The 109595-nt window shown below is 39.3% G+C and overlaps 5 protein-coding genes across 6 annotated transcripts; 2 read left to right on the top strand and 3 right to left on the bottom strand.

Moving 5' to 3' along the window:
- Positions 1 to 38829: 38829 nt before the first annotated feature.
- Positions 38830 to 77269, top strand: slc43a1a (solute carrier family 43 member 1a). Its single transcript, XM_047353698.1, has 15 exons — positions 38830 to 39070; positions 50050 to 50213; positions 50403 to 50595; positions 53032 to 53087; positions 53532 to 53608; positions 65805 to 65897; positions 66219 to 66352; positions 66466 to 66593; positions 68078 to 68224; positions 68312 to 68347; positions 68435 to 68570; positions 68748 to 68865; positions 68951 to 69024; positions 69537 to 69660; positions 74129 to 77269. The coding sequence occupies exons 2-15, from the start codon at positions 50060 to 50062 to the stop codon at positions 74324 to 74326; spliced, it is 1668 nt and encodes a 555-aa protein (XP_047209654.1). The 5' UTR covers positions 38830 to 39070; positions 50050 to 50059; the 3' UTR covers positions 74327 to 77269.
- Positions 77270 to 77318: 49 nt separating this feature from the next.
- On the bottom strand, positions 77319 to 83103 carry med19a (mediator complex subunit 19a). The gene is made up of 6 exons (XM_047353699.1): positions 82750 to 83103; positions 82179 to 82301; positions 78651 to 78784; positions 78478 to 78574; positions 78300 to 78394; positions 77319 to 77665 (listed from the first exon to the last, which is right to left on the bottom strand). The coding sequence occupies exons 1-6, from the start codon at positions 82967 to 82969 to the stop codon at positions 77600 to 77602; spliced, it is 735 nt and encodes a 244-aa protein (XP_047209655.1). The 5' UTR covers positions 82970 to 83103; the 3' UTR covers positions 77319 to 77599.
- An 85-nt stretch (positions 83104 to 83188) lies between these two features.
- Positions 83189 to 88016, bottom strand: si:dkey-6i22.5 (polyamine-modulated factor 1). Its single transcript, XM_047352959.1, has 5 exons — positions 87652 to 88016; positions 86322 to 86427; positions 85766 to 85866; positions 83738 to 83933; positions 83189 to 83364 (listed from the first exon to the last, which is right to left on the bottom strand). The coding sequence occupies exons 1-5, from the start codon at positions 87873 to 87875 to the stop codon at positions 83299 to 83301; spliced, it is 693 nt and encodes a 230-aa protein (XP_047208915.1). The 5' UTR covers positions 87876 to 88016; the 3' UTR covers positions 83189 to 83298.
- tmx2a (thioredoxin-related transmembrane protein 2a) lies at positions 87926 to 92040 on the top strand. Its single transcript, XM_047352957.1, has 8 exons — positions 87926 to 88261; positions 88403 to 88463; positions 88710 to 88823; positions 89968 to 90044; positions 90395 to 90501; positions 91161 to 91226; positions 91314 to 91443; positions 91539 to 92040. Exons 1-8 carry the CDS (start codon positions 88073 to 88075, stop codon positions 91695 to 91697), a joined length of 903 nt encoding a protein of 300 aa, XP_047208913.1. The 5' UTR covers positions 87926 to 88072; the 3' UTR covers positions 91698 to 92040.
- A 518-nt stretch (positions 92041 to 92558) lies between these two features.
- Positions 92559 to 108734, bottom strand: zdhhc5b (zinc finger DHHC-type palmitoyltransferase 5b). 2 transcript variants are annotated; one of them, XM_047352956.1, is made up of 12 exons: positions 108602 to 108734; positions 105144 to 106442; positions 104124 to 104245; positions 103721 to 103878; positions 102439 to 102611; positions 102186 to 102288; positions 101983 to 102074; positions 101705 to 101837; positions 101306 to 101414; positions 99524 to 99630; positions 96466 to 97400; positions 92559 to 95139 (listed from the first exon to the last, which is right to left on the bottom strand). In XM_047352956.1, the coding sequence occupies exons 2-12, from the start codon at positions 105290 to 105292 to the stop codon at positions 95034 to 95036; spliced, it is 2187 nt and encodes a 728-aa protein (XP_047208912.1). In that variant the 5' UTR covers positions 105293 to 106442; positions 108602 to 108734; the 3' UTR covers positions 92559 to 95033. The 2 variants fall into 2 exon arrangements, 1 of the variants encoding a protein (XP_047208912.1); XR_007036244.1 differs by having other exon boundaries at positions 95003 to 95139; positions 96360 to 97400.
- Positions 108735 to 109595: the final 861 nt, after the last annotated feature.

Here is a 109595-nt window from a genome sequence, read left to right as displayed (position 1 = left end):
AGTATAGTGCCTGGATAACTTAATGAATCATTCATTTCTTAATAACCACATCAGCCATTGTTAGTTTATTTGAACGTTAGAGTTCTTTGAATATAATTATTCAAAGAACTCTAACATCAGATAACAGCACATAATTATTTTTTAACTGTATATTTTCCATACTAAATAATTGCTAACATTATGTCAGTCAGCATATACTTGCAACTAGGAGTCTCATCACAAAATTAGCTGGAAAGTCTAGTGTATTCCTTAAAGATACACAGACACTTTTTCTTGCTGTCTGTCTTCCTCGTTAGCTACTTTTTGTGAGTTTTTTTGTTTTACAATAATTATCCCATGTCTCCCAGGCCTCCTTCTCTGTGTCCATCTGTGTGCCATCCTCTCCAACAGAATGAGTAGCCATTTTGCTTTATTTGAGTCAATTTTGCTCCATTTTCACCCCATGCATCCCATTTTTCTCTGCTACAATCAGACCCTTTCACGCTTCCCTCAAATTCCCTCGGCCACCCCCGTGTTCCAACCATCTTTTTCCATCTGTCTATCGCTGTCTTTTTTTCCTTCTCCCTCTCTGCTCTGCTCACCTGCAGCACATAAAAATTCTTCTTTTCCTTCTCCAGAGGATAGTCCAGCCGCTCAGGGATTTACTGCATTCCTCTATGCTTTCTCTCCCTCTTTGTCTCCATTTCTGTCTCCCCTTGTTTCTCCCAGTTTTTGGCAGCACAACACAGCATCTGATTAGGCCTATTTTGTCTTTTGTCTTTTTAACACATTTATATCCCTCTTCAAATCCCTGTTTGTTTTCCCTCTCCATCCCTTCCTGTCTTATAGAATCATACTCACTAATCCTTTAACTCTCACTTCAGTGAAACCCACTCTGATTTTTCTTCCAACTCTACCTGCTCCACCTGGCCTCTCCCTCCTGCTGGGTTTCTGCCATGAGCTGAAACATCCCGCCTCCACTTACTTAGCTGGAGGCTGCAGGGTTGGGCCGTGGACTCACAGCACATCTATTTCTTGTTCTTTTATAAAGTTCTTGAGGGTTGGAGGTGGAGGGGGACGCTATACAGCCTGGGGCCTGGAATGAGGCTGATTTATGAGTTAATCAATTGGTCGTCCGTGTGAGTGAGCATAACCGCAGAGGTGTGTGAGCTCTTTCATGTCACTGTCTGAGCTTGTTGACTTAGTCCCTCAGGAAAACACCGCGAGCTGTCGTTCCCCGTGTTGTGCAGCTCTCCGTCATGTTTTCAAAAGCAATTAGGGCGATAAAGAGGGTGGGTGTTCATTCATTTGATGGTTGAATAACTCATACATGTGAACACTGAGTTGTGTGGGTATTAAAGCCTCACTGAAGCCTGACCTGATTCTGAGAAAGAAAACTCAGATGTGTAAATGAGGTAACATTTGGTTACCGTCAGATGTTTAATGGATTAAGCAGCTCTTCTGTCTATTGCTGAATCTGGCATTTTTACTCTTAGGCTGACAGATAAGTTGTTTATAAAACATACAAAACATTGCAGTGCAATAGTATTCAATTTCTTGAATATATTTTTACTTTTTGTCACAATGGAACTGTTATTGGGTAACCCGTGCATTGATATAAATAAGTTACACACAGTATAGACACACAACCTATGAGTTTACAATTCTGTCTTTATTATGTTACATTTGGCAGGCTTAATAATTGCGTTGCTTTGTGTCGTACTTTACTGTGAAGGCAGTCATTCTGATGGCTCATTGGTTACTTGATGTTAATATGAATGATTACCGGGTATAATTTGTTTTTCCCTCTCAACTCCAAAGCCCTACATAGACAAGATGATTACTGGATGTTTCATTTGCAAGGTACTGCTACGGGATTTAACCGTTTGCTGTTGTGCTATTTAAATAAGCTGATCCGGGTTTATTTGTTGACACCAAAATATTTGATGACACCATAGTTTGCCAGGTCTGTTTTTGATTTTCTGTAACTTTGCTGTATCAGGAGCTTCCAGTAAAAAGAATGGATTGAAATTTTTTTCCCTGCTTTTAAAATATCTATTTCTCCAAATTCCATCTTTCCACAAGTGCCTTCACTTTCTGGAGGGAAAGGCAATAACATCAAATACCAGCTGAAGTTTCATTTAACTCCTCTTTGCAACACTGGGTCAAATCCTACCCACAAGCTGTAATGGCTTTTATTTGGAATTTCATGCAAATAGACCAACAAAAACGTATAATTGTGAAGTTTAAGGAAATAATACATGATTTTCATAACTTTTTGGGGTCTTTTGGGGTATGTCGCTGCCAGCTTTGCAGGTCTAGAGGCTGAGATTTATGCCTGTTCTTCTCATGCTCAATCAGTTTTGATGCAGTGTCTGTGACAACTCCTGATAACGTTTCTCAGTTGGATTTAGGTCTTGATTTTGACAACGCTATTTCAACCCATGAATCTGCTGAAGCTCTGGCTGTAGGTCAGGGTCATTGTCCTGCTGGAACGTGAACCTCTGCCCCAGTCTCAAGTCTTTGCGACCTCTAACAGGGTTTTCTTCCAGGATTGACCTGTATTTAGCTAATTTCATCTTCCCATTGACCCTGATTTTCCCTGTCTCTGCTGAAGATAAGCATCCACACAGCATGATGCTTCCACCCCATGTGCTTCACCATGTTGAGGCAGTGTTCAGGGGAATGTACATAATTATTTTTCTCATGCAAACTGTATTTCGCATATCAGCCAAAAGTTTAAATTTGGTCTCACCTGGGCAGAGCCCTTTTTCTGGCCGTTGCTGTTTTCTCACATGGTTTATGGTAAACTTCAAAGGACAAAATGACAAGGCAAACAGCATGAAAAAAATATATAGTGCTTTCATATGTTTGTGAGTAATGTTTTTTTTTTCAGAGTTTTAACATTTATAGCATACATATGCTTTTTTACCATGATCTTTCTTTTTTTGTTCTTTGGGTTTAAAGATCTTAAAGCCTAACACTTGTTGATTTACAGATCCAATTTGGGAACCACTGCACTGAGAAAAACTGTATTTATGCTGATATTAGGTTACTGGTTAAAGGTGGAACCTTTGTACTAAATAGTTGACCTCTCAAGGTAGTTGTTGGCAATAGATTTTATGTACATAGTCATATCAAAGTGAAGGACGATGAATACAAATGTGTCCCACACTTTTCAGATTTTTATTTTAAAGAAAGAAATTACAACAATATTTGTTGGTTTTGCCCCCTTTACAGTTATGCACTAGTTTGTGCTGGTCTATCATATAAAATCCCAAAAATATACTTTTATATTATAAAGTTTTTGGTTGTGACTTGACACAATATAAAAAAACTTCAAAGGGTGTGAATATTTTTGCAAGGATCTGTGCATAGCAAATGGAGGTCTCAATACACCTCTGAGTTTGACCCTCACCCATTCTCAAACTGGACTACATAATTTTAAAACTTCATGACTGTATAGCGCAGTTGCAATGCAGCTGTTTTGAAAACATCTGTCTACAGTTATCCAGACAAACAGTCTTTAAACACCTTGCAAAGCACCTAAAACCACCAAAGTGTGAGGTCTTGCTGCAGCTGTGGGTCCACGGCCACAATTTGCCTTATAATACACAAATTGACACAATCAGACGATCAGAATAATAAAAGCTACTCCTGTTAATTTACCTTTGTCATTGTTAATGAATAGAAGTTGTGATGTGGTTTAACACAGCGAGTGTTGGCACAAACTAGTTGTGGGGTATGATACAAAAAAAAGATCAAAGTTAACTGGCACGTAGGACTTTGATTGATCGATCTGATGGTTAATCTGTACTATGGAGCCCTAGGTAGCTCAACAGGCTGAACAAGCGTCCCATGTGTTCAGAGCTGGAAGTCCTCATTTCAGCTGGCGTAGGTTTGAATAACAGCCAGAAATGTTTTTTTTGTACTGTGGTTTGTGAACTTCCTAGAAAAATGGTGTTTAATTCTTCCATGTAATGGATACAGAGAGCAAGAAAGGTGTGGTAAAGAGAGCCACCAGACTTGATCTGTTTGATGCTGTGCAAATGAACTCATTTATGGTTGGAAGCCAGAAGACAAGCTAAAGACAGTGATACTTGTAACAGGGTTGAAGCTATTTGACCCTATGCTAATGAGAAGATTGTGTATTACACAAGAAAGTAATTCAAGTTAAATAGACTATTTAAAAAAAAAGATTTGCTCATCTGCCTTCACACACATGAACTCGAGTGACACCTGACTCTTAATCCACGCTTTGGAGCTCTAATAGCTTCAACTCTTCTTGGAAAGCTTTCTACAAGGTTTAGGAATCTGTTTAGGGGAATTTCTAAACCTTTTTCCAGAAGTACAATTGTAAGGTCAGACAGTTGTTGGACAAGAAGGTTTGCCACCCAGTTTCCATTCTAATTAATCCCTGAGTTATTCTGTTCTGTTAAGGTTAGGACAAACCGCCCCAGTGCATGCCGTAGGTCTTGGCAAGAGGGGGCCAGCAGGACCAGGTCATCTACAAAAAGAAGAGATGAAATCCACTGGTCAGTCCCCAAACCAGACCTCCTCTGGCCAAGGGCTAGAGGAGGCCTGCACCAGTTATGAACAGGACTGGTGCAAAGAGCAGCCCTGCCGGAGTTCAACATGCACCAGTAACAGGTCCGACTTAGTGCCGGCAATGCGGACCAAACTCCTGCTCCACTTGTACAGAGACTGGATGGCCCCTAATAAAGGGCCCCTGACTCCGTACTCCTGGAGCACCCCCTACAGGGCACCACGAGGGACACAGTCGAATGCCTTCTCCAGGTCCACAAAACACATGTGGACCGGTTGGGTAAACTCCCATGAACCCTCGAGTACACTGCAGAGGGTGTAGAGCTGGTCCAGCTGGTCCAGAGCTGGAGAAAAACCACACTGCTCCTCCTGAAGCCAAGGTTCGATTATCGGCCAGACTCTCCTCTCCAATACCCTGGCATAGGCCTTACCAGGGAGGCTGAGGAGTATGATACCCCTATAGTTGGAATACACCCTCCAGTCACCCTTCTAATGAAGGGGGACTACCGCCCTGGTCTGCCAGTCCAGAGGCACCATCCCCAACCGCTGCGCAATGTTGAAGAGTATTGGGATGCTTAGGCATTAAGAGTTCTTTTCAGTGAGACTAAGAGTCTGTGGCCAACATCTGAGAAACAGTCCCACACCATGATACCCCCGGCACCAAACAGACAAATACCATTCTCGTAATGACTGTACTTATTGTACAGGAGACATCCTATCAAAGTATTACGCTGGGATCCACTGAGACCCTGAGAGCAACACATTCTTTCACGATTCTATACATATTTGACCGTGAAAGTGAACACCTGACTTTAATAATTTGGATAGGTGAGCGAATATGTTTGGAAATACAATGTAAAAATGAAGTGTAGGAAACACTCTTATAATATTGCAAAGTAATGATCCTTCCATTTGTTTTCTGGAACCACATATTACTTTGTAAACAATCCCAGCACCCATCCAAGGAGAGCTGGTGTACACCCTGGGCTTGCCAGTAGTGTACTGCAGTGCCAACACAGGGGGACATGATATGAGCAAATATGCACACACACATATGCTCAAACCTAAGGGCAATTCAGTTTATTGCTGCTGTCGAATTGTTTTCTATCTTGCCAGCTTTGTTGGCATATAGAAAAACCTTAGTTTACCATAGGTCTAAGCATTGGGAAATAAACCATATTTTGTGAAAGAGCAAGTTCTGCCTCATCTTTAAAATATGTGTGTACTTCTTGTTGTGCCCCTAGTTTGAGTACTTACTTATATATTGGGATTAAAGGTCTGGAATCCACAATTTCTACTGCATCATTATTCTACTGGTGGCATCACTGTTACATTGATGCCACCCTCTCATATTATTTCTCCGTATTTAAGGATCAACTGCCCATCTAGGAATACAATTGCAGTGCTCTATGAGTCCCAATGTTTAGATAATGATTAGAGAAATTAACCAGAAAGCAGCCCATGGTGTTAGTAACACTGTCAGTCTTGAGCAACTGGCAACCTGAGATGATTGAATAGTTTTTATCAACGTAGACAGAGCATTTGCATAGATTTACCTGAGATTAAGTAATGTTAATATTGGCTCATTGCTGAACCTTTTGAGTAGAAGTTGTGTGAAGGCTGTACCACCTGTCAAATTATGTATGATATAGACTTACATATGTAAGGTGGAGTTGGAGTTTCACTCACCAAAGGCAGAGCATTTTCCTACATTACTTAAACACAACGCAGATATGAAATGGTGTGTCGACGGTATTAGAAATTAACCTAAAATGGATGTGTTTTTGAACGCCGGAGGAAGCCAAAGTACAGAAATTTGATGAATGAAATAATAAATGAATGCATGAATGAATTAATTAAATGATGCTCAATCTTTTTGTGTCTTTGTTATCCACAATTGTTGCTGTCATACAATGTGACAGAAAATATTTGATGGCACCATAGGAGCCTGATAACTGACTTCCATCCAGTGAAAGCCAAAGATTGACAAACTTAAGGCAGGGGGAATTTAGGATTAATAAGTAGAGGGATAAAAACACTAACACATCCAAGCACAAGACACGTCTTAACAACTTTTCTCTTCCAGCAACCTGTCCTGAAGGGGTTTACCTAAGCACAGGAATTCTCTGCGGCACATTTGTTTGAGCCTTTTTAATACTGTTTCATCATTTGTAAAATTTCAAACATGATTAATGGCTTCAGGTTGAGTTATGGAGCCAAAATATTTATTTTCCTCCTTTGTTTCGCCTGAAGCTTTGAGTGCAAGTCAATGAAGCGTTTTACGTGTTGCTCTGTTGCAGCCTACATTACATGTTTGACATGTCACGGTTTGTTAGAGACCAAAACGCCTGCTTTGGACCAGCTGTCCACCCCCACAAGAGCACTTACAGTGCTTTCTCTCTCTCCCTTTCTCTCTAACACACACACACACACACACACACACACACACACACACACACACACACACACACACACGCTCAGAACACTTGAAAAGCAAGAATGGTGCAGAAAGTAAATAGAGGGCTTTTAAACTGTCTGTCCAGCACACAAAGACGAGAGATTACGGAAGAACTACAGACTCGTTTACACGTACACAGTCACACACTTGTTTTTGTCACTTTGGAGAAGACATTATAGTCATACTTTGAAGACATATTTTAACACCAATCCTTAAACTATTATTTAAAAAGACAGAATTTTGTCTCTTTACTTAATTTGATTTCATTTAACATGTCAAATATAAAATATTTGACATGTCATATTTCACATGTCATTTCTATACATTTGTAAGATGTTTTTTGTTTTTTTCGAATGTCTTTAAAATTACATGCAATGTACAACAGGGTTAATTCATGCCTGCATGTCAGAACTTACCACTGTGGCTGTGCACCCTGAGCAGTAGCTTTCCCATAGAACGACATGTACAGTACAGACCAAAGGTTTGGACACACCTTCTCATTCAAAGAGTTTTTTTTATTTTCATGACTATGAATATTGTAGCTTCACACTGAAGGCATCAAAACTATGAATTAACACATGTGGAATTATATACTGAACAAAAAAGTGTGAAACAACTGAAAATATGTCATATATTCCAGGTTCTTCAAAGTAGCCACCTTTTGCTTTGATTACTGCTCCACACACTCTTGGCATTCTGTTGATGAGCTTCAAGAGGTAGTCACCTGAAATGGTTTTCCAACAGTCTTGAAGGAGTTCCCAAAGATGCTTAGCACTTGTTGGCCCTTTTGCCTTCACTCTGCGGTCCAGCTCACCCCAAACCATCTCGATTGGGTTCAGGTCCGGTGACTGTGGAGGCCAGGTCATCTGGCGCAGCACCCCATCACTCTCCTTCTTGGTCAAATTGCCCTTACACAGCCTGGAGGTGTATTTGGGGTCATTGTCCTGTTGAAAAATAAATGATGATCCAACTAAACGCAAACCGGATGGAATAGCATGCCGCTGCAAGATGCTGTGGTAGCCATGCTGGTTCAGTATGCCTTCAGTTTTGAATAAATCCCCAACAGTGTCACCAGCAAAGCACCCCCACACCATCACACCTCCTCTTCCATGCTTCACGGTGGGAACCAGGCATGTAGAGTCCATCCATTCACCTCTTCTGCACCGCACAAAGACACGGTGGTTGGAACCAAAGATCTCAAACTTGGACTCATCAGACCAAAGCACAGATTTCCACTGGTCTAATGTCCATTCCTTGTGTTCTTTGTCCCAAACAAGTCTCTTCTGCTTGTTGCCTGTCTTCAGCAGTGGTTTCCTAGCGGCTATTTTACCATGAAGGCCTGATTCACACAGTCTCTTAACAGTTGTTCTAGAGATGTATCTGCTGCTAGAACTCTGTGTGGCATTAACCTGTTCTCTAATCTGAGCTGCTGTTAACCTGCGATTTCTGAGGCTGGATTAATTTATCGTCCACAGCAGAGGTGACTCTTGGTCTTCCTTTCCTGGGGCGGTCCTCATGTGAGCCAGTGTCTTTGTAGCGCTTGATGGTTTTTTTGCGACTGCTCTTGGGGACATTTTCAAAGTTTTCCCTGACTGACCTTAATTTCTTAAAGTAATGATGGACACTCGTTTTTCTTTACTTAGCTGCTTTTTTCTTGCCATAATACAAATTCTAACAGTCTACTCAGTAGGATTATCAGCTGTGTACTGTATCCACCTCCTGCACAACACAACTGATGGTCCCAACCCCATTTATAAGGCTTGAAATCCCACTTATTAAACCTGAAAGGGCACACCTGTGAAGTGAAAACCATTTCAGGTGACTACCTCTTGAAGCTCATCAACAGAATGCCAAGAGTGTTCAGAGCAGTAATCAAAGCAAAAGGTGGCTACTTTGAAGAACCTAGAATATAAGCCTTATTTTCAGTTGTTTCACACTTTTTTGTTCAGTATATAATTCCACATGTGTTAATTCATAGTTTTGATGCCTTCAGTGCGAAGCTACAATATTCATAGTCATGAAAATAAAGGAAACTCTTTGAATGAGAAGGTGTGCCCAAATGTCTGGTCTGTACTGTACCTTTAGAAATATAATTAAATGTTGTGGTGACTCCAACTAATAAAGTAAAAACACATTGTACTGCAGTATCATTGCTCAAATTGAATGCATCTGTAAAACAAAAGGAGTAAAATAACTAGTTGTCGCTGCGTCTTCCTCCTATTCTTGTTTTTCATGTTTTATTAAAATTGAAAAGGAAAACATGATAACTCCTTACAGCACATGAAAACCCAGATAGTTTTAAAAAATATTTTAAAAGAGTTTTTGTTTGCCAGAACAACCAGCAAGAGGACTTATACTTCATATTTGTCTGAAAATCAGTGCTGGTTTTGCTTTTTAGAGTAAATATGAACCAAAACAAAAAAAGAAAAACATCCAGTAGTTTTTGAAAATAATGAGGAAATTGATATATAATTTAAAAAATATCAGATTTCTATGCAAAATAAGATTATTTACCTTTTAACCAACTGCAACAATGAGTAACATCCGGTTAATAAAATAACAACTCATATCATTTACACCACTGTATAAACATTTATTTTGTGATCAAGTTATTTTATAAGACATGATTACACTGATGCTATCTGCCAGCTTGGATTCACTGTGTTTGTGGTTGAGGTTCAAAGCACGGATACTTGATGTGTGCACATTAAAACCTGTGAATTTCCAGGCTCCATTACTAAATTAGCAAGCACAGAAAATCTTAATTGTTAAGCTAACATTAACCATACATCTGTTTCCTTATTAGCTTTGACTCATCAGCCTTGGTGTAATTTTAATTGTCGGATGGAAGTTAGATGTTGTTGCCTCTCCACTTTTTTAGCTCACTGTCTCCAGGCTTGCAATTAAGAATCAGTCAGACACTTTAGTAAAGTAACTTTTGCCTGTCTTTAAAATGTTGCTGAAAGTGTCTGAACATTATGGTACAGTGGATAGTCATGCTGGAGTGTAGATTCCCCGTTGTTTGGGTGATGCCGTTTTCAGCTTTTTTTTCTCTTTTTCCAACTTTGCGCACTCGAAGTCGTTGCTCTCACCGTAGGATGCAGAAGATAAGCAGGTAAACAGCAGGTAGATGCAGTGAGCTTGCTGCAGCAACAAAAAGGGGAAATGTTGCCAAATGGTCAGATGTGCTCAGCAGGCTGGATCAAGGGCCTGACACTTTCTGTTTGGTGTGTGGGACAAGTCTTTTCAAGTGAAAGAAGTCAAGTCGAACTGAAGGCATGAGTCTTTGACGTGAAACTCCATGTCATGTCCCAAGTCTTTTGATATTTCATCAAGGCGATTTAAAGTCATTAAATTTGTGACTCAAATCTGACTCGATTTTAAATCAAATGACTCAAGTCCACACCTCTGGTAGAAACCACAATCTATCTATATCTACATTTTATAACCACATGGAAGCCTGATGTTGAAGCAACATTACCTCTAAAGATTACATCCAAGTCTGCTGCCGGTGGGGTTTGGTGGACTCATCAACAGTCAGCAATAGTCTATTGAATATTACCTCAATTAATGGAGTAATTGTATTTGCTCGTGCAACACCAAGTGGTTTCAGCCTTTTTCTCTTCCAGACCAGCAACCTACATCTAAAGTTAGAGCTCATGCACATGCAGGTGCATATCCTGGTCCTCCATCTACAGTCAATTCAGTGAGTTATTGTTTATATATCAGAAACCATATTTTGGCTGTTTTCTTCTTACAAAAGAGCTAAAAGGTCATCTTGGTTCTAAATACCTTTGCCCAGAGTTGAGACGTCTGGATGTCTGCAGGTACAAGTTAAAGGCTTTTTTTCTTAGCTGGTATGTAGAGATGGAATGACCTAAAACTCCATGTTTGTCATCCCTGAGGGCAACCATGTGCTTGATTATCAAACTTTCTGTCTGTGTTCTTTTGAAAATATTTCTTTGACATATCAGTTTAAAGCCAGGCAAGCTCCTCATTGACGTTCTAAGTTAGAAATGTCATCCACCAACTCATGATTCTTCAGCATAATTAATGTACGCAATTTCCAGATTGCCAAAGATATGTGTAGAAACATACATGCACAAACTATTTCTATTGTATAATATTACAGGTCCTCGTTTGACATTTTTCTAAGTCATGTCTGTTGGGCATTAAGGCTCAGAATGTTACTTCTGCTCACCGCTTTAACAGCAAAATAAATATATCAGAAATCAAAAATGTATGTACCTGGAAAGTTCTCCCAGTTCACTGTAGAGTGTGTCCTGGTGTATGTTGGTGGAGGACACAAACACAGACCGGAGGCAGGCAGAATTAGGAGGAAAGTGAACATTTAATTAAAATAAAAAGTGTAAAACTTTCCAAAGCATGAGAGGGACCAGGCGCATGGGAACTAAAAAGACAACATGACAAGAAGTAAATTAGAGAGAAGAACCATACTTGGAGGAGGGATCAGTGGAACAATGAACAGGTGAGTCTAATTAACTGCATGGGCTGCAGCTGTCATGGAGGATATCCTGAGGCACTGAGGAAGAATGGCTATAAAGCACAAAGAGACTGCAAACATCCCAATACAATCCAAGTGGAAACAACGAAAGAAGGTACGCTCAAATAAACAGAGGCATGAGTTAAACATTAACTAAACAAAACATAAGAAAACACATGAAGATACCGAAATGCAAAATAAGTTCAAAACAACACAGAAGTTAAAACCAAAGTGATAAAACAGAACCCTCCCTCAGATTGTAAAGGTTTGTTTCTGTGTCAGATTTAGTCCTGAGCTCTCTCCAGTTCAGGTCTTGTTCTTACATTTTTCTTTAGTTATCTCTCATCTTCTGTCATTGCATTTAATGTAAACAGAAGCCATCTGTGCAACTAAAAATAACAGTTCCCTGTTCAAACAAACAGTTGAATGGTATGCAGTTATACGGAATAAATGAAACATTGTTTCAGAGATTTTGCTATGAGGATTTGTTTAAAAAAAAAAGTATTCACAGAACCAAGTGGATGTAGAGTGGCGGGGCAATGATTGCAGCTCTGCATTATAACCAGCAGTGCTGCTGTCAGTCAATGGTTTCCCAACATTTAATTGGGTAAACACACCTTGGTGACAGATGTGTCTGGTTCAACTGCTTGATTTGAAAACTTGGCAGCCATATTGCCAAAGTGAGTTTTTTCAAGGCCAACGTATCTTACTTTCGATGGACAAAAATACCCATGTCATTCCTTTGAACAGGAAATTTTCTATTTGAGACTGTTAGTTTGGTTTCAGGTCAGAACTACTCCGTGCCTTATTTTAAACTGGGAGAAGTCTGCGATCAACCTCAGGTAAGATTCCTACGACTGATAGCAACTCTGCATGTCCCTATACAAAATATCCAAATAATCAATCCAAGCTGTTCAAGGTAGTTTTACTTCTTCTACAAGAGTGCATTAATGAACCTGACAACAATACAAGGAAATATTAGAAACTTTAAATGGTTGATTTGATTTTTCTATCTTACAAAATTTGATGGGGATTTCTTTCTCGATTAAAACATTTCACAAAACAAAACATCTGTTTAGTTAGAAACAATTGTTCACAGCTTTCTTCTTTGTCTTCCTACATTTTCCCAAACTCTTTTCCATTCAGCTCTCCCAAAGTGCACCGTTTAAGAAGGCAGAACTAAACATTTTCATGTTCCAGGCCTGGAACATACACAGGGCATATCTTTTTACGGTCATCTTAAAAGCCCTGTGGTAACACGATGCCTTTTCTTCATTCCGTCGCGCTGTCTGAGTTTCCTTTTCTTTAATTTCTTTGTGGTTTTTCCACAATTTGAACACACCGAGACAACACTGGACCAAAACAAAGTCAAGCAAGACATGACTGTCTGCCAGGAAGGACAGACAAAGATGCTCAACTCAGACGGGTCTGTGGAGAAGGAGACTTAACTAGACCACTTGCAGAGCTGGTGGTTTTGATTTACATCTTATGACTCTATGTTTGAAATATCAAACCCAAAGATGTCCAGAGGAGAGGTTCCTGCACTTTGCTCACTCCCATGTTTTATCATTGCTGTCAGTTTAAACTGTGATTTTTTTTTCTTTTCCTGTTTGGATGGGAAATAATGAATAACCCACAGCTGCCATACAAATATCCACTGCAACGAGCAAGAATATTTAAAGGAACCCAAGACGAGTTGTTTTTATAAGTTTGTGCTTTCCCATTGCATTTACTTGGTAGTTGGAACAAAGATCACAAGCACTGGTCAGTTTCAATCTGCGTGGTTTTTGTTCTGTGTGACAGTCAGAGGTAATTCCTTGAGAAAGACCTCGGTTGGAGCTGAAATAACGAGTGACCAGAATTTGATTTTGTGCAATGTGGCCGGCCCTGATTGACGCGTCCCACAATCAAATCAAAGTGCTGACAGCTGTTGCTGATTTGCCACAACTGTTGTGGTTTAAGTAGAAAAAATGGGCGAATGGGAAAGCAAGAAACACAGCAAAAACACCGTTGAAGTGAGAAAGAGGCTCACATGTTTTGGCCCCCTTGAAATCTCAGAGGAAATTGAACTTTACCACAATTCTAAGATAACAAAATCAGCAGTTAATTAGACAAGTTGACTGAAAACAAATCTAAATATGGAGCTGCTTTTCTTTCTGATTTTACATTACCCTGGAATGTATTAAGCTTTCAAAACAGGTTTAATTTGATAGTTTATAGTTTTTACAGTCACTTGACGTTGGAGTCCAATGACCAATTCTCACTTTATAAAAGCTTATTTGGCAAACAGCTGCCTTACAAAGGTATTCAGCTTTTGTCAAACACAATACAACAATCACAGAAAAGGATCTGAAACTTCGCATTTTCTTAGACCTTTACAACATTCTTATGGGCTGGCATCCTGTTTCTCTACAGTGACCAGAACCCTTAGAAATCGGACTTTCTTCACATCTCACTCCCACTGATAAAGTAGAAGATCTTCATCATGACAATAGACCGAACTGAAATAATCTTTTCTCCTATAGATGAAGAGATGGGGTCAGTTCAGCCCTTCCAACTTACTAATGAACCCTTGTGTATCAGGTTAATTGTGAAGTTGGTTAGGTATTGTGATTAATTTTGAAGATAAATAACCATAAAAATGCTCAAATCTATTTTAATTGTTTATTCTTTTTTAAAGAGTTTATGAAACACTCTATTTCCATTGATTGTGGTTCAGATTGCAATTTGGGCAAACTAAATTTTATGAAAAATACCTCACAATGATCCCTGATCAAACCAAAGTAACTTTAAGCAACTTACCACTGGTTATTTATTGGAGTAACATAACCACATTTCCTCACAGCATAATATGAGTAAATTATAGAAAACTCCAACATTAAATCATCTGTTGTAAGATTTCTTTTCATGCCCCAAAAACCTGGTTACAAAACGACTCAAACTGCAAAAGCACGATATCGCAAAAGGGTGAAATGACCAGCACCCTCATCCACCAAGTCAAGGGTAGGATTATGAAAGATCTATATGGCAAAATGTTATATTCATGTATTATGTTGGACAATTTAGTTTGGATTTAATAGACAATATAATTCTATAACAATAGTGTGAAAAGGAAATTTGGTGTGGGCACGTGTGATCCAGATAAAGCATGACTTATGTTGCAATTGGTGAACTGATGCTGGTGTTTAGTCAGTTTAAAACAAACTCTGGTTTATTCAAACTCTGAGTTTGTTTGTGTAGATGTCAACTCAGGGATTGCACTTAGGTTCTGAACAAAACAGCCATACTGAGACCGCCTGCTTGTGCATTGTGGGATGCGGTTGGGCAAAGAAACCTCAGTAGCTCGTCAAAAGTGACAAACAATGAGGTACGTTATCTCGTTGATATTTGGGCAGATGACTACATTTGTCAGCTCCTACACATAATTTAATGTGGTAAATGTTAGCATGCAGTGTACAATCCTTATAGTTGCTTCTTCCTTCGATCTAGTCTTCTGATGGCTGCTCATCTATTTTCGAAAGCATAAAGCCGTATGCAACTTCCAAGATGTCTTCTGAAAAATCTATTGAGTACACTGCTCAGACAATTTTGCTTGAAATTGCACTCAGAAAAAATGATATGATGTAATGTGAATACATCACCTTTATCCTGTATTTACATTTGGTTCTTCCAAGCCGGCCTGGACACATCTGACCCATAAACAGGCATAACGTTCTTGTATGCTCTGTAGTGACAGGTTCTGGTTCGCTTGCAGTTTTTTCTGTGTGGAATGAAACCAAACCACAGAAAAAAAGCTACAAGGTAACAAACTCATCTAACGATTCCAGTCAAAGTAAATGAATTATAGGTGTAAAGACATCCCTAGAAGTCCAAATTTACAGAAGGTGATGACTGTATACCTCAGATGTCCCCAGAAGTGGAAAAAGAACTGTCATTTCTCAGACCAAGCTAAAATTACATACAGTAAAATTTGTTGTTCTCTATACATTATACCATGAATAGAGGTTGAATTTAGGAGATGCAAACTGACAAAAGCGCATTGTTAAAATGTTGTTCAGGCTCAGAAGCTATCTCTGACTTCTTTAGCAGAAACAACTTTAAAGTTGTTTTTTTGATGACTTCAAGTTTCAATTTAACTCTTCTAGAAGCCTTTTCATTAGTGTTGTAATGACAGTCATGAATGAACCAGCTTAAACTGCTAACCTCTGAGGACTCTTCTATTCAGGCTTAGTTATTTCACTCTAGCACACACTGTATGCAGTTTTTATATGTTTTGCCCAATTTACTTTGTAAAATAGCTCTGAATAGAGACTCTGTTGGAGAGCGGATGTGAACATCAATTTTCGAGTCTTGCCACTAATATTCAGTTTGATTTCAGTCTGAACTTTGACTGGGCCATTCTAAGACATAAATATGCTTTGATCTAAACCATTGCATTGAAGTTCTAGCCATATGTTTAGGGTAATTATCCTACTTAAAGGTGAACCTGTCTCCAACCAGTTTTCTTCCAGGATTGCCCTGTATTTAGCTCTATCCATCTTCCTTACAGTTTTCCTGTCCCTGCTGAAAAAGAATCCTTATAGCATGTTGCTGCCACCATCATGTCCCCCTGTGAGGATGGTGCAGTCAGTGAGTTGCAGTTTAGTTTTCTTCCACACATAGTGTTTTGCATGTAGGTCAAACAGTTCAGGTTTGGCCTCCTTTGACCAGAGCACCATGTCCCTCATGTTTGCTCTGTTCCCTGCTTGGCTTGTGGCAAATTTCAAACATTTATTTTTCACTAGTTTTCTTATGCCACTATTCCACTGAGGGCAGATTTGTGAAGTGCATGACTTACAGTCCTGTCAATAGATTCTCTCACCTGAGTTGTGGATCTCTAAAACTCCTCTAGAGCTACCATGGGAGCTTCTCTTAATGTTCTATGTCTATGTAAATGTCTGGGTTGGTGTGCAGTTGGGCAATATGCTTTCCATTGCTGTATTGTTTTGTTTTATTTTATTTACATTATAGTGTAAAAAAATTGAAAACCATGTCTTATTTTCTATCCTCTCACAAACTGATGTGCTGATTTGTATTGGTCTCTCACATAAAATCCCGATAAATAAATGTAAGTATATGGCGGTAATGTGACAAAATGTGTAAAGGTTTGAGAGATACGAATACTTTTGCAGCACGGTGTATTTTTCTAACCTCTATGAGACCAATCCCAGCATCTCTCCCTCTCTTAAGCCTCTCGTGGACTTTCATTAAAGTATGCTTTTAAGTCAATGCATGATCTTATCACGCATCACTGTTCAGCTCAGCTCCTCTTGCTTCATTTGTTATCACTTCTAATCTTCCTCTTCCCTTCACTGTCTCCCACTGCCTCTCTGTCGACTCTCACCCCCCTTTTCCACACACACACACACACACACACACACACACACACACACACACACACACACACACACACACATATTTCTCCCTTCTTTTGTTGTCCTCCATCTGCTTCAAGGCACTCATTATCTGCTTGAAGTTATGGAGTTCCTTAAAAGGCAGAAACAGAAGACGAGCAGGAGGAGAGGCCTGGGACCTCCACCATTACTTGCCCATCCTTCAGTCCATCTTTTGTTCCCCCTTCCATGTCCATCCCTTCTTCCAGAGTTAGTGTTACACCAGCACTCCTGCCAGCCTTCCTCCGCTTGCCTTCTTCATGTTTTATTTGCCTGACTCATCCATCATGTGCTGTCGCCGGCGGTGGTAGCCCTGTCGTGTAATTATCTCATATTTATGCGAATATGCTTGTCCTGTACTCACGCTGTGTTGGTTTCATGCACACTCAGGGTTCCCTACCCTCAATGCCTCTGGTTTGAAAAGCTTTCAGTCATAATTCAAGCCAGAGGGAATCGATCGGTTGGCCCGCGGGCCTCAACGGTGCTGCGCCATCTCTTTTGTGTTTTCTTACACCAACCTAACTGGTCGCTACAGCAGAAATCCCTGTGGAAAAAACAAATGAAGGAGCTAATTAATTTTAGGTACCTGCATGCCTCACAGGGTGCAAATGCGCCATACGTAGCATAGAGGAATCTCTTTGGTAGCACTACATAATTTTATTGAATTTTTAGGTTATTTTTCAGGGACATTCCTGGAACTTACTGGGGGAAATCCATAACTTACATGGAAGCTCTGCTAAAGGTCCACAAAAGTTTCCTTTCCTAAAAAGTTTCATGAAAGTACCTGATAAGTTTTGAAAAGTGCTTGATAAATTATTATTAGTACCACGTGTGGTCCATTAAAGTACATGATAAGTTCCAGCAAGTGTCTGGTAAGTTATGCAAAAGTTCAAAGAAAGTTACCTCATAATACAGCCTGCTTCCTGAAAGCACCCAATAAGTTGCATGAACGTACCTGGTAAACCCTGTGAAAGTTCCTGGTAAGTTTCCTCTAAGTTCCAGGAAAGTACACACTCCATTATGTAGTGCTATCTACTTTTTTAATGCTGATCTGCAAGCACTGAGTAAATATGTAATTTGAACCTGAGAAGGTATAGTGGGAGTTTAGCTCTGTAAAGAGAGCAGGTTCAGTGCCTGCTCTGCCCACTGAGCTCCAGAGCAGGAGCGTGCAGAGGAACAGCCAGGGAGATAATCACTCTGAGCCCTGAAAGTCTGAATGCCCCTTGAAAGGATAACTCAGGCCAGGTTCAAACCTCCTGGACTCCATTTCCACATCTTCTTTTAATTCTAGCCTCTAACTATGACAGATCCCATCTTGTTGTCTTTGTTGCCAGCATGCAATCTCCTCACTCCAAAATCAACCTCAAAGCTTCTGGGCTTTGCTCCATCTGATTTCATCTTAATCGAATGACAGATAGTGCAGCTCGAGCTGCACTTTCTCTACTTCTTCATAGAAAATAAAGAATAATACAACTTTTATGCACATTTTTTTAATAACAGACTAAAATTATTGTGGACTTATAGAGGTTTTGTGGACACAGCTTCTAATTTTCAGCGCTTTGCAGCAGCTAAATCTAATCTTATGGGCTTCTGTGGTCAGTTATCCTGTCATACTGCAGCTAGGAGCAAAAATGATAGTTTTCCTCCCACGGAGAGTTATTTTAGTAACATTATCAATTTAAGATGTCTGGTCTTTCACAAGCTTAGACAGATAGGACTGAGTTTTGTTACTAGAGAAGTCAAAGTAAAGAAAACTACACGGACTGTCCTTTCTCTTTGAGTTACAAATCTTGTTATCTTATTATTTTCGCTCCAGGAGAGATTTGTTCCTCTCTTTTCATGTTTCTGTGTTTCTTGGATTTATATGACACATAATGGTGAAACATCAATGTCTCTAAATTCTCTTGAAGCCTTGTTCCAATATGGGCTTGATAATTATATGATATTTTTTCTTGAAACAAGTTGAGTTTAAGCCAAACACAATAGGAGGGTTATAGTGTTTGAAGGCTTATTTTCTACGGTATTTAGAAACTATGCAGCTCCACATATACAGATAACCTTTTAAAGTATCTAGTACAATAAATGTCGATATAAATGAATTATGTCTCTTTTATAAATCATTTACGTCACTGGAGCTAAAGAAATATCGTATCAGTATTTGTGCATGCAGATTTACTACAGAACTAACTATTTTTATTATTCTGGGATTTATCTCACTCAGCTGTGACTCAGCTATGTACAGGTCCTTCTCAAAATATTAGCATATTGTGATAAAGTTCATTATTTTCCATAATGTCATGATGAAAATTTAACATTGATATATTTTAGATTCATTGCACACTAACTGAAATATTTCAGGTCTTTTATTGTCTTAATACGGATGATTTTGGCATACAGCTCATGAAAACCCAAAATTCCTATCTCACAAAATTAGCATATCATTAAAAGGGTCTCTAAACGAGCTATGAACCTAATCATCTGAATCAACGAGTTAACTCTAAACACCTGCAAAAGATTCCTGAGGCCTTTAAAACTCCCAGCCTGGTTCATCACTCAAAACCCCAATCATGGGTAAGACTGCCGACCTGACTGCTGTTCAAAAGGCCACTATTGACACCCTCAAGCAAGAGGGTAAGACACAGAAAGACATTTCTGAACAAATAGGCTTTTCCCAGAGTGCTGTATCAAGGCACCTCAGTGGGAAGTCTGGGGGAAGGACAAAGTGTGGCAGAAAACGCTGCACAATAAGAAGAGGTGACCGGACCCTGAGGAAGATTGTGGAGAAGGGCCGATTCCAGACCTTGGGGGACCTGCGGAAGCAGTGGACTGAGTCTGGAGTAGAAACATCCAGAGCCACCGTGCACAGGCGTGTGCAGGAAATGGGCTACAGGTGCCGCATTCCCCAGGTCAAGCCACTTTTGAACCAGAAACAGCGGCAGAAGCGCCTGACCTGGGCTACAGAGAAGCAGCACTGGACTGTTGCTCAGTGGTCCAAAGTACTTTTTTTGGATGAAAGCAAATTCTGCATGTCATTCGGAAATCAAGGTGCCAGAGTCTGGAGGAAGACTGGGGAGAAGGAAATGCCAAAATGCCAGAAGTCCAGTGTGAAGTACCCACAGTCAGTGATGGTCTGGGGTGCCGTGTCAGCTGCTGGTGTTGGTCCACTGTGTTTTATCAAGGGCAGGGTCAATGCAGCTAGCTATCAGGAGGTTTTGGAGCACTTCATGCTTCCATCTGCTGAAAAGAGTTATGGAGATGAAGATTTTATTTTTCAGCACGACCTGGCACCTGCTCACAGTGCCAAAACCACTGGTAAATGGTTTACTGACCATGGTATCACTGTGCTCAATTGGCCTGCCAACTCTCCTGACCTGAACCCCATAGAGAATCTGTGGGATATTGTGAAGAGAACGTTGAGAGACTCAAGACCCAACACTCTGGATGAGCTAAAGGCCGCTATCGAAGCATCCTGGGCCTCCATAAGACCTCAGCAGTGCCACAGGCTGATTGCCTCCATGCCACGCCGCATTGAAGCAGTCATTTCTGCCAAAGGATTCCCGACCAAGTATTGAGTGCATAACTGTACATGATTATTTGAAGGTTGATGTTTTTTGTATTAAAAACACTTTTCTTTTATTGGTCGGATGAAATATGCTAATTTTGTGAGATAGGAATTTTGGGTTTTCATGAGCTGTATGCCAAAATCATCCGTATTAAGACAATAAAAGACCTGAAATATTTCAGTTAGTGTGCAATGAATCTAAAATATATGAAAGTTAAATTTTCATCATTACATTATGGAAAATAATGAACTTTATCACAATATGCTAATATTTTGAGAATGACCTGTATATGTACCTACGTGTATAGTATGCATGTGTATATATGTGTATATAGGAATGTAAATCTTTTTTTGTCAGTTTCAGGTAATAAAAACACATTTCACTGCACATTGTACTATGTATAACTGCATGTAACATATTTGCTGTCTTCTATTTATGTGAAATTGGGTCACTGGGGTAATCGGGACATCTTCCTCCCCACCAACACTCCCCAGCTCATTCTGGGGGATCCCTAGGTGTCCCCAGGCCAGAAGGTATACATGCACACATATGACACATTATTAGTTACAGTTTGCAGGTACCAAGTTGACTTCAAAACTACCTTAATTCTTTATCACATAGATAAAACAAGGTGCTTAAAACATTCCTCAGTGATTCTTGTCCATACTGACACAATGTCATTATGCAGCTGCTGCCGAATTGTGGACTGCATTATGTCAATGTGCTTTTTCCAAACGGCTGTTATCCAATTATGGTGAACATATATGAACTGTATCCTTAGTTTCCTTCTTTTAGCTGGGAGGGAGGTCACTCTGTGTGGTATTCTGCTGCTGTAGGCAATGTCAAGGTTTAAAATGTTGTGTATTCAGGGATTTTATTCTGTACACCTTGGTTGTAACAGTCTGGTCATTCTCCTCTGACCTCTGACATAAACCCACATTGTTTCAGACAAAGCCCCCATCGTAAACGTCATACATATTCATTCATTCATAATCATATCCAGCTTATCTTGTGAAAAGAATGACCTTTAAAAGTATCTGTCCAAGTGTAAGCAGCAGGGCTGAATTTTTGCAGCAGAGAGCAAGAATCAGGAACAGCAATCAGCGATCAAAAGAATAACATTCATTTAATGATTGTATCGCAGTGGTGGAGCTCTTAAAATACAAGACTTAAACATAAATAAATCTGCAAAGCTTCAACAGAACCTCAAGTTTATTTATTGTGAGAAAGCACTAAGAACTGAAGCTCCTTGTTATTATAAAGCAATTTTATCGAACCTTTGTGAAATTTTAGACTGCTGGAAAAAAAGTACCAAAAACATAATGCAGCTTAATTTTCTTTGTATCTTGTATTATTCAAATCTCTTTGGATAAAAATAAATATAATAAATTACTCCTCTTTTAAGTGCTATTTTCAACATGCAATCTTTAGTTTGGTTATGCTCTGGTCTGTACACAAATCAAATACCTTTTTTTCATATAGTCATGAGTAACTTCATCATGATATATTTTTACATTTAAACAAATATGTGAAATTTTCTGTTGACAAATAAAACTTGCAGCATAAATTGGGCTGTTGTACATGTTGCCACTATTTGGATTTAAAATAAAACTGAACTGAACTATATTCTCTTGATTAACAGTTCAGAGACTTGTGTCTCTATATTAGGGCACTTTTGTTTTTCTAAAGACATTATTGTGTTGTATCAGAAAAGCTGTCCTGCCTCAACTTTCGTGGGTAGTTTCGACAGTCTATGTGACATTTATGATGAGACGACATCTTGACACCAAGCTAGTGGAGTAAAGACAAAAATAAATTTCCAAATTTCTGCCCTGGAAAATGTTCAAGAATGTAAAAACATATGTATCAACAGTTTTATTTATATGTACTTTACTTAATACAATCAATGTAATTTGTTGCGATGAACTATAACTTAATGGGCATCACATTTTTACACACAAAATTGTTATAATTATGCATTAGTGCTGGTTCAGGTTACCTCATTAGATTTAGTTGTTTAATTTAATTCAACAGCTTAAGGAATTTAATGTATTTTCAGAGTAAAACAAACAACACTGAGTTCCACAAATTGAATTCTCTCTCAGTGTCTAAATGCATGTTTAACGTCTTCTTTGTCAAGGTTAACTGGTAACCAGTCCTGCAAAAAAACATAAATAAAAATGTGGTACAGCAAACCACTGGAAGACACATTCCCTTTGAAATACAAAGTCTCAAAGCCATGAAAACAAGGTAGAGTTCATGTCCATCTAGTCAAACAGCTTTATTGTGTCAAATTCAGAATGAAAGAGCGGAAATATACAGAGTAAAGAAGGAGACTGAGGTATTTAGAGATGTTTGCAAGCACCCTAACCTTTTTATATTTGCTGCACAGATCACTTTTAATAATATGCAAGGATACAAAATTACAAGGACATTTGTGTCATTTTTTTTAAGCAACACACACAATTAGTATGGGTTTTGTGTTTTTTTCTGTTATCCAAATAAGCATAGAAATAAACGTCTTCTGAATAGTAATGTCTCTATAACAGCAGCAGTCTAGTTTTCATGATATTTCTGTTTTCTTTGCTCTTAGACAATCACGCATAATGGTGTATGTGTCCATATTTTTGGTTGTTACAGCATAACTGTCCTGATTTCCAAATTAATTTTATTTGTTGTCAAAACAGGAATTAATAGATGTACATGGATAAATAAAGGGAGAGTGTGTAAGCTCTGCGGTGAAGAACCTTGTGAAAACTCTGCAGAATTGGTGAACTACAGAATAATGGGAGACGTTATGTTCCCAGTTGGAAAGTGAGGTGAAAAGCTGTGGAAGCAGCTTCCAAATTACAGGACGTAACTGGGGTCTGGAACCAAAGCGATGTGTCAGAAAGACGTATTCCTGGTTTGTTTTCTGTGCGAGGAAAGTGCTGGATTCCATTAAGGAGAGCGGTCCTGCTCCACATCCTGCCGGGGGGTAAATAACCCCACTGGAAACTGTTTTCCTTCAGCCCACAGTTCTGCTTCCTAAATGATTGGCCGGTAGTTAATGAGGTTAAATAGACTCCTCTTGTAAAAAAGTGCTCCACACTGATTTTATGAGCCTCTGTTGCCCTCCTGTGGCGAGCAGAAAGCGTCACTGTGGATGTGGGTGACCCCTTAGGAGCTGTGAATGTGTCTGGCCACCTGTGTGTAGTTTGGAGCTGAGAAAAATAATGTGCTATGTTCCCCAGCTAATGAAATCACAGGATTAGATATGTTTTATGTTTCAAGAACCGTGAGACCGGGTCTCTTCCCCCTGCCAACCCACCAGTCATCCTCACATTAATGAAAATTAAGACCACATTGAATTTGTCTGTATGTTTATGTGCATTTACTGATTGCTGCCTGGACCTCATTTAATCTGAAACAGATTGAAGAATGATAATTAGCTCTAATAAGATGGAATTTCCCTTACTATGTCAAACAGCAGCCACCGCATCACAGAGCTGCCTTAAGATGAGGACTCAGGTCAGAAGAAAGCAGAAGAGAACCAGGACACTTTTAGTATATTATTCTAATCAGAATAACTTGGTTTGTATTCTCAGAATCATGATTCCAACTATTTCCTTTGGTTTATGCGGCCTGAATCAAGCTGATACACCCAACTGCTGTTATTATTATTACTATTTGCTTCTTCAGCTGCTACACATAATACGTTTGCACAGTTTCTTTATTGGTTTATTGTAATGCTTGATTTAAATTTCTTGTGAACCTGAACATTTGCTTTATAAACAACATATTTTATCTGAAGGGATTTCCAGTTAAAATAAAAATATTGCTAATCTATTGCTGACTGAAAACAACTGCGCACATATGGAGTTAAAATATAGTCCCTGGCAAAAGTATTCATAACCTTTGAACCGTTTCTCATTATGTTACAACCAAAGATTGCAGTCTGTTTCATTGGGATCATATTTACTGGAACATCACACAGCAGTGCACAATTATGAAATGGTAAAAATAATTTATTTTTACTAATACAAATCTGAAAAGTGTTGTGCTCATTTGTATTCAGGCCTGTCTACTCTGCTACCCCTTAATGAGATCCAACCTTCAGGGTTCACCAAAAAAGTAAAAACAACCCAACTGTGTGTAACTGAGCATAAATCCAGCTGTTCTGTGAAGATTTTATAGAACATTAGAGAACAAACATCATCATGAAGACTAAGGAACAAACGCAGAAATAAACAATTATTACAAATAAAAATAGAAACGTGTGTACACGCTCGAAAAAACATGGTACTATTCTCATATAAAGAAGCTTTTGGTACATAGAAACATTTACAACAGCATAATTCAACTATGTTAACAGAAAGAAATGTAAAAAAAACTGAAATAAAATCAGAATTCATGATGGAAGCTGTGAATTTAATTGACAACTTTTAGGAGGCAACAGTGCTACCAGGTGCCTTGCAGTGAGAAGGTCCTGGGTTCAACTCCCGGCCAGGGGTGTCGAGTTTGCATGTTCTACCTGTGCTTGAGTGGGTTATCTCCAGGTACTCCGGCTTTCTCCCACAGTTTCACTAAATTGCCCTTAGACGTGAATGAGTGTGTGCATGATTGTTTGTCCTGTGTGTGTCTGTGTTGCCCTGCGATGGCCTGGTGACCTGTCCAGGGTGTACCCTGTACACTGCTGGAGATAGGTGTTAGCCTTCCCGTGACCCACTATGGAAGAAGTGGTAGATGACTGACTGACAATAGAAATGAAATATTCAGATGATATTTGCTGCTTTTAGCTGTTCTACCGCAGCTTACTGCTCTCTGATTCTGTCCCTGATCCATATCAGCAGATGGACTTCTTTGACGAAGTGAAGTACCGTCTCTACTGGACCTTCTTGATAAGTGAGTTAAAGCTGGTGTTCCACGTGTGGTACTGAGTGATGGGGGTGAACTTTAATCTATAAAATAGATCCAAATCATCTGCGATTGGAGGGTTCTTGTGTCTGTTTGTGCATCCTTCTTCCTTTATATAACCCAGAAATGAATTTGAATGGATTTTTAGGATCTCTTGATGTAAGGTGAAGAAAGAGACTTGGCAAAGCAATACGAATTTGTGATGTAATACTTAATTGTTTTTTACAGATGTCCAAGCAATACATGTTTACATGACTAATTCATTATAAATCAAAAATCAGCTATGTCCATACATCTTAAATATCATGGAGAGCTAGAGCTGGCCCCTTTCTGTCCATTACAGGGCCTACAAAGAAACAAAGCCACACAAACAACCAGGCAAACTCATGGATATTTTATAAACGTGATTTTAAACTAGAAGATTGAGCACTTAGAAAGGGCCCAGTTGAGATTCAAACCAGAAGCTAAGAGGTAAAAATGTTGAAGTACCATTTTAAATCCACTAGCATCTTTTAAAAAAATTCTCTTTGCACCAGTGTTAGATTAGTTATCTATAATACAGTCACGTGCATGTAAGTGGCTTGAGATGCATCTGTGCCAATATTTTTAAAGTTTTTTAATGAACTCGTTAATTTTTTTTTATTCAAGCCTTCTCAAACCACGTGTCTCAGTGTTCTTAGACAAGACACCGAACCTCAGGTTACCTACTGATCTGTGTATGGGTGTGAATGTCACCCAAACTGTAAGTGCTTGAAACAAAGAGTATGGCTAGAAAATTAGAAAAGTTCAGTCCATATATGCAAAATTGGCTTTTGTATATTAAAGTGTCTTGCAAGAGTAGTCAAACCACTTGAATCCTTTTTCACTTTTTGCCATATCAGCACTACAAATTTATGTAATAGATCAGCACAAAGTGGTGCATAACTCTGAAGTGAAAAAAATAGGATAGACAGTTTTTAACATTTTTACCAAAAAAGAAAACTCTGAAAAATGTGATGTGCATTTGTATTCAGCCCCCACACATCTTTGCTGAACTACGTTTAACTGTTTTTAAAGCTGCAGGCGCTTGGCACTGTGAACATCTAGAGATAAATTTATAGCTATTCTTCATTTCTAATTAGATCAGTCATAGTCAAATTGGATGGAGAGCATTTGTCAACATCAATCTTTAAGTCTTGCCTCAGATTCTCAATTAATATTTTGGGCTGGACTTTGACTGGGCCATTCTAACTCATAAATGTGGCTTGATCTAAACTAGATGTCTCAAACTCAGTCCTCCAGGGCCAGTGTCCTGCAACTTTTCAACACACCTGGAATAATCTCATTATTAGTAGGACTCTGTAGCACTTGACTGCATGCTTAGGAGGTAATTGATTTCTTTATTTTTCAGTTTTTTTAATTAAACTGGCTATATGCATGTCCATAAGACATTTGCAGGCAGACTTCTTGTTTTCCCCTTGCACTCCATAAGTAGGTATAGCATTTATATTTCCCCGGTGCATTAATGGGGCACCGGTTTCAGGGACATCACATCAGGATCAAATACAACCCCTAAATATCTCCAGAGGGGCAATGTTGACGCCTGTCAGTCTGGAAATACTTCTAAAGTCTTTCCAAAAGCTCCAGCGGCTTCTCTGAATCTCAGCCAACTTCATGCTGTTCAAGCAGAAAAAAGTCTGGGACGGTGCTCAGTCTCTTTGCCAAAACCTCTTCAAGAGATGAGTACAGAAAATCTTAGAGGAACTTAAAAGGAACCTTCTTTTTAACATTCAGGCTTCCTTTTGACCTTGGCTGCAGTCAGTCTTCACATGTCCACCCTTGAGAAGAAAAATGAGATTCATGGCAGAATATCAAGTCAGAAACCACTGCTTGCATGAGAGGAAAAATGAACACTTGTGAGATTTGCCAAAGGGCACATAGGTGATCTCTGGGAGTGGAAGATTTTTGGCATCACTCTGCAGTCTTTATTCATAAGAAACACCCTGTGTTCATGGGAAAAAAAATACTATCACTTTCATTATTAATGCATTTCTAATGGTCCTAATTAAAGTTTTAGAAACATGTGTTTGCAGATCCTTATTTTTCTGATGTGTAAGAAAGACGACTGGTTCAAAACCTTCATTAAGTAGGCATGCATACATACCAAGGTGTCTTTCACAGACAAACATATTTAAAAATGCAGTTTGATGCCAACAGCACATTCTAAACATTTGCTACCGCTGTATGTCTGAGTGTAGCTTTGCAAAAGGACTCTGTGCTTTCTAACTGTCCATGGTCATCACTCTCAGATTCTCCTCTTCATGACATGTCACACATTTTTAATATTAGAGAGATCTGATCTCATATATGAGCCACATTGTGTTGAGTCATGCAGAATGAGTTCTGGCATTTTCCTCTGAAATAGCAGATTATGTGTCAGGAATATGTTTAGTCTTGATAAAGCGACATCTCTAAAACTTCAATATAAACATCTGGACATGCAATTGCACCTAAAATTATTCATCCCTGACTACAAAAAGGTTTATTAGCAAAATATAAAAAACTATCAGAATGCCACTTTTTATGACTAGTGCAGTCTCACCTACCAGTCAAATCCTACCAGAGACTTTCAATAGGGAGCAAGTCAGGTAACTATAGGCCCACTCTAATATCTTCCAGGACCTCTTCTGGAACCAAGCCTTCAAGATGAGCTTGGGTTCTTTGTCCTGTTTGAATGTCCAATGACGTCCAAGCTTCAGCTTCCTCACAGACGACATTTACAGAACCTTAACTGAATCCATTTTCCCTTTCACACACTGCAGGTTCCCAGGGCCAGAGCGGCCCAAGAGCATCACTGAGCATCACTTCACTGAAATGTAACCGAAAACAACAGTTTTCGGTTACATTTCAGTGAAGTGTGTTGAGTGATCAAAGTACTCCTGAACTATACTGATCATAGTATAAGGAAAGTTTCTCACTTGTAACTCAGGCTCATCCAGCATATAAACAATCAACTTTCTGCTCTTTCCCTGCATTGTGTTGAAGTAGTATGCATCATAGACATTATGTCTAATTTCTCTGCATTTTGCATTGAGAATTATTAGTATGTGTAACTAGCTAATATTTTTCTGATAGAGTTTAAGACATTTAGGCGAGGACATTGCTTATACAATCCCTTTGCATCTAGATTAACGTTTTGTGTGTTGTCATAATTCAATTTTGTAATCTAAATATTACAGTCACAATCTATGAAGACAGTAATTTAACTGACGATGTTCAGCATTTTATTCTCACACAGCAGGTGTATTTATTATCAAATCAGTCTAATGAGGCTCAAAAGCTTTGTACCATCTCTGTTCATTTTTTTATTATTTTATAATCCTCAGAAAGCAGGTGTTGGTAACAACCCTGTTTATTATGTTACATGTTTTTGCTTTTGACAGACTGTTTTACTGCATACATATCATTTTAAGGTTGGTAATGTTTTTAGTTTAAATGTCCCACGGTGAGGAAAACACTACATCCAAATGTGATGTCTGAAACAAAAGAGGCATTTTGGATGCTGTGCATCAGAGAAACATACCAGCCTGTTGGGCTGTGCATTCTTAGTTGACTCTTACAGGAATTTATCGAAGCAAATAGCTAGAAAGTCTTGGTCTTCATATAATTTCCTCTTAATGAGAATTCAACAACAGTTTGAAGCCAAAAGGAGATGGTGGTTCTACAGCTCTTAGATCTCAAATTAACTTCCATTGTTTACCTCAATATTTAACCAAAATCTCTTTTCTGCCTGTGAATAATAATTTTTTGCTCCACATTCTTAAAATAGGTCATGTGGACAAGTTTTTTATACTCAAAATTGCCAGACGTATGGGTTTTGCCTGATGATTGCAGAATTACAAAACGTGGTAAAAGTGCATGGTGGCTTAAAAATTTAGGTTTTCTAAGTGCAGATCAAAGTCTTGATGAAGCTGAAATGTATTTCTGCTTTTTTTGTTCCTGTTGAGCAATAAATAAATAAATGCCTTCTAAATTGACAGATCTGACTTAGAAGACATTTATTTTCTAAAGACTGGTATAATATAAACCAATGTCCCATGGTAGCATATTTAATATTATTTTTAAGTGGCAATATTGATAAGAAAACTTAGTCAGAAAACTTATTTCTTTTCAGAAACTACAATGATAATCTACCATCATATAATTACATTTTTAGGCAGTTTTGGGAGCTTGAGATAAACAACATCCTGTAAAATTTTACCTTTCGACCTCCAAAATGCAAAATGTACAGCCTTTAAACAATTGAAAATGCCTGAGAGGCTGCTTTGGCCAGTAGGACTGCACAGCTTTCTACTGACTTTAATATGAGAGAATTGGAAGAAAACATTAAAAAGAAAACAGATTCAACCTTTTTTTTTTCAACCGACCACTATGCAAGCTGACATTTCACCAATGTTGCTTCCTGCCAAGCAGGGGGCGCCCACTATCAGGAGTCGTGAGTACAATTTGGTATCCTTAATTTTTCATAAATGGATCAGTGTGAACGGAAATAATGCAACTGGGTTTGGATATAAAGTAGTTTTTGTTTTTGCATTTGAAGTCTGAAGTCTGAAGAGGACCGCAACTGTAGGATGAGTGATATGCATTGCTGTGGCATTTTAATAAGTTCCTCTCAGCCTTTAAGATTAGTCTTCTTGGCTAATGAGAATCCCAGCAAAAAACATTTTTAAATAAAAAATTTAAAATCTTTTGAGTACAGTGTCCTAACAGTAAACACAAAGCCTTGATTTATCCCAATCACCTCTATAACAACAAAATAAAGTATTTTAATTGTTTTTATTTAAAAAAACAAACTTTAAATGCCAACTGTGACCTCAGACTCTGAGACTTTCACAGATTTTCCTCATTATGTCCACTCTGCTCACAATCGCTCAGCTCACATATGAAACTTAGGCTTCCTGCTGTGAAATAAGTCCAGTTCAGCGCTGCCGACCCGAGCGCAGCCTGACATGTTCCTGAGGATATTACAGTTAGCAGGTGAGGTCAGCAGTTTAGCTCAAAGGTTATATTTCCAGGTGTCACAGCTGGAAAGAGCTCACACAAATTCCAGCAGGATTATTTCATTAAGAAACTGGGGGCCTGGGAGTTCTCAGATTTACACCTGCAGCTTGAGCAAATGCTCCATGACTTACTGAAAAGCTGTGATTAACCTGCACAAACTGCAGCAAATTGTTACAGATTTAAAAATAGCGTGTCAGGTAGTTTCTTGTGAAGCCCTGCAGGGTGCAGGTTTGCATATTCAAGCATGGGCAGAAGCAGATTTCAGGCTTTTGTATGGAAACTTTCTATAGATCCTGCACAAAAAGCAGGTAGGTTTATTCGCTGGATTTCCAAAATACCACCAAAGTTTTATCACATCAGAACCTTTCATGCTTCATTTCCCTATGTGCAGCATGCTGTTAGAGAACGAAAGCATTTCTATGTGCTTATAACACTAAATTAACAAAGTTCAGTTTCACTTATAAATTTTTCCTCCCTTTTTTAGAATTATAAAACAGTCCAATGTCTATTTTCATGCAAATGCATCTTTATCTAGAAGTGTAGATTTAAAAAAAATATTTTCTGCCACTATTAACTCCGTTTTTCAGTGATGCTTTGTCGTTTTGTTTAGATAAAAAAACACATTGTCTCAAAAGAAGTCAAACCAAAGGACATAATAAAAATTTTTTGCACACTTTTTATGCTGCAGTTTTTAATAGACCCTAGAAACAGTTACCTTATTTGAGCTTCAATTGGAACCTCTATGAAAGATGAGGATCTTTCTTCTGACACACTGGTCCCACAAGATAGAAATTCTAATTGTTTACCTCCTAATGACCCAAAACAATTATTGCAATATTTATGCAATACAATAGTGGATGATGTGGAGTGGGATAAAAAAAAGTCTTTGAACTTACAATGTTTAAGCAGTCTATATTCAGACTATCAGGACAAAGCAACTTGAAAATTTTAAGCAACTCACTAAGGGCCTTATCAGTAACTTTATGACAGTTTACGTAAACCACGATCATCAAAAGGCACTCTGCCACAGTTATTGATGCACTGTCATAATGGTTTGTCTGTTGTGTTCTTGAAATTTGACTCCTCTGCACACTCCTCACTCAAAACATCTTCAAATCCCTCACTGAACATATGTCCATCATCGTAAGTCCAATCCCCCACATCAGGGAGAGCTTCCTCAAATGATTAAGATGGATCAGACCCAGCACTGCCATGTTGTTCAGTTGTTAAGCCATCAGGAGGCACCCCGTCCTGTTGTGTTCTCCTACTGCTAGCCCCTGACACAGAGAAGAGGACACACATCCGTGGTTCACACCTTTTTTGTGGATGTTTACATGTTTTTCTGAGTTTGTGAGAACACACCAGAGCACTCACATTGCTTTCCTTTCTTATGGCTTGCACCATATTTCTGCTTTGGAATCTATCATTCCCCTTTACTTTCTATAAGTGTAGTATTTGTTTACAGCTCACTTTGAAAATAACCTTTTTGCAAACACCGGAACAACATATTGATAATATAGTCTTAATTAAAACATGAATAAATGTTTGCTATTTACAGCTACTCAACAACACTCAGTCCTTTGTAGCCAAATTTCTAAACTCAAACCTATTTACAAAGATCACATTTACTTTTGTAATCTGTAAAAACAATATGCAAATTTAGATTATTTTGTAATTCTAAAATGCTTGTATTTAATGAACCTCATATATATACATAAAAAAATGTAAGTAATTGAAGCTTAAAAAGCATTAAACACTTCAACTGTAGTAGGGTCGTCAGTAGGGGTAAACTACCCCTTCACAAAATTAAATAAATGCACAAGTTTTTTCATACTTCAACCTTGAGTCTAGTGTAAAATCTGTAAAAGGCAGTCAGTGTTTACTGATATGCCTATATTTAAGTTTGATATTTAATTTTTCAGTTGATGTGAGATGTTTTATTTCACCTCTGTTTTTGCACTTTAAAAAGTGCAAAAAATTTGGACTATAACATTATGTTCCAAATGCTAAAAATATCGGTATTAATTGTTGTGCCCAAATAGAAATTGCTAAACATTTTTTCTCTCGCTCCATCTCAGGGTGTTTTGCATTCATCGGATAGGGGGATGGTTATACAGGTCCTTCTCAAAATATTTGCATATTGTGATAAAGTTCATTATTTTCCATAATGTCATGATGAAAATTTAACATTCATATATTTTAGATTCATTGCACACTAACTGCAATATTTCAGGTCTTTTATTGTCTTAATACGGATGATTTTGGCATACAGCTCATGAAAACCCAAAATTCCTATCTCACAAAATTAGCATATTTCATCTGACCAATAAAAGAAAAGTGTTTTTAATACAAAAAACGTCAACCTTCAAATAATCATGTACAGTTATGCACTCAATACTTGGTTGGGAATCCTTTTGCAGAAATGACTGCTTCAATGCAGCGTGGCATGGAGGCAATCAGCCTGTGGCACTGCTGAGGTCTTATGGAGGCCCAGGATGCTTCGATAGCGGCCTTTAGCTCATCCAGAGTGTTGGGTCTTGAGTCTCTCAACGTTCTCTTCACAATATCCCACAGATTCTCTATGGGGTTCAGGTCAGGAGAGTTGGCAGGCCAATTGAGCACAGTGATACCATGGTCAGTAAACCATTTACCAGTGGTTTTGGCACTGTGAGCAGGTGCCAGGTCATGCTGAAAAATGAAATCTTCATCTCCATAAAGCTTTTCAGCAGATGGAAGCATGAAGTGCTCCAAAATCTCCTGATAGCTAGCTGCATTGACCCTGCCCTTGATAAAACACAGTGGACCAACACCTGCAGCTGACACGGCACCCCAGACCATCACTGACTGTGGGTACTTGACACTGGACTTCTGGCATTTTGGCATTTCCTCCTCCCCAGTCTTCCTCCAGACTCTAGCACCTTGATTTCCGAATGACATGCAGAATTTGCTTTCATCCGAAAAAAGTACTTTGGACCACTGAGCAACAGTCCAGTGCTGCTTCTCTGTAGCCCAGGTCAGGCACTTCTGCCGCTGTTTCTGGTTCAAAAGTGGCTTGACCTGGGGAATGCGGCACCTGTAGCCCATTTCCTGCACATGCCTGTGCACGGTGGCTCTGGATGTTTCTACTCCAGACTCAGTCCACTGCTTCTGCAGGTCCCCCAAGGTCTGGAATCGGCCCTTCTCCACAATCTTCCTCAGGGTCTGGTCACCTCTTCTCATTGTGCAGCGTTTTCTGCCACACTTTTTCCTTCCCACTGAGGTGCCTTGATACAGCACTCTGGGAACAGCCTATTCGTTCAGAAATGTCTTTCTGTGTCTTACCCTCTTGCTTGAGGGTGTCAATAGTGGCCTTCTGGACAGCAGTCAAGTCGGCAGTCTTACCCATGATTGGGGTTTTGAGTGATGAACCAGGCTGGGAGTTTTAAAGGCCTCAGGAATCTTTTGCAGGTGTTTAGAGTTAACTCGTTGATTCAGATGATTAGGTTCATAGCTCGTTTAGAGACCCTTTTAATGATATGCTAATTTTGTGAGATAGGAATTTTGGATTTTCATGAGCTGTATGCCAAAATCATCCGTATTAAGACAATAAAAGACTTGAAATATTTCAGTTAGTGTGCAATGAATCTAAAATATATGAATGTTAAATTTTCATCATGACATTATGGAAAATAATGAACTTTATCACAATATGCTAATTTTTTGAGAAGGACCTGTACAAGAGATGAGGCTCCTGTACTGCAAGATCTTAGATCAGGAGATCCTGTTTTAGCAAAGTGGACAGATGGTAAATTTTTACAGGGCCATTGTTGAATATATATTTAAAATTAGGCTAAGCAGCCAAAAAGCGCCCCAACGACACATGAGTCCTTTTTAAATATGTTAAAAGATGCTGAGCCATCCGACTCAATGTCTAACACCATTATAATAGATAGGAGCCCACTGTCTGAACATGGCGAGTGAATCCATCACCTGACGGGGGAAATCCAACAGGCCGCAACACCATTGGCCCACCACCCTGTAGGCAGGCTTATAATAATTATTAAACAATTGCCTGGGCCCATGACTTCAAAACCTTTCATCATTAACCAGTCGGAGTTCAAAACCAAAAAAAACTGCATTAGGATCACTTTGTTTTCCAATCTGTAAACATAGAAAGCAGCACAAGCAGTAACTTTCTCTAAGTATATTATGTCCAACACAATATCTACATGTGAACTGCGCTTTCTTACCACTACACTGTTATAATGATATTAACTACTTGAAGGGGGAAATAAGTGATCGTTTCACCACTAGGTTTGCTGTTGTGCACTGCCTGTAGACCAAAACAAAGTGTGTCAATATCCACACCTCCTTCTATCGCTGCTGTGTTTAGCAATAACACACCTACTTTTAAAGTATAAAATGCTTTTAAATACGGCAGATTTTGGTCATTTGGTTAGTTTGATTATTGGTACCGGCCACCATATACATAAAAAGAGTATAGACAGCTCCAGACGTCAAGGCAGCGTCTACTCTTCATTTCAGTCACTTCTTTGTAGTTATTTGTCATATCGATTCTGGGCAATTTGTCTTTACAGAAATGTAATTTATGGCTTAATGTAATTTTGTGAAAGCTCTACCAAAGGGGGTACCAATGATCCATCACTCTATGGAGGTCATACACCCAGCCCATCACAGCATGGCCTCAACGCCTCTGGTCCATCACCCAGTGGAGGCCATACAGCTCACCCACCAACTATTGGGGTCAGTACACCTGACAGCGGAAAAGCAGCTCGCCTGGCACCATACCGGAGAGATGCAGGCAGCTCATCTGACGAGAGCAACTTCCCATATGAACAGCAGGTTCAAGTTGTTTTCTTGTGACAAGAGAAACATTTTTGCCATTTGTTTGTCAGGCCTTGACTTTATTAATGGTCAATGACCTCAGGTTTTCATTCCATATACCTCCCACTGACACATACCTAAGTATTCCTATCAATCTATCAATCTATCTGTCTAATGTATCTATCCATCTATCAGTCGATCTAATCTACCTACAGTTGTAGAAAAAATTATGAGACCACTTAAAAACGAAGTTTCCCTGGTTTTACTATTTATAGGTAGCTGTTTCAATGAAATGCACAATTTTGTTTTGTTCTATTACCTACTGACAACATTTCTCCCAAAATTTAAATGGAAAATATTTTATTTAGAGCATTTATTGGCCAAAAATGACAACTAGACAAAAAACCAAAAAAAATAAAGTCAGAACCTGAATGATGCAAAGAAAACATGTTCATACTAATTCATCCTAAACAACACAAAATGAATATTTTAACTTAGGAGGAGTTTATACATCACTTTTAGTGGGATGATAATGTTTTATCCCAACAGTGTTTGTTATTATCTTCCTATAAAATCAGATGTGGTTCAGGTGGTCACATAATCGGTTTCTCATTAAGTAGGGTGAATGAAATGAGTACCATACATGTAGCGATACTTTTAAAGAAAGATTTGTAAAGGGGTCTCTTAACTTTTTCCGTCCCTGTATATATCTGTTGTAGCCTGTGCAAGATCATGTAGACATGTTTTTAAAGCCTTTAACCATTGTAAAGAGTAGCTTGGTGTCATGTTTCGATTTAGAGGTGGACCAGAGGTGCAGGACGAGCAGAGACAGTTAGTGAGATGATCACGCTTTAATGAGTTGAACCAACTTACAGATGCCGGTGCGGGCTTAACAGACGATCCAGGTAAAGTTCATGACAACAGTCCTGGTTTCTGGATCGCAGGACAAACTCCATGCAGCAAGAACAAACTGACAAAATAAGACTAATTTAGTTCAACCAAATTAGACTAAGGACACCGCCTCGAACAAAGACAAAGATTAACTTAAATACAAACGAAGGTGGACCTGAAACAATAAGGCAGGTAATCAGGTGGGAACAGGACACAGGTGTGGACAGACTAGGAGACTGAGAGGCAGGTGAACCAAATAGGGATAAATGAGAACATGAGGAGCCAGACAAGACAAACAGTAAACAAACCCAAGAGACCAGAACACAGGAAGATAACAGACCTAAGAATACAACTAATAACACAGTTAACAGAGTAGAACCTAGAAAATAAAACACCAGAAACGAGGACTCAAGAACTAACCATACTTAGTAACAGAGAAACACCTGATTAAATGTAAACAAATAACAATCCAAAATTCCACATCGTGACAGCTTGGCATTTTCTCATTCTTGAATTGTTTGTACAGTTTCTCCCTTTCAGATCTAGGCCAGGTCAGAGAGCTTCAGACTCATTGCGGCCATCTTCACCATCGGGCCAGCAGGAGCTCTTTCCTGGAAGCGGCGTATTCATCTCATTGTTCTGCCTTGCTGCCATGAATCACACATCAAAACCAAGTTAAAAGCCTTCAGCTGATTCAGAATGCTGCAGCAAGAGTTCTGATGAAAATTAAAAAGAGAGATCATATTTCTCTTATTTTAGCTTCCCTTCATTGGCTCCCTGTTAAATCCAGAATAGAATTTAAAATTCTCCTCCTCACATATAAAGCCCTTAATGATCTAGCTCCATCATACATCAGAGATCTGATTGTTCCATATATTCCTAACAGAGCACTTCGTTCTCAGACTGCAGGTTTACTAGTGGTTCCTAGAGTCTCTAGAAGTAGAATGGGAGGCAGATCCTTTAGTTATCAGGCTCCTCTCCTGTGGAACCAGCTCCCAGCTTTAGTTTGTAAGGCAGACACCCTGTCTACTTTAAAGGCTAGGCTTAAAACTTTCCTTTTTGATAAAGCTAATAGTTATAGTGGCTTAGTTTATCAGGGAGGGAGCCTTCTTCTCTCCCTGTTGGATGGAGTAAGGGGGAGTCAGGTTTAGCCTAAACCGGCTCAGTTATGGTTGAGGTCCAAACACACCCTCCATTTCTGCTACCTGTATGACCCCTTCTCTTTTCCAATGGTTATAATTAGTCTGACAGACAGAGGTATCGCAATCCTTGTGGTTTTTAGTATAACAATGACCATCAGTGGGACCCTTTGTGAGGTGCCTTGAGACGACATTGTTGTAAATAAGCGCCATTTAACTAAATAATCTGAACTGAAACTATCTGTGTAGTTATGCTGCTATAGGCTTAGGCTGCTGGAGGACATAATGACCACTTTCACCCTCTTCGCTACATTCTCACACTACTCTCCGATTTTGCATTATTTGCTGTTATTTCAACTTTTAACTTTATGTTCTCTCTCTTTTCTCTTCCTAGAAGCTACACCTGGCCTGACTCTGTGTCTACCTGTGACACCTTTCTGGAGAGGGGCATCGTCCGAGCATCTGCTGGCAACAACTAAATGCTCACCCTCTACCGATGATCCACATGGCCCTGTCTTTTAGTGTTTAACCATTTCTCTCTCCTAGACATGGCGATTGACTGAGCTTAACTGTAACTAATTATATGTGCTCTCTTTCAGATTCTAACTTTGAAAACTGGCTCAGAGTTTATCAGATCCTTCTTTCTAGATGAAACGACTAAAGGAGCTACATCCATTAACATTTACTTTTCCTTCCCATAGAAAGTACTCCTGGATCAGTGCTTCTTTGTTCTCTTTGTGTCTCTGCTCTGTTCTCTCTAACCCCGAGTCGGTCATGACAGATGGCCGCTCACACTGAGCCTGGTTCTGCTGGAGGTTTCTTCCTATTAAAAGGGAGTTTTTCCTCTCCACTGTCGCTACATGCATGCTCAGTATGAGGGATTGCTGCAAAGTCAACGCCAGTGACTGTCCACTGTCTCTACATGCTCATCCGGGAGGAGGGAATGCTGCGAGTCACTGACTGGATGCAATCTGCTGGGTTTCCTTAGATAGAAAAACTTTTTATCCAATTTGAATAAATAACTGAATCTGACTGCACTGTTCAATGGTTAGGACTAATTGGAATGTATGTACCTGACTGTTGGGAAGTGCCTTGAGACATGTGTTGTGAATTGGCGCTGTATAAATAAAGAAAACTGAAAAATTGCATGTGTCTGTTTCATGCACTTTTTGATCATTATAAAAATGTAAAATATCAAAGCTCAGGCGTCCAAAATCATGTTTTAAAGTCTGTTTTTGAGCCCCATTTGCATCATGTGTCACCTTTAAGGATAACAAACTATTGTTTACATTTATTTTTATGTCTAAAAACAAACATAGGCATACATCACACCAAACACAAATATGGTCTCTGATTATGTGCAACAACAAAAAAATTTGAATAATTTTATGAAGCTCATCATATGTGTGTCCTAACATTTACCATGTGGAGTCTTTATGTGTTCCTAGCATTTGGAGGTGAGACGAGGCCATTTGTCCTGGTGGGGGTGGGGAACAAAGCTGCAGGGTGGTGACTTCTCTTCACTCATTTGTAAACTGTAGAGGGAGGGAATTAGAAGTCAAATAGTAGAACAGGGTGAAGCCAGGCAGAGCTGAGACATGTGTGTGAGAGAGACTTAATCCTCAACAAAGAAGAAACAAAGGGAAAAAGTAAAACTCATGTGTTAAGGATCTTAAATTTGACTAACATATGTAACCATGAAATTTGATAGGCTTTAAATTAGTAGTTTGATACCCTGAATGAAACTTGAAACATCACTTGAAGATTTTGGCTCCTGTCAGAGAAGACACACAGTTGAAGTAAGTAACGAGTATTTCCTATGATTTCTCTTGTTTGTGTATGTTGTAGATGGTAATAACGTAGATGTGAACTGGGCGACAGCTGGAAGAACCCGCTGCAGACACGTGGCATTAAACAGGCGGACACAACTTTTTAACTTCGTCAAGCGCCTATCGCTTCTCCATAAACCCGCGGAAATGAGCAAAACGCGGAAAGACATGGAGGACACATTAGGACGTTAAGAAGTGACATTTTTATGTAATAACAGTGAACTGCTCTGAAAAAGGAGCCACGGGTGGGTCGGAATTGGCAATGAGAGTCTGCCATGCTTGAACCTCTTGCGCTTTCCTTCCTTGTTGTTGTAAACCATTGTTTCCGTAAAATACGTGGACTGAACTTCCTTGGCAGTATGCAGACTGTTGATGGAAACACACAACCTAACTTCCCAGGTCTGATTTCACCACATTTTAGACTTTAACATCATTTAACACTGGTGTTTCATCAGGCTAAAGATGCGTGTTGCTTTCACAGGCTCCCTCCAGAGTTACAATTGACCAAAAAGTAAATCTAGTTACATTCAATAATACGCGAGATTTGAGCGCTTTTATTGCTGTTTATTTTCATAATTCATTTACAAAGAAAAATAAAGTGATATTTAATGGTTTTATTTATTTATCCAGGAGTTGGCAACCCTAACCGTAGCATATGAAAATAAAGTGCAAGTCCCAGTTTTCTGAAATTAAAATACAATTAAATGAAATTTAATGTGAGATTTGAGCATTTTCATGAAAATATTTGACTGTAGCAAAAGATAAAGTAATAGTCTATGGTTTGTTTACAAGTCTGAATGGAAGTAGAAAGGAAAAAGACAAGGCAAGTTTATTTGTGTAGCATATTTCAGTAACAAGACAATTGAAAGTGATTTACATGAATAGAACATAAGAAAAGAAAAAAACATTTCAGTGGAATAATAAAGGCAGTTAAAGACAAGTTGGACTACAGGCTATAATTAATGATTTTTTAGTTAATAGTAGAACAGGCTAAGGCAAGTCTGTGTTTTTAACCTTGATTTAAAAGAACTCAGGATTTTAGTATTTCTGCGGTTTTCTGGAAGTTTGTTCCAGATTAGTGGAGCATAAAAACTGAATGCTACTTTTCCATGTTTGCTTCTGGCTCTATGATGCAGAGTAAACTTGAACCAGAAGATCTGAGTGACCTGGAAAGTCTATACAATGACAACAAGAAATGACTTATAAAGTAACAATCGTATTTTAATGTCTACTCTCTAAAATACCGGGAGAATAAGGACTTTAAAACTGAGGTGATGTGCCCTACTTTTTTTTTGTTTTAATGAGGACGCGAGCACCAGTGTTCTGGATCATCTCCAACTGTCTGATCGACTTTTTAGAGAGACCTGGGAAGATGATGTTGCAATAATCAATTTGACTAAAGATAAACAAAATTGCAAAGGTTGAGTACCAAATGGGGTTGTGTCCTGGAGCCAGTTAAACACATTCTGGTGGCGTTGTCTGTTCTCTGTGATTAGGTCAGTATGTTTGGCTCACATCATTTTACACAGTACAAATTTGAAAATACTTACTGTGCATGGTGTAGTTGGATAAAACTGTTTGTGGCGAGGTGCATGGTTTTTTGCGGTCACAAATTGAACATGGGTAGCTTTCTCACCTATAGCAATGGCAGCAGAAGGTGTTTTTCTAAAGATTAATTATTATTTGTGCAGCTGGTTTTAGCCTAAAATGGTGAAACTGGAAACATTCCTGAAGTTTTCTGTGAAATTGTTGGGTATCAGATATACCCAGTTTTTCATTATCAAATGTTTGTAAATGTTCTTATATAGGCGTGTCATTGGCGATATTGCTATTTGTGTGGTTCTCTTGTAACGATGAAGCAACTCAACCAGAACCCAAAACGCAGCCAGATAAGAGAATGGTTAACCAAAAGTTTTAATATAAAAACAAAAAATAATAATAATTGGGTAGAAGAGGTTCGCTGAAGCGGTCAGACAGGAATGGAGGTTTATCAGGGAACTGAAATCCAGCCGGGGAGGAAGGGGAAGTGGACAACAGGAGGTCTTGGGGGTTCCAGGAACAAACAGGAGACAGAGAATATTTCCACCAACCAGATGCAGAAGCGGGAGACAATCCAAGGTAAAGCACTGGAGGGTTTCAGGCAGGGGTAGTCCAGTAATCCAGAGACAGGCAGGTTTCAGCAACGTGAGGTCAGGATATTTCCAAACAGCAGAAGGACAAGGCAGAAATCTGTGGTCAAAAAACAGGCAGGATCAGATAACCAGAAAAAACTCTCTTGAAACATGAATCAAGGCTTGAAAGCTGTGACAGAGGCAACAGACGATCTCGCACTCAGCTGGTGATGAGCAGCTGATTAAATAGGAGCAGCATAGTGCAGGTGAAGGCAATGAGTAATCAGCACAGTCAAGGTGGAGCTGAAGGGCTGGAATCATGACATCTCTTTGCTTGTTAAAACTGATAATTATGATTTTGCACTGAACCAGTGAACGCAGCATTGTCAGTCCTGCAGTGGCTGCCCCTTGGAGTCAGTAACCGGACCCAGGCTAAGGTCACCCCCGAGGAGAAACAGCTGCCTGCCCGGCAAGGAAGCGTTGGAGAGTTGTCCCAGAGTGTTTTGTTTATTTTCTTGGAAACTTGAGAGGATAAAGAGTTTGTCCTGCGGTTCTTTATGTCCTGCAGAGATCGATGAACATGGCGGGTCGAGGTCAGCAATATTGCCCAGCATGGAAAAAAGAGCAGCACTGGATGTGAGAGGGAGGAGAAACACTTTTAAAGAAAACCTGGACACAGGATGAATAACACCGTCATTGCCAAATCAAACACATTCTGTCATTTATGTATTTAAATGATCCATGCACATAACCCAATAAGTCTCTAAATACTACAGCTCGGCATGATTCAAACGGTGGCAACATTGCATCATTCAGCTGGAGCTCAGGTATTTCAGGAAACAGCTTCCAAATATGGTACTCCACATCGCAGGCTTCCCGCTCTCCCTAAACACTCAGCCAACACACTTCACAGTGTTATGTCTGGATTCACAGCTCCCTACCAACACTAAGGACACATTGGTACCTTGTTTTACTTGTTGGCGAGTATTTGTTGTGTTGACCTCTCTACATTATCACAACAAATAGGTTCTCACAGCCTGCATATTCTAGGTACAGCGGAAGGCAAAAGTATTTAGCCATTTTTGTTTTACAGTTTCTCACCTTAGAAACATAAAGTTCAATCTTTTAATTTGGATTTTATTTGTTAGACCAACGTAAGGTTGTTACACAAAAGAAAAGGAATAAATGGTTTTCTTTTTTTTTTCCACTAAAATTGGACAAAGTGTCGCATGCATTTCCATTCCGCCCCTCTGAGTCAGATCTTTGTAAAACTACCCTTCAAGCTATTGCACCAAAAAGCCATTTGGAGTATGTTTCTAACATATCTGAAACTTTTGCCCCTTCTTCTTTGTGAAGTAGCTCAAGCTCAGCCAGATTGGATGAAAATAATCTGTGAACATTCTTAATTGGATTTTGAGTCAGGCTTTGACTGGGCCAATCTGACACATGAAAATGCTGTGTTCTGAACCATTCCACTGTAACTGTGGCTGCATGTATAAAGTCGTTGTCCTGCTCGAAGACAAACCTCCGTCCCAGTCTCCAGTCTTTTGAAACTTTCCAGATTTTCTTCAACGATTGCCTCCTATTTAGCTTACCATCACCTCTAACCAATTTCCCCTTCCCTGCTGAAGGAGCACATCCCCAAAGTATGATGCTGCCGCTACCATAAGTCAGCCTAGGGATGGTGTGTTCCAAGTGATGTGCAGTGTCAGTTACCCTCTAGAAAAAAAGTTTGTGGCAAACTTTAAAACAAACTTTAAAACAACTTCTGGCTTTCTTCTTGTGTTCTTGTCACTTCTTCTTCATGTTGATTTATCACAAGTTTGTTGATGGTACTTGATGAAATCTTTAAAAACTTAAAGGACTGTCTAACACTTTTGCAAGGCACCGTAGCTGCAGCTGAATTAGAGGGCAATAAACAGGATGGAAACAAATCAGTAGAGCATTGCTTGGATTGTCTTGTGTGTCTCATGTGCTTCTTTAACCTGAGCTTGGACACTTGATACCACAGTGACACACACACACAGTTACTCTGATACCCTAAAGTCATGGCTCCTGCTTATTGTCTTCCAAGAACTTGTTCCCAGTGTGTGTGTGTGTGTGTGTGTGTGTGTGTGTGTGTGTGTGTGTGTGTGTGTGTGCATTGAGGTGTAGTGTTTATCTTGCGTCTCTGACAGCTACTGTTGGATACGCCTAAGCTAAGACAGAAACCTTTATCTTTTGGCTCTTTATATACTGACTGTCTTCCCTCAGGTCTACATATAAACTGTTCCTTATATTGCCAAAGACATGTTCAGAACTACAGCTTACTTTAAGTACCATAAGTTGCAAAATATGACAAAAATGTGTGAGCTACACTATGTTGGATATGAACATATATATTTAAAAGTGAAAGTAGGGAGTTTATTTAGACTGCCTTTTGCACTGACTGCAGCATTTTTTTCTGCTGATGGTGAAATTGTTCAGTCCATATACCATGTAACTAAGTTGCCTGTACTTTTTTACAACATTACCAGTAGTCCTGTCCTTTGATTTATTCATATACTGATGTTTTAGTCTCTATTTTATACATATATATGTGTGTGGGGGGTCTTTCTGCATGGAGTTTGCATGTTCTCCCCGTGCATGCGTGGGTTCTCACCGGGTACTCTGGCTTCCTCCCACAGTCCAAAGACATGCCTGTTAGGTTAATTGGTAACTCTAAATTGCCCTTAGGTGTATGAATGAGTGTGTGCTTGGTTGTATGTGTGTTGCCCTGCGATGGACTGGCGACGTGTCCAGGGTGTACCCCGCCTCCCGCCCATAGACTGCTGGAGATAGGCACCAGCTCCCCCGCGACCCACTATGGAATAAGCGGTAGAAAATGACTGACTGACTGACTGACTATATATACACACACACAGTGATAGAGCAAATAATACAGGCAGCAGAAAAAGAGTAAATGATCCAAGTTCTTCAATAGAAGCATGCCTTCAGACCTCATAAATTTTGCTTTAGTTTCATGCTGACTTCCTTAATTTACTCTTATTCAGAGTCCTCATTCTTACTGTCTGACTTTATTATCAGGCTCATTTGTGGATTTACACAAGAGAGTGAATAAAAATGGTCTCGCTCTGTCACCTCCATGTAAAGGACAGGGGGAGTTGGGTGTGTGTGTGGGTGTGTGTGTGTGTGTGTGTGTGCATGCCTGAACACAGCAAAGTTTTTCATCACGGGGTGTCAGTTACAAGGAAATCCTCCATTTGAAATGCCTCTTTTAGCACACAGGCTGCTTGCTGGACTGTGACTAATCACATTACACACATGCAGAGACAAATCAGTCTCCACCAGTTTGTCCAGTATGACACATGTAAGAAAGATGCCCTGTTTGAGGTTCTGACTGTAGCCACCCTCCACTGCCTTCCTTCTTTTCCCCTTACCCCCTTTTTGTAGCTTCACATAGTTGGTTAATTTGAATCATTGTGTTTTATTTAGACATTTTTCAGATGAGCATTATCAGATTTGTTTTAACTTCCCTGCTGCAGGTTAAAGTGACCAGTGACCTGTCCTGTGGATGTGTGCAAACCCAGTTTGCATGCATGCATCCAGTTTGTTTGGTTTGGCGGTTCTTCTGTTTGAACATGGTCTGCAGTTGCATAAAAGCCACTCGTTTTGTAAACCAGTTTTATCCCATAGCGTTTTTCCACCAAAGAAACTCTCATTCTTGAACCAGTTCTGTTCACGTGCCTAATACGGCCCATAATATGAAAAAGGAGATGGCGACTCTGTGCAAGAACAATGGTATGTACAATGTTTTTACTTGCATATGTTCAGCAGCCATGAGTGTAACAGAAATGAGTAGGTAATATATTTGTTTTTAGTGTGTTTATGCAAAGATAAATAATGTTTATACAGTAAGTTCTCCGTCTTTGCCGCCGTGCTTGCTGCTTCTGGTTCACATTGGTTCAAAATCCCGTTTGGGAACCGGAACGGGCTCCGAACCGTGCTTGTGGAAAAGGGGTAGAAGTGACATAAAACTAGGACTAGCTGAAACCTGTGCTGCTTACTGATGGAAATAATGGCTTTTGAGATGCAGGTGTGATGTGCAGAACAAAAGCAATGCAGTTTAGTGTTTGTTGCCGCTCATCCATATTAATAAGTGAGAGTATTATGGGTGTATTACGGTGGATAATGCATGGCAAAGTATAGGTTTACAAAACAATGACAACATTCTGGCCCAAGTAGGGGGCAAGTTGAGAGATTAAAAAATGCGGAAACATTAAATGTCCAAGTCTTGGAAAGGAAATCACATGAATGTCATTCATTTATTCTTTTATAAAACGTTTTGATGTGACAGCAGATAGTAACAGCAACATTTACTAAAATACAATATTTGCACACTCAAAAGAGCAGGAAGGTAAACCTATTACCCCACCCCTGGGTCCTGCGACATTATTCCCATCACTTCTTATTCATCAAGAAAATATACTTAAATTACTTAAATTTACACTAATTGAAAGAACTATTAAGAAAAAGTGAAACAATAAAATGCATTCCATAAAGTAGAACCCCTGTGACTATCAACTGACAGACAATTATGAAATGTACAGTAATATAAAGGGTAATAAATGGTAATAATGATTATAGTAATAATAATGTACAGTAATAAGTCTGATATTCATCTATAATCATCTTTTTATACCGTGTTTTAAACTGTTTCATGTTTGGACATCGTTGAAGCTCTACATTCAGACTGTTCCAAAGATTCACCCCACAGACAGAAATACAGAAACTTTTTCTTGGTTTTCTAATAATCTTTGTTTGATAATGACATGCAGCTACCACTGAACTCATAAACGCCTTCCCTTCTCTTGAATAATTTTTGAATATTTTCTGGCAGTTGGTTATTCTTAGCTCTTTAGAAATATTAGAGCTTTTTGTTGTTTAACTACGTCAGTAAGTTTCAATACTTTTGATATTCTAAATAGTGGCTTAGTATGATCCAGGTACCGAGCCTTGTTAATTAACCTAATGGTCTTTTTTGTATTATGATTAATGACCGTAGTGTTGTTTCCCTTAACCTCTGTGCAGCAACGTAAATATTTTAAAACTAAGCAACAGTACGAAATGCAGAATGCTATTTAATCTAACACATTTAGCTTTATTCAATATAGAAGTACGTATGGATATTTTATTTTGAACATATCTGATGTGAGGTTTCCAGTTCATTTTCTTATCAATAATGACACAAATAAATTTGACAGTTCCACATTCACTTCATTTATCTGTGTTTTCAGTTTCTTGTCAGTTTTACAGTTCCCAAACGACATTACTTTGGCCTTGACACTTTTTTTTTGCTCTCGGTGGAAGACACACGCGTTTTCTCTCCCTCCCTCCCTGCTGATCCCTGCTTCTGCTTTTCTCTGTATTTTTCTCAGAGCCTCGCTTTGCATATCCTCCAAACTTGTAAATTATGGATTTGGTCAGCAGGTCTCTCAACGTAATTGATCAAATTTCTTTGACGGGAAGACAGGGTAAAGGAGACCCTCTTGTCCAGACGGGACGTTCTTCTCTGGATACACAATGGATTCTTGCCAGCAGTGGAAGATTGTGTGCCTGACTACAATGTCGGTCAAGGACATAGAAAATGTGTACATATTTGGACTTTTGATAACAGGATTTCTGCTTTTTGGAGTTGGTGGTTACCTGGCTTATCGAGTGATTCGCAAAACGTGGGCGGCTGTTCAAAGCGTTCCAAAGTTTCCTGCGATGTTAGATGGAGTCTGTAGAGCGGTCAACACTCAGACTGGAATGTGAAGAGAGCAGAATCGCAAGCTGGACACAATTCTTGAACAGAATCGCAGCCTGGCAGCGGTTGGACTCAGAGGTTAAAGGATATAATCCTGGAGAAGTTGTACACTCGAGATCTGCAGAAAGTACCAGAAATTTGGCTATTTGGATTCGCAATTGAGACATACCAGTAAAACTCTTAAGGTGGTTGGAAATTCACAACTGCCTGAACCACAACATTTATTGTTTTTCTAAATCTGGCGCCCCAATGTGGCCTTGGCAACTTCTGCTAACTGGCTATCGACAAAATATCTCCTGGATGTTATATAAACACAACGCTCTTCCCCAGCACTCCCCTACCAGCTGTGTGCTGATAGGACTATGCAGCCGATTGATAAAACTTCCATCTCTTCTCAAGGACAATGGCGCTTCTATCAGTGTTGACAGTCTAATTCTTGCAAACACACTCAGACTTATATATTCGCACCCTCAAGATTCTACCGTACCCTTGCTAAATCTTCACTTATGTGTGTGCTTCTTATACCTGCTGAGGTTTTTTGTACTATTTCAGACTCTGTTCTGCTAAGAATAGTCTGAAATATGATTTTTTTTCCTCCTATCTTACTTTACCTAAACGTATGATTTCATTAATTTGCATAGATTTTCAGATTTCTCAGAAAGATTACCAGCAAATACCAAATAGTATTAGTATTTGAAAATTTGACTACAGCTGTTTTTACACCAATGACCAGAGATTTTTAGATTTCTTAGAAGGATTCATAGATTTTAAAATGTCTTAGAAGGATTGTATTACAACAATTCAGACCAGTGAAAGCCAAACATTAGTATTTAAAAAGTTTGGACCAACCAGTGACCCAGCTTCTCTACCTAGACTTCAGTGAGTGCACATGACTTACTATTTGAATGATGGGACCACAGCTGCCTCATACCAGCGACCTCAAGGATTAATATTATCATTTTTCTTCTAGCACAGGATGAATTCCTTACCACAGAGGACTTAATGAGCTAATTACCTCTATTAGAAAGATTGGATTAGAACCAGCTCTTACCAGTAAACTCCCAAGGATTATTAATGTCATTTGATTTGTTTTTCTGTGTTTGATTTTCCATATCATTGTAATGGTTTTCCTCATGTACAGCACTTTGAGTGCCTTGTTGCTGAAAAGCACCATAAAAATAAACTTGACTTGGCTCACATTTAAAGAAAGTTTGTTACTATTAAACTATATCTTTAGCTTTTTTGTTTCTTCTGTGACATCTTTTAACAGCTGCTCCAGATAATCTCCAACACAGAAAATGTTTGTGTCATCAGCAAATACTACAAATTTCATAACTTTAGATAGTTTGCATATGTCATTTACATGAATTATAAAGAATTTAGGACCAAAAACTGACCCTTGAGGAACACCACAAGGACCGTCCAAACACTGTGAACACATATCTCCCAGTTCTACACACTGTTGCTTCCAGTATGACTAGTGTTCTTGATCATTTTGATCTGAAACCATTTTGACTTTCAGTGATTATGTTTTTCTAAGAATGTTTTCCAGAGTCAAATTTTCATAATGTTTCGAACAGATTTGACCCACAAGCAGAAAGCAATTCAGGAGACAGAGTTTTAACGGTAAGAAGTTTATTAACAGTATGTTGAAATGTCCAGGAGACTGGAACCGGGACACCAATGATTTGAGGGAGAGATCTGCCAGAGGGGGGTGGAGAGACCAGGAGGTTGTTTACCCGTGGGACCGGAGACAGTGAACACTGGCTTGCCAGGATGATTGATGGTCCAAGAGTTTCTGTAGTTGGTGCAATGGAAGGAGGAGGGTGGACAAGGTTCACAGAGGGAGATCCACGGAGCGAAGGAATCAGGAGACTGCCAGCTGGTTTGATCCAATGAGGAAACAGGAGGCTTGAGTCTTGGTTCATGGAGCTGGATAGCTTCTTTCCAGAAGACGGTAATCCAGGCAGGGTTCGATGCTGAAGGCAAAGTCAGGTTCAGGTGACCTGCAAGGCAACAAATCCAAAATTACAAAAGAGCAAAGCAAGGTCAACGCAGAGGCAAAGTAAATGTGGCTTGAGCAGTACCACAAAGGGCAACACTCAGGCAGTGAGTTGCTGGCAGCCAGTCAGTCATTTTCTACCACTTATTCCATAGTGGGTCACAGGGGGGCTGGTGCCTGTCTCCAGCAGTCTATGGGCGAGAGGCAGGGTACACCCTGGACAGGTCACCAGTCCATCGCAGGGCAACACACAAACAACCAAGCACACACTCATTCATACACCTAAGGGCAATTTAGAGAGACCAATTAACCTAACAGGCATGTCTTTGGACTGTGGGAGGAAGCCAGAGTACCCGGTGAGAACCCACGCATGCACGGGGAGAACATGCAAAGTCCATGCAGAAAGACCCCAGGGCAGGAATTGAACCCAGGACCTTCTTGCTGCAAGGCAACAGTGCTACCAACTGTGCCACCGTGCAGCCAGTTGCTGGCAGCCTCCTCCTTATATACTCCTCAGCAGATCATCAAGGAGATAGAGAACATCTGTCACCTCTCCTCCGGTTCAAAACGCCATCTAGAGGCTAAGAACAGAAATAGCACCAAATATAGGAAGATCTTTTGTGGATGAAGTTAGAACTCATACATTTCTATTTATCTAATTTAAAAAACAAGAGTTTAACATATAAGGATTTAGATCCTGCAGTTTGTCCTGGAAAATATAACATGGCCCTTTTAAAAGTTAACATATTAATTTCGTAAACTTCCCCTGGAGTTTGCAAAAATGCAAAAGTATTGGGTTACCCCTGTTGTACAACCACAGAAATATGCAGAACATAACATTTGTCTCACTTACTTTAAAAAGGGGAAAACTATAAAAAAAATATTTGTATGTTAAAATCATGAAGCGACAACCTCGCTTAGCAGCAGATATCTATTCTAAAAGCATATACTGTCTAAAAAAATAATACTTTGATTTGTCTTTTTTTATTTTTCCATATTTGCTATTTTCACATTCTTTCTCCATTCTTCCTCAAACTCTTCATCACAGGGCAACAGCCATGGCGCCTTCTCTCGTTCAGGCCTACAGGAGGCGCTGGTGGATGGCGGTGACAGCGGTGATTGAAAACCTTCTGTGTTCGGCCGTGCTGTTGGGCTGGGGTTCTCTTCTCATCATGCTGAAGAGGGAGGGCTTCTACTCTCACCTTTGCTCGGGTAAAAAGACCAAACTTTTAAATTTTCATGCTGGTCTTGAGAACTTTGTAATCTGCTGTGTGACCAGAACGATTGATTTGGGAACCCCAGAGGGTGTCTTTACCATCAGAAGGATATCCGAAGACATTTTTAAAGGCTGTGTTCTTGTATGACAGCTTTCTGATCAGTCTTTTACACCTGATCCCACAGGAAACGACTCTGTGTTCGTGCATTTGGGGAACTCCACTATTGGGCATGCCTCAGACTGGCAGACCTGCGTAGAACAGGAGGAGATGCTGAACCTTGGATTCACCATCGGTTCCTTTCTGCTCAGTGCCACGACCCTGCCGTTGGGCATCCTGATGGACAGGTTTGGCCCGCGTCCGATTCGGCTGGTCGGCAGGTAGAGTCACAAAATACACTGTGTCCATTTTTCTGTGAAGTTCCATAAAGACACCACACCCTGGTCTAGTAGCTCGTCAGAAAAAAGTATAATTAGCTAATTGCTGTAATTGGTGAACAGGGTCACAAACCTTACCGATACAAGCTGATAACAAAGTTTGCGATTAATTTAATAAATCCATAGAAATGCTGATACACAGTTTTTATAGCAGTTATCACCACTTTTTATGTGCAGTGCAGCTTTATGTGCAATACACATACATAAAACTGGTATAACAGAAGGCCTTCCTTTTTCCAACATGTTTATTTAAGATTGTCGCTTGCCTTACGACACATTCAGTCACGGTTTTTACCTCCATAATTCCTTCACTGCTGCTGTAGATCTGGGCAATTATTAACATGGACAGAAAGCAATCCAGATATTAGGAATTCCTTTTATTGTCCTCATAATTTGGGAAGTGAGTCAACATGGGTGGGACATTTTTGTGTTTGTATACGGAAAGAGCAAACTTTACAACAATTAGCCAGAGAATGATAACTTCAGCATGAAGTCATGTGCAAATTGCCAGTTGCTGCCTAAATCCAAGATCACTGAAGTCTGACTGAAGGACATTTATGATGGACGTCTTGCTCCCTGTGGAGTTTTTGGTTAATTCACTGTGGGTTAGGCTTAACCTTTGGGTGTCACTCAATTTTTTGCCTTTAACGCGAAAAAAATAATTCTTGTTCTTCAAGATTTCCATGGAAGTATATTTATTCACATTTTTTTGATAACTTCAGTCCACTTCATACAGCCATTATTTATAATTTTGTTTTACATTTTTGTAACATCTTATATCAGTGTTATTTAATGTATCTTCTTTTTTTTAAATCCCATGTACTGAATGTAGAGTGGATTATTTGCCGGGGGGCTGTAAAAGTCAACTAAAAGTAGATTTCTTTACTCCACATATACAAAGTGCTAAATGTATAGTACTTAAAAAAATATCTTCACTTGGTAGAGATCAATAAAAAATGAATGATGAAGGGATTTCACCACCAGAGAATAAAAAAAGAAATCAAATTGTAATGATTGAAAAAGTACATTAAGGGGAGTCATTGGCACAAACAAATGCTGAAGGGTCACAGATTGCATTATTTAGTTAAAAAAATAATGCAAAATTAAAATTCACCCCAAAAACACACAACCAGGCCTAATGGTATTCCATTCACAGAGCCAGGGGGTTAGGGTGTGGCTGCTAAGTCAGAAAAATCCAGTTCAAACTTGAAATTTTAATTGGCCTATGAAGTCTTTGTGGTTGGTGGCGAGTTCAGTATCTATGAAGTGCCGGGATTTCTTTCCACCAGAGCTTTTTTATTTTGCAGGTGGATCAGGAGCGTTATTCTGTTTGCCAGTGATTTGGTCATGTTTGTGTTATGTTGGGGACCCAAATGACAGCAGGACAGAGGGATGTGCATGGATTACTGGATGATTACAGAAAAAGATGAAAACAAACTACAGAGCATGAGGAAACCGCACAGGAACCAGGGCATGAACAACACTAGAATCCAGCAGAGAATGACAGAAAGTGGGAGGCTTAAATACTGGGAAATGTGACTACTGGAGCGAACACAGATGGGTCTAATAAAGTCCTCTATTAGGGGAACATGTAGTGGTCACTATGGTTAAGCTGAGGAAATACAAGAAAATAGTTGGTAGAGTACACAGGGATTACACAAAAAACAGAAAGAGCACAACCTATGATGAGTTTGCAGATGACGCTACTGTGGTCGGACTCATCATAGGTTCATCATAGGTTCTGAACTTCCTGCCTATAGGCAGGAAGTTCAGAACCTGTGGGTATGGTGCTCTGCCAACCACCTCATCTTCACCACTACAGAAACAAAATAACTCATAACTGACAAACATAGTACACTTCACCAGCCTCTTGTTATTGATGCCGAATGTGTTGAGAAAGTGCATTCATTTCAATTTCTTGTTCACATCTCTGACTGTTTGTGATGGTCATCAAACTCCTCAGTAACTTTTAAAAAGGCACAACAGCGCCTCCACTTCCTGGAATTCTCAGAATAAACCATCGGAGTCAAATAGCTCCTCGTGTCTTTTTACAAATCAACAGTCGGGCGTACCCTGGCCTTTTGCATTTCTGTGTGGTTTGCCAGATGTTCTGCTGCTGATAAGAGGGTCTCGAGAGAATCATTAAGGGTGCACCCTCCCCTCTCTGTCAGACATTGCAAACAGGCACATTCTCTCAAGAGCTGAAAATGTCATTTAGGACACTACACATCATCTGTTTGACTGTTACCCTCCGACAGGCGCTACAGATCCACAAAAACCGGAACTTCCAGACTCACAAAGAGTTTTTTTTTCTCCATATGCCATAATTGTGTTAAATAATCACTGGCCTTAACCCCTGTCCTTTATGATTCATTGCAGTTCCTTATTTGGTCTTTCCTGCATCATCGTGGCTGTGTCTGCCTACAACCCTCACGGTTAGTACAAAACCTTTCGTTCGATATCAGAAAAATTTTACAATGGCGATAAAATTAATAAATATTACAATGACAAAATCAGTTGCAATAGTTACATTTATTTTTCTTTCCTCTCTTTCTCATTTGTACTCCTATCACTTTGTGACCTTTAGCATTTTGAGCAAGGTCATTTGTGTTTAGTGTGAGCATCTGCTGCAATGAGACTCTGCCTAACTGGCTAAATATTACATTGGCATGTAAAATACAAGTTCATAATATGTTAGCCATCATTTGTCACACATTTAAAACAGTCCTCCATACACTGATACTGCAATGATGATGCACTCTACATTCTAAAATCAGATTATATTAGCCAGTGGTAATGGTTGCATTTTACCTTTAAATGTAAGAATGTAGTTTTATTTGAGGAGAAACGTAACATTTGGATGATTCTCATCTCTGCAGTTCTGTCAGCGCTCATCTTCTTGGCTCTCTCCCTGAACGGCTTTGGGGGCATCTGCCTGACCTTCACCTCCATCACGGTGAGACACATAACAAGAATAAACAAGATGACAGAAATAACACACAAGCAGATACCTAAATATAGCTTTCAAGGATAGAAAGAGCAATCTTCTCTTCTCTTGTTTTTGTTTTTCTACATCATGACTATATGGGGTGAAAAATAACAGAGGCAGCAAAAAAGGAGAAACAGATGGAAAGTCTGGTAATAAATTAGTTGTAACAATGGTGCCAGTAATACAGCTAATGAGCTGAGATGCAGCAACCATCATTTAAAATTGAGGAAGTCACCTCAGCTTGGTTTTCTTTTTGTCTAGTGAATAAAAAGTTGTTCACTTCAGACAATTTGTTGGAGGTTTTGTTTAAGACTTCCAGGGCTGCACAGTGATACACGGCAATGGAGATGTGATGATGCTAGGCTGCATGACCAACAGTAGAGATCACATCTATTAATGAAATTATTAATGCTTCTGTCGCTACCAAATTACAGCTGGATAAGGCGACTTGTGATCGCTAGAACATACTTAGGCATTTTATAACCTGTGAGCTACATCCAGCTATTTCGGTGTTTTTGACTGGTCAATTTAAAAACGGGATCAAAAAAGGTTTCAAAGATGACGTCTTTAGCTTCCTGATTTTGATTGCTATGTAGACTTCGGTCCATGGCGAGCTCTAAGCCCTAATAAAACTGAGAGAGATACGAGTTATGTAAGAAATGTTAGCTAATGCTAAAAGAAAGAAAGACTGATGCAGGATGTAGAGTTTTTATTTCCAGAAGGTAAAGTAATATGCTCAGATTTTGGAAACAATGTGCAGACTTGTTCTCGGGAAATATCAGACTGAGCATACACTGAACTATGAGACCTCACACGTTTTTAGCAGAGAATTATTAATATTTAGTAAACACAAAGTTTCAGTTCCCAGGACAGTGGGTCACATTTTAAAGTTCATTTGCAATGTCTACTGTTGCCAGAGGAAGCTGAAAATCATAGTCACTGTTAATCAAATGTATACTTAAGAAATTGAGTTCAGCCAAAGGTTTGGCCCTCAACAACTGTAGCAGTTTTAGCTCTTAGGGGAAAAACGATTGCCCACCCCTGCTGTAGAGGCCTGGCAGAGGATAAAAGTCAAGACAGAGTTTTTTTAGTGACACACAGAGGTGGGATTATGTCTGACAAAGAATGTGGTATCTATTTAGAGCACTATAAATAACTGTATCTGCCAAAATGCCAGCTGACCAGATGACTCCCATCCTCCAGAGCTATGCCAGAGGATAAAAGTCAATTCAAAGTCTTCTCAGTGAAGCACGGTGGTGGTCTCACAATGCTGGGTGACGTGTATGACGAATGTGATGTCATTTGTAGCACCATAAATAACTCTGTGACTTCTAAAAGGCTGCTTGAAAAACTAACAGAGGATTCAAAAACACATGCTGTAAAAAAACCTAAAAGAGGAGAAAATCAACAAATAGAAAAAAAAAACAGACCAGGTTTCATACCCAACTTGAATCAAATTGAGGACATAGAGAAAGAAGATCACCTGGATTTATTTGCAAAAGATTCCCATTGTAGATTTGTGGACTGTTAATATTCTAAGTAGTTATTTTTTTAATTTTACATGGAAGATCTACCCTCCTATTCGGCATGTGTTGGTTTTGTGTTTTGTTTATCCTCAATTATTTTGGGTTGTGTTTTCTTCCTCCTCATTCATAGCTCCTTTAGTTATTGTTGTTTTTCTTAGTTATGACTTAGTATGGTTGTCTCTTTGTTGTTATTGTTGCTGTTATTATGATTATGATTATTATTATTATTGTTGTGCTCTGTTTTCCTTAGGTTCTTTAGTTTAGTTTCCCATATACAGGTCCTTCTCAAAATATTAGCATATTGTGATAAAGTTCATTATTTTCCATAATGTCATGATGAAAATTTAACATTCATATATTTTAGATTCATTGCACACTAACTGAAATATTTCAGGTCTTTTATTGTCTTAATACGGATGATTGTGGCATACAGCTCATGAAAACCCAAAATTCCTATCTCACAAAATTAGCATATTTCATCCGACCAATAAAAAAAAAGTGTTTTTAATACAAAAAACGTCAACCTTCAAATAATCATGTACAGTTATGCACTCAATACTTGGTCGGGAATCCTTTGGCAGAAATGACTGCTTCAATGCGGCGTGGCATGGAGGCAATCAGCCTGTGGCACTGCTGAGGTCTTATGGAGGCCCAGGATGCTTCGATAGCGGCCTTTAGCTCATCCAGAGTGTTGGGTCTTGAGTCTCTCAACGTTCTCTTCACAATATCCCACAGATTCTCTATGGGGTTCAGGTCAGGAGAGTTGGCAGGCCAATTGAGCACAGTGATACCATGGCCAGTAAACCATTTACCAGTGGTTTTGGTACTGTGAGCAGGTGCCAGGTCGCGCTGAAAAATGAAATCTTCATCTCCATAAAGCGTTTCAGCAGATGGAAGCATGAAGTGCTCCAAAATCTCCTGATAGCTAGCTGCATTGACCCTGCCCTTGATAAAACACAGTGGACCAACACCAGCAGCTGACACGGCACCCCAGACCATCACTGACTGTGGGTACTTGACACTGGACTTCTGGCATTTTGGCATTTCCTTCTCCCCAGTCTTCCTCCAGACTCTGGCACCTTGATTTCCGAATGACATGCAGAATTTGCTTTCATCCGAAAAAAGTACTTTGGACCACTGAGCAACAGTCCAGTGCTGCTTCTCTGTAGCCCAGGTCAGGTGCTTCTGCCGCTGTTTCTGGTTCAAAAGTGGCTTGACCTGGGGAATGCGGCACCTGTAGCCCATTTCCTGCACACGCCTGTGCACGGTGGCTCTGGATGTTTCTACTCCAGACTCAGTCCACTGCTTCCGCAGGTCCCCCAAGGTCTGGAATCGGCCCTTCTCCACAATCTTCCTCAGGGTCCGGTCACCTCTTCTCGTTGTGCAGCGTTTTCTGCCACACTTTTTCCTTCCCACAGACTTCCCACTGAGGTGCCTTGATACAGCACTCTGGGAACAGCCTATTCGTTCAGAAATGTCTTTCTGTGTCTTGCCCTCTTGCTTGAGGGTGTCAATAGTGGCCTTCTGGACAGCAGTCAGGTCGGCAGTCTTACCCATGATTGGGGTTTTGAGTGATGAACCAGGCTGGGAGTTTTAAAGGCCTCAGGAATCTTTTGCAGGTGTTTAGAGTTAACTCGTTGATTCAGATGATTAGGTTCATAGCTCGTTTAGAGACCCTTTTAATGATATGCTAATTTTGTGAGATAGGAATTTTGGGTTTTCATGAGCTGTATGTGGCATACAGGTCAATCATCTGTATTAAGACAATAAAAGACCTGACATATTTCAGTTAGTGTACAATGAATCTAAAATATATGAATGTTAAATTTTCATCATGACATTATGGAAAATAATGAACTTTATCACAATATGCTAATATTTTGAGAAGGACCTGTAGTATCTCTGTGTTTTATTTATGGTTAGGTATTTGTTCTCCCCACCCTGCACTCTTCTGTCGGTCTTTGTTACCTTTACATTTCTCCTAAGTCCTCCCAAGTCTGGTTCTTCTAGTTTATCTTATTTCTCCAGTTCCTCCTGAGAGGTTAGTTTAGTAATGTTTACATTTTGTTTATATTTATTCTAGTCCCCATGTTCTCTGCCTTTTTTCCAGTCAGTTCAGTCAGTGTGGTTTTAGGTTTGTTTACTTTGTAATCCGGTTTGCTTTATGGGTTCCTTATTTGTTCTTAGGTTGCTTAGATCTTAGGTTATGGTGTTTATGTTCCCTCTAGTTTCTCTGTTCGTGATTATTCTTGACTCTCATGCTTCATTTGGTTTATAGCTTCGTTTCGGTATTGTTAATCGCTTCGCCCATGCTTTAGTTTTTGTATTTGTTTCACCTGTTCCTTCAGCCTTCCTTCTTCGTTGTCACACCAGCCTTTGTTCTCCCACTGTATATTAGTTGGTTTTGTTTCATTGTGTGTCGCTGGTTCCTTCGTTCACAACTCGATTCACTACCCTGTTCCATGCCATGTGTTTCCATGTTCCTGCAGTGTCTTATGTAAGTTTTTGGATCTCAACTCTGGTTAGTACCTGCAGTGTTTTTGTTACATTTTGTGAATTTTTGAATAAAACTCAAGATTTATTCAAGATGCTGCTGCCAAGCTCTTGTCTGCGCTTTGGTCCACCCCAAACCCTCACCGTGACAATAGGTGGTATATCTTTTAACAATTTTACAGTTATATAAAATTTGCTTTATGATAAAATCTATTTCAATGTGTACCTGGAATAAATGATCAGGGAGGTTTTAGCAGCTGACAGCCTCAGCATGTTTGGGTCAGCTGAGTGTGTTGTGACTGGGAGCTGTTTTAACTCACACTAATGTAAGGCTGGGAAATGTAGGCATGATGGGTCAGCTGCTACCAGTATCATTAGGCGTGTTTATTCTTTCCAGCTGCCTCTTGTTTCCTGGCGAGTGTTTGGAGCTGGGCTGTTTGTGGGTACATTGTGTTTACACCAGAGCAGCATATGACCTCGCAGAGGTGGAAAATCTGTCATGCTTGTTTGGACCAATGACGGCCTGGGGCTGCCCACACACCCTCTTGCAAAGCTCCACCCACTTACCTCTACCTAAAATACCCAAGGGCGCATTTTGTCATGCGTCATCTCTGTCGTCTGATGCCCCTCACTGTGTTCACTTCTGTTTAACTGTTGTCGGCTCCTAAACTTGGATTTGGCCCATTTTCAGCTGTGCTCCAAACAAACATGATTTACAAACTGTTTGCATTGTTATATTTTGCACATAATGATTACATTATCCTGCAGCCTCTATTTGCTGATGGTAATGTGAAAGGCATTGTGAAAAAAAAAAAAACACCTGCTTCAGCTAAATAAGTATTATTTATACCTTTACGAAAAGCTGCTGGCACTGCAGCTGACATTTTTGGCAGTTTGCAAAAGAAAACATTTGGTTTAAAGCTTGTTTTAGTCTCATTACAAACTAAATTCAACATAAATGGGTTAAATTGACTAAAACAATTTCAAATTAGTCGCTCTCCAGGTTGAGTTACAGTTGCACTAGAGTATTTGCTATTTAGCTTTGTTATGCACAAACTCCTTCAAATAAAAAACGATTCCTGAGTTATTTAAATTTTTTGGTGGTTTGGTGAACAAAAACATCTTTATCTGAGGCACAGCTTGTTAGGACGTGAACAACGGACGAACCCAGAATGCAGACTAGCAGGCAGCATGACAGTAGGTGAAAAACAATTTAATAAAAAACAAAAACTCACTCACAGATGGTGACCGCAAAAACAGACATGGGCAAGTTGGCAAGACAGGCTTGGCATGATGAAAACGCCAGACTTGAGCATGATTTGAAAAGATGTTTCCGCGACGACTAACAGATCAGGTGTGTATATATGGCGTGAAAATCAGGTGGAGCAAGGAGACAGATTAATTTGGACAGGTGAACCGAATAAACTTAATTGACAGAGAACACAACGTGACAGGAGCAAAACATGGCTTGAACGTTTTTTTCCAAGGAAACAAACTAATAGAAATATAACTAGAAAAACATGAAACAAAAGCATAAACAGGAAAATAATAGAAGCATGATTCAAGACCTGAACTGTGAATAAGACCAACAAGAACCCAGAAACCAAAAACCAAACAACCCCAAATCATAACACAGCTCACAATGGTGGACATCTTTCATTTTGGGAATAAAAAGCTTCTACAGGAATTTTAGAAATCTGTGGCAGCTTTATGGAAATAGTAGCCGTATTTTCCCTTAAGGGGCAGATGTTTGTCTGCTGTGTGTGAGAATCGTAGTCTGGCTATTACACACATACTTATCAAGGCTTTTTATTGAAAAAAAGGTTTGAAACCATAAAGCAGACATACCATTTTTTAAATCCTTCCTTTTTACACTTAAATCATTCAGTTGGGGTCTATATAAAGTGGACCTGCAATGCTTCAGTCTGAATTCCTTGTAATTGTAGCTGCACAGGCTCTTCTTTTACCCCTGTTCTGAAGAGGAAAACGAAGAGGAATGAAGCAAGAAATGGAAAGTAAAGAAAATGTATATTCTCAGATTCAATTCTGATTATCAGTAAATCTCTGATCCATGGATTGATATCTTCAACCATTATCTGATAGAAGACAAAATCATATATACATGTTATTTATTTTGACTATTTTACCCTACATTACAACTTTAGTAAATGCGATTCGTCTCTGTTTTTATTTTTGTTGTACATACTTATTTTGCTTTGTAATAAGAGGAATGTGTGAATAACACTAGCTCTATTGTATCCTCTCTGACTTAAAATGCAGTTAATGTGACCACAGCAGAGCAAACAGGTTAAACAACCCCGTAAAGCAGATTAATGTAAATAATGTGTCTTACGACCAGCAAAACAATTTACTATCGTTTAAGAACATATTAGTAAAATATCTAGTAAAAATTAGATACGGGAATCAAATAATTCATTCTGTTTTCCTATGTTTTTGTAGACGTGAGCTTTAAACATGCATAAGGTCATAAGTGTGCGGCTAACTGTGAATGGATGAGAGAGAAACAGTCCTTGGGCAAGACCCCACTACTTATATTAGATCCAATCTGGGATTTGGTGTGTTAATGTAGTGTTTTGATTGGTTTGTAAAACTGGTAAAGCTGTGTGTTAATACTGTCTGTTTGTATGCACTCTGTGGTTGGACAGTTCAGGATTTTTCGAAGACCTCTCTGAATGAAAAAAATACAAATAAATAAAACGTAAAGGCATGATGGAAAATATTAATATTTAGTATAGGCTTTCTCTATTTTGCTGTATTTTCCAAATAATTTTGATGTCAAAGCCCCTGTCGTTATTTGACCTCTCAGACACATAGGTAAAGTTCATTCTGTTCCACTGATTAAACACAAACACACAGTTAATATTATACCTGCGCTAATGTTAGGTTCGCCTAACACTCATGTTCGTCCCCGTCTGAACTCCGGTTCCGTCTGATTGGGTTTATCGAGGCTCGTTAACCTCCAAACTGATGTAGTTGTTGACATTTTGCAGAAGGAACAGCAGAGCAGAAGGACAAAGACACACAAACACAGATATCCTGACTGAAAAACAGATGTCTGAGAGTTATGAGTCAAAATTGAGGGTTTTTGCATAGATCTCCAACAGTTATCTATATGGAATCTTGAAAAAACAATAAAAGACATACTAGAATAAATAAGAAATACTAGAATAAATAAAAATAAAATTAAAACAGAGAATAAGACCTAAATAAAAGATTTCAAAACATGATTTTTGGGCGAGTTTCTGACGTTCTCATGCTCACATGAAACAAACAAGATAGTCAGAAACTGCATACCTCCGCCACCCAACGCAGATTCACTGACACCATAGAAAAAAATCCTTCCTTGGGCTACGACACACTTCTGGTAAAAAAACAAATTCGTAAGAATGCACCTGTAACCTTTTCCATAAAGTGACAGACAGACAGACAGACAGACAGACAGACAGACAGACAGACAGACAGACAGACAGACAGACAGACAGACAGGCAGACAGGCAGACAGACAGACAGACAGACTCAACTGAATCATCCTAGATCCTCTATGGTGGAGGTAATAACCAGCAATGGTTTAACCAGTAACAATAAAAAACTGTGTTTTCATAAATCTGTAAGGTCAGCAAAACAAAACATAAACTGAAAATAGCGTCTTTTTGATTTCATTAATTAAAATAAAATTTAACCAGAAGCAAAGCTTTGAAATTTGTTGCACCTTTACCTGCTTTCCTACTAAACCAGGGGTGTCCAAACGTTTTTGCAGCACTGGCCAAACTCGCTAAGTTGAAAGCACTTAACCTTTAGGGCTAAATGTTTTTTTTTATATATATTTTGTTGGTGTAGAAATAGTTTTTAGTCTATTTCCAGCAACAATAACTTTCTTCGAAAACCTTTGCTGTATATAGCCAAGTTTAATGAATGGATGAGTCCAAGTCTGTTTTGGATTAAAAACTCGCTGGATGTTTGTGGCCCTACATACTATGATATTGAAATGGAAGCAAAATAAAATAGATATTAAAAGAAAGTATTTAGTTTAGTACTCCATTTAAGAAGATGTAAAGTTGTCATTGAAAACCTTCAAAAATTACAAAAAGTGTCCATCCTCATCAGCTAGAGGACCAAAATTTGACTATTCCACACAAAATTATTCCAAGGGACACAACTGGCCCCAGGCCTCACTTTGGATACGCCTGTACTAAGGATTAGTCATTGTTACCCTGTGACGAACCCATCAGTAATGGTTTCACAGATTACAGGAACTCGTTGTTGAATATCAGCGAGTCTGTTCCTTTTAATAGTGCCACATCTCTGCCAGGAACACATAAAACTAGTCCTGCTTGTTTAATAAGAGCTGCGTGGTGATTCTCAGCGAGCGCTTCACCTGCATCACATCAGTGGTCTAGGAAAAAAAAAAGAAAGAGGCTTTTAAGCAGAAGTTGCTGCTGGATCTCCTGCTGGTGATAAATGTGTGTTCAGCTGTTCCTTCCTGGGGTTATTGAAGCTATTGGTCAAATTTGCTCAACGCACAGAAAGCCACTTCGGGGAACTATACATCACTGAGACAGTGATCATATGGGTCAAATTTAAAGAAACTTCCAGAGCTTTGATCCAAATCTCAACATTTGACCATGCTGTGGTTGATGTTAGTCCAGTGCAGCTGGATGTGACAGTTTAGCCAACCTGTGCTATGAAAGGTCAGAGGGGGCGTAAAGAGAGGAGGGAAAGAAGAAGCCGGTGCAACTCAGCTGTGGCTTAGTGTTTCATGCTGAGGAGGTACAAGAGAGCTCAGTCAATCCTATGTTACTCTTACTAACTTCTCCCCTTTTTTTTATAATTTCTGTCCCCCATCGCCCACTGTTACACTATTACCTGCCAACTGTTCTACTGTTCTTCCTCATGGTTAGAGCTGAACCCCATTTCTGAACTCATTAATCTTTAATTTGGCATATTCTCAGTGATTAGTCCCAATTAAAGCCGGTGCCGGCTGCCAAGATCTTACAGAACCCAGGTGAGTGAGCAGAGCCTGAACTGATCGGTGGTGACAAACGAGCAGCCCGAGCTCCTTCCTCTATGACTCTGTGACCCTGGTTAACCAGTGTGATGATCCATTGGGTCACCTGTTAACATGCAGGGCTTTGGTTGTGACGCCATGTGTGAAATATAGCACTTTCCATATTTGGTTTAGGTTATAACCCCAAACTTCAGTGTATTTTATCTGGAAGATTTTTAGTCCGTTTATGTGGAACGCTGGTAGAGACATACATCACAAGACCTGCAGCTATACCTGCACAAGTGTTGAATCAGAAAGGCTGAATACAAATACATCTCCAATTTTTAACATTTTTAGGAGTAAAGCAATTTGAAAACCATGTTTTTCCCAGCTGACAATTATGTGCTAATTTGTGTTGCTGTATCACATAAAATTCCTTTAAAATGCAACAGGAATGAGGATTTTCCTGGATTTATCTGGAAGTTATTCTGTCTGCTGTTCAGTCATCTATACTGTGTTTGGCATTCGGCTTAAAGCGAAAAACATAATATGTGACATCTCACACTTTATTAGGAGATAGAAACTCTTGTGAGTGACCCTTTCACAGACATTCCTAGAAGCTCTGTGGTCGGAGGAGTCCAGCTCCACTGATCTCACGGCCATTAAGATGATGTCAAGTTTTTCCCTCGATTCTCAGAAATCGTAAATGAGGATGGGTGTTCGTCAAGATGTTTTTCCTCTTCTACCTCAGACAGTCAGGCTCTCTCTTCCCCACTCTGAGGGAAACTTTTTTTTTTTTCCTGTTTACCTGTTAACCGCTTGGTGTTAGCTCTCGAATTGACCTTATGCTTCCTGGTGCAACACAGACACACATTATAGCACGTCGGCTGCAAACTGTCACCATATTGCGATCTCAATGCAGCTTTCACACAGACACAGAGAATCAAATGTCAACATTCATAGAAAAGCACACTTAACATCCGCATACAGAAGCGATAAAGAAAGTTTGAGAAATTTCGATATGTGGCTCTGAAGTTCCTGGAGGTCTGTTCCTGGTGGGAGAGTTTCTGCTTCATAAGACAACCCCGAGAGCCCTATGTTCTCATTATCCTTATTAGAAACAAAAAAAAGGATTAATATCAAGTGCATATTGACAACACAACCAGCACTAACAGCCGTAATATAAGTTTTGATTAGTTTTTTTCTCTAGCTCACCTGAGTATGTAGCTTCGTCAGTCTTAAACGCCATAAACTCTGACCATCTTCCCTGCCCCTTGCTAAAGAAAAGCCACCCCTCAACATAATGCTGCCCCCTCCATGCTTCACTGTGAGGATGGTCTATCTGGTGTTCGTTTTGAACCACATATTTCATGTTGGATAAATGGTTCTTCAACATGTTTGCTGTTACACCGAAGGTATTTTAGTCAGGAGTATCAGGAAGTACAAGATGTTTTTCATTCAGTTGTCAAACACATCCAGTAAATTGTTGGTAAATTAAGGAATGATGCAACACACACAATCTCTCTTTCAATGTTTGAAACTAATCAAACAAGATATTTTTTGTAAAAAAAAAAATCAACAAAGAACAAAGCTTTAGTTTTGACATCTGAAATTCTGTTCAAGTGTTATTTTTAAAAATCCATTCACTTTTTCTACCCCTCGGTGTCCTCAAGGCTGCTAAGTCTGGCAGAGTTGCCTTTTTCATAATAAGACAACATTACAAAATTAGTCATTAGAAGTGATTAGATATGCATTACAATTCAAGCTGCTTTCTTTGTATTAGCTGTGGACCACTGAGGATTATTTGGTTTATGGCTGCAACACCGAGCATTATCAGCGTTATTTGTGCAGCAACAGACCGTTTTCTTTTTCTTTTTCCACATTCAACATTTTCTAAAATTGGACGTTTAATGCATCAGTTTATAAAGTACAACTCCAATCAAATATCAATATTGATTTGTGGCCATAGCCAGCAACTAAGCCATGCATATTTGCAGGTAATGGTTAGTTAATGCACCTGTCTTTCTGGTCTCTTTTCTCTCAAATAAAGGTCAGGGTCTGAGCTCAGGTCTAAAGTTATTGATGTCTCGTGGATGTGTTACAGTGAGATCAGTGCGCAGGGAAAAAGGGTCACTGACACGGCTCGGTCAACCCTGACACAGCCCAGGGATTTGGTGACAGAAGCAGAAGGTTGGTCTGTGGGCTTAAGGGAAATAGTGAGCCTGTCATGGCGAACTACAATCCTTCACATGTGATTTTATAATCACAAATTGACCCATTTAAAACTGCAATCAGTTGTGCTGCCAACACAATGAATTATTATGTTTTCTAATCTTCTTACTGCTGTGAATAGGCCAGTCAAATATATGATGTGTTGGTGCCTGCCACCATATAGTGTTTGCTATGTTTCAAGCAGCAACAGTGGGTCAAAAAGTACTCTGAAAGGTCACCAGGCTTCTAATCCCAAATCTGTTAAATAGCAAAATTATAAACCTAGAATTTGTGCAAACGCTTTGTTCTTCCTTAAACTATTAGGCTTATTCAATAAAATTAGAATGTAACATTTTTAATTCCTCTGCTGGAGGAGGAAACCTTATGTACAGAAAGTTTGGAAAGCACAATTTGGGGAGTTTTCCACCCAGTCTGATTCATAAAGATGAAACATAGCAGCATTCTGCCCTCTGGTGGTGAAGCTAATGCACCTCAGGATGGTGAATAAACAGCACACTTTGATGTTGGTAAGTAGTCAGTCGTTCTCTATACCGCTTCTTCCATAGTGGGTCGCGGGGAAGCTGGTGCCTATCTCCAGCAGTCTATGGGTGGAAGGTGGGGTACACCCTGGACAGGTCGCCAGTCCATCGCAGGGCAACACAGACACACAACCATGCACACACACTCATTCACACCTAAAGGCAATTTAGAGAAATCAGTTTACCTAACAGTCATGTTTTTGGATTGTGGGAGGAAGCTGGATTACCCAGAGAAAACCCACGCACTCATGGGGATGCCTCAGAATGCAGTAAAACCACGAGCGGGGAGTCAAACCCAGGACCTTCTTGTTGCAAGGCAACAGTGCTACCAACTACACCAGTAAAGTTAATCAGTATTATAAATAACTGTGTGTGCTTTGTGCTTGCAGCTCCCCAACATGTTTGGGTCTCTGAGCTCCACCATCATGTCGCTAATGATCGGCTCCTACGCCTCCTCTGCTGTCACCTTTCCTGGCGTCAAGGTAAATTACAAACGTCAACCAATGAGCGCAGCACTGGGTATTGCTGTTGAGGTTCGAATCTGTTTTTCTGTGTGAATGCTCTCCGTGCGCCGGCCTGAGTGAGCTTTTTTTATGTTTGTTTTGCCTTCCTTCTGCAGTCCTGAAGATGGGTTAAAGGTAAACTCATTGTGGCTGTAAGTGTCTGCATGCAAAAGTCCAAAGCAAATATATGAGGAAACGTTTTAGACAGGGTTTCGATGCAGACATTCGCTTAATCTTCATGTGCTAAAAAATTCAATAAGCAATGTCAATTTCACAACAATCATTTTCTCCTCTTCACAGCTGATCTACGATGCAGGCATGAAGTTCCATGTGATCATGTGGATGTGGGCAGGTCTTGCCAGTCTGGTTTTTTTTAACTGCTTTTTCAACTGGCCATCAGAGGGCTTCCCAACTCCAGATGAGGTTGACTACAGGTCAGTGTTACATCCACCGGCCTACTATATGCATTACCAGTCATTTGACTCAAAAAAGCGGTATCTAAAACTTTAACCTACTCATTTTTGACTTTCTTGTTTTTACTCAACAGTAAGATCCTCACAATGCATGAGGTTCCTTCATCTAAGCAGAAGGCTGTAGAGGAGAGACTGAGCCAGAAAAATGGAGATGTCCAACACTCCAGAGAGAAGCTTCGCAATGAACCTGATGCTGCACCAAGTGAGTTAGCAAACAAGAATTTCAAATTATACCAATTCTCTGTCATGTTTATTTACTAAATTAGGAGTCCATATGCCAATGTAGGGTGATGGAGAGGTGAAAGAGAGAACCTGTTGTACTGACCTCTCATAACTGGCTCCTTGTAAGAAAAAAACAATCATTACAAAATGGATTCAAGAGTCACCAAATCTCAGATGAACGGGTTATGTTGACATAATTCTTTGACACAACAGTGAATATTAATCAAGTTAGTAGATCATCTCAGATAGTTGGCATGAGAGTGCTTGAATATGACAATGTCAAAGGTGAAACAACCCTGAGTGCTTTTTAAACAAAGCATTATGTTAAAGAACTGAGGAAAAAATAGAAAATGTTGCAGTTTGCTGAAGGGCTGGTCTAACGGCAACATGTTTACTCATTTTTGATATGACTCATTGATAATTGGGCTGAACGGTGGTGCAGTTGGTAGCACTGTTGCCTTGCAGCAAGAAGGTCCTGGGTTTGATCCCCAACCAGGGGTCTTTCTGCATGTAGTTTGCATGTTCTCCCCATGCATGCGTGGGTTCTCACCGGGTACTCCGGCTTCCTCCCACAGTCCAAAGACATGCCTGTTAGGTTAATTGGTCACTCTAAATTGCCCTTAGGTGTATGAATGAGTTTGTGTGTTGCCCTGCGATGGACTGGCGACCTGTCCAGGGTGTACCCTGCCTCTTGCCCATAGACTGCTGGAGATAGGCACCAGCTCCCCCGTGACCCACTATGGAATAAGCGGTAGAAAACGACTGACTCATTGATAATTCATCTTATAACATACACGACTGGGCCTTTTGTTTTGAATGTCTTAACATGTAATGGCTGTTGTTTCAGCTGTGCTCTGCGTATCCTTTCCAGACAGCTGAGCATATCTAGAGCTAGCCACATGGCATAGAAAGACAGGAAGATGCAGCAGCCAAGACAGTCTTTCTTTCACTGTAAAATAGAAAGAAAATAACTTTTTTGTTAGGTAAAACCCAGATTTGTGAGGTTGACAAAATTATGTGAAATGCCTATGATGTTTTGGAGGCTTTTTAGGCAAAAAATAGGCTGTGATTCTTTTTTTAAATTAGCCACATAAATTGAAGCAGCATGTCTCACTGGGGGTGCAGCAGACAAACTCACAGATATTAGACCCAACAACATCCCATTCATCATCATATTTAATGTTTTTAAATATGCATTTTCTTTTTAAAATGTACTATACTTCCTTTCTTTTAATAAAATCTGAATCTGTACATCATAAGAATTTATCCACCCATAAAGGACAAAATGTTTAAACATAAAAGTTTAAACATAATAAAAGATTCTGTACATTAGGGTAAGCATTCTTTTAATTATTGTCATGTCAATCTCTGAAACCTCAGGTTCATTACCAGTTTTGGAAACTACGCAGAACCTCCTTTTTCACACTGTACATAAAGCTCAAAAGGATTCTCCCCCTCTATTAGACACTGTTCCCTTCCGGCGGTCCGTGTTCTCCCCCATCTTCCTGTGGAGCTTGATCACGATGGGGATGACCCAACTGAGGGTCATCTTCTTTATGGGGGCAATGAATAAGATGCTGGAGTTCATGGTTATCCATGGTGAAGAACACCGTGAGTGTCCAAGCATGTTCAAACTCCAGCAGATTGTTTTTTATTACTGCTTTATCACTAATATAAATCTTGTTTTTTATGTTTTAGCACCTAATATGCGTGTGGTTGAGGCAGAAAATACAGGTGAGCTTTGTTAGAATATGGTCTTAACCTTTCAGAAGTTTCCTGACCTTTTCTTCTCATTCCAATGTTTTCCACTTGATCTTTCAGTGGGTTTCTACGCCTCCGTCTTTGGCACGCTGCAGCTGCTGTGCCTGGTCACGTGTCCTCTGATTGGTTACATCATGGACTGGAAGATGAAGGAGTGTGAAGAGGAGAAGTGTGCCTCCTCAGGAATAGTGCAGAGGTACTTCCAGTAAAAGAAATAACAGATGTGGGTTTTTCTATCTGTTATTTCTCAGCTTCAGGCTTCGTTGGGCTGCTTGTAAGGATGTAAACAGGAAGGGCTTTGAGCTGGAGGGCGTATTTCACATCATGAGTTTAATGCAGGTTAAAAAAAACAAATCTCCTTTGTCTCTATTAGACCCAAAAGAGACCGTAAGATCCAGAAGGTGACCAATGCCATGAGAGCCTTCATCCTCACCAACTTGCTGCTGATCATTTTTGGAATCTGTAACCTTGTTGATAACCTGCCTCTACAGGTAACACACTGCATCACTACACATTAAGAAGAAAATACCATTATGGATGCTAATATGCTGCCTCTTCCCGGTTTTTCTGGCTCAGATCTTGACATTCATCCTCCACACTATGGTCCGAGGATTCATCCACTCCTGCTGTGGAGGCCTCTATGCTGCTGTGTGAGTCCCACAGTCCCATCAACACAACAGATACAGGATGCATTACCAGGCGTTGAAAGTTTGACAAAATTCCTCTTAAAACCACATAGCAAACATAATAGCATGGCCATGTTTGATTTTTATGGTGTAAAAAACACTGCAGCATTGACCGCGCAGTATTAAAGTCCAAGCAGACACTTTTCTGACTCATTTAAAGTTATTTTCTAACACCAAATAAACACCAAAATAAAGCACAGCTTTACAATGTGATAAAAGCAACCAGATGTGGCAGCAAAACCAGAGCAGGTCAAAATCCCTACAGTAAGATGACATGTGCCCACCAGAGACATAGAAACAAGCAATCATTGGCAGTAATTAACATTGTTTTCAATATATATTTTGCATTAGGAAGAAAGAGTTATTATAAAACATAATAGTCAGTTAATTTACTCTGTATTGATGTCTTTATCCTGATAATTCTGGAGTTTATTGCAACGTCGTGAAGCATTTAAACCTCTATTGTTCTTCAACAGCTACCCCTCCAACCACTTCGGTACGTTGACAGGCCTGCAGTCCATGATCAGCGCCGTGTTCGCTCTGCTGCAGCAGCCGCTTTTCATCGTCATGGTCACACATCTGCATGGGAACGCCTACTGGGTGAGGAAATGCTCTCTTACCACCATGCATGCACGCCTAGCTCTCAGGACAACATATAAGCAAAGTAATACTTTAATTATCAAGCAAAAAGAGGGTTAAAGTTTTGAAAGACTGAGGTGTTTAAAGTGAAACAATTAATATAACATTTGTCATTTTTTTATATTCTAAGGTATATTTTTTTATTTTAATCCAACACTGAGGGGAAAAAATATACTTTAGATGTGTAAATGATACTGTAATAGACTTTAAATGGTTAAAAAACAAATAAATATTATTAATAATTGTAAAACTATTACAGGTTAAAGTAATTTTGAAAGATTGAGACGTTTAAATTGAAAACAACATAATATTAATTGGATTTATTTATTTATTTACTTTTTGGGGAGGGGACACATTTTGTTCTTGGCTTTAGGACAGGGGTGCCTAAGTCCAGTCCTGGAGAGCTACTATCCTGCAACTTTTAGATGCACACCTGAATCAAATGTTTATATTCACTTATCAGCATGTCTTTCAGCTCTCTGGAAGCCTGGTAATGAGCCAGGTAATGATTTAGGTGTGTTGGACCAAGGACACATCTATCTAAAGCCAAAAGTGTCAGACTCCAGGCTTTGAGGTCCAGCAACTTTTAGATGTGTCCCTGGCCCTACACACCTGAATCAAATGGCCAGCTTGCCTCCTTAACATGTAGTCAAGCTCCAGGGTTTTGCTAATGAGCTAATTATTTAAGTAAGGTTTTACAACAGAGAAACATCTAAATGTTGCAGTACTCAGGCGCTCGAGGACTAGAGTTTGAGTCCCCTTGCTTAAGGGTTAACAGATATTAGCATTGATTCTCTCAAACCCCCAGTCGGTCGTGGCAGATGGCCGCTCACACTGAGCCTGGTTCTGCTGGAGGTTTCTTTCTGTTAAAAGGGAGTTTTTCCTCTCCACTGTCGCTACATGCATGCTCAGTATGAGGGATTGCTGCAAAGTCAACGCCAGTGACTGTCCACTGTCTCTACATGCTCATCCGGGAGGAGTGAATGCTGCAAGTCACTGACTGGATGCAATCTGCTGGGTTTCCTTAAATAGAAAAACTTTTTATCCAATTTGAATAAAAAGCTAACTCCGATTGCACTGTTCAATTGTTAGGATTAATTGGAATGTATGAACCTGACTGTTGTGAAGTGCCTTGAGACTAGGGATGGGAAATCGCCCTATTTTCTGATTGTAAGATCGAGGTCACTGGCTATCGCCGATAGACGATCCAATCGGCTGATGGGGCGGGCGCAATTATGTCATCAAAAAAAAAAATCTTGGTGCCGAAAACATGGCAGAGTCAGACAGCAATTTGGTGCCTAAAAAGAATGCTAAGTCGGTTATTTGGGCATATTTTAGGTTCTATCCAAATGCTAACGGTGAGCCTCAAGACCTAACACAGCCTATTTGCACATTATGCAAATTATGTGTGCTTGCGAACGATAGGCAAACCACAAATTTATTCGCGCACATTCGAGTCCATCACCCCGCCGAGGCTGCAAAACTGCCTCCAACCAGCAGCGCTGCAGGTGCTTCTGGGGGACAGCCACGGGGGCAGCCCACAATATCAGCAGCTTTTGCTAAATCAACTAAATACAGGCCAGGCAGTGAAAGATGGACCAAGTGTACAACAGCTGTTGCAAGATTTCTGGCGAAGGAGTGCGTCCCATTTCAGGCGATTGAAAGAGAAAGTTTCAAAAAACTTTTGACTACACTGGATGCGCAGTATGAACCGCCTGGGAGGAAATATTTCTCGGAGACTGCTGTGCCAAAACTGTATGAACAGCTGAGAGGGGAAATAGTTAATGAATTAAAAGAGGCCAACTTCATTGCTTTGACTATGGATATGTGGTCAAGCATTAACATGTCTCCTTATATGTCCATAACTGCGCACTATGTCTCAAAAGACTGGACATTAAAATCCAAATGTCTCGAGACAGCTTTTACCCCAGAGAGTCACACCGCGGTGGTGCGACCTGAAGCACTCCAGGATGGGTTGCAAGTATGGGGAATAGGAGAAGAGAAAGTCGTCTGCATTACAAGCGACAACGGAGCCAACATCGATGCAGCTGTTCGTGATCTGAAGTGGACATGGATCAGTTGTTTCGGGCATAATTTGAACTTAGCCGTCAACAATGCCTTGAATAAAGAAAAAAACAAAACGGACCGGGCTTTCGGAGTGTGTCGCCAAATAAATGGAGCCTTTTCACACAGTTGGCAAAGGCGACAGCAACTCAGGAAAGAGCAAGAGCAACAGGGGATAAAGAAACCGCTTTCTTTAATAACTGTAAGTATTAACATATAGCCGTTATCCCACCAAGCGATAACAAATTCAGTTTCAATCATATGTTTTCTGTTAAAAATGTACAATTTCATCACTAGCTTAGTGTTGCCACTGTATTATTACCAATAATAACATAACATAGATTGGAGGCTAGTTTTATCGGTGTCTGCATAAAAACAGACACACAGAAGACAGCGCATTTAGAAAGTAACAATACGCACATTGCTTTTACTCAGCCTATAACTGCCCTTTGCCCATTATATCCTATTATAAAACAGGATTGTGCAACGCGCTGGGGCAGCAAATATGCCATGACAGAGAGGATCCTCACCCTGCTGCCTCACATCAGAAGGGTTTTTGCTGATGACAGAACTCGGCGCACACTACCAACCATTAGCTGGCAAGATGTAAGCGTGCTGGAGGCTGTCACAGAAGGCCTGAAGTCTGTATCTGAATTTACAGACATCTTGTCAAGTGAACGTGACATCACCATCTCATCGCTGCTGCCTCTGCTTCATTTGATTAAAGATACTCTCAAGGAAAAAGAGAGCGATGCCAAACTGACTGCAGCCATTAAACAAACAATCCTGGAGCAACTTGACAGTAGATATGACAACGACAAGATCATCCAGTTAATGCGCACAGCTGCCCTCCTTGACCCGCGGTACAAAGCTACTCACGTGGGCAGTATTGACCTGGACTACATCAGAACCCAGCTGGAGGATGAGATGGTGCTGTTCTGGAAGCAGACTACTTCCGGACCACCTGTGACTGTGCGGGACTGTACGGATGACGACGATGCACCTCCTTTCTCCCAGTCCCAGCCAAGCAAAAAGAAGAAAACACTGGACAGTCTCCTTGGCACAATAAGACCTGCTTCTGTTGCAACTCCTGAGCAGCGAGCACAGGCGGAAATGGCGGATTACCTCCAAGAAGAGGTAGTTGATGGAGAAACCAACGCTCTTGAATGGTGGAAAAGGAACGAAAGCCGCTTACCCTTAATGGCAAAAATTGCACAGAAATATTTGTGCATTCCTGCGACCAGCACGCCATCGGAGCGCATTTTCAGTAAAGCAGGGAATGTTGTAACCCGGTACCGCAGTCTGCTAAAGCCAGATAAAGTTAACATGCTTGTTTTTTTGTCAAATAATTTGTAAAAGTAGGTCATATATTTATTTTCATTTGTTTATCATACGCAGGCTGCAATGTTCTATTGTTTAATGTTTTAAGCTTTAAGTTCATTCGAAATAATTTCTTATGAAAGGCAAACCTAAGTAGGGGTCATATTTGAAGTGATTTTATTTTGTGGTAACATTCACATTTTCTAAGAAATTCTACCGTTTAACTAAGCTTTTTTGTCTGTACACATTATTTATTAAAGCCAGTTTATTTCACACTGTAACTCTCGATTTGTAATAAAGTTACTTGTTCAAATGTATGCCTGTCATGGTTTATTCGTTTTGTGACTATATGTGATAATACAGCTCTATCGGCACCACTTGTGGCGCACAGAGTATAGCGCAAGAAGATGACGAGCGGAGATACGAAGCGGAGCTGCGTTGGCGCTTACTCCGAGAAAAGGGAAAGGAAAAAAGAGAAAGACGCATTTTATTCCCTCTATTGCACAGATCACGGGGATGATGATTAAAACATTTTAAATTACAGAGAAGCGCGCATATAAAATTGATTTTACATCCCCAGCATGGCATTAAATTAATTAATAAAGATTGCCCTTTGAAAAAATAAATCACGATCCAACCCTTCAATCGCCGATAGACGATCCAATCGATAATCACGCCATCCCTACTTGAGACAACATGTGTTGTGAATTGGCGCTATATAAATAAAACTGAATTGAATTGAATTGAATTGAATTAGCAACTAACATGCTAAAGCAGAAGATGGGAATTAACAAAATAAAGTAATTACAGTCTGCTACATTGCTTTCATAAGTAGTGCGTTTTATTTGTTTTTTGGGTTTTACCACCTATACTTGTGTTGCAGTTGGCTTATTTAGACCTTGCATTAGTCCTCTGCTAAATTCTCATTCGAGTTATATATATTTATTTATTTTTATTGTTTAAGCTAAAAACATGGCAGAGCAAAACAAGCTCCTCTTTATGACTGTTGTATAAGCTTGTCATTTGTCCTCCACCTGTGTTTCAGATCAACATGGGCCTGCTGATCGTCTCATTCACTGGCTTCCTGCTGCCGGGCTACTTGTTTTTCCACTGCAGAAACCTGCTGAGGGAACTGAAGGCCAAAGACGGCCAACCTGCCAGTCAGGAGATGCAGGCTCTCAAGAACATCGAGGCTAACGGTTTCAAGCCTCACAAGAACGGCAGCGCTTCGGCAGAGGCTTAGACAACAGCAGAGCTGCAAATTAGGGGATTTAATTCAGTATGTGGCTGCAGAATGAACACCAGGACCCATATTCCCAAAGAGTGCTAAGTCTAAAAGTAGCTCCTAGTGACGTCATTCTAAGAAAAAGAAAAATAGAATTTCTCTAATTCTAAGATTTGTCTTTGAATTTTCCCTCAGTAAGATAAAAGTTATTCACGAAGCATCTTAGGCCTTAAGAGAGTTCCTAAAATAAACAAATGTTAAGAGTAGTGAGGAGGACCTTTTAGTGACCCTAAGAGTGTCTTGAGCAGGGAAAATGACAGAGGTAACAGAGAGATATTCTCCGTACAACAAACAACAGTGAATTAATAAAACGCTACCAGCTCGATGGCGCAGGGATCCACCCACTTCATAGTCGAGTAAATGAGCACATAAACTTCTATAACAATTATTCATGTAGAGATAAGATAAACTTTATCATCCCCCTAGGGGGAAATTAAATTGTTTCGACGGCAGGATAGATTAAAGGTGCACCTCTAGTAATGCATATTAGGAAGGATAAAAAAATAATAGAAACAATAAGAAGTAACTATGAATAAAAGTGAACAAAATTACAACCAAAGAAGTACATAATTATTTAAATATTTACAGACTGTAAAATGCTTTCAAAAATTTTAAAGAATTCAAAAACCTGAAAAATATATACATAAATACAGACTCTAGACAAGATAAAGTACAATAATCTAAACATTATATACATAAAAGAAAGATGTAAATTAAGGGAATAAGTATTTGCTCATAATGATGTCAGCAGCCTAAATCTAAATGTTCATCTACACCCTCCATCTGTGGAAAAGTCCTCTGGTTTGCTGCTATCTGCTCTAGCTTCTGATCGCAGCAGGTACCAGAGCTGCTCACATTCCAGGCTGGTGCTGAAAGCAGAGGAAACGTTGCATTGATCTGCTGAGGAATACCTGTTTGTTCACACCGTGATGCCAGCAGAACCTGCTCCTCTGTCCACTTCCGTTTTCTCCATCTTTTGTTCTCCTGTGTGTTTTGGTCGTGATTTTCTGGATTGTTGTTTTAGATTCCGTCACTCACAGTTGAAGAGTACCTATAAGTGCCTAAATAAATGTATGTATAGATTACCTTCTCCAGGTTGGGGGGGAAGGTCCTGCCTCAAGTGGAGGAGTTCAAGTATCTTGGTGTCTTGTTCACGAATGTATGTGTGTGTATATTATATATATACACACACATACACACTCCTCACTAAGATAGGAAATACTGTCCTCTCCTTGCTCAGAGTCGCTCTCAGCTGCGAACTGAATTACTCTTAAGCTAGGAATCCTTGGCAGGAATTTTTAGGCTAAGATCGGAGCTCTCTGAGAGGAATCTGAGAATCTTTGAGAACAAGGGCTTTTAATGTTGTGTTTTCATAACTTAGATATACATGTTCTTTTTCTAGTCATTGCTTGTGTCCGTTCGGCCTGTCACAAACCACATGATGGAGCTTTCTTTTTTCGTTTTTTTTTTTTTTTTTTTCAAACTTCCTTGGAGAGATGTGTCATCAGCTTTTGTTGTTCTTTTATTTATTTTGATTTAGATTCAAGAGTCAAATCAGTGTCATTTCAAGCCATACACTTAAAAGATCAAGCAGAGGCGACGACAAACTGTGGATATCACCGTACTTGAAGTAGTTTCTGGACAATCAGTACTAACCTGCTAACACCAAAGAAACACGTTGAGATTTTTTAGGACAGTTACATGTGTGATCAGTATTATTTTTCTAAAAATATGCAGAAAATATTATTAGTGTTTTTCTTTTTTTGCTGCACTGCCAAAGTAAACATGAAATCTAAGCAAATCATGAAAATGTAAAGAATACTCCTATCAAAATAGCAGAGCACATCTGTTAATCTTTACACAAAAATGGCTGGATGCTTAGATACATCTACCTCCTCCTCCTTTTTTGTCCAGTTGTCAGCAGTGGAACTATGAACTTTTTCCACTTTCTGATTTTAATTCAGATAAGGACATTAGAAAATATGTCTCAATCGTAAAAACCTTTGGCCATCCGCCGATTTCAGTAATAATTCTGCAGCGCAAACAATTCTGGAATATATATGTATAGGAACAATTTTGTATAGGAAAATGTGTCCGACCAGTTTATACACACCAGTGTGTATAAAATATGAATGCGAGTGTATTTTTATTACATAGGCTGCAGTAGCATCAAAAAGGGAATGATATTTTGTAAAGGGCTTGATATAAACAGAAGCTCAGATGATTCTAGGTGTTTTCAGTTTTTATTTCATTGGTCTGGTATTGACTTATAAATGAGCAAACTTTTAAAAATACTTTTTGTAAATACTAACGTGTGGCATGTTACTTTAATAAGATGTTCAGCTTGTTTTACTATAAATATGTGGGCTTGTACAGTACAATAACTTGAAGTCGAGGAGACACTTGCTGTGGTTTAGTCTCTTTTTGCTTCTCTGATGTATGTATATGTACATGTTTATTCTTACAAGATGTTGGAAATTTGATGAAATTTATTTTTTTTCTCTAAAATCCATTGCCTTTTGCTTTTTCACATTTCTGATGCGTGCTTTCTGTTTTTTCCGTTTAGAAATTTGTTTTATTTTTTAAAAAAAGGTGCTTTTTGCCATTACTTTACTTTTATAGCACAATAAATAAATCCAAACAGCTTCCTCTGTAAACCAAAGCCATCTGTCAGAAATGTACAGTTAAACCATAACTCAGCAACTGACCTCATGAAAACAGACTGAAACAATGTTTCTTTCATTATTCCTACAGTAAGCATAGGTTTCTGCATATGTGTGGTCTTTTTACAGGCTACAAGCAAAAACATTTATTAGGGATAGTTTTCCCTCTATCATTAAGGTTGTTGTTGTTACCCAAAATGTGCTTTAATTTGTAAATAAATGTACAACTACAAACTTATTGTAAATGTCTCATTTGCTGGATTCAGATTTAGGAAAGAAAGATGTAAAAAATTTAATAATCAAAGTTTATTTGATTTTGGCATCATGGTCAAAAGAACAAAATTAAAGAAATACACAATGGCTGCTTAGTCCCATCCACACAGCTTGTTATTTTACACTTATCTGTAACATTTCTTTCCATTTTTACCCACCATCTCTGCATCTCCACAATACACAGCCATTAGTTTATCTCATTAAGCATACTTTTTTATAATACAATAACCTGTAAAACACACACTTACAAAAATCACACATTCAAAACAGGCAGACAGACACAGTGGGCTTCCGTCTATCTGAGGCTGTTGCTGCTGGGCTGTGATCCAGTGAGACCCGGGTGGTCTGGACTGTGGCGGTTCTGGTTCGGGGAAAGAGATAAAACACTATTTTATATTTAGCCTCTGCACAAATCTTATGTTCACAGAGTCTCACATTGTTTACACAATGATAAAATAAAAACTTCTCTGAAACTGGTTTAACAATGATGCAAATGAATGAATAATCAAAGAATAAAACTTAATAATGAGATAATAAACTTGAAATAAATTATTTAAATACAACTGACAAACTTCTGAAAGAATCACAGTGAACGTCTACCAGAGCAACAGTTTTATATTTATATGAATAGAAACGAGCAGAGAAACAATTTAAATGCAATTTAAAACAATAGAATGTATCAAAAACAACCAAGTCCAAATATGTTGAAGTAGAATCTAGAAATGAAATCATTTTATCCTCCAACTGGACAATGTTAGAAGACTGTTTAAAGCTAACCATGAGAATACACTGAAAACTATTTTAAATTTTAGTTAAATAAAGTGTAATATGCATTTATAAGATTTATTACAGAGATATTTAATTTGAATGGTTAATGTCTAGAAAAATCATTTCAGCCTAGTTTCTCTGAGCATTAGGCGTCACTATCAGATGCAATTAAAATGTGATTAATTGAATCTAAAATAATTACTTTGGGGTTAATAGATTAATCTCACCTTCTTCTTTTTCTTGTCTTTCTTCTTTTTCTTTCGATCTGGGTCATCGTCCCTCTTCTTCTTCTTTTTCTTGGGATCGGAGTCTGAGGGAGTTTCTGAAATAGTTAAGAAGCAGGTAAGTTATTGCCCTGCAGACATGCTGCACTCATTTGCATTGAAATGTAACCATTGGTCATACCTTGTGGTAGTGGGTCCTGTGGTCGATGGTGCTTGTGTTTGTGTTTGCTCTTCTTCTTTGGAGGCTGTATGTGCATCAGTCTGTACTGTTCTGGGAGCTGGAAAAATGTGCATGCATTAGTGTGCAATATAGAATAAGGTAACCGACGTGTTTAAGATATTAGCAGCAGGTACCGGTCCTGTGTGCAGTCTGAAGCCGGTGAGCGAAGCACCGGTCAGCGGGCTGAAGGAGTTCCCACACACTGGAGGCTTGTCGATGAGAGAACGTAACGAGCTGCCGTCCTGCGTGCCCGGACAGTCAATCATACCTGGAACACAGGAGATGGTGAGAAAATCTAACTGAAAGGAAAATCACAATAAACGTGTCAAAAATGATGGGACCTTTTTATTGTCAGCTTGTTATTTTCCATTGTTGGGCTGTCTAAAGTGAAATTCAACAATCTTTTTTTTTTTTTTACTTCTATGTTGTTCATCTAGAGCCGTAACAACAGGAATTCAGCTGCCTTATTGAACGACCCTGCAGCTGCACAACACTCTTGAATGGAGTAGCGGACAGCAGCGCTGGTCAGAGCAGCCCAAACTAGAAAAGTGTGATGAAAAAAGCGTGCTGCAACAACATTCACCCAATTTATGTTATTGCTTCATCTTTTTACAGAGAAGCGAGTGACTTTATATACAACAACCTCTGTGACACAACTTAATATTAATAATGTACTTGATGCTCCAATTTATTCAGTTACTCATTCTGAATCTCACTCAAGCACCACAAGCCATATTGTTTTTTCAGCCGATCAGGAAGAGCATAAATAAAATCTTCATAAAATGTTCAAACCAGGGCAGTCACAATGTTGGTTTGTGCATTAGAAGTATTGCAAAGCGACAGCGATATGTGGAAGGCTGTTATATTACAAGAGCCACATGTTCATGCTCTGCACAGTAATAACATATTTGGCCAACTGGATCAGATCTCCCATCATCAGTCATCCACATCTGATTTACGCGATAGTGGCTGAAAGTAATGGGAACACTGTGATGGCAGAATTGGAAGAAGAGGCGAGAATCTCTGTTTTTGGCAACTGTTACCCTGCAGTTCTAGCTCAAATTGCGTTTATGTAAGACATGTATTAATAAATTATGAGACAGCTCTTTTACTTTCAATCCTTACTGTATACAGTTCCCTAATTCTACTTTTAAAAGGGGTACAGAGTTTACCATCTACATTCAAAAGGTAAACCTAAAGTGCTACATTTAGGAGACTCCTGTGTCCACAGGAAAGAGGGGTATTAGATGTGCCTGATTTGAAAAGAAAATGATTATCTGGCAGCATATGGGGGAGAATTGAAGAGAGTGACATCCCAAATTCCCAGTTAGACCCAATTGCATTTATTAGAACAGGCTCTAAGAAAGCAGCCAGAATACACGACTGAGAAATAAATACATTCAAAGTTTGGTTGGTGAAGAGAAAGATCCTAAAACTTCCTTAATCATTATCTAGAGCATTGGAGATTAGGACATGATGTTACATTTCTTTCATCAATATTTGATGCTGGCTGTTGGAATAATTGAATATAAATTTATCTTATATATTCTCCTATTCTTTAACTTGACTATTTGATTTGATAACCTTTCATGACGTTTGTGTGAGCAAAGGATGTGATGAGTTTGTCTGCAGGCAAGGATCAAAAGTGGAGCTGAGAAGGAAGCAGCTGCAGTTGAGGAAGTCATAAAGAGGGTGGCTGATTGTGCTGAACAGACAACACACTGATCTTAAGATGGGGAGACTGTGGAAGTGTGTTGTTACAAGATAATGGTGTTTATGACCTGTTTATGATGCAGCTGTTTTTCCCATCCTTAGAGAGCAACGTTTTTTGTAACTAGGGACCCCCGGAAGATAATAAAAAGAGAGGAACGGACAGATGCTGTTCAGAGCGGTAGTAGATTTGTAACTGAAAAGCACATCTCTGTCCGTTATTTCACTTGCTGCAAGTGAAATAACAAATTCTTTGTCTTTCTCTTCTTTTTGTGATGTTATAAGTATTTTAGGTTGTTTAAACCTGACACTGGCTTTAGAAAATGTGAGCAAAAAAGGAGCCTTAAAGAGAGAAAGCCTGATGTCCTTTCAACAACTCAAACTAAAATATAACCTCCCATCATGTCAGACAGAAAGAAGAACTGGGCGTTGGAGATCAATATAATTATATCTGATTAAGATTGGGAATTACATGTTAAAAAGGGAAATTAAACCACAACTAGCCCTAACTGGAGGGAATTTGAATAGAAAATAAAGACGAGTTTTTAAAAGAAGAAAAAAAAAACTTTCAATAAAATGTGTCCTTGCGCTTAAATCATTAGTTCATTTATGTTGAAATGTAGATAATTTGTTGAACTTGACATAAGTGATAGTCAATGGTTAATCAGGTGTCACTAAACTATATTGGTTAATATTAATAGTAAAAGACCCTATTGGGGGTATATAAGGGCAATTCCACCACATTTTCATCACTTTCAGCATTTTTAATTTGTTCCAGATCATAAACTACAGTACTTAGACACTTTAAACCTGGACTAGATTTTTCTACACTAACAGCAGAATCTTATAAACACAATTTGGGATTTGTGAAGGCTTTTTTTGATTTGTGAAAGTTTCATAAAGGGCCATATTAATGCTTTTTTGGAATTTGGGCCACATTAGAACTGGTCCTGCTCCAAGGCAGAGTAATCTGGCCTTTGGTGTAGCGACCACATTCAGTCTATGTGAGCAGCTGGCCGAACAAACAGCTGCAGAGACATTGAGAAATGTTTTACCAACAAATTATTCATTTTAATGCCAATAAATAATAAAAAAGGCAAAAGGGCATCATATTGCTTGCAGAGCGGAAGAAGAGACATCTGTGACTCATATTTTGTGTAGTTCTCCAAATAACTAGCGAGGTCTTCCACTTAACAGTTCCTTTGGTCCCACAACTGAGTCGTTTTTCAAATCTCATGTTTGGAGATATTTTGCTATGTCAGAATTTACAAGAAGTGTAAACCTGGTTAAACTTATTAAATTAACTTAATCAACAGAAAAAATGAAGAACAATCTGAGAATTATGCAGGGGCAATATTACAAAGCAAAGTCATGAAGAAATCAGTGACTCAGTAGATGCACCATAGCAGGAAGGTTCTAGTCCTTAATGAAGCAGTTCTGAGTTCAATTCCTGAACCATTTACTGCATGTCTTCCTCTTCTTTTTCTGCCATTCTTACTGCTAAGCTACTAATGAATAAAGGCCACTAATACCACAAAAAAGAAAGATGCCAAAAACAGAGTGGAATTTACTCAGCTTCATAATTAAGACCCCCCACCTTCCACTGTCCCAACCTGCATGCGCAGGGGTGCTTAACGCCAGAACTGTATTTTTGGAGGAGGACCACAAATCAAATAAAGGTTTTACAAATCCCAAATTGTGTTTATAAGATTCTGCTATCAGTGTAGAACAATCTAGTCCAGGTTTGAAGTGTCTACGTACTGTACTTTATGAGTTGGAGCAGATTAAAGATGCTCAAGTAAATGAAAAATGAGGTGGAATTTACCTTTAACCGTTTCCCGACTCATAAGCTGCAATGTCCTAATTACCAGATCCTGATCTCGTAATTATGAGAAAACCTGTTTTTGTATAACATTTTTTGTATAACTTGGCAGCCTGTCCGGTGAACTTACCTGGTAACTCTGGCAGAAAGTTGCTGAGCTTCTCCTTCACCTTCTTCCCACAGAACTTGTTGTAGGCATGTTCCAGGTTGTAGTGTGTGATGAGGTTGGTGTTCCCCGTTAATTCGTTTCCAACTAAAAACACAAGGTTATGGTAGAAAATGCTTTACACGGAATACAATAAAATTCATACTAAAGTCGTTATCAACATCCCACAGCATTTAGGTTAACGGCGACTGGTGATGCTACTACGCGGATGCTCACTCTTGTGATCAGATTATATAAGATTAAATTTTTTTTTTTAACAGTATACATCCTATAAAAACAAAACAGAACAAACGAAAGATTATCTGAGCAGGTATGTGTGCCCAAATGTAAAATAAACAAACAAACAACAACAAAATACAACTGTTGTGATGAAAACAGGGGCTAATAACGACAATTAGCTTTCACCTGTGTAGCTAGGAGGCGTTAGCAGCACTGTTTACAAACTGCTTGTCAGCGAATAATCTGGCAGCTAAACATGTTCAAAATAAAAAAATATCACATAATTTATCCAGCAGGTGCAATAATGCGACGGTACCAGGAAGCTCTCGCAGTAAATAGAAAGGTCCGTTCATGGCTCCAGACTTTCGCAGTGCAGGCCCTTCATCCACGAGCTGTGGTGGCATCTGCCCCGGCATGGAGACTTGGTTCTGCGGGATAGGTGGCGGCGGCTTCCCTGGTCCAAAACCTAAGGACGAAGACCCGGTAGGTCCCTGAGCTTCATTTTGCCCGAACAGGGTGGAAAACATTTCCGTCATATTTATCAATAGTAATACATTTAAAGCGTTTAGGAGGAAAAAAAAAAAAAGCCGGTCTCGTTTAGCTCAAAGCTTATCCGTGTAGACTTGAGTCAACGAGTCTCCATGCGAGCTTCTGTCTTCTTTGTGGCTTTATAATTGAGGCCAATGTACCGTAATACAGGGAGCAAACACGCACAATACCACATTTATATACGAATGTTAAAACTCAGACAATACTGACTTGTAATGTTTCGTTTATTTTCAAACGGCAAACACACACACACACACACATATATATATACATACATTTTAAATAGCATGTGAAACAAAATAATACAAAAAAAGAGTCACTCATCAAACACATGAGCTGGGCAAAGGGAAGAGGCCAGTGTTTCAAATTCGGTCACTGTTGCCTAAAAACGACAAAAACAAACATAAAAAATGAACAGTAATGATTAAAACCTTTACTTTTTAACCTAACTGTTACATTTGAGTGGTTTTTATTACATTTACAAATAAATAAACCAGAAAAAAGAATTTCGTACAAACATCAATGCTTAGTTTTAGTAATGCCTCAAACGTCTTTTTTAAAGTTTCGGCTGCCTTGTAAATATGCATGGTAAGAAATGGAGTAGAAACAATAAACTACAACTTTTATCTGTGATCTAAATAGGCTGTGCAAAAAGACACCCCTCAGGGACATCATACTTATCATAACTACAATGAACTCTCATCGCTGCAACCTGTCAGTATTTCAAGTCTCTTGCATATTGCCTTTTGTCTTACCTTCCACTCATCCACAGCTGTAGAAATTCGTTGCTCAGTCTGAGCAATGCTTTTTCTGCCAGCCCCAACCCTCTCTGCTAGTGCAGCGTTTTCTGCTCGAATCCTTTTCAGCTCCAGCTTCATGTAGGCCTTTTGCTTCTGATAGTATGGCATCAAAAAGCTGCAGAAGTCCTGCTCAGGAACTCCACTGGGTCGCCTTATAGAGAAAAGTTGAAAAAAAAAAGAGACACCAAAACGCTTTCACCTTCAATACTGATTAAGAAAACTTTTTACATTTTTTCCCCCAAGTTTGTCGTATTATATCAAAGCTCCCCACAACCCTTAGTAAAAACAAGCAGCTATTAAAAATAGATGAATGGATGAAATGCATTTTTTAAGTGAGTCTGAACAACAAAACCTGAATAACTCTTTGAAGGAGTAAAACCAAAATGTTATTGTAGGATGAACAGAGAAGAACAACAAAAAGGGCATGCCTTTAGTAATCTGGCATACCTCATTATTTGAATTTAGAGATTCCAGTTAAGTCAACTTAATTCAATAAACTTTTCACTTCTGAAGAGATTTATTTATTTATTTTTCGCTGAATTATGGGTTTCAAAGTTACGGAGCCCGCAAAGGGAGATGGGGGATGTTTTGTTTTTTCTTTTGCGTCCCTATGCAATACTTTTGCATTCGCTCACAATACCTGTTGCGTTCCCACGCAATAGTCTTTGCGTTATTTCGCAATACTTTGTGGGATAGTTTCTAAACCAGACAACTGCAAAAATGGAACAAACACTACACCCATTTTTGAGATTTATTGAGTTTTATTTTGAAATAAGCCTTAAATAAAAGGATCTTCAATCTGACTTAAAGACAGTTATTATCCAAAAGCTGTCAAACTACTGAACTCTGGCAATAATGCTGCACGAAACCACATCTGTGCCACTTTATTTGCTTATTGCTGCTGCATGATGTGTTCTTTTTTGCACGCCATTAGTGCTTTTGTTTTTATAGTGATTTGAACGGTTCTTCTTATCTTAAGCATTTAATCGCATTGTTGACTGCATGTTAACCTGCGTATGACAAATAATCCATGCCAATGACATATCAGTGTTGTTTGTTTTGTGAGCAGTTTGTCGTCTGTGCTGCTGTTCCAAAATGCACATCTTTCTCAAGGCGATTTACAACTTTTGCGAGCGAACGCAAAACTATTGCGTGGGGACGCAAAAGAAAAACATTCCGCCATGTCCCCTCGCCAGCTCTGTGCAAAGTACCCATAAGTCTGCATACATGTATTTATTTAATGTGTCTCCTGTACATTTACCATTTATTTTATTCATATTTTAAGGCAGTTTTTACAAGTTTATAAAATTATGTTATTTATAACTTTTTTAATGTACTTTTTCATCTTTATATTTAAGATTTTTATACTTAAGTATTTCTTTAAAGTTATTTATTTTTAAAACTTTTAAGTAGTTATGTAAACCACATAAATAAATCAAATACAGTATACATAACTACTTGTATTTTCTATGTACTACTATGTTTTTTTCACTATATTTTATTTACAGGCAGTTTTTTAATGGATTTTGTTTCTTTATTAGTATTTTTAAATCATCTTTATATGTGCTGTGTTTTTTTGAGTATATTATTTCCCTTTTCTTGTTTTTATTTTAAAAAATGTGTTTATTAAGTAAATGTGTTTATGTATACTTTCTTTTACTATCTATCTTACTATCAGTTTGACAAGAAGTTGGTTCTCAGTTGTTGACAAACAATTGCAAAGCAAATTATTATGCCCACTCCAATCAAACTACCAAGTTTCACTCTATTTTTCATTTCAGTAAGCTAAATTCAAATCTCCAAACTGTTAAATATTATTCTGCATTCTCACTTTTTACTTTTATGTGAACAACTGATAGTAATTAAACATAAAAAACACCAGGAGGTGAGTTTACAGCGAGGATTTGAGCATATTTAGATGAATATGTGAGCTACAAACGGAAGGTTTTGGAAATTGACGATTTTCTATTGTTGTATACTGACCATGCAGGGTCTGGATTGTCCTTGGCCTCATTTTCCAGCTTGTCCAGCTCATTAAATTTGGACTCAAACTTGCCTTCCTGCATTAGTTGTATGATGTCCTCCTAAATGTGAAGAGAGACATAAGTGGAAGTTAGGTACCTCATCACATAAAGACCTGAAATATACTGAAATGAAATAAATTTTTATTTGGTTGGACTTGAGGACTCCAACAGTGTTAAGTTTTTCAATTTTCCCGAAAATTTACATTTTAAAAAGAAAACCAACAAACAATGAGAGAATTTTGTTGTTTTATTAAACCAGAGTTCACTGGCATGGCCTCTTCTTCACTCCTCGTTTCAAGGCAACAACAAATACATTTATTCTCAATCATGACACAATTTATTTGACACACTATTCTTTCTGTCACGTGTCCCTAAAAGAAGTTAAATAACTCTGTTTAAGATTAAATATACTGAGGTAGACAGCCTGAAAATCCAAAAATGTATGGCTGAACATCACATGTTGTTGTGTGTATCAAACAATAAATAAGATGTCTGCTGCACATTGTGCTTCTCACCTGTATGGATTTCTGCAGCACATCTGTAAACAGCTTGTGAATTTCCTCCATCCTCTTAACATTGTTCTTGTACAGCGGAAGAAACATGCTGGCAAATACCTTAAAACTGCAGGAGAGACATGTCAGCCCCGTTAAGTTGCTTTGTTTACATCTGATTTGTAATATGTTGTTGTATCTGGGTTATAAGTAACAAGACATGTTTGAGTAATTCGCTTTGGACAAAAAGAGGTCAATGGTAAGTAAAGATGATCTTTCTGTAATTTTAATAGGCAGATATGTTGTTTATTTCTTATTATTGATGACACATGTTGTAAGGAGTTAAAAGAATTTGCAAAGATGTGTAATAATTTCATTTTTTATTGTTAAAACAACTAAATTGCGCTCCAGGTCAATTCACTACTTTTATAAGTTAAGCCTTGCTGGCACACTATCCTTGACCTGTGTGGTGTGTTCAGGGGGGTAGGATTCTCTAACAAACCTCTGATGCCTTCACAAAACAGTTGGATTCATCCTGAGATTAATTTACAGACAGGTAGACTTTATTTACAATTAAGGTGACTTTTGAAGGAAGTTGGTGGCAGTGGGATTTATTTAGGGGTATCAGAGGAAAATGAACAGAAGGAGGAAAGGCAGAAAGAAGGGAGGTAGGAGACAATGATGGAAGGCAAGTAGGAAGGAAGGACAGACAAGGAGGAATACAATTAAGGGCACAACTAAGAAAGCAAAGAACAAAAAATGACAAAGGAAGGAAGAAGAGAGGACACAATGAATGATGGAAGAAAAGAAAGGAGGAAAGACACAGGGAAAGACTGATCGAGAGAAAGAAGGGAGGTAGGACACAAAGATAGGAAGCCAAGGGGAAGAAAGGAAAGACAAGCAGGAAGAAGAGTAAGGGCACAAGTAAGAAAGGAAGGAAAAGGGAAAGAACATGAGGGAGGCAGGATATAAGGTAGGATGGAAGAAAGGAAATGAGGTAGGACACAAGGAATGAACAAAGAATAGAAAGAAGGGGGTAAGACATAAGGATGGGAAGACATACAGAAGGAAGGAAAGACACATGAAGGAAGATAGGTAAAGGCACACAGAATAAAGTAAGGAAAAAAGAAAGAACATGGATAACAAAGAAGGACAGAAGGAAGGAAATGGTCTAGGACGCAAGGAAGCAAGAAATCTGGATGTACACAAGGTAGAATGCTTTGAAAGAAGGGAGGTAGGACACAAGAAAGTAACGGAAGTTTACAGTTAATTGTTCTTCTTTGTATCAATTAACTGTAGCAGAGAGCATGGTCGTAGTGTTATTTTCTTCGACAGGTTTACTGGCTGATCTTACCTGGCATGTTCTATAAATCTGTTCAGGCTTTTCTGAATTACTTTGTCGAACAGCTTCAGCCGGTTGTACCGAGCAGTCGTCTCCGCTGCTTTACTGCCAGACTCAGCCTTGGAGCCCGCTGACGAAACGTCTTCTCTGGCGGCCGCATCAGTCTGTTCTTCGCAAGAGTCGTTTTCTTTTTGCTTTACATTTTCATTTTCTCCTGAAACGTTTTGTACCTCCATTTCACTCAGCTTTGTTTACGTTTTTTTTTTTTTTTTTTTGGAAGTACCCGCCAATTCTACGGCAAGCCACTGTGCCCACAAAAAACGTACAAGCGGAAGACGTGTCGTGTTGTACGCGCAGGCGCAGTTTAACCCAGGCGCCTCAGCTGTCATTTCATTTCACCCGTGGACTGTCCAGGAGGGCTGTCTCCTCTAACATGGGGTTAATCACAGGAGTGTTTGCATTCTTGTACCATCTACCGCAGATCTACAAATGGCTGCTGAAACCCTACTATATAATTTCGCTCCTCATGACCGTCGCTTTCCTGGTGCTCCGAAAGACTCCCGGACTGTGTGAGCACCTAGCGACCGACCGGGAGGACGGCAACTCCTGCGACTTCGACTGGGTGAGCATGGTGGGAGAGGGGGTTGGATCTGCGCTGCTACATGCTATTAAATATAGTGGAGGTAGCCTAGCAACGAACAGATGAGAGAAGCACGTCTCACTTGTCAATTGGACTGTTTATATTTTAATTATTTTTGACCAGAGAGAAGTGGAGATACTCATGTTTCTGAGTGCAATTGTGATGATGAAGAATAGAAGAGCAAGTAAGTCCAATTCTTTATTTTTTATCCTAAACGTTACATATTTATATTTATGTGATTATAACATAAGCTGATAGTTGGAATCACTGACCTGAGACCAGGCCGCATCCAGGAAGTAATTCCCTGAAATCCTGCCTTTGTTGTCTAAACATTACAGGTGCAGAGTAATCCCACCCTCATTTGACCTTCCTTGGCATTCTGAAGGATTTTCCCCCACATGGTTCAGTCAATGATTCTTCTCTTTTGCAGTAACACTGGAGCAGCACATAGGCAACCTGTTCATGTTCAGCAAAGTGGCCAATGTAATCCTTTTCTTCAGAATGGACATTCGGCTTGGCATCCTCTACCTTGCCCTGTGTGTAGGTCAGTCATTTTTTAGAGTTTAGCAAATTACCACCTTCCCTCCTCATGGATCTGCATTATAATGAATAATCATGAGAAAATAATGTTCCTATATCGAACCTGTAGGTTATCAGATTCCCTCAGATATGGCAGATAATTAACATTTCTTCTATATCAAAAATGTAACATTTATTTTTCAGGACTAACAAATCATCTTTCTCCCCCTCCAAAATGGAGAACTTCTATCAGTGTATTGTAAACACACATAACCACAGAACAACAAATCCACCACTTTCTCTCCTGCTCAAAGAAAGAGCCACATCCACATTGTGACATAAAATAGTTTTATGGAAGAGAGACATAAATAAGTGGATAAAAAGCTTCAAAAATGGAACTTAGGTTAAATGGTGCATAGGTTCTTCCAGTTCTAAGAATTAATAAATAATAAAGAAAAATACCTTCAAAAATGCAGCTTAAGCTACAGGTTTCCCTAAGTTCAACAAGCTAGAACATACAGTTAATAAACAAACAAATAGATATACAGGCCTATACTCTGTACAGTGATACAGGAATTCATTTTTTAGATTGTTTAGGATCAAAAAAGCTTTTCTGCCCTACCATCACAAACATAAATGTACTGAGTTTGCTAAACTCTCCTGGGACTTCAACTTGAACCGTGGGCTTTCTATAAGATTAAAGCAGAGCTTGTTGACAACAAACACTGCTGGCAGAATGATCGTCTTAAAGCATCTCATGACCGATTATGAGTACATTAGAGGAGCTGTGATGCTGTATTTTAGGGCTTTTTACACCTCTACAATTAGTGTCGTTAGCGTTTTAGGCTTGGAAACCTGCTTGAAAATGTTTCAAACTTTTGTGTGTTAAATCCAAGTTTCCTGTAATTCCTCATCCTTAACAACAAATCCCACAATTGCCTGTCCTTCCAGTTTTATCACTTTAATTATCCTACCTGAGTTTTATATAAAACATCTGATTTATTAAGACATGTCTGCTGTTCAAACACTTTCCTTCATTTGGCAAAATAAAGCCGAATAACACACCAAACAACACAAAATCCATGTTTCGTGTAAATTACATATCAGCTCTAGGAATTGTACTTATAAGTATTCACACGTTTTCATTAAATTTCCTTCTTTATCTGCAGCATTTGTCATGACGTGTAAGCCTCCTCTCTACATGGGCCCAGAGTACATAAAGTACTTCAGTGACAAAACCATAGATGTGAGTTTTTTTTTCGTATTTTATTTTTTATCTAAGAAATCATATTTATGTACACTAACATCTCATGGCTGTGTTAACCTAAATTAAATTGAGTTCTGTCATTTCACAAGAATATTTGACATCCATCTTAATGAGGTGATAAAGTATTTATATGCAATGTAGTAAGGACACAATGTTTAACTTGGCTATATATAGGGGGAGTAATTAACTGAATGTAATATACTAATATTTTCAATACTATTAATTTAAAACTTCATAACTGATAATAGTAGGCTGATCTGAGAGTAAAGGATGAAGAATGTCTCATTGGTGGTCTTTTTTTTTTTTTAAACACATCTTTGCATCATCAGGAGGAGCTGCAGAGGGACGGTCGCATCACCTGGATTGTTGAGTTCTATGCTAACTGGTCCTCTGACTGCCAGTCGTTCGCTCCCATCTTTGCCAACCTTTCTCTAAAGTGAGAAATTACTTTACTCTTATTAGTAGCTTTTGAGCCACCTGGAGATGTCGAGGTATATTTTCAAATGCAACTAGAATCATCAGTAAAAGACCTTGCTGTGTCATCTGAATAAAGCAGCTTTAACTTTGTGACGCAAGTAGATTTGCTCACATAAACACTTCATTTAATATGAACCCAAAGACTTGCCCACTCCAACCTGTTAACCTTTTTTGGAATTGTTGTTCCATAGAAAAGATCCAAATGTTTCATTTCGGTCTGATCCTTCCATAAAACATTTCACCAGCAGCTTTTGTGGTCTGTCCTGACGATCTTCATCTAACTGCAGGCATGCAAACAGTAAATTTACTTTTTTTGTACCATGCCCTCCTGACAGTGTACAAATGTTTCATGAGTACTACTTCTGGCTTCCCAATGTTATAAGTGTGTGGACTCCTACTTGACATCTCTTTCCTTATATTTGAGAGTTTTAATCTTCTTAACATTTTTGTGACCTTTAAAATGAACATCTCCAGACCTATGAAATGACTTCTGTTAAATAGGCATATAAGAACTATTTTTTATTCCTAGGTATGTGGTATTGACCCTTTTTTAACATAAATGGCTGAAAGTCAGACTTCGGTCTCATTTTTATTTCTTTGTGGGGGGTATTATTACAGATACAACTGCGCTGGACTCCGGTTTGGGAAGGTGGACATTGGTCGGTATGGAGAGATTTCACAGAGGTGATCTTTTTTTTTTTTGTCTTCGCTCAGATCTTTTAATTTCCACCTTAATGCTGTAATATTTATCCAGAGATTTGTTCCTTTTAGGTACAGGGTGAGCACATCTCCTCTGGCTAAGCAGCTGCCGTCACTGCTGCTTTTTCAAGGAGGACGGGAAGTTATGAGACGTCCAATGGTGGACAACAAAGGGAGAGCCGTGTCTTGGACCTTTAATGAGGTCTGTCTATACTCGTGTTTTTTAAATGCACACTTCCTGTTTGTCACTGGCTAACACAAAACAAAGTTAACTAGAACACCCATTTTCACTCACAGGAGAACATTATTCGAGAGTTCAACTTGAATGAGCTTTTCCAAAAATCCAAGAAGCTGAACAAGAAGCAGAACTGTTCTCAGACAGAAGAGGGCAGCGAAGAGCCTCAGCAGGAATCCAACGAAGTGGAACAGTCAACAGAGAGCAAGAAAGACCAATGAAGGGAATCAGCAAGCAACAGGATCCACTCAGTTTTGTTACTTGTTGCATTTTGGTTAAAATTCAGAAAAATTATGGAATGGAGTTAGGCTGGCTCAGTTCAGAAAGTACAGGGAGAATCAAAGCCCAAAAAGCTGGAACATGAACCAAGTCTTAATGCAACACGTTTGTTAAAGTGTACCAAAATCAAGAAGTGTGGGGACATTTTAAGTTATTCAAGAAAATACATTTTTAGGATTTTTGTTTGATTTCTTAGCTGCATGTGAATGTTTGCTACCTGTATTCATCAAACAGACTGTTTACTTTGTCATATTACAAATCCAAAGTAAAACAAGACTCAACACATTTAAAGTTTCACCTTTTATTCTGAGAGGACATCTTCTTAAAAATTCTTTATAAGGCCATTTTGGAAATGTATCTCATATACTCACTACAGATATTTGTGAAACTCATTCCATCCGTCACAACCCACAATTAATCTTACGAAGAAGCACACTTGCTACACGCACATATTTCCCAGATAACTTAGCGGCTGTGATCCCTGGCCGGTGCAGTGAGAAGCAACGGGATTTTTCTTCGGTTGTGCCATTAATGATGTTAGTTTCTGTCACCCGCACGTGAACATGGTGGGAACTGACAATAACAAGAATGCACACAAGTGAAGCAGCCAATGTGACCAAAACAAAACAGACGCACGCCAAAGATGTAGCCTGGTTGGGTGGGAAACTCGCAACATAGTTGTTTGGGTCGGTTGATACTCGTGCTTAAAGTGTTCATCTCCCTCATAAAGATGTGCCACATTCACACAGTTTCGACACTTTTCTGCAAACACTGCTGTGGGCCTTTGACAGAAATTTTTAAAAAAAAATAAATTAAAAACTCTGCAAAGCCTAGCCCAGAGCAACAAACATTTTTCCTCAACATAGCTGAGGGAAAACAACAAAAATTCAAAATAAATGAGCCAATCAAAGAATTCTAAGCCACTTCTCAATAGGATACAAAAATTAAAAGCAAACTGGAGTCACCATTAGGCATGGGCTGGTCTATGACATGAAAGGTATACCAATCTATTAAACAGTTATAGCTTCAGAAATGCTCCACTTTCCATTATGTTCCTACAGTTTAAAGTAGAAAGAAGTAGTGACCAGTTTTCTCTGCCTGTTTAAAGCTTTAAGTAACACCATCCTCCCCCATCCGTTGCTGTGCACTGCTGGTCAGCTGGCTAAAAGAAGGTTGTACAATATTCCCTGACTTACAGAAAAGATAAATTTAACTGTTCATAAACACAAAGTGGTATGTGCTTTCAAGGAATCCAAAACTGTTAAAGCAGCTGACAGCAGGTTAGCTACCTGAGCAGATAGCTTGAATAACTAAGCCAATATCAGCTTTCTGAACTCCCAGTGTTACTGTATAAAGAGAATGAAGGCTTAAAAACATGCAATGTTCTGGACAAAATGCACATTTAGCAGAAAACAAATACTAAATTGAGCAGGCGTTTAATTCAACCTTCTAAATCCTAAATTAATTTAACCGACATGTTTCTTTTGACAAGAAGTAATATTAATGTTTTAAAGAGTCCCAACTTGAATCTGATAAGAGAATCTGTAGAGGGAGCTAAAAAATGAGGGTGCTGGGAAGGAGGCCTTCCAACCTCAAAGAGGTGGAGCTTTTCACTAAAGATGAATCGACAAAATACTCATGAACACAAGCAAAAACACTGGTCAGCAATTATAGGTTTGCTGTAAGGATTGCTGAAATGCAAATAGTTATTTCACTTCCTTACTGAGATGGGTGAGAGTAATTTTTGATACACCGTATTTATTATGTAAATAAAAACTGCAATTTGTTTTCAAATTGATCCTTCTTTTACATTATTTGATGTTATTGAGGGATGCCCGTCTCATTTGCTGTCAGGTTAAATGAAAACTATTTTCAATATGAATCTGCCAGGGCTACGAATAATTCTGAGCTTAATTATGTAATAAAATCAAAGCAGTTAAAATAATTGTTACTCTTGTGTTTTAAATAAAACCAATCATAGTATATATTTTTGTGGTAATATTGTGAAACTGTAGTATATGTTAAACCGTGAGAATTTCCTACCTGCCCATGCCTAATCACTCTAAAAGGTCTCAAGACAAAAAAATAAAATAAAATCAACAAAAAAAGCCAACAAGTGTCTCTTTGATCCATTTAGTGGCATCTTGCATCAACTTTTATTAACAAAAGGTTTTCAGACGTCTTCTGCTGATTTAATTAGTGCAGAATCTTTTTTCCTGGTGAAATAAATAAGCCCTTCCGTTTCTGCTCTCTATTTGGCTAAACATTCGTTAAAAAGTATATGTTCGCTAGCGTTTAAAACTGACAGTTTACAGAAAATATGGGAAAATAAAATGAAGAAAAACACTAAAGTAGACATAAAATGGTCTTAAAGCTACAAACAGATTTTGCATAATGCTTCTAGCATAAACGTTACAGCGTACATTCCACAAAGATGCTTGTGCTGCGACTGTGGGGATTAAAATTTCTTTTTGCGTTCTTAAAAAAATTATTTTGATTATTCTTCGCTGCTCCTGCTGTCCAGCAATGATCATCTCTGTCTTTGGATGACAAAAAAAAAAAAAAACTCCAACAAGAGCTTGCAAGTGGCTGATGCAGCCATCAAAGATAATAAAAAAGAAAAAACAGGCAACTGATCTGAAATAGCTTTCATGATTAATTACATACAGTACATCTGCCACCATTATCTGCAATATCTGACATTTTCACTCTATAATAATCTGATTTTTTTTTACATTTATATAAAACGATATTTAAAACAAAATACAAAAGTTAAATGATACTGTTTATAGGTTGGACTCATCCATCTGTGTGGTCCGTGCAGATGTTTCTTTTGGTCAACCCTACCTTCTTAAATTTAAAATAGCCTTTTCCTTAAGTGTTGGACACTCTTCTCAATACTTGTACCAAAGCAACATACTGGGTTGTGGAATAGGTGTGTGAGTTTGCTAGACGTATTTGTACCCAGCCGTGATGACGCAGTCATGTCAGTCTGTTGCTCACAAAGTGGTAAAAATGGAGGGAACTTTTCCAGTGAGAGATGAATCAGCCCCGAGTTTCTCTTTGTTCAAAACTGAAAGGCAGGCCGAGAAGATTGGCCAGTGCCGTTACAAAGATAAAAGGAGTACCAGACAAGCCGTCTCCTGGAGTCCACAGCAGAAGAGCCGTTCCTCAGAGGCTTTCGGTCATGAATAATCTCCAGCTAAGGTTAAGAGGCAAGTGCAAGATGTGTTTTTTTTCTCCCCCTCCTTGTCATAGATCACTCGGGAAATCGTCACTCAAACCGATATCTCGTATGTGGTCCCTCCAACGCCGGTTACCTTCTTCACCCCACCCACTGGTTTGGATGCGGTGTGATTGGCCAAGACTGGGCGAGAGGTGGTTCTGATTGGACGTTCATTCAGAAGGGAAGGACCGGAGAAGAGGAGGATGGGATAAAAAAAAAAAAAAGAAAGGAGAAAGACAGAGGTGAGAAGCTTGGCTTATACATTTACAAAACATACAATCAACAAATGTTCCTCCACCAAAATCTTTACAATGCATGTGATGAATAAAATGCCTTGCAAAAGCATCCATACCCCTTGATAACCATTAACTGAAATGGATTTTACTGAGACTTTAGGTGATAGACTAGCATGTCTTCAGACCCCTTTATACTGATGCCTCTAAATAAAAGGTTGAACTAATTGCCTGATTACTAAATAGTGTCCACCTTTGTGTAAGTTGGTCTCAGTATGAATTCAGCTGTCCTGTGAAGGCCTCAGAGGTTTGTTAGAAAACATTCGTGAACAATTATCATCATGAAGGGAGGAGGTTGCAGAGAAATTTAAAGCAGAATGAGGTTATTAAACAATATTCTCAGTGTTAAACATCTCACTGTTCAACTGCAGGTCCACCAGGCTGGTCAGGGAGAGCATTGATCAGAGATGCAACCAAAAAGCCCAGGTTGGAGACTGTGGCAGAGGTTCACTGTCCAGTAGGACAACAACATACAGTCAGAGCTTTAATGTTTAGATCAAAGCATATATATGTTTTAGGGAGGCCCAGTCATTGTCCAACCCTCAATTAAATGGATAATTTGTGGCAAGAGTTATGAATTGATGTTCACTGATACTCTCCATTCAATCTGACTCGAAGTGGAAAGAAAAATGGCCAGAGGTTTCAGCCAGTCTGGAACATACTTTCAGCTGTAACTGCAGCGAAAGGTGTTTCTACAAACTATTGACTCAACGGGGCTGAAAACAGAAGCATGCCACATTTGTCAGATTTTTATTTGAAAATTTTGTTTTAAAATAAATGTTCAAAACAATGCATCAATTTCCTTCCACGTGTGAATATTTTTGCAAGGCACAGTGTCTTTTGTGAGTAAAGAAAGACAAGAGAAGGTCCCAACAGACTACAGGACAGGAAAAAAAACAGCTGAACAATGCATGCTGTGAGAGCAATAAAAATATACTGGCATGCTTTAAGTATTGAGCTACAGATTCCAACTAGTGAAAAAAATAAAATAAAAAAATTACATTTCCATAAAAACAACCCAATTGGTTACAAGTAAACAATTACAGACTGAATGTAAACTATGTAGGAGGAGAAGGAAGACTCACACAGAGCAGGAAGGAAGGGACAGGCTGACACAAACCGGGAAAGAAAAACAGTAGAAAAAGTAGAAGAGCGGCAGGCTGACGACTCTGGTGACGGATCACTACTCACTGTGGAGCCTGTTGCCCTCCTCCAACTCCTCCCCCTCCCAGCACAATGCCTACACCTGTAGGCCGAGGCTTGTGCTGAGACCCTGTCTCCCCTATGTGAATCGGGGACCTGTTGAGGGAGAGGCCGCGAGGTGGCGGGGAGACAGGGGGGTCTAGTGAGCGAGCCCCAGGGGAAGAGGATGAGGAGGAAGAGATGCGAGGGATTCGGAAAGTCAGGTCCTGGTTATGATGGAGCAGGTGCTGGGCCTCGGGAGGCCCAAGGGAGGAGGAAGGGGGTGGGCTGATAGCACGCAGGTAGGCCCTATGGGGGGAGGAGAAAGTGGTAGAGCCCTGGAGCAGCTGCCCCTCCCTCTGCTGAGCAATCTGAGCTGAGAGGAAGGGCGACGTGTAGCCCTGCAGCGGGTTACTGGGTGACACCACCCCAGACCGGCCTGTTCCAGCCGACGAGGGGTACGGAACATGAGGCTTCTGTGGTGACAGCTCATGGGCAGCGGACTCGAACTCCGGGCTCTCGGATGGCGTCAGAAGACTGTCGTAGGACAGGCTGCCATTCCGAGGCGTCTGATTGACTAGGCTTTTGTAGCTGGTGTCTGTGGTGCCCTCCGATTGGAGCGTGGCCAGTGGGTTATGTACAGTCTGTGCCGAGCGCAGGCTGGATGAGCGTGAGCCCCCCGTGGACAGAACCAGCGAGGATGGGTAGGAGGTGTAGGAGCGCCCAGTCAGGGAGCAACCTGACACGCCCCCTGGCACCACACCAGTGATCCCGCCAGGGCCTCCAGGACCCTCACCCCTGTCCCCTCCCCCTCTGCGCACCCCTACACCTCTTCCCACCACTGTGGCCCCATCCAGGCTGCTTGGCTCCGAGCGGTAGCTAGGCTGGCGACTGGACTGAAGGATGGAGTGCGACGGAGAGTCAAGACTCTCCCCGCGGGTCATCTGAAGAGAGGAGAGAGGAGAAAAGACCACAGGTAGAGAAGGAGAGAGGGCGAGGAAAAAGAGATGAAATGACAGGGAGCTGAGTGATGAAAATTTCCATCTAAGCCCAGAAATAATAAAGAAAGTACATGTGCATCTCAATAAATTAGAAATTAAAGTAATTTCAGTGATTTAAATTTTTAAAAAGTGAAACCAATATAGTCATTACACAATAAGTGATGTGTTTCAAGGTAATTATTTGTATTATTTCTGATCATTTCAATAATTATGGCTTACAGCTAACAAAAACCCAAAACCAGCTTCTCTGAAAACTTGACTATTACATAAGACCATTAATACAGAAATATTACATGGCCATATTATGGTGTACAAAGTTGTGGGGAAGACTGCTGCCCAATAGATAGTCACCGACTCCACAAGAAGTGTAAACCACAAAAGAGCATTGCTTAAGAAGTTGGCTGTTCACAGCTACGACCAAGCATATTAATGGATAGTTGTGTGGAAGGACGAAGTGTGGTAAAAACGGTGCACTTGCAAATGGAATAACAGCAGCCTTGAGAAGAAAAAGCAAAGTTCATTAAAGGTTTTTTTGGGGAGATTCACAGGACGCAGACAGCGACTGGAGTCACTTCATGAAAAGCCAACACAAACGCTGCCAGCGAATTGGACTTAAACTGTTGATTTCTTGTGTTAAGCTGCTCCTGAAACAAAGAGACAGTCAGAAGCATCTTATGGCGGCTAAAGGTGAAAAAGACCTGGACCGTTGTTTAGTTGTCCAAAGACCTCTTTTCAGCTAAAAGCTGATTGTTAATTGAATTTGGAAGTCACGATCACAGTCTGGAGGAAGAGTAGAAAGGCACAGAGTCCAAGTAGCTTTAGCTCCTTTGGGAAGTTACCACAATTCGTTCTGATTTGGAGCAACGTCATCTGCTGGTGCAAGTCCTCTGTGAACCCTCATGTCCCAACATAAGAGATCTTCATGCTTCCCACTGTTGACAAGCTTCATGAAGATCCGGATATCATTTTCCAGCAGGACTTGGCACCTGTCTACACTTACAAAAGTACCAATAAATGGTTTAATGGCCATGGTACCACTAAGCTTCATTGACCTGCAAAAGTGCCTGATCCAAACCACATACAAAAAAAAAAAAATCACACTGGGCTTCCTCAACATCAGCTCCAATCCATGCTGCATCTGTGACAGTAATTTATTCAAAATGAGCACCAACCAAGCACTTTTAAAAAGAACTGTCCTACATAATATGAAAATTATCTGAAACAAAATGCACTGTGGGGAGTTTATTAGCTGTAAGCCATAATCATCAAAATTAACTAACATCACTCTGTGTGGGAGGAAAATATAAATTTCACTTTTTAATGGAATTACAATTGCAAGTACACTTTTTGATGATGATATAATTTACTGAGATGTAAAGAGTTTATTGCACAGATTATAAAAAGACAAGAGTGGTGGGGAGCATTGGATGCTTAACTGGTGCTCTACTCCATCATCACACTACTGAAGTAGAAACATTGACTGGTTTGAGACTCCATGTCAAACACTGTGTGTGTAAACACATAAATGGAAATGCAAATGCATATGAAAGATGAACTGCACATTCCAGTCAATGCAGTCTGAAGGGAGAGGGTAGATCCAGTCAAACACACAGACAACCAGGGATATATATATATATATATATATATATATAAATACACACACACACAGTGAGACTTACTGCTCAACCGATGGCCACTGAATGATCAATTTAAAGTAAAAACAAAAAGAAGGGCATTTATTTTACAAATGAAAGCAGAAGGCAGATATAACCGCCTCCAGACCGCTAAATACACTTAAACACAGGAAGGTACTTTTTCTGCTCTACTTCTCATGCAACCAGCTGAAATCTGTACTTTTGTAAAAGTATCTTTCTGTCAGTTTTTAACAAGTTTGTATCTAGTTTAAAGACTGCATAAACATTTTTTTCCCTGTTTTAACACCAGCAAAAGCAGACGGTTAATTCTTCTCCCAGCGTATTGTTCCCTTCGTAAGCAGTCCTCACATGGCATGCTGTGGATAATCTACACCACTGCTTTGGGATCTGTGCATTTAAGTTCAAATGTACCTTATTTGGGTGTGTGACAGCCGCGTGGTTTTTCCCTGGGCTGCTGTAGGCTGGTCGGTACTTAAACATCGATGGCGTAGGCGGAGCCTCAGACAACAAGCTGCTCGCTGCAAGACGAGGAAGCAAAAAGGGCACTTAAAGGAGCTGCAGTAAAGTTTAGAAAACACACCTTTATCCGTTTACATATATGATAAAGCTACATATTATGCCTAATTCTTCCTTTTATACACATCAGGTTATGTGTATAAAAGGTCCAGAGTTACAGCAAACATATGTCAGTGTACTGAACAGAATTTGCATTACATTTGCATGGATAATATGAATTAAGTGAAAATTAAAAACAAATATGAAAAGCTCAACAAAAAAAAGTGTGTTTTTGATTTCGACAGCGATGTTTTATTGATTTTATTTTATAATAAAACACCTTCATATTATTGTTTTTGCATTGTGTGCAGTCTATGTTTCTGTTTAATAGTGTAGTCGAATCATTCACAATATCTCAAGTTCTACACCTACGGTTTCCTTTGTTGCCTACAACCTTTTTGAGGCTTCTGTCTAAAACACAGAGCTTTACTCTGGTTGCACTAAAAGTGTGGTTGGTGTTTCCTTATGGTCACCCTTTTCTTCAGGAGCACAGCATATTTCTACACTTTATTATTTAAAATAGAGTTTCAATTAAGGCATGAACAGAATATTGTTGTGCGTGTAAACATTTTTCATCTGATGCGGTTTATAGAAAACATTAAGTTCTGAGAAAGTTGTATAGGAAGTGGCAAAATGAAGCACAATGAGGCCTAATATTTCCTTCTTCCATTAAAATATATATGTTCTCTAGGTTATTTATCAGGTTTTTGTGAAAACTCAGCTCTTCTTTGAGGGTCATGAAAGACGAACTCAGTGTGTGACAAGCTGCGTCTTTCTTTATTTTTGGACAGTTCTAAAGTGTTTGATATTGTTGATGATATTATTGATTGTTGTACAGATAATGTTTTATTTCTAAACTAGCAATTGGATGGTTTGGAAATCCCCATTTAAAACCCAAGTGATTCAGGTTGGAGGGGAGTTCCTGCCTCAAGTGGAGGAGTTTAAGTATCTCAGGGTCTTGTTCACGAGTGAGGGGAGAATGGAGGTGTAATAAATGTTTTTCTTCCCCCACTTCTGTCTCGCTCATCCATCATCATATTGCTTCCAACAGTCTTTCTAACCTTTGGCAACTTACACATGTATCACTAATATGTTTGGATCTACTGCAATGAGACTCGATTCAACAGGCTGTATATAATATTAATAGACAAAGTGAGAATTCATGACACACCAACGAAATCTGCAACACTAATATGACACACACTATTTACAACTTATTGTGCAGCCCTACTTTTGAAAGCTTTGCCATCTACAACTTTTCACTGAAGAAAGCAAAATGGATGTTTTTGTGAAATGAACCCTTGTGCCAATTCCTGACTATGAATATATTCTGTACACTAATTCATTTGCTCATCGTCTTTGCATGTTGGGTAGTGTGTATCACAGTGGACTGAGATTTATTGCAAATTGTATTTTTCTTACTGATTATTGTGTGCTTTACACTAAGTAAACTGGTCATAAACTTGTTGCCAGTGGTATCGTATACGACAGCACTGTGGGTTAAAGTTCTTATTAACTAATCACTTTTATAATTGACATCCAAGGGGTCATGTTTCTGGTCTGCATAAGTTCCTCCATGATGAAAGGAAAAAGAAAAGGGAAATTCCCACAAATGTCTGAAATGAATTAGTCTCCAACCTTCTGTGTCGGCACGGGGCAGACCAGCGTAACGAAGATCCGGCTTCGGAGGAGGTGGAGCCTCTGTGTCAGCTGACTGGCTCTCCATCTGATCCAGACTGCTCTTAGACTAGAGGAGACACAGTTGTTAGGGGAGCGCATACACTGATGACAGAACTAAATTAAAACCAGTGACTGAAAGAAAACATGAGGCTGCTAAAACGTAAAAGAACATTCATAATGTTTAAAAGGCATAAATTCCTGGTTGAGTATTTATTACAGAATTCATCTTTAAAAAGTAGAGTTTTTTTTTTTTAAGCAAAGGTCTGCCTGATCACAGGCCGAATTTCTGTTTCATAAAAACACATTTAACTACATAATAGCTGTGGGTTTTGGTTAGCTAACATGAGCATGACTCACCCTGGTGCTGTGTCGGTCATTCTGGATGCCGTTATCCAGAACTTTAGCTTCTAGCTGAGCCTCAGTAAGAGTCGGTCTAAGAAACGGCGGTTGTACTTCTACTGTCTGACGGTTCCACCAGCGGCCCATGTACCTTTAACAATTACACATATTTAAGCACCGTTTATTAGAAATTAAACACTAAACAGTTTAAACAGTGTGGTGCATCACTGACAAACATAATTTGTTCACAGGGAAAGCCCACACTTATATATATATATATATATATATATGCTGACCTCGGGGCCTGAGGGCTGCAGAGAACATGGGAAATATTCCTGAAGCAGCCCTTGGTGAAAGGGTTGACGCCTCCTCTGAACTTCCCTGTCACCTACGGTGGGAAAGAAAAACAAATATGTTGCAGCTCAAAGGTATTTTAAAATTTAATAAACAAATACATGTCGAAGAGAGAAATAGATGCAAGTTAAGTTCTTGCTTGTACCTGTTCATTAGTGGTCCTACCGCGGGCCACCAGCACTATATGGAACCCAGTCAGGCCAGCAACTGGGACAAAAAACAGCCCAGCTATGCACATCACACCCATACTGGGAGGTAAGGTTAAGGAGAATAAAACACTACAGAGAAATCCTCAAATACAAAGAGAATTAAAAACAATATATAAAAGTAATCAAAATGGTAAAAAATACAGTCCCATTATGCAGTTCTGATTTAAAAATCCCAATTTAAAAGGATACGTAACAGCAGCATGCGGTGTGTCCAGCTGCTGGCGCTGATGCAGGACGTAAACCAAGCCGAAGCCAAACACGTCCATGATGTGGGTGGTTAAAGACAGTAAAAAGAGGAAGAAATACCGATAATTCCTTCGGCCAATACAGTTGTTCACCCAGGGACAGTGGTGGTCAAAATCCTGGGAGAAAAAAGGGGTAAAGTAAACAGAAAGAGGATGAAGAACAAGCGCAATTAAGAAACCCTAGAGACGCACTCTGCTTCTACCCCTTTAGACTCACTCATTGATCACCAAGAACAGGACAGATCTCAGGAGTTTAATATCAAAATTAATACTCAAATTACTTTCAAGGAGATATATGCAATGCCACGCTTAAGCACCGATACTCATGGAGCTTTTTTACTTTTTGTCCTATTACAACCTCAAACTTCAGTGTATTTTATTGGGATTTTACGTGATCAAAATATCAAAATTGACACGATTTGTGGCTTATATTTTTATTGTCCGCCTTAATCTGATACCCCTAAATAAAGTCCAGTGCATTTGCCTTCAGAAGGAACCTAGTAAATAGGGTGTGTAATCTAATGTCAGTATTGTGTCAAGGCCCCAGAGGTTTTCCTTTTAGCAAACTGTCGTGAACATCAGCACCATGAAGGCCAAGTTAGATGGATTACTGGAGACTGGGTTGGGGGTTCACCATCCAGTAGGACAACAGCCCTAAACATACAGCCAAAGCTACAATGTAATAATTTAGATCAAAGCATATTTACGTTTTAAAAATGGTCCAGTCAAAGTCAAGACCTGAATGCAATCAATAATTTGCGGCAAAACTTAAAAATTAATGTTTACAGGTACTCTCCATTCTACCTGACTGACCTGGAGCTGAATTGCCAAGAACAATGGACAAATATTTCAGTGTGTAGACTTGCTAAGCTAGCAGAGACATGGGCCAAAACACATTCAGCTTTTTACTGCAGCAAATCTCTATAAGGCTTTCACACAGGGGTGTGGACATTTATGCTGGCCCGTTTTTTGGTTTTTTTCTTTCTTTATTTCCTTCCACTTTAAAATTACAGACAACTTTGTGTTGGTCCATCACATAAAATGTCAAATGTGGAAATATTTAAGGGATATAAACTTTAGCAAAGCACTGTACAGACTTAAGAAACTAGAGTGGCAGCTTGATAAACGATAAACTGAGAAAAACAACAAAGGCCATAATCAAAAGTCCAACCTTTTTTGAAAAGAGCTCCAAAATTTCCCTAATTTGGGAGAATATTGTTGCGTACCTCCACACAGTTGTCGCAGACTGAGCAGTGCGAGCAGCGCGGCGGACGGTAGAAGCGGCAGGTTGAGCACCACTTCATCCGCACCTGGATGCCTCTGATCTCAACAGTCTTATAGAGCGGAGCGCGGAAATCGTCCTCTTTATCCTCATCTTCCTCCGCTGCAGACAAAAAACAAAAAAACAAAACTGTAAACACAACATTTGTTAAAATGAAGGTGTGTTCAGCAGGAGAACCTCTAAAACTGAAAGGCCACAGGCCCTCTAAGACCAGAATTGCATAGTCCAGCTCTACATTATGCTGATCCAGTGGGTCACGGCCATACCTTTAATAACTTATGTTGTCTATCTTGCATTGAAGGCAATGCATCATTTGAATGTGCACACACTTTCTGCCACATGCTTACCTCTGGAGAAGATTCCAGGATCCATGAATGTAGCCATGCAAAAGTTGGCAAGTGTGAAGAGGAAGATTACAGCGATGTAGATGGGAATGACACCGGAGATGTACTCAGACAACCATGGGCATCTGGAAAGAATATTCATAAAAAATAAATAAATAAAAATTCAGTTCCTCAAATGTATTCAGACCAATGAATTCTTCACACCCCATCAGCAGCTGATGAGCTGTCTTTGAGAAAAGCAAATCAACTCCTTAACGCCTCCACTGAAACTGCAGAGACGCTAAATTTATACCACATGTAGAGCTCATAAGTGTGACGGTGTAACACTGTAGGAGTGTTGCTGAACAGACAGCAATAGTGCTTTATGAATTCTCTCTCTGAATAAATGAAAGTTACAGAAACCTCAAAAACATGCTCATTTTTATACTGCATGATTTGGAAAAAACAAAGCCTAGACTCTTCATACTTCACTCTGCTGAAAAGCTTTATGAAGATGCTGAATTCATTTTTTCCAGGAAGGGTACCCACACTGCCAACCGTACTAATACTAGGTTTCGTAACCATGGCATCAACAAACAAAGTTATGACGTATTGTCAAGAGGAAAATGAGAGACCCCAAACAACAGCCGTGCTGAAGGTCCCCAATAAATGAACACCTCAGCAGATCCACAGGCTGATCGAAATCCGTGAAACACCGCACTGATGCTCAGGCTTATCCAGGGGTCTTGACTAAGTACTGAGTCTAAATACTGTACAAGACATCTACATACTTTTAACTAGGCCAAAATGTTTGTATTTCTGTTCATTTGGATCAGTTTTATGCAATGACATATTGTTGGGTTTTCATTAGCTGTAAGCCGTAATCATGTAAATCAAACAAAATAAACACTTCAAACATCACCCTGTGTGTAATGAATCCATATAGCATGAGTATCAATTATTGATTTGAATTACTGAAATTAATTACCTTTATTATATATTTTTTTAAATAAAGACAGCTTCCATAAATAGATAGATACTCACGTGAAGCAGAAGAAGAGGGTTGTGGCCCCAACCAAGAAAGTTATGGCTGCAGACACTGGCACATATCGGCTGGGGCGAAATGGACGTGGGGGAGCAGAAGCTGGGCCCCCTACTCCTCCCCCAGCCACCCCACCACTGAAACTGGGCATCAGTGACAGAGAGAGAGAGGGGAGGAAAAAGAGAGGGAGGTAGATATCGACTCTCTATCAACTGCAAAGAGGGGGTTTTACAGGTCAAGATGATGATTTAGGCATTTAAATAGAGCGCCCATGGCTACAGACTGGAAAACCAACACTATGCAAAGCAGAGACTGAGTCGAAACATGAGGGAATCTCTGTGTGCAGACTTCAAATGTCTCATGACACCAATATAAAACTGTTTTAAAAACAGCAATACGCAGAACTTGGATGTGCAGAGCTTCTTGTAGATAATCAATTTGTATGCATAATTTTAATCTCTATACAAGAGCAAAATAATACAAAAATATATGTATGCAATTCATAAATATTACTGTTTATGGCTTAATGTGACTGTATCTGGTGCAATAATGCAACAATATAAACACTGCTGTGCATATATGGAAAATAAGGGCAAAAAGTCAAACTGGAGCAGTGTTTAAATAAATGTTCGTTGCTGTGCTTGAGTTCTGATTGTCCTTATCAGAGGATAGGAGTATAAAAAGAAAAGAAAATTAAAGAGGTAGTCAATCAGGCAGAGAGCAGAAGCACATGGAGGAGAACAGGCGAGGGGATTCAGCACAGCAGCTGCTGATGACTTCTTCCCAAGAGGGCTTATTTAGGCACTGGGTGGATGGAAGAAACGGCAGGAGGGAGAATCAACTAAAACAAATCCTCCTTTAAGCCAGTTGTGGGAAGCTTCACAACATCAAACAAAAGTCCAGAATGAAGTTGTTTAAAATGAGTTAAACAATTAATGTCCTTGCTTTTCAAAGTATGAGAAAGAAAACCCCCCAAACATCCAACAAGAGCCCGTTTCAGTCTTCAGAGAGGACTCTTCAGTTGCTCTGCTGATACTTTGACAGAATCAACTCATTCCATAAAGAAGTCCAGCGTAGCTCAGCAAGGTGCCACTGTGCTCAGCTTGGGATGGGTGTAGCAGGGACCTCGCCCATCTCCAAATACTCTGCAGAATGCCGCCCTTTCTCATTCTGCATCCCTTAGAGAGAGAAAGTCACACAACTTGGGTATCATGTAGATGGATACATGTCAGCCCTCTTTTTTTCTTTGGTTCCAGGTCCTCCTTCATCCCCTGGCTCTGTGGCTTAGCTGCTGGAGATACCTGAAACAACAGTAATATGACACATTATGCACAAAAAAATATATCAATGTGCTAAGCCTAAAATGAAAAAAAAAAAAAAAAAGCAAAACATGATTGATGCAAATACTTATAGCTTTAAAAAGCAGTGAGCTAGCTTGGCTCTTGTACAACACTGATGCTGTTTGACAGCAGGATTACACAAAAACGTCTCGACTTATTTTCCTGAAACGCTCCCCACTGTGTGTGGGGGGGAACTACTCGAAGGAGCACTATACAAATAATCTAAAATGACAGGCCAGCCAAGGACAGCAATAATCAGAGCAGCAAGCAAGCGCAGCACCATGACCTGCAGAAAGAGAGTGGTGGATCTGTTAAAAGGAAAACTATTAGTAGTTTCCTCCACCAATTTGGTCTTTGTGGATGAGTGACAAGATGAAAGCCACAAACCATGTATCAAACAAGCTCTGGTCAGGTGAGATGAAAATTGAACTTTCTGGCCATGGGCTATGTGTGATGGAAAACTAACAGCTCACGTCACCTTGAACACACCCTACCCAAAGTGAAACATGGTGGTGGTAACGTCATGCTGTGGGTATGCTTCTCTTCAGCAAGGACAAGGAACGTATTCATGCTGGAGCTAAATACAGCGCAATGCTGAAAGGAAAACCTGCCAGAGGCTACAAAAGACTTGAGACTGGGACAGAGGTTCTACCTTACAGGAGGGTAAAAAATGTAAACATACTGCTACAGCCACAAGGAAATGTTTCTAAATTCCCAATCTATGACAAGACTTGAAAAATTATGTTCACGGGCGCTCCCTCGAAACCGACCGAGGTTGAGCTTTTTTGCCCCAGAAGATTAGGCAAAACTTTCAATCTCTAGATGTGCGAAGCTTAATTGAAACAGACCTCAAAAATCTCACAGCTGTTACTACACAGAAAGGTGATCTCGTAAGTACTGACTCAAAAGGGATGAATACGAACAAACATTTTCAAAATCAGGCGGCGGTTTCTGTCCAAGTCATAATCATGTACACCTCTATTTTGTTAGCATTAATGTAAATCCCCAAAACATACACAAAGTGGGAAAATGTGTTCAACTTCAAGGGGTTTTAATACTTAAAACTCAGTACAATCTGTCAGTTAGTTTAGTGAAGTTTACTAGAAAGTTTTGGGAGAGTAGCTCTAGTAAGCTTGGTTTCACAATAGTCCAACTGACAGACAGTGATCAAGCTGCAATTAAAAAAATAGCTCCAACTTTTTTCAACATAAACTTGATCAACTGCCTGCTGTTTATGACAGCTGCAACGTTAATGCCCTCAGGCAGTAAAAAGAAAACACCTCCCAATACTGGAAATGCAAAACACCATGGAGACAACGATCTGGAACACACACACACACACACACATCATGCTAATTTACTTTATCTGAGAAAGAAAAACTTGTCCGTGTGGCGTGAACCAACGGAAAGCAGATCCGCTGTAATCTGATAGTCTGATAGACACACCCCTCTGTCCAACAATCATCTGCACAAGATAATAAGGAGCTGGGGCCGAGACACTGTCAATACTCCTGTTGATCATCATCTCATCTGCCCCACAACAAATCCCCCCCAACCCAGACTATAATGGATGTTAATCCTAAAATCTCCATGTCGACCTCGTTGTGTCACTACTATAACCTGCACCGTTAAGTGGCAGATAGAGCCCTTTTTTCCCAAACTGAAACCAGCTTTCTGGCGTTTTGTTTAAATCCGAACAGAAGATGATTAAACGTATGATCCAATGAGATATATTAAAGGCCATATATTAAAGGAGCAAGGCCAGGCGAGCGTAAGGATTCAGTCTAGTCAACTAACGTTACCCATAATCTGATCACGGCGGAGATTCTCATAAAAACACAAATACCACTGCTTCGAACAATCCTTGTTTCATGTTTTATTTCAAGTGAGTAATAATAACAGTGATATAAATATAGTTATTACTCACAGGCTTTTTACCCAGCCTCGGAAAATGTTTTGCGACACTCCTCGATCTTTTACCACAGCTACAGAAGTGAGCTAGCGTCAGTTATCTGACTAGCATGAGAGCTTCACAGCGGGAAGCTTTCACTGAGGATTCGAGAGGAAACTGTAGAGTTTTATCCAAACAGTCATTAAAGAGAGAGCAGCAAAACACGTACCCCAATGTCGACGGTTTGAGCTGTCGTTCCTATGGCGTGTGTGGGTCGTTGAAGTCCTCCTTGAGTTAGCCACCAGCAAACTACTTAGCTGCTTTCTAGGCCGACATCGGAATCCAGGAACTAGCATGTCGTTTCCCAGGTTAGACGAACAGCCAATCAGAGGAAGAGGGGGCGTGGCCTCCATCAACAGCGACACCATAATTTTTTTTATAACTGAAGGAATAACTTCGTTATGAAAGATGACCATCTGATGTATTTCTAAACAAATAAATAACTGAGTAATAAGCACTGATAAACAAATTTAAAATAAAAAAGACAAGGCCTTTTGTACATAGTACGGATATTGTAGGTCCACAAGCACCGTTTTTGGGTTTTTTTTTTAGCAGAGGATGTACTGTGAGGGGGTAGGGTCAAAAAGGTACTTCTGCCTACCTCCTTTTCAAACAAATGGTCATGTAAATATGTATCATGGTGTATGAATGTGAATATGTTTTAAATAAACAAACACTATATATATATACCTATCTATCTATGGCTGAAGGTGTCACACCCTAATCAACTAATTAACTTAAAACACATGCAAAGGGAATCTAATTGGTCTCTCAGTGTGGGTCAGTAGGCTACACAATCATGGGGTAGGCTGCTGACATGACAGATGTCCAGAAAACAGCTAGTTGTTCGCAGAGTACTGTAACCACTCATATTCATAGAACGTTGAGTGGAAGGAAAAAGTGTGGTAGGAAAACATGCACCAACAACGGGAATAATGCTGCGTTCCATTAACCTTGGAAGTCAGAACTTGGATGCTGGAGTACATGTGATTTCCGAGTTATAGCGTTCCAGTTTCCTGCTTGTTTCCGTTTGTATTGCTAGCAACTGTAACAGCAGTCTTACAACAATAACAATGACAATAATACTGTTTTATGCAGGATTTTGTGCATATATGCAGCGGTGAAATATTTAGTCTTATAAACACTGAAACATTGTACATTTA

Source organism: Girardinichthys multiradiatus, chromosome 23 (assembly GCF_021462225.1).
Source record: "Girardinichthys multiradiatus isolate DD_20200921_A chromosome 23, DD_fGirMul_XY1, whole genome shotgun sequence".
Taxonomy (NCBI): Eukaryota; Metazoa; Chordata; class Actinopteri; order Cyprinodontiformes; family Goodeidae; genus Girardinichthys; species Girardinichthys multiradiatus.
This window is presented reverse-complemented; position numbering and strand designations above follow the sequence as displayed.

Bases quoted from the DNA above. Each gene is read 5' to 3' on its own strand.
- slc43a1a (XM_047353698.1), top strand. From the start codon at position 50,060: ATGGCGCCTTCTCTCGTTCAGGCCTACAGGAGGCGCTGGTGGATGGCG. The intron at 66,353-66,465 runs GTCAGTGTTACA...TTTACTCAACAG, and splicing joins CCAGATGAGGTTGACTACAG to TAAGATCCTCACAATGCATG. The intron at 68,866-68,950 runs GTAACACACTGC...TTTCTGGCTCAG, and splicing joins TTGATAACCTGCCTCTACAG to ATCTTGACATTCATCCTCCA.
- med19a (XM_047353699.1), bottom strand. From the start codon at position 82,969: ATGACGGAAATGTTTTCCACCCTGTTCGGGCAAAATGAAGCTCAGGGA. The intron at 78,785-82,178 runs GTAAGTTCACCG...CCTGTGTTCCAG, and splicing joins CTTTCTGCCAGAGTTACCAG to GTATGATTGACTGTCCGGGC. The intron at 77,666-78,299 runs GTGAGATTAATC...TCCCCGAACCAG, and splicing joins AAGACAAGAAAAAGAAGAAG to AACCGCCACAGTCCAGACCA.
- si:dkey-6i22.5 (XM_047352959.1), bottom strand. From the start codon at position 87,875: ATGGAGGTACAAAACGTTTCAGGAGAAAATGAAAATGTAAAGCAAAAA. The intron at 83,934-85,765 runs GTCAGTATACAA...TTTCTCTATAAG, and splicing joins GACAATCCAGACCCTGCATG to GCGACCCAGTGGAGTTCCTG. The intron at 83,365-83,737 runs GTAAGACAAAAG...TGTCGTTTTTAG, and splicing joins CAGCTGTGGATGAGTGGAAG to GCAACAGTGACCGAATTTGA.
- tmx2a (XM_047352957.1), top strand. From the start codon at position 88,073: ATGGGGTTAATCACAGGAGTGTTTGCATTCTTGTACCATCTACCGCAG. The intron at 88,464-88,709 runs GTAAGTCCAATT...TCTCTTTTGCAG, and splicing joins GATGAAGAATAGAAGAGCAA to TAACACTGGAGCAGCACATA. The intron at 90,502-91,160 runs GTGAGAAATTAC...GTATTATTACAG, and splicing joins TTTGCCAACCTTTCTCTAAA to ATACAACTGCGCTGGACTCC.
- zdhhc5b (XM_047352956.1), bottom strand. From the start codon at position 105,292: ATGCCCAGTTTCAGTGGTGGGGTGGCTGGGGGAGGAGTAGGGGGCCCA. The intron at 102,075-102,185 runs GTACAAGCAAGA...TTCCCACCGTAG, and splicing joins GTAGGACCACTAATGAACAG to GTGACAGGGAAGTTCAGAGG. The intron at 101,415-101,704 runs GTGAGTCATGCT...TGTCTCCTCTAG, and splicing joins ATGACCGACACAGCACCAGG to TCTAAGAGCAGTCTGGATCA.